Genomic DNA, 144,179 nt, shown 5'->3' on the forward strand with positions numbered 1-144,179 from the left:
TCCCCATGTTGTTCCCTGTTTCTCTGTATATTCCCCGTGTTGTTCCCTATGTTTCTCTGTGTTTTCCCTGTGTTGTTCCCTGTTTCTCAGTGTTTTCCCTTTGTTGTTCCCTGTTTCTCTGTGTTTTTCTCTGTGACGTTCCCTGTTTTTCTGTGATATTCCCTATGTTGTTCCCTGTTTCTCAGTGTTTTCCCCGTGTTGTTCCCTGTTTCTCTGTGTTTTCCCTGTGATGTTCCCTATGTTTCTCGGTGGTTTCCCTGTGTTGTTCCCTATGTTTCCGTGTTTTCCCTGTGATGTTCCCTGTTTCTCTGTGTTTTTCCCCATATTGTTCCCTGTTTCTCCGTGTTTTAGCCGGCTTGTTCCTTATTTTTCTCTGTGATTTTCCCCGTGTTGTTCCTGTTTCTGTGTTTATCTCCGTGTTGTTCCCTGTTTCTGTGTTTTCCCCATGTTGTTCCCTGTTTCTCTGTATATTCCCCGTGTTGTTCCCTATGTTTCTCTGTGTTTTCCCTGTGTTGTTCCCTGTTTCTCAGTGTTTTCCCTTTGTTGTTCCCTGTTTCTCTGTGTTTTTCTCTGTGACGTTCCCTGTTTTTCTGTGATATTCCCTATGTTGTTCCCTGTTTCTCAGTGTTTTCCCCATGTTGTTCCCTATGTTGCTCTGTGTTTTCCCTGTGATGTTCCCTATGTTTCTCTGTGGTTTCCCTGTGTTGTTCCCTATGTTTCCGTGTTTTCCCTGTGATGTTCCCTGTTTCTCTGTGTTTTTCCCCATATTGTTCCCTGTTTCTCCGTGTTTTAGCCGAGTTGTTCACAATGTTTCTTTGTGTTTATCCCTGTGATGTTCCCTGTTTCTCTGTGATTTTCCCCGTGTTATTCCCTATGTTTCTCTATGTTTTCCCCGTGTTGTTCCCTGTTTCTGTGTTTTCCCCGTGTTGTTCCCTGTTTCTCTGTGTTTTCCCCGTGTTGTTCCCTGTTTCACTGTGTTTTTCCCTGTGATGTTCCCTATGTTTCTCTGTGGTTTCCCTGTGTTGTTCCCTGATTCTGTGTTTTTCCCCATGTTGTTCCCTGTTTCTGTGTTTTCCCCGTGTTGTTCCCTGTTTCTGTGTTTTTCCCCGTGTTGTTCCCTGTTTCTGTTTTCCCCGTGTTGTTCCCTATGTTTCTCTGTGTTTTCCCCTTGTTGTTCACTGTTTCTCTGTGTTTTTCCCCATGTTGTTCCCTGCTTCTGTGTTTTCCCCGTGTTGTTCCCTGTTTCTCTGTGTTTTTCCCCATGTTGTTCCCTGTTTCTGTGTTTTTCCCGTGTTGTTCCCTGTTTCTGTGTTTTTCCCCATGTTGTTCCTGTTTCTCTGTTTTTCCCTGTGTTGTTCCCTGTTTCTCAGTGTTTTCCCCATGTTGTTCCCTATGTTTCTCTGTGTTTTCCCCATATTGTTCCCTGTTGCTGTGTTTTTCCCGTGTTGTTCCCTATGTCTCTCTGTGTTTTACACGTGTTGTTCCCTGTTTCTCTATCTTTTCCCCGTGTTGTTCCCTATGTTTCGCTGTTTTTCCCCACATTGTTCCCTGTTTCTCTGTGTATTCCCCATGTTGTTCCCTATGTTTCTCTGTGTTTTTCCCCGTGTTGTTCCCTGTTTCTCTATCTTTTCCCTGTGTTGTTCCCTATGTTTCTCTGTTTATCCCCATGTTGTTCCCTGCTTTTCTGTGATATTCCCCATGTTGTTCCTTGTTTCTCTGTTTATTCCACGTGTTGTTCCCTGTTTCTCTGTGTTTTCCCCGTGTAGTTCCCTATGTTTCTGTGTTTATCCCTGTGTTGATCCCTGTTTCTCTGTGTTTATCCCTGTGTTGTTCCCGGTTTCTGTTTTTCCTTGTGTTGTTCCCTATGTTTCTTTGTGTTTATCCCTGTGTTGATCCCTGTTTCTCTGTGATTTTCCCTATGTTGTTCCCTATGTTTCTCAGTGTTTATCCCCATGTTGTTCCCTGTTTCTCTGTGTTTTTCCCTGTGTTGTTCCCTGTTTCTTTGTGTTTTTCCCATATTGTTCCCTATGTTTCTGTGTTTTCCCCGTGTTGTTTCCTGTGTTTCTCTATCGTTTTCCCATGTTGTTCCCTATGTTTCTCTGTGTTTTTCCCTGCATTGTTCCCTGTTTCTGTGTTTATCCCTGTGTTGTTCCCTGTTTCTTTCTGTTTTTCCCTGTGTTGTTCCCGGTTTTTCTGTGATATTCCCCATGTTGTTCCCTGTTTCTCTGTGTTTTTCTGTGTTGTTTCCTATGTTTCTCTGTTTTTCCCCGTGTTGTTCCCTGTTTCTCTATCTTTTCCCCATGTTGTTCCCTATGTTTCTCAGAATTTTCCCCGCATTGTTCCCTGTTTTTCTGTGTTTTTCCGTGTTGTTCCCTATGTTTCTCTGTTTACCACCTTGTTGTTCCCTGTTTTTCTGTGCTATTCCCCATGTTGTTCCTTGCTTCTCTGTGTATTCCACGTGTTGTTCCCTGTTTCTCTGAGTTTTTCCCCGTATTGTTGCCTGTTTCTCTGTGGTTTTCCCTGTGTAGTTCCCGGTTTCTGTTTTTGCCCGTGTTGTTCCCTATGTTTCTTTGTGTTTTCCCTGTGTTGTTCCCTGTTTCTCTGTTTTTCCCTGTGATGTTCCCTGTTTCTCAGTGTTTTCCCTGTGATGTTCCCTATTTCTCAGTGTTTTCCCTTTGTTGTTCCCTGTTTCTCTGTGTTTATCCCTGTGTTGATCCCTTTTTCTGTGATTTTCCACATGTTGTTCACTGTTTCTCTGTGTTTATCCCCGTGTTGTTCCCTGTTTCTGTGTGGTTTCCCCATATTGTTCCCTATGTCTCTCTGTGTTTTCCCTGTGTTGTTCCCTATGTTTCTCTATCTTATCCCCATGTTGTTCCCTATGTTTCTCTATCTTATCCCCATGTTGTTCCCTATGTTACTCTTTGTTTATCCCTGTGTTGTTCCCTGTTTCTTTCTGTTTTTCCGTGTTGTTCCCTGTTTCTCTTTGTATTCCTAGTGTTGTTCCCTGTTTCTCTGTTTTCCCTGTGTTGTTCCCCTTTTCCTGTTTTTCCCCATGTTGTTCCCTGTTTCTCTGTGTTTTTCCTGTGACGTTCCGTTTTTGTGATATTCCACATGTTGTTCCTTGTTTCTCTGTGTATTCCACGTGTTGTTCCTTATGTTTCTCTGTGTTTTCCCTGTGTTGTTCCCTGTTTCTCTGTGTTTTTCCCCATATTGTTCCCTGTTTCTCCGTGTTTTAGCCGAGTTGTTCCCAATGTTTCTCTCTGTTTTTCCCTGTTACGTTCCCTGTTTTTCTGTGATATTCCCCATGTTGTTCCCTGTTTCTCTGGGTTTTCCCCGTGTTGTTCCCTGTTTCTCTGGGTTTTCCCTGTGATGTTCCCTATGTTTCTCTGTGGTTTCCCTGTGTTGTTCCCTATGTTTCCGTGTTTTCCCTGTGATGTTCCCTGTTTCTCTGTGTTTTTCCCCATATTGTTCCCTGTTTCTCCGTGTTTTAGCCGGGTTGTTCCTTATTTTTCTCTGTGATTTTCCCCGTGTTGTTCCTGTTTCTGTGTTTATCTCCGTGTTGTTCCCTGTTTCTGTGTTTTCCCCATGTTGTTCCCTGTTTCTCTGTATATTCCCCGTGTTGTTCCCTATGTTTCTCTGCGTTTTCCCTGTGTTGTTCCCTGTTTCTCAGTGTTTTCCCTTTGTTGTTCCCTGTTTCTCTGTGTTTTTCTCTGTGACGTTCCCTGTTTTTCTGTGATATTCCCCATGTTGTTCCCTGTTTCTCAGTGTTTTCCCCATGTTGTTCCCTGTTTCTCTGTGTTTTCCCTGTAATGTTCCCTATGTTTCTCTGTGGTTTCCCTGTGTTGTTCCCTATGTTTCTGTGTTTTCCCTGTGATGTTAACTGTTTCTCTGTGTTTTTCCCCATATTGTTCCCTGTTTCTCCGTGTTTTAGCCGAGTTGTTCACAATGTTTCTTTGTGTTTATCCCTGTGATGTTCCCTGTTTCTCTGTGTTTTACCCGTGTTGTTCCTTATGTTTCTCTGTGATTTTCCCCGTGTTATTCCCTATGTTTCTCTATGTTTTCCCCGTGTTGTTCCCTGTTTCTGTGTTTTCCCCGTGTTGTTCCCTGTTTCTCTGTGTATTCCCCGTGTTGTTCCCTATGTTTCTCTGTGTTTTCCCTGTGTTGTTCCCTGATCCTGTGTTTTTCCCTGTGTTGTTCCCTGTTTCTCTGTGTTTTCCCCGTGTTGTTCCCTGTTTCACTGTGTTTTTCCCTGTGATGTTCCCTATGTTTCTCTGTGGTTTCCCTGTGTTGTTCCCTGATTCTGTGTTTTTCCCCATGTTGTTCCCTGTTTCTGTGTTTTTCCCCGTGTTGTTCCCTGTTTCTGTTTTCCCCATGTTGTTCACTGTTTCTCTGTGTTTTTCCCCATGTTGTTCCCTGTTTCTGTGTTTTCCCCGTGTTGTTCCCTGTTTCTCTGTGTTTTTCCCCATGTTGTTCCCTGTTTCTGTGTTTTCCCCATGTTGTTCCCTGTTTCTGTGTTTTTCCCCGTGTTGTTCCCTGTTTCTCTGTTTTTCCCTGTGTTGTTCCCTGTTTCTCAATGTTTTCCCCGTGTTGTTCCCTATGTTTCTCTGTGTTTTTCCCCGTGTTGTTCCCTGTTTCTCTATCTTTTCCCTGTGTTGTTCCCTATGTTTCTCTGTTTATCCCCATGTTGTTCCCTGCTTTTCTGTGATATTCCCCATGTTGTTCCTTGTTTCTCTGTGTATTCCACATGTTGTTCCCTGTTTCTCTGTGTTTTCCCCGTGTAGTTCCCTATGTTTCTGTGTTTATCCCTGTGTTGATCCCTGTTTGTCTGTGTTTATCCCTGTGTTGTTCCCTGATCCTGTGTTTTTCCCTGTGTTGTTCCCTGTTTCTCTGCGTTTTCCCCGTGTTGTTCCCTGTTTCACTGTGTTTTTCCCTGTGATGTTCCCTATGTTTCTCTGTGGTTTCCCTGTGTTGTTCCCTGATTCTGTGTTTTTCCCCATGTTGTTCCCTGTTTCTGTGTTTTTCCCCGTGTTGTTCCCTGTTTCTGTTTTCCCCATGTTGTTCACTGTTTCTCTGTGTTTTTCCCCATGTTGTTCCCTGTTTCTGTGTTTTCCCCGTGTTGTTCCCGGTTTCTCTGTGTTTTTCCCCATGTTGTTCCCTGTTTCTGTGTTTTCCCCATGTTGTTCCCTGTTTCTGTGTTTTTCCCCGTGTTGTTCCCTGTTTCTCTGTTTTTCCCTGTGTTGTTCCCTGTTTCTCAATGTTTTCGCCGTGTTGTTCCCTATGTTTCTCTGTGTTTTTCCCCGTGTTGTTCCCTGTTTCTCTATCTTTTCCCTGTGTTGTTCCCTATGTTTCTCTGTTTATCCCCATGTTGTTCCCTGCTTTTCTGTGATATTCCCCATGTTGTTCCTTGTTTCTCTGTGTATTCCACATGTTGTTCCCTGTTTCTCTGTGTTTTCCCCGTGTAGTTCCCTATGTTTCTGTGTTTATCCCTGTGTTGATCCCTGTTTGTCTGTGTTTATCCCTGTGTTGTTCCCGGTTTCTGTTTTTCCTTGTGTTGTTCCCTGTTTCTCTGTGTTTATCCCTGTGTTGATCCCTGTTTCTCTGTGATTTTCCCCATGTTGTTCCCTATGTTTCTCAGTGTTTATCCCCATGTTGTTCCCTGTTTCTCTGTGTTTTTCCCTGTGTTGTTCCCTGTTTCTCTGTGTTTTTCCCATATTGTTCCCTATGTTTCTGTGTTTTCCCCGTGTTGTTTCCTGTGTTTCTCTATCGTTTTCCCATGTTGTTCCCTATGTTTCTCTGTGTATTTCCCTGCATTGTTCCCTGTTTCTGTGTTTATCCCTGTGTTGTTCCCTGTTTCTTTCTGTTTTTCCCTGTGTTGTTCCCTGTTTTTCTGTGATATTCCCCATGTTGTTCCCTATGTTTCTCAGTGTTTATCCCCATGTTGTTCCCTGTTTCTCTGTGTTTTTCCCTGTGTTGTTCCCTGTTTCTCTGTGTTTTTCCCATATTGTTCCCTATGTTTCTGTGTTTTCCCCGTGTTGTTTCCTGTGTTTCTCTATCGTTTTCCCATGTTGTTCCCTATGTTTCTCTGTGTATTTCCCTGCATTGTTCCCTGTTTCTGTGTTTATCCCTGTGTTGTTCCCTGTTTCTTTCTGTTTTTCCCTGTGTTGTTCCCTGTTTTTCTGTGATATTCCCCATGTTGTTCCCTGTTTCTCTGTGTTTTTCTGTGTTGTTTCCTATGTTTCTCTGTTTTTCCCCGTGTTGTTCCCTGTTTCTCTATCTTTTCCCCATGTTGTTCCCTATGTTTCTCAGAGTTTTCCCCACATTGTTCCCTGTTTTTCTGTGTTTTTCCGTGTTGTTCCCTGTTTTTCTGTGATATGCCCAATGTTGTTCCCTGTTTCTCTGTGTTTTTCTGTGTTGTTCCCTATGTTTCTTTGTGTTTTTCCCTGTGTTGTTCCCTGTTTCTCTGTTTTCCCCGTGTTGTTCCCTGTCTCTCTGTTTTTCCCTGTGATGTTCCCTGTTTCTCAGGGTTTTCCCCATGTTGTTCCCTATGTTTCTCTGTGTTTTTCCCTGCATTGTTCCCTGTTTCTGTGTTTGTCCCTGTGTTGTTCCCTGTTTCTTTCTGTTTTTCCCTGTGTTGTTCCCTGTTTCTCTTTGTATTCCCAGTGTTGTTCCCTGTTTCTGTGTTTTCCCCGTGTTGTTCCCTGTTTCTCTGTGTTTTTCCCTGTGATGTTCCCTGTTTCTCTGTGCTTTTCCCTGTGTGGTTCCCTGTTTTCTGTGTTTTTCCCTGTGTTGTTCCCTGTTTCTTTGTGTTTTTCCCTGTGTTGTTCCCTGTTTCTCTGTGTTTTTCCCTGTGATGTTCCCTATGTTTCTCTGTGGTTTCCCTGTGTTGTTCCCTGTTTCTGTGATTTTCCCTATATTGTTCCCTGTTTCTCTGTGTTTTGCCCGTGTAGTTCCCTATGTTTCTCTGTTTATCCCCATGTTGTTCCCTGTTTTTCTGTGATATTCCCCATGTTGTTCCTTGTTTCTCTGTGTTTTTCCCCGTGTTATTCCCTATGTTTCTCTGTGGTTTCCCTTTGTTGTTCCCTGTTTCTCTGTGTTTTTCCCCATATTGTTCCGTTTCTCTGTGTTTCCCCCGTATAGTTCCCTATGTTTCTGTGTTTATCCCTGTGTTGATCCCTGTTTCTCTGATTTTCCCCATGTTGTTCCCTGTTTCTGTGTTTTCCCTGTGTTGTTCCCTGTTTTTCTGTGATTTTCCCCATGTTGTTCCCTGTTTCTGTGTTTTCCCTGTGTTGTTCCCTGTTTCTCTGTGTTTTCCCCATGTTGTTCCCTATGTTTATCTGTGTTTATCTCCATATTGTTCCCTGTTTCTCTGTGTTTTTCCCTGTGTTGTTCCCTGTTTCTCTGTTTTCCCCATGTTGTTCCCTGTTTCTTTGTGTTTTTCCCTGTGTTGTTCCCTGTTTTTCTGTTTATCCCCATGTTTTTCTCTGTTTTTTTGTGATTTTCCCCATGTTGTTCCCTGTTTCTCTGTGTTTTTCCTGTGTTATTCCCTGTTTCTCTGTGTTTTTTTCCTGTGATGTTCCCTGTTTGTCATGTTTTCCCTGTGTTGTTCTGTATGTTTCCCTGTGTTTTTCCCCATATTGTTCCCTATGTTTCTGTGTTTAACCCGTGTTGTTCCCTGTTTATCTGTGTTTTCCCCATCTTGTTTCCTATGTTTCTCTGTTTTTCCCTGTGTTGTTCCCTGTTTCTGTTTTTTTCCCTGTGTTGTTCTCTGTTTCTGTGTTTTTCCCTGTGTTGTTCCCTGTTTCTCTGTGGTTTCCCCATATTGTTCCCTGTTTCTCTGTGTTTTTCCCATAATGTTCCCTCTGTTTCTCTGTGTTTTACCTGTGTTGTTCCCTGTTTATCTATCTTTTCCCCATGTTGTTCCCTATGTTTCTATGTGTTTTTTCGCGCATTGTTCCCTGTTTCTCTGTGTTTTCCCCATGTTATTCCCTATGATTTTCTGGTTTTTTCCCATGTTATTCCCTATTTCTCTGTTTTCCCCATGTTATAGAACATAGAACATAGAAAAATACAGCGCAGTACAGGCCCTTCGGCCCTCGATGTTGCGCCGATCCAAGTCCACCTAACCTACACTAGCCCACTATCCTCCATATGCCTCTCCAATGCCCGTTTAAATGCCCATAAAGGGGGAGAGTCCACCACTGCTACTGGCAAGGCATTCCATGAACTCACGACTCGCTGAGTAAAGAATCTACCCCTAACATCTGTCCTATACCTACCACCCCTTAATTTAAAGCTATGCCCCCTCGTAATAGCTGACTCCATACGTGGAAAAGGTTCTCATGGTCAATCCTATCGAAACCCCTAATCATCTTGTTCACCTCTATCAAGTCACCCCTAAACCTTCTTTTCTCCAATGAAAACAGCCCCAAGTGTCTCAGCCTTTCCTCATACGATCTTCCTACCATACCAGGCAACATCCTGGCAAACCTCCTCTGCACCCGTTCCAGTGCCTCCACATCCTTCCTATAGTATGGCGACCAAAACTGCACACAATACTCCAGATGCGGCCGCACCAGAGTCTTATACAACTGCAACCTGACCTCAGGACTCCGGAACTCAATTCCTCTACCAATAAAAGCCAGTACGCCATATGCCTTCTTCACCGCACTATTTACCTGGGTGGCAACTTTCAGAGATCTGTGTACATGGACACCAAGATCCCTCTGCTCATCCACACTACCAAGTATCCGACCATTAGCCCAGTACCCCATCTTTTTGTTACTCTTACCAAAGTGAATCACCTCGCACTTTCCTACATTGAACTCCATTTGCCACCTTTCTGTCCAGCTCTGCAGCTTATCTATATCCTGCTGTAACCTGCCACATCCTTCCTCACTGTCTACAACTCCACCGACTTTCGTATCATCCGCAAACTTGCTCACCCAACCTTCTAGCCCCTCCTCCAGGTCATTTATAAAAATGACAAACAGCAATGGTCCCAAAACAGATCCTTGCGGAACACCGCTAGTAACTGCACTCTAAGATGAACCTTTACCATCAACTGCTACCCTCTGTCTTCTTCCAGCCAGCCAATTCCTAATCCAAACCTCCAACTCACCCTCATTGCCACACCTCTGTATTTTTTGCAGTAGCCTACCATGAGGAACCTTATCAAACGCCTTACTAAAATCCAGATACACCACATCTACCGCTTTACCCTCGTCTACCTCCTTAGTCACCTTCTCAAAGAATTCAATAAGGTTTGTGAGGCACGACCTGCCCTTCACAAAACCATGCTGACTATCCTTGATCACATTATTCCTATCCAGATGTTCATAAATCCTATCCCTTACAATTCTCTCCAAAATGTGGCCACAACAGAAGTGAGACTCACCGGCCTATAGTTACTAGGGTTATTCCTACTCCCCTTCTTGAACAAGGGAACCACATTTGCTATCCTCCAGTCTTCTGGCACTACTCCTGTAGACAACGAGTACATAAAAATCAAGGCCAATGGCTCTGCAATCTCCTCCCTTGCTTCCCAGAGAATCCTAGGATAAATGCCATCAGGCCCAGGGGACTTATCTATTTTCACCCTTTCCAGAATTTCCAACACCTCTTCTCTACATACCTCAAAGCCGTCCATTCTAATTAATTGTGACTCAGTATTCACATCGGCAACAATGTCCTGTTCCTGAGTGAATACTGACGAAAAGTATTCATTCAGTGTCTCCCCAATCTCTTCAGCCTCCACACGCAACTTCCCACTACTATCCTTGACTGGACCTATTCCTACCCTAGTCATTCTTTTATTCCTGACATACCTATAGAAAGCCTTAGGGTTTTCCCTAATGCTACCAACTAAGGACTTTTCATGTCTCCTCCTTGCTGCTCTTAGCTCTCTCTTCAGGTCCTTCCTGGCTACCTTATAACTCTCAATCGCCCCAATTGAACCTTCACGCCTCATCTTTACATAGGCTGCCCTCTTCCATTTAACAAGGGATTCCAATTCCTTATTAAACCACGGCTCCCTCACACGATCCTTTCCTCCCTGCCTGACAGGTACATACTTATCAAGGACACTCAATAGTTGCTCTGTGAACAAGCTCCACATATCAATTACGCTCTTGCCTTGAAGCTTACATTTCCAGGCCACACATCCTAAGTCGTGCTTCACCGCATCATAATTTCCCTGCCCCCAGCTATAACTCTTGCCCTGCAGTGCACACTTATCCCTCTCCATCATTAGAGTAAAGTCACCGAATTGTGGTCACTGTCCCCAAAGTGCTCACCTACCTCCAATTCTAACACCTGGCCTGGTTCGTTACCCAGAACCAAATCCAGTATGGCCTCACCTCTTGTTGGCCTGTCTACATATTGTGTCAGGAAACCCTCCTGCACACATTGGACAAACACCGACCCATCTAACGAACTCGGAGCTATAGCTTTCCCAGTCAATATCTGGAAAGTTAAAGTCCCCCATAACAACCACCCTATTACTTTCACTCTTCTCCTGAATCATCCTCGCAATCCTTTCTTCTACGTCTCTAGGACTATTAGGAGGCCTGGAGAAAACTCCTAACAGGGTGACCTCACCTTTCCTATTCCTAACCTCAGCCCAAACTACCTCAGATGGCGAGTCTTCATCCATCGTCCTTTCCACCGCTGTAATACGATCTTTGACAAGCAATGCCACACCTCCCCCTCTTTTACCCCCACCTCTGACCCTACTAAAACATTTAAACCCTGGAATCTGCAACAGCCAATCCTGTCCCTCTTCTACCCATGTCTCCGTAATAGCCACAACATCGAAGTCCCAGGCACCAATCCACGCTGCAAGTTCACCTACCTTATTTCGTATACTTCTTGCATTGAAGTATACACACTTCAAACCACTTTCCTGTTTACAGGCACCCTCCTTTGAAATTGATGCCATGTTCCTAACCTCCCTACACTCCAGGTCCTGCACCCTAAAGCTACAGTCTAGGTTCCCATGCCCCTGCAGAGTTAGTTTAAACCCCCCCCCCAAGAGCACTAGCAAACCTCCCGCCAAGGATACTGGTGCCCTAAGGTTCAGGTGTAGACCATCCTGTTTATAGAGGTCCCACCTTCCCCAGAAAGAACCCCAATTATCCAAATACCAGAATCCCTCCCTCCTGCACCATCCCTGTAGCCACGCATTTAACTGTTCTCTCTCCCTGTTCCTCGACTCTCTATCACGTGGCACGGGTAACAAACCAGAGACAACAACTCTGTTCGTTCTAACTCTGAGCTTCCAACCTAGCTCCCTGAAAGCCTGCCTAACATCCTCAGCCCTCCTCCTACCTATGTCATTGGTGCCAATATGGACCACGACTTCGGGCTGCTCCCCCTCCCCCTTAAGGACCCGGAAAACACAATCAGAGACATCATTCTTTTATTCCTTAAATACCTATAGAAAGCCTTAGGGTTTACCCTGATCCTATCCGCCAACAACTTCTCATGTCTCCTCCTGGCTCTTCTGAGCTCTCTCTTTAGATCTTTCCTGGCTGCCTTGTAACCCTCAAGCGCCCTAACTGAGCCTTCACATCTCATCCTAACATAAGCCGCCTTCTTCGTCTTGACCAGAGATTCCACTTTCTTCATAAACCACGGCTCCCGTGCTCTACAGCTTCCTCCCTGCCTGACAGGTACATACTTACCAAGGACACACAGTAGCTGTTCTTTGAATAAGGTCCACATTTCTATTGTACCCATCCCCTGCAGTTTCCTTCCCCATCCTATGCTTCCTAAATCTTGCCTAATCGCATTGTAATTGCCTTTCCCCCAGCTATAACTCTTGCCCAGTGGTATACACCTATCCCTTTCTATCACTAAAGTTTCTCCATGTTTTTCTCCCTGTTGTTGCCGATGTTTCCCTTAGTTTTTCCCCATGTTGTTCCCCATGTTTCCCCATCTTTTTCACCGTATTGTTCCCTGTTTTTCCTGAGCTGTTCCCTGTTTCCCCATGTCTTTCCCCATGATATTCCCTATGTTTCTGTGTTTTTCCATTTTGTACCCTACGTTTCACTGTATTTTTCCCTGTGTTTCTCCCGACACATTTCCTGAGAGGGGTTAGGTCAGTATGGCTCTCGTTGACAAATTGCAATGAAACACAGAATTGGGTTTTCTTTTTAGAAACTGAACCAATAGCCAGAGAATGTCGCCCTGCCAGGTCCTGAATTTATTCACACAATACCGAGGCATTTTTGGCTGATTCACCACCAAACCCAGCTCATCACGTTCCAGAGATTCACACATGCCAGTACAATGACCAACACAACCAATACAAACATAGAGAACAACGTGGGGAAACATAGGGAAAAACACAGGAAAAACCACAGAGAAACAGGGAACAACATGGGGAAAATCACAGAAACAGGGAACAACACAGGGAAAACACAGAAACATCGGGAACAACACACGGAAAACAGAAAAACAGGGAACAACATGGGAAAAACACAGAGAAACATAGGGAACAACACGGGGAAAACACAGAGAAACAGGGAATAACACGGGGAAAACACAGAAATAGGGAACAACACAGGGAAAACACAGAGAAACAGGGAACAACACAGGGAAAACACAGAGAAACATAGGGAACAACACGGGGCAAAACACAGAGAAACATAGGGAACAACACGGGGAAAACACAGAGAAACATAGGGAACAACACGGGGAAAACACAGAGAAATAGGGAACAACACGGGGAAAACACAGAGAAACAGAGGGACCAACACGGGGAAAACATAGAGAAACAGGGAACAACACGGGGCAAAACACAGGGAACAACAAACTGATTGAAGATAGAGAAATGCAGAGAAACATGAATACGTCTACATGTTCATCCACGGTCTCAGACAGCAAATACGCTCAGTGACAGATCGGGAAACAGGAACAGGCAGAATGATGCGCAGGCAATGAGAAACCAGAAGCCAGTCCGACAGCTATGCAGTGGGAAAGAACAAATCCAGAGCAATGTTTATCAGGCATCCAGGAAAAAGGGAAATGAAACATGAGGCAAAGCTGAAAACAAGAGGAATGATAATAGGGACAGAACATAAACAACCAGTTCAGCACAGCAGGGAATGGGACAGGGACTGGGAGGGAATGGGACAGGGACTGAGAGGGAATATTAAACTGTACAGAACAGTGGGGAATGGGATAGGGACTGAGAGGGAATATTAAACTGTACAGAACAGTGGGGAATGGGACAGGGACTGAGAGGGAATATTAAACTGTACAGAACAGTGGGGAATGGGACAGGGACTGAGAGGGAATATTAAACTGTACAGAACAGTGGGGAATGGGACAGGGACTGAGAGGGAATGGGAAACGGACTGAGAGGGAATATTAAACTGTACACAACCGTGGGGAATGGGACAGGGACTGAGAGGGAATATTAAACTGTACAGAACAGCGGGGAATGGGACAGGGTCTGAGAGGGAATGGGACAGGGACTGGGAGGGAATGGGACAGGGACTAAGAGGGAATATTGAACTATACAGAACAGTGGGGAATGGGACAGGGACAGAGAGGGAATATTAAACTGTATAGAACAGGGGGAATGGAACAGGGACTGAGAGGGAATATTAAATTGTACAGAACTGTAGGGAATGGGACTGGGACTGCGAGGGAATATTAAACTGGACAGCACAGTGGGGAATGGGACAGGGACTGGGAGGGAATGGGACAGGGACTGGGAGGGAATTTGACAGGGACTGAGAGGGAATATTCAACTGTACAGCACAGTGGGGAATGGGACAGGGACTGAGAGGGAATATTCAACTGTACAGAACAGTGGGGAATGGGACAGGGACTGAGAGGGAATATTCAACTGTACAGAACAGTGGGGAATGGGACAGGGACTGAGAAGGAATATTAAACTGTACAGAACAGTGGGGAATGGGACAGGCACTGAGAGGGATTATTAAACTGTACAGAACAGTGGGGAATGGGACAGGGACTGAGAGGGAATATTAAACTGTACAGAAATGTGGGGAATGGGACAGGCACTGAGAGGGAATATTAAACTGTACAGAACAGTGGGGAATGGGACAGGGACTGAGAGGGAATGGGAAAGGGACGGAGAGGGAATATTAAACTGTACACAACCGTGGGGAATGGGACAGGGACTGAGAGGGAATATTAAACTGTACAGAACAGCTGGGAATGGGACAGGGACTGAGAGGGAATGGGACAGGGACCGGGAGGGAATGGGACAGGGACTAAGAGGGAATATTGAACCATACAGAACAGTGGGGAATGGGACAGGGACTGAGAGGGAATGGGAAAGGGACTGAGAGGGAATATTAAACTGTACACAACCATGGGGAATGGGACAAGGACTGAGAGGGAATATTGTATTGTGCAGAACCGTGGGGAATGGGACAGGGACTGAGAGGGAATATTCAACTGAACAGAACCGTGGGGAATGGGACAGGGACTGAGAGGGAATATTCAACTGTACAGAACAGTGGGGAATGGGACAGGGACTGAGAAGGAATATTAAACTGTACAGAACAGTGGGGAATGGGACAGGCACTGAGAGGGATTATTAAACTGTACAGAACAGTGGGGAATGGGACAGGGACTGAGAGGGAATATTAAACTGTACAGAAATGTGGGGAATGGGACAGGCACTGAGAGGGAATATTAAACTGTACAGAACAGTGGGGAATGGGACAGGGACTGAGAGGGAATGGGAAAGGGACGGAGAGGGAATATTAAACTGTACACAACCGTGGGGAATGGGACAGGGACTGAGAGGGAATATTAAACTGTACAGAACAGCGGGGAATGGGACAGGGACTGAGAGGGAATGGGACAGGGACCGGGAGGGAATGGGACAGGGACTAAGAGGGAATATTGAACCATACAGAACAGTGTGGAATGGGACAGGGACTGAGAGGGAATGGGAAAGGGACTGAGAGGGAATATTAAACTATACACAACCATGGGGAATGGGACAAGGACTGAGAGGGAATATTGTATTGTGCAGAACCGTGGGGAATGGGACAGGGACTGAGAGGGAATATTCAACTGAACAGAACCGTGGGGAATGGGACAGGGACTGAGAGCGAATATTAAACTGTACAGAACAGCAGGGAATGGGACAGGGCCTGAGAGGGAATATTGAAATGTGCAGAATCGTGGGGAATGGGACAGGGACTGAGTGGGAATATTAAACTGTACAGAACCGTGGGGAATGGGACAGCGACTGAGAGGGAATATTAAACTGTACAGAAGTGGGGAATGGGACAGGGACTGAGAGGGAATATTCAACTGTACAGAAGTGGGGAATGGGACAGGGACTGGGAGGGAATATTAAACTGTACAGAACCGTGGGGAATGGGACAGGGTCTGAGAGGGAATATTAAACTGTACAGAAGTGGGGAATGGGACAGGGACTGAGAGGGAATATTAAATAGAACAGAACAGTGGGTATTGGGACAGGGACTGAGAGGGAATATTAAATTGAACAGAACAGTGGGGAATGGGACAGGGACTGAGAGGGAATATTAAACTGAACAGAACCGTGGGGAATGGGACAGGGACTGAGAGGGATTATTAAACTGTACAGAACAGTGGGGAATGGGACAGGGCCTGAGAGGGAATATTGAACTGTGCAGAACCGTGGGGAATGGGACAGCGACTGAGAGGGAATATTAAACTGTACAGAACAGTGGGGAATGGGACAGGGACTGAGAGGTAATATTAAATTAGACAGAACAGCGGGGAATGGAACAGGGACTGAGAGGGAATATTAAACTGTACAGAACCGTAGGGAATGGGACAAGGACTGAGAGGGAATATTGAACTGTGCAGAACCGTGGGGAATGGGACAGGGACTGAGAGGGAATATTAAACTGAAAAGAACCGTGGGGAATGGGACAGGGACTGAGAGCGAATATTAAACTGTAGAGAACAGCAGGGAATGGGACAGGGCCCGAGAGAGAATATTGAAATGTGCAGAATCGTGGGGAATGGGACAGGGACTGAGTGGGAATATTAAACTGTACAGAACCGTGGGGAAGGGGACAGCGACTGAGAGGGAATATTAAACGGTACAGAACAGTGGGGAATGGACAGCGACTGAGAAGGAATATGAAACTGTACAGGACAGTGGGGAATGGGACAGGGACTGAGAGGGAATATTCAACTGTACAGAAGTGGGGAATGGGACAGGGACTGAGAGGGAATATTAAACTGTACAGAACCGTGGGGAATGGGACAGGGACTGAGAGGGAATATTAAACTGTACAGAAGTGGGGAATGGGACAGGTACTGAGAGGGAATATTAAATTGAACAGAACAGTGGGGAATGGGACAGGGACTGAGAGGGAATATTAAACTGAACAGAACCGTGGGGAATGGGACAGGGACTGAGAGCGAATATTAAACTGTACAGAACAGCAGGGAATCGGACAGGGCCTGAGAGAGAATATTGAAATGTGCAGAATCGTGGGGAATGGGACAGGGACTGAGTGGGAATATTAAACTGTACAGAACCGTGGGGAATGGGACAGCGACTGAGAGGGAATATTAAACGGTACAGAACAGTGGGGAATGGACAGCGACTGAGAAGGAATATTAAACTGTACAGGACAGTGGGGAATGGGACAGGGACTGAGAGGGAATATTAAACTGTACAGAAGAGTGGGGAATGGGACAGGGACTGAGAGGGAATATTAAACTGTACAGAACCGTGGGGAATGGGACAGGGACTGAGAGGGAATATTAAACTGTACAGAAGTGGGGAATGGGACAGGACTGAGAGGGAATATTAAATTGAACAGAACAGTGGGGAATGGGACAGGGACTGAGAGGGAATATTAAACTGAACAGAACCGTGGTGAATGGGACAGGGACTGAGAGGGAATATTAAACTGAACAGAACAGTGGGGAATGGGACAGGGACTGAGAGGTAATATTAAATTGGACAGAACAGCGGGGAATGGGACAAGGACTGAGAAGGAATATTGAACTCTGCAGAACCGTGGGGAATGGGACAGGGACTGAGAGGGAATATTAAACTGAACAGAACCGTGGGGAATGGGACAGGGACTGAGAGCGAATATTAAACTGTAGAGAACAGCAGGGAATGGGACAGGGCCTGAGAGGGAATATTGAAATGTGCAGAATCGTGGGGAATGGGACAGGGACTGAGTGGGAATATTAAACTGTACAGAACCGTGGGGAAGAGGACAGCGACTGAGAGGGAATATTAAACGGTACAGAACAATGGGGAATGGACAGCGACTGAGAAGGAATATTAAACTGAACAGGACTGTGGGGAATGGGACAGGGACTGAGAGGGAATATTCAACTGTACAGAAGTGGGGAATGGGACAGGGACTGAGAGGGAATATTAAACTGTACAGAACAGTGGGGAATGGGACAGGGACTGAGAGGGAATATTCAACTGTACAGAATAGTGGGGAATGGGACAGGGACTGAGAGGGAATATTCAACTGAACAGAACCGTGGGGAATGGGACAGGGACTGAGAGGGAATATTAAACTGTACAGAACAGTGGGGTATGGGACAGGGACTGAGAGGAATATTCAACCGAACAGAACAGTGGGGAATGGGACAGGGACTGAGAGCGAATATTAAACTGTACAGAACAGTGGGGAATGGGACAGGGACTGAGAGCGAATATTAAACTGTACAGAACAGTGGGGAATGGGACAGCGACTGGGAGGGAATAGTAAACTGTACAGAACAGTGGGGAATGGGACAGGGACTGAGTGGGAATATTAAACTGAACAGAACTGTGGGGAAGGGGACAGCGACTGAGAGGGAATATTAAACGGTACAGAACAGTGGGGAATGGACAGCGACTGAGAAGGAATATTAAACTGTACAGGACAGTGGGGAATGGGACAGGGACTGAGAGGGAATATTAAACTGTACAGAAGTGGGGAATGGGACAGGGACTGAGAGGGAATATTAAATTGAACAGAACAGTGGGGAATGGGACAGGGACTGAGATGGAATATTAAACTGTACAGAACAGTGGGGAATGGAACAGGGACTGAGAGGGAATATTAAATTGTACAGAACTGTAGGGAATGGGACTGGGACTGCGAGGGAATATTAAACTGAACAGCACAGTGGGGAATGGGACAGGGACTGGGAGGGAATGGGACAGGGACTGGGAGGGAATGGGACAGGGACTGAGAGGGAATATTCAACTGTACTGCACAGTGGGGAATGGGACAGGGACTGAGAGGGAATATTCAACTGTACAGAACAGTGGGGAATGGGACAGGGACTGAGAGGGAATATTCAACTGTACAGAACAGTGGGGAATGGGACAGGGACTGAGAAGGAATATTAAACTGTACAGAACAGTGGGGAATGGGACAGGCACTGAGAGGGAATATTAAACTGTACAGAACAGTGCGGAATGGGACAGGGACTGAGAGGGAATGGGACAGGGACTAAGAGGGAATATTGAACTATACAGAACAGTGGGGAATGGGACAGGGACTGAGAGGGAATGGGAAAGGGACTGAGAGGGAATATTAAACTGTACACAACCATGGGGAATGGGACAAGGACTGAGAGGGAATATTGAACTGTGCAGAACCGTGGGGAGTGGGACAGGGACTAAGAGGGAATATTGAACTGAACAGAACCGTGGGGAATGGGACAGGGACTGAGAGCGAATATTAAACTGTACAGAACAGTGGGGAATGGGACAGGGACTGAGAGCGAATATTAAACTGTACAGAACAGCAGGGAATGGGACAGGGACTGAGAGGGAATATTGAAATGTGCAGAATCGTGGGGAATGGGACAGCGTCTGAGAGGGAGTATTAAACGGTACAGAACAGTGGGGAATGGGACAGCGACTGAGAAGGAACATTAAACAATACAGGACAGTGGGGAATGGGACAGGGACTGAGAGGGAATATTCAACTGTACAGAAGTGGGGAATGGGACAGGGACTGGGAGGGAATATTAAACTGTACAGAACCGTGGGGAATGGGACAGGGACTGAGAGGGAATATTAAACTGTACAGAAGTGGGGAATGGGACAGGGACTGAGAGGGAATATTAAATTGAACAGTACAGTGGGTATTGGGACAGGGACTGAGAGGGAATATTAAATTGAACAGAACAGTGGGGAATGGGACAGGGACTGAGAGGGAATATTAAACTGAACAGAACCGTGGGGAATGGGACAGGGCCTGAGAGGGAATATTGAACTGTGCAGAACCGTGGGGAATGGGACAGCGACTGAGAGGGAATATTAAACTGTACAGAACAGTGGGGAATGGGACAGGGACTGAGAGGTAATATTAAATTTGACAGAACAGCGGGGAATGGAACAGGGACTGAGAGGGAATATTAAACTGTACAGAACCGTAGGGAATGGGACAAGGACTGAGAGGGAATATTGAACTGTGCAGAACCGTGGGGAATGGGACAGGGACTGAGAGGGAATATTAAACTGAACAGAACCGTGGGGAATGGGACAGGGACTGAGAGCGAATATTAAACTGTAGAGAACAGCAGGGAATGGGACAGGGCCTGAGAGGGAATATTGAAATGTGCAGAATCGTGGGGAATGGGACAGGGACTGAGTGGGAATATTAAACTGTACGGAACCGTGGGGAATGGGACAGCGACTGAGAGGGAATATTAAACGGTACAGAACAGTGGGGAATGGGACAGCGACTGAGAAGGAATATTACACAGTACAGGACAGTGGGGAATGGGACAGGGACTGAGAGGAAATATTCAACTGTACAGAAGTGGGGAATGGGACAGGGACTGAGAGGGAATATTAAACTTTACAGAACCGTGGGGAATGGGACAGGGACTGAGAGGGAATATTAAACTGTACAGAAGTGGGGAATGGGACAGGGACTGAGAGGGAATATTAAATTGAACAGAACAGTGGGGAATGGGACAGGGACTGAGAGGGAATATTAAACTGTACAGAAGTGGGGAATGGGACAGGACTGAGAGGGAATATTAAATTGAACAGAAGAGTGGGGAATGGGACAGGGACTGAGAGGGAATATTAAACTGAACAGAACCGTGGGGAATGGGACAGGGACTGAGAGGGAATATTAAACTGAACAGAACAGTGGGGAATGGGACAGGGACTGAGAGGTAATATTAAATTGGACAGAACAGCGGGGAATGGGACAAGGACTGAGAAGGAATATTGAACTCTGCAGAACCGTGGGGAATGGGACAGGGACTGAGAGGGAATATTAAACTGAACAGAACCGTGGGGAATGGGACAGGGACTGAGAGCGAATATTAAACTGTAGAGAACAGCAGGGAATGGGACAGGGCCTGAGAGGGAATATTGAAATGTGCAGAATCGTGGGGAATGGGACAGGGACTGAGTGGGAATATTAAACTGTACAGAACCGTGGGGAAGGTGACAGCGACTGAGAGGGAATATTAAACTGTACAGGACTGTGGGGAATAGGACAGGGACTGAGAGGGAATATTCAACTGTACAGAAGTGGGGAATGGGACAGGGACTGAGAGGGAATATTAAACTGTACAGAACCGTGGGGATTGGGACAGGGACTGAGTGGGAATATTAAACTGTACAGAACAGTGGGGAATGGACAGCGACTGAGAAGGAATATTAAACTGTACAGGACTGTGGGGAATGGGACTGGGACTGAGAGGGAATATTCAACTGTACAGAAGTGGGGAATGGGACAGGGACTGAGAGGGAATATTAAACTGTACAGAACCGTGGGGAATGGGACAGGGACTGAGAGGGAATATTAAACTGTACAGAATAGTGGGGAATGGGACAGGGACTGAGAGGGAATATTCAACTGAACAGAACCGTGGGGAATGGGACAGGGACTGAGAGGGAATATTAAACTGTACAGAACAGTGGGGTATGGGACAGGGACTGAGAGGAATATTCAACCGAACAGAACAGTGGGGAATGGGACAGGGACTGAGAGGGAATATTAAACTGTACAGAACAGTGGGGAATGGGACAGGGACTGAGAGGGAATATTAAACTGTACAGAACAGTGGGGAATGGGACAGCGACTGAGAGGGAATAGTAAACTGTACAGAACAGTGTGGATTGGGACAGGGACTGAGAGGGAATATTAAACTGTACAGAACAGTGGGGAATTGGACAGGGACTGAGTGGGAATATTAAACTGTACAGAACCGTGGGGAATGGGACAGCGACTGAGAGGGAATATTCAACTGTACAGAACAGCGGGGAATGGGACAGGGCCTGCGAGGGAATATTGAACTGTGCAGAACCGTGGGGAATGGGACAGCGACTGAGAGGGAATATTAAACTGTACAGAACAGTGGGGAATGGGACAGGGACTGAGAGGGAATATTAAACAGTGCAGAACAGCGGGGAATGGAACAGGGACTGAGAGGGAACATTAAACTGTACAGAACCGTGGGGAATGGGACAAGGACTGAGAGGGAATATTGAACTGTGCAGAACCGTGGGGAATGGGACAGGGACTGAGAGGGAATATTAAACTGAACAGAACCGTGGGGAATGGGACAGGGCCTGAGAGCAAATATTAAACTGTACAGAACAGCAGGGAATGGGACAGGGCCTGCGAGGGAATATTGAAATGTGCAGAATCGTGGGGAATGGGACAGGGACTGAGTGGGAATATTAAACTGTACAGAACCGTGGGGAAGGGGACAGCGACTGAGAGGGAATATTAAACGGTACAGAACAGTGGGGAATGGACAGCGACTGAGAAGGAATATTGAACTGTACAGGACAGTGGGGAATGGGACAGGGACTGAGAGGGAATATGAAACTGTACAGAATAGTGGGGAATGGGACAGGGACTGAGAGGGAATATTCAACTGTACAGAAGTGGGGAATGGGACAGGGACTGAGAGGGAATATTAAATTGAATAGAACAGTGGGGAATGGGACAGGGACTGAGAGGGAATACTAAACTGAACAGAATCGTGGGGAATGGGACAGGGACTGAGAGCGAATATTTCACTGTACAGAACAGCAGGGAATGGGACAGGGCCTGAGAGGGAATATTGAAATGTGCAGAATCGTGGGGAATGGGACAGGGACTGAGTGGGAATATTAAACTGTACAGAACCGTGGGGAATGGGACAGGGACTGAGTGGGAATATTAAACTGTACAGAACCGTGGGGAAGGGGACAGCGACTGAGAGGGAATATTAAACTGTACAGGACTGTGGGGAATGGGACAGGGACTGAGAGGGAATATTCAACTGTACAGAAGTGGGGAATGGGACAGGGACTGAGAGGGAATATTAAACTGTACAGAACGTTTGGAATGGGACAGGGACTGAGAGGGAATATTAAACTGTACAGAAGTGGGGAATGGGACAGGGACTGAGAGGGAATATTAAATTGAACAGAACAGTGGGGAATGGGACAGGGACTGCGAGGGAATATTAAATTGAACAGAACAGTGCGGAATGGGACAGCGACTGAGAGGGAATATTAAACTGAACAGAACCGTGGGGAATGGGACAGGGACTGAGAGGGAATATTGAACTGTGCAGAACCGTGGGGAATGGGACAGCGACTGAGAGGGAATATTAAACTGTACAGAACAGTGAGGAATGGGACAGGGACTGAGAGGGAATATTGAACTGTGCAGAACCGTGGGGAATAGGACAGGGACTGAGAGGGAATATTAAACTGTACAGAAGTGGGGAAAGGGACAGGGACTGAGAGGGAATATTAAATTGAACAGAACAGCGGGGAATGGGACAAGGACTGAGAGGGAATATTGAACTGTGCAGAACCGTGGGGAATGGGACAGGGACTGAGAGGGAATATTAAACTGAACAGAACCGTGGGGAATGGGGCAGGGACTGAGAGCGAATATTAAACTGTAGAGAACAGCAGGGATTGGGACAGGGCCTGAGAGGGAATATTGAAATGTGCAGAATCGTGGGGATTGGGACAGGGACTGAGTGGGAATATTAAACTGTACAGAACCGTGGGGAAGGGGACAGCGACTGAGAGGGAATATTAAACGGTACAGAACAGTGGGGAATGGACAGCGACTGAGAAGGAATATTAAACTGTTCAGGACAGTGGGGAATGGAACAGGGACTGAGAGGGAATATTCAACTGTACAGAAGTGGGGAATGGGACAGGGACTGAGAGGAAATATTAAACTGTACAGAACCGTGGGGAATGGGACAGGGACTGAGAGGGAATATTAAACTGTACAGAAGTGGGGAATGGGACAGGGACTGAGAGGGAATATTAAATTGAACAGAACAGTGGGGAATGGGACAGGGACTGAGAGGGAATATTAAATTGAACACAACAGTGGGGAATGGGACAGGGACTGAGAGGGAATATTAAACTGAACAGAACCGTGGGGAATGGGACAGGGACTGAGAGGGAATATTAAACTGAACAGAATAGTGGAGAATGGGACAGGGACTGAGAGGGAATATTAAACTGTAGAGAACAGCAGGGAATGGGACAGGGACAAAGAGGGAATATTGAACTGTGCAGAACCGTGGGGAATGGGACAGCGACTGAGAGGGAATATTAAAGTGTACAGAACAGTGGGGAATGGGACAGGGACTGAGTGGGAATATTAAACTGAACAGAACTGTGGGGAAGGGGACAGCGACTGAGAGGGAATATTAAACGGTACAGAACAGTGGGGAATGGACAGCGACTGAGAAGGAATATTAAACTGTACAGGACAGTGGGGAATGGGACAGGGACTGAGAGGGAATATTAAACTGTACAGAAGTGGGGAATGGGACAGGGACTGAGAGGGAATATTAAATTGAACAGAACAGTGGGGAATGGGACAGGGACTGAGAGGGAATATTAAATTGTACAGAACAGTGGGGAATGGAACAGGGACTGAGAGGGAATATTAAATTGTACAGAACTGTAGGGAATGGGACTGGGACTGCGAGGGAATATTAAACTGAACAGCACAGTGGGGAATGGGACAGGGACTGGGAGGGAATGGGACAGGGACTGGGAGGGAATGGGACAGGGACTGAGAGGGAATATTCAACTGTACTGCACAGTGGGGAATGGGACAGGGACTGAGAGGGAATATTCAACTGTACAGAACAGTGGAGAATGGGACAGGGACTGAGAGGGAATATTCAACTGTACAGAACAGTGGGGAATGGGACAGGGACTGAGAAGGAATATTAAACTGTACAGAACAGTGGGGAATGGGACAGGCACTGAGAGGGAATATTAAACTGTACAGAACAGTGGGGAATGGGACAGGGACTGAGAGGGAATGGGACAGGGGCTAAGAGGAAATATTGAACTATACAGAACAGTGGGGAATGGGACAGGGACTGAGAGGGAATGGGAAAGGGACTGAGAGGGAATATTAAACTGTACACAACCATGGGGAATGGGACAAGGACTGAGAGGGAATATTGAACTGTGCAGAACCGTGGGGAATGGGACAGGGACTAAGAGGGAATATTGAACTGAACAGAACCGTGGGGAATGGGACAGGGACTGAGAGCAAATATTAAACTGCACAGAACATTGGGGAATGGGACAGGGACTGAGAGCGAATATTAAACTGTACAGAACAGCAGGGAATGGGACAGGGCCTGAGAGGGAATATTGAAATGTGCAGAATCGTGGGGAATGGGACAGGGACTGAGTGGGAATATTAAACTGTACAGAACAGTGGGGAATGGGACAGCGACTGAGAGGGAGTATTAAACGGTACAGAACAGTGGGGAATGGGACAGGGACTGAGAGGAAATATTCAACTGTACAGAAGTGGGGAATGGGACAGGGACTGAGAGGGAATATTAAACTGTACAGAACGTTTGGAATGGGACAGGGACTGAGGGGGAATATTAAACTGTACAGAAGTGGGGAATGGGACAGGGACTGAGAGGGAATATTAAATTGAACAGAACAGTGGGGAATGGGACAGGGACTGAGAGGGAATATTAAACTGTACAGAAGTGGGGAATGGGACAGGACTGAGAGGGAATATTAAATTGAACAGAAGAGTGGGGAATGGGACAGGGACTGAGAGGGAATATTAAACTGAACAGAACCGTGGGGAATGGGACAGGGACTGAGAGGGAATATTAAACTGAACAGAATAGTGGGGAATGGGACAGGGACTGAGAGGTAATATTAAATTGGACAGAACAGCGGGGAATGGGACAAGGACTGAGAAGGAATATTGAACTCTGCAGAACCGTGGGGAATGGGACAGGGACTGAGAGGGAATATTAAACTGAACAGAACCGTGGGGAATGGGACAGGGACTGAGAGCGAATATTAAACTGTAGAGAACAGCAGGGAATGGGACAGGGCCTGAGAGGGAATATTGAAATGTGCAGAATCGTGGGGAATGGGACAGGGACTGAGTGGGAATATTAAACTGTACAGAACCGTGGGGAAGGGGACAGCGACTGAGAGGGAATATTAAACTGTACAGGACTGTGGGGAATGGGACAGGGACTGAGAGGGAATATTCAACTGTACAGAACCGTGGGGAATGGGACAGGGACTGAGTGGGAATATTAAACTGTACAGAACAGTGGGGAATGGACAGCGACAGAGAAGGAATATTAAACTGTACAGGACTGTGGGGAATGGGACAGGGACTGAGAGGGAATATTCAACTGTACAGAAGTGGGGAATGGAACAGGGACTGAGAGGGAATATTAAACTGTACAGAACCGTGGGGAATGGGACAGGGACTGAGAGGGAATATTAAACTGTACAGAATAGTGGGGAATGGGACAGGGACTGAGAGGGAATATTCAACTGTACAGAAGTGGGGAATGGGACAGGGACTGTGAGGGAATATTAAACTGTACAGAACCGTGGGGAATGGGACAGGGACTGAGAGGGAATATTAAACTGTACAGAAGTGGGGAATGGGACAGGTACTGAGAGGGAATATTAAATTGAATAGAACAGTGAGGAATGGGACAGGGACTGAGAGGGAATACTAAACTGAACAGAACCGTGGGGAATGGGACAGGCACTGAGAGCGAATATTTCACTGTACAGAACAGCAGGGAATGGGACAGGGCCTGAGAGGGAATATTGAAATGTGCAGAATCGTGGGGAATGGAACAGCGACTGAGAGGGAATATTAAACGGTACAGAACCGTGGGGAATGGGACAGCGACTGAGAGGGAATATTAAACGGTACAGAACAGTGGGGAATGGGACAGCGACTGAGAAGGAATATTAAACAGTACAGGACAGTGGGGAATGGGACAGGGACTGAGAGGGAATATTCAACTGTACAGAAGTGGGGAATGGGACAGGGACTGAGAGGGAATATTAAATTGAACAGAACAGTGGGGAATGGGACAGGGACTGAGAGGGAATATTAAATTGAACAGAACAGTGCGGAATGGGACAGCGACTGAGAGGGAATATTAAACTGAACAGAACCGTGGGGAATGGGACAGGGACTGAGAGGGAATATTAAACTGTACAGAACAGTGGGGAATGGGACAGGGCCTGAGAGGGAATATTGAACTGTGCAGAACCGTGGGGAATGGGACAGCGACTGAGAGGGAATATTAAACTGTACAGAACAGTGGGGAATGGGACAGGGACTGAGAGGGAATATTGAACTGTGCAGAACCGTGGGGAATAGGACAGGGACTGAGAGGGAATATTAAACTGTGCAGAACCGTGGGGAATGGGACAGCGACTGAGAGGGAATATTAAACTGTACACAACAGTGGGGAATGGGACAGGGACTGAGAGGGAATATTGAACTGTGCAGAACCGTGGGGAATAGGACAGGGACTGAGAGGGAATATTAAACTGTACAGAAGTGGGGAATGGGACAGGGACTGAGAGGGAATATTAAATTGAACAGAACAGTGGGGAATGGGACAGGGACTGAGAGGGAATTTTAAATTGGACAGAACAGCGGGGAATGGGACACGGACTGAGAGGGAATATTGAAATGTGCAGAATCGTGGGGATTGGGACAGGGACTGAGTGGGAATATTAAAATGTACTGAACCGTGGGGAAGGGGATAGCGACTGAGAGGGAATATTAAACGGTACAGAACAGTGGGGAATGGACAGCGACTGAGAAGGAATATTAAACTGTACAGGACAGTGGGGAATGGAACAGGGACTGAGAGGGAATATTCAACTGTACAGAAGTGGGGAATGGGACAGGGACTGAGAGGAAATATTAAACTGTACAGAACCGTGGGGAATGGGACAGGGACTGAGAGGGAATATTAAACTGTACAGAAGTGGGGAATGGGACAGGGACTGAGAGGGAATATTAAATTGAACAGAACAGTGGGGAATGGGACAGGGACTGAGAGGGAATATTAAATTGAACAGAACAGTGGGGAATGGGACAGGGACTGAGAGGGAATATTAAACTGAACAGAACCGTGGGGAATGGGACAGGGACTGAGAGGGAATATTAAACTGAACAGAATAGTGGGGAATGGGACAGGGACTGAGAGGGAATATTAAACTGTAGAGAACAGCAGGGAATGGGACAGGGACTAAGAGTGAATATTGAACTGTGCAGAACCGTGGGGAATGGGACAGCGACTGAGAGGGAATATTAAACTGTACAGAACAGTGGGGAATGGGACAGGGACTGAGAGGGAATATTCAACTGTACAGAACAGTGGGGTATGGGACAGGGACTGAGAGGAATATTCAACTGAACAGAACAGTGGGGAATGGGACAGGAACTGAGAGGGAATATTAAACTGTACAGAACAGTGGGGAATGGGACAGGGCCTGAGAGGGAATATTGAACTGTTCAGAACCGTGGGGAATGGGACAGTGACTGAGAGGGAATATTAAACTGCACAGAACAGTGGGGAATGGGACAGGGACTGAGAGGGAATATTCAACTGAACAGAACCGTGGGGAATGGGACAGGGACTGAGAGGGAATATTAAACTGTACAGAACAGTGGGGAATGGGACAGGGACTGAGAAGGAATATTAAACCGTACAGAACAGTGGGGAATGGGACAGGGACTGAGAGGGAATATTAAACTGTACAGAACAGTGGGGAATGGGACAGGGACTGAGAGGGAATATTAAACTGTACAGAACAGCGGGGAATGGGACAGAGACTGAGAGGGAATATTAAACTGAAAAGAACAGCGGGGAATGGGACAGGGACTGAGAGGGAATATTAAACTGCACAGAACAGTGTGGATTGAGACAGGAACTGAGTGGGAATATTAAACTGTACAGAACCGTGGGGAATGGGACAGCGACTGAGAGGGAATATTAAACTGTACAGAACAGTGGGGAATGGGACAGGGACTGAGAGGGAATATTAAATTGGACAGAACAGCGGGGAATGGGACAAGGACTGAGAGGGAACACTAAAGTGTAGGGAACAGCAGGGAATGGGACAAGGCCTGAGAGGGAATATTGAACTGTGCAGAACCGTGGGGAATGGGACAGCGACTGAGGGGGAATATTAAACTGTACAGAACAGTGGGGAATGGGACAGGGACTGAGAGGGAATATTGAACTGTGCAGAACCGTGGGGAATGGGACAGGGACTGAGAGGGAATATTGAACTGTGCAGAACAGTGGGGAATGGGACAGGGACTGAGAGGGAATATTAAACTGTGCAGAACAGCGGGTAATGGGACAGGGACTGAGAGGGAATATTAAACTGTACAGAACAGCAGGGATTGGGACAGGGACAGAGAGCGAATATTATACTGTGCAGAACAGTGGGGAATCGGACAGGGACTGAGAGGGAATATTATACTGTGCAGAACAGCAGGGAATGGGACAGGGACTGAGATGGAATATTAAACTGAATAGAACAGCGGGTCATGGGACAGCGACTGAGAGGGAATATTAAACTGTACAGAACAGTGGGGAATGGGACAGGGACTGAGTGGGAATATTAAACAGTACAGAACAGTGGGGGGTGGGACAGCGACTGAGAGGGAATATTAAACTGTACGGAACAGCGGGGAATGGGACAGGGAATGAGAGGGAATATTAAACTGTACAGAACAGCGGGGAATGGGACAGGGACTGAGAGGGTATATTAAACTGAACAGAACAGTGGGGAATGGGACAGGGACTGAGTGGGAAAATTAAACTATACAGAAACGTGGGGAGTGGGACAGCGAATGAGAGGGAATATTAAACTGTACAGAACAGTGGGGAATGGGACAGGGACTGAGTGGGAATATTAAACTGTACAGAACCGTGGGGAATGAGAGAGCGACTGAGAAGGAATATTACACTGTACAGAACAGTGGGAGATTGGGACAGGGACTGAGAGGGAATATTAAACTGTGCAGAACAGTGGTGAATGGGACAGGGACTGAGAGGGAATATTAAACTGAACAGGACCGTGGGGAATGGGACAGGGACTGAGAGGGAATATTCAACTGTACAGAACAGTGGGGAATGGGACAGGGACTGAGAGGGAATATTAAACTGAAAAGAACCGTGGGGAATGGGAATGGGACAGGGAATGAGAGGGATAATTAAACTGTAGACAAGAGCAGGGAATGGGACAGGGCCAGAGAGGGAATATTGAACTGTGCAGAACCGTGGGTAATGGGACAGGGACTGAGAGAGAATATTAAACTGAACAGAACCGTGTGGAATGGAACAGGGACTGAGAGGGAATATTAAACTGAACAAAAACGTGGGGAATGGGACAGCGACTGAGAGGGAATATTAAACTGAACAGAACCGTGGGGAATGGGACAGGGACTGAGAGGGAATATTAAACTGAACAGAACCATGGGGAATGGGACAGCGACTGAGAGGGAATATTAAACTGAAGAGAACCGTGGGGAATGGGACTGTGACTGAGAGGGAATATTAAACTGAACAGAACCGTGGGAAATGGGACAGCGACTGAGAGGAAATATTAAACTGTACAGAACAGTGGGGAATGGGACAGGGACTGAGTGGGAATATTAAGCTGTACAGAACCGTGGGGAGTGGGACAGCGACCGAGAGGGAATATTAAACTGTACAGAACAGTGAGGAATGGGACAGGGACTGAGTGGGAATATTAAACTGTGCAGAACAGTGGGGAATGGGACAAGGACTGAGAGGGAATATTAAACTGTGCAGAACAGTGGGGAATGGGACAGCGACTGAGAGGGAATATTAAACTGAACAGAACCGTGGGGAATGGGACAGCGACTGAGAGGGAATATTCAACTGTACAGAACAGTGGGGAATGGAACAGGGACTGAGAGGGAATATTAAACTGAAAAGAACCGTGGGGAATGGGAATGGGACTGAGAGGGTATATTAAACTGAACAGAACAGTGGGGAATGGGACAGGGACTGAGTGGGAATATTATACTGTGCAGAACAGCAGGGAATGGGACAGGGACTGAGATGGAATATTAAACTGAATAGAACAGCGGGTCATGGGACAGCGACTGAGAGGGAATATTAAACTGTACAGAACAGTGGGGAATGGGACAGGGACTGAGTGGGAATATTAAACAGTACAGAACAGTGGGGGGTGGGACAGCGACTGAGAGGGAATATTAAACTGTACGGAACAGCGGGGAATGGGACAGGGAATGAGAGGGAATATTAAACTGTACAGAACAGCGGGGAATGGGACAGGGACTGAGAGGGTATATTAAACTGAACAGAACAGTGGGGAATGGGACAGGGACTGAGTGGGAAAATTAAACTATACAGAAACGTGGGGAGTGGGACAGCGAATGAGAGGGAATATTAAACTGTACAGAACAGTGGGGAATGGGACAGGGACTGAGTGGGAATATTAAACTGTACAGAACCGTGGGGAATGAGAGAGCGACTGAGAAGGAATATTACACTGTACAGAACAGTGGGAGATTGGGACAGGGACTGAGAGGGAATATTAAACTGTGCAGAACAGTGGTGAATGGGACAGGGACTGAGAGGGAATATTAAACTGAACAGGACCGTGGGGAATGGGACAGGGACTGAGAGGGAATATTCAACTGTACAGAACAGTGGGGAATGGGACAGGGACTGAGAGGGAATATTAAACTGAAAAGAACCGTGGGGAATGGGAATGGGACAGGGAATGAGAGGGATAATTAAACTGTAGACAAGAGCAGGGAATGGGACAGGGCCAGAGAGGGAATATTGAACTGTGCAGAACCGTGGGTAATGGGACAGGGACTGAGAGAGAATATTAAACTGAACAGAACCGTGTGGAATGGAACAGGGACTGAGAGGGAATATTAAACTGAACAAAAACGTGGGGAATGGGACAGCGACTGAGAGGGAATATTAAACTGAACAGAACCGTGGGGAATGGGACAGGGACTGAGAGGGAATATTAAACTGAACAGAACCATGGGGAATGGGACAGCGACTGAGAGGGAATATTGAACTGAAGAGAACCGTGGGGAATGGGACTGTGACTGAGAGGGAATATTAAACTGAACAGAACCGTGGGAAATGGGACAGCGACTGAGAGGAAATATTAAACTGTACAGAACAGTGGGGAATGGGACAGGGACTGAGTGGGAATATTAAGCTGTACAGAACCGTGGGGAGTGGGACAGCGACCGAGAGGGAATATTAAACTGTGCAGAACAGTGGGGAATGGGACAGCGACTGAGAGGGAATATTAAACTGAACAGAACCGTGGGGAATGGGACAGCGACTGAGAGGGAATATTCAACTGTACAGAACAGTGGGGAATGGAACAGGGACTGAGAGGGAATATTAAACTGAAAAGAACCGTGGGGAATTGGAATGGGACAGGGAATGAGAGGGAATATGAAACTGTAGACAAGAGCAGGGAATGGGACAGGGCCTGAGAGGGTATATTGAACTGTGCAGAACCGTGGGGAATGGGAATGGGACAGGGAATGAGAGGGAATATGAAACTGTAGACAAGAGCAGGGAATGGGACAGGGCCTGAGAGGGTATATTGAACTGTGCAGAACCGTGGGGAATGGGACAGGGACTGAGAGGGAATTTACAACTGATCAGAACCAGGTGGAATGGGACAGGGACTGAGAGGGAATATTAAACTGTACAGAGCAGTGGGGAATGGGACAGGGACTGAGAGAGAATATACAACTGAACAGAACAGGGGAGAATGGGACAGGGACTGTGAGGGAATATTAAACTGTACAGAACAGTGGGGAATGGGACAGGGACTGAGAGGGAATATTAAACTGAACAGAACAGTGGGGAATGGGACAGGGACTGAGAGGGAATATTAAACAGTACAGAACAGTGGGGAATGGGACAGGGACTGAGAGGGAATATTAAACTGTACAGTACAGTGGGGAATTGGACAGGGACTGAGAGGGAATATTAAACTGTACAGAACAGTGGGGAGTGGGACAGGGACAGAGTGGGAATATTAAACTGTACAGAACCGTGGGGAATGGGACAGCGACTGAGAGGTATTATTAAACTGTACAGAACAGTGGGGAATGGGACAGGGACTGGGAATGAATATTAAACTGTACAAAACAGTGGGGAATGGGATAGCGACTGAGAAGGAATATTAAACTGTACAGGACAGTGGGGAATGGGACAGGGACAGTGAGGGAATATTAAACTGTACAGAAGTGGGGAATGGGACAGGGACTGAGAGGGAATATTAAACTGTCCAGAACAGCGGGGAATGGGACAGGGACTGAGAGGGAATATTAAACTGTGCAGAACAGCAGGGAATGGGACAGTGACTGAGAGGGAATATTGAACTGTGCAGAACAGCAGGGAATGGGACAGCGACTGAGAGCGAATATTAAACTGGACAGAACAGCGGGGAATGGGACAGTGACTGAGAGGGAATATTAAACTGTGCAGAACAGCAGGGAATGGGACAGCGACTGATAGGGAATATTAAACTGTACAGAACAGCGGGGAATGGGACAGCGACTGAGAGGGAATATTAAACTGTACAGAACAGTGGGGAATGGGACAGGGACTGGAAATGAATATTAAACTGTACAAAACAGTGGGGAATGGGACAGCGACTGAGAAGGAATATTAAACTGTACAGGACAGTGGGGAATGGGAAAGGGACAGTGAGGGAATATTAAACTGTACAGAAGTGGGGAATGGGACAGGGACTGAGAGGGAATATTAAACTGTCCAGAACAGCGGGGAATGGGACAGTGACTGAGAGGGAATATTAAACTGTGCAGAACAGCAGGGAATGGGACAGTGACTGAGAGGGAATATTGAACTGTGCAGAACAGCAGGGAATGGGACAGCGACTGAGAGCGAATATTAAACTGGACAGAACAATGGGGAATGGGACAGGGACTGAGAGGGAATATTAAACTGTACAGAACAGCGGGGAATGGGACAGCGACTGAGAGGGAATATTAAACTGTACAGAACAGTGGGGAATGGGACAGGGACTGAGAGGGAATATTAAACTGTACAGAACAGCGGGGAATGGGACAGCGACTGAGAGGGAATATTAAACTGTACAGAACAGTGGGGAATGGGACAGGGACTGAGAGGGAATATTAAACTGTACAGAACTGTGGGGAATGGGACAGGGACTAAGAGGGAACATTATACTGTACAGAACAGTGGGGAATGGGACAGGGACTGGGAGGGAATATTAAAATGTACAGAACAGTGGGGATTGGGACAGCGACTGAGAGGGAATATTAAACTGTACAGCACTGTAGGGCATGGGACTGGGACTGCGAGGGAATATTAAACTGTACAGAACAGTGGGGAATGGGACAGGGACTGAGAGGGAATATTAAATTGTAGAGAACAGGGGGGAATGGGACAGGGACTGAGAGGGAATGGGACAGGGACTGACAGGGAATGGAAGAGGAACTGACAGGGAATGGGACAGGGACTGAGAGGGAATATTGAACTGTGCAGAACAGTGGGGAATGGGACAGGGACTGAGAGGGAATATTAAACTGAAAAGAACCGTGGGGAATGGGAATGGGACAGGGAATGAGAGGGATAATTAAACTGTAGACAAGAGCAGGGAATGGGACAGGGCCTGAGAGGGAATATTGAACTGTGCAGAACCGTGGGTAATGGGACAGGGACTGAGAGGGAATATTAAACTGAACAGAACCGTGTGGAATGGAACAGGGACTGAGAGGGAATATTAAACTGAACAGAACCGTGGGGAATGGGACAGCGACTGAGAGGGAATATTAAACTGAACAGAACCGTGGGGAATGGGACAGGGACTGAGAGGGAATATTAAACTGAACAGAACCATGGGGAATGGGACAGCGGCTGAGAGGGAATATTAAACTGAAGAGAACCGTGGGGAATGGGACTGTGACTGAGAGGGAATATTAAACTGAACAGAACCGTGGGAAATGGGACAGCGACTGAGAGGAAATATTAAACTGTACAGAACAGTGGGGAATGGGACAGGGACTGAGTGGGAATATTAAGCTGTACAGAACCGTGGGGAGTGGGACAGCGACCGAGAGGGAATATTAAACTGTATAGAACAGTGGGGAATGGGACAGGGACTGAGTGGGAATATTAAGCTGTACAGAACCGTGGGGAGTGGGACAGCGACCGAGAGGGAATATTAAACTGTACAGAACAGTGAGGAATGGGACAGGGACTGAGTGGGAATATTAAACGGTACGGAACAGTGGGGAATGAGACAGCGACTGAGAAGGAATATTAAACTGTACAGGATAGTGGGGAATGAGACAGGGACAGTGAGGGAATATTAAACTGTACAGAACAGTGGGGAATGGGACAAGGACTGAGAGGGAATATTAAACTGTGCAGAACAGTGGGGAATGGGACAGCGACTGAGAGGGAATATTAAACTGAACAGAACCGTGGGGAATGGGACAGCGACTGAGAGGGAATATTCAACTGTACAGAACAGTGGGGAATGGAACAGGGACTGAGAGGGAATATTAAACTGAAAAGAACCGTGGGGAATGGGAATGGGACAGGGAATGAGAGGGAATATGAAACTGTAGACAATAGCAGGGAATGGGACAGGGCCTGAGAGGGTATATTGAACTGTGCAGAACCGTGGGGAATGGGAATGGGACAGGGAATGAGAGGGAATATGAAACTGTAGACAAGAGCAGGGAATGGGACAGGGCCTGAGAGGGTATATTGAACTGTGCAGAACCGTGGGGAATGGGACAGGGACTGAGAGGGAATTTACAACTGATCAGAACCAGGTGGAATGGGACAGGGACTGAGAGGGAATATTAAACTGTACAGAGCAGTGGGGAATGGGACAGGGACTGAGAGAGAATATACAACTGAACAGAACAGGGGAGAATGGGACAGGGACTGTGAGGGAATATTAAACTGTACAGAACAGTGGGGAATGGGACAGGGACTGAGAGGGAATATTAAACTGAACAGAACAGTGGGGAATGGGACAGGGACTGAGAGGGAATATTAAACAGTACAGAACAGTGGGGAATGGGACAGGGACTGAGAGGGAATATTATACTGTACAGTACAGTGGGGAATTGGACAGGGACTGAGAGGGAATATTAAACTGTACAGAACAGTGGGGAGTGGGACAGGGACAGAGTGGGAATATTAAACTGTACAGAACCGTGGGGAATGGGACAGCGACTGAGAGGTATTATTAAACTGTACAGAACAGTGGGGAATGGGACAGGGACTGGGAATGAATATTAAACTGTACAAAACAGTGGGGAATGGGATAGCGACTGAGAAGGAATATTAAACTGTACAGGACAGTGGGGAATGGGACAGGGACAGTGAGGGAATATTAAACTGTACAGAAGTGGGGAATGGGACAGGGACTGAGAGGGAATATTAAACTGTCCAGAACAGCGGGGAATGGGACAGGGACTGAGAGGGAATATTAAACTGTGCAGAACAGCAGGGAATGGGACAGTGACTGAGAGGGAATATTGAACTGTGCAGAACAGCAGGGAATGGGACAGCGACTGAGAGCGAATATTAAACTGGACAGAACAGCGGGGAATGGGACAGCGACTGATAGGGAATATTAAACTGTACAGAACAGCGGGGAATGGGACAGCGACTGAGAGGGAATATTAAACTGTACAGAACAGTGGGGAATGGGACAGGGACTGGAAATGAATATTAAACTGTACAAAACAGTGGGGAATGGGACAGCGACTGAGAAGGAATATTAAACTGTACAGGACAGTGGGGAATGGGACAGGGACAGTGAGGGAATATTAAACTGTACAGAAGTGGGGAATGGGACAGGGACTGAGAGGGAATATTAAACTGTCCAGAACAGCGGGGAATGGGACAGTGACTGAGAGGGAATATAAAACTGTGCAGAACAGCAGGGAATGGGACAGTGACTGAGAGGGAATATTGAACTGTGCAGAACAGCAGGGAATGGGACAGCGACTGAGAGCGAATATTAAACTGGACAGAACAATGGGGAATGGGACAGGGACTGAGAGGGAATATTAAACTGTACAGAACAGCGGGGAATGGGACAGCGACTGAGAGGGAATATTAAACTGTACAGAACAGTGGGGAATGGGACAGGGACTGAGAGGGAATATTAAACTGTACAGAACAGCGGGGAATGGGACAGCGACTGAGAGGGAATATTAAACTGTACAGAACAGTGGGGAATGGGACAGGGACTGAGAGGGAATATTAAACTGTACAGAACTGTGGGGAATGGGACAGGGACTAAGAGGGAATATTATACTGTACAGAACAGTGGGGAATGGGACAGGGACTGGGAGGGAATATTAAAATGTACAGAACAGTGGGGAATGGGACAGCGACTGAGAGGGAATATTAAACTGTACAGCACTGTAGGGCATGGGACTGGGACTGAGAGGGAATATTAAACTGTACAGAACAGTGGGGAATGGGACAGGGACTGAGAGGGAATATTAAATTGTAGAGAACAGGGGGATTGGGACAGGGACTGAGAGGGAATGGGACAGGGACTGAGAGGGAATATTAAATTGTGCAGAACAGCGGGGAATTGGACAGGGACTGAGAGGGAATGGGACAGGGACTGACAGGGAATGGAAGAGGGACTGACAGGGAATGGGACAGGGACTGAGAGGGAATATTGAACTGTGCAGAACAGTGGGGAATGGGACAGGGACTGAGAGGGAATATTAAACTGAACAGAACCGTGTGGAATGGAACAGCGACTGAGAGAGAATATTAAACTGAACAGAACCGTGGGGAATGGGACAGGGACTGAGAGGGAATATTAAACTGAACAGAACCATGGGGAATGGGACAGCGACTGAGAGGGAATATTAAACTGAAGAGAACCGTGGGGAATGGGACTGTGACTGAGAGGGAATATTAAACTGTACAGAACAGTGGGGAATGGGACAGGGACTGAGTGGGAATATTAAGCTGTACAGAACCGTGGGGAGTGGGACAGCGACCGAGAGGGAATATTAAACTGTACAGAACAGTGAGGAATGGGACAGGGACTGAGTGGGAATATTAAACGGTACGGAACAGTGGGGAATGAGACAGCGACTGAGAAGGAATATTAAACTGTACAGGATAGTGGGGAATGAGACAGGGACAGTGAGGGAATATTAAACTGTACAGAACAGTGGGGAATGGGACAAGGACTGAGAGGGAATATTAAACTGTGCAGAACAGTGGGGAATGGGACAGCGACTGAGAGGGAATATTAAACTGAACAGAAACGTGGGGAATGGGACAGCGACTGAGAGGGAATATTCAACTGTACAGAACAGTGGGGAATGGAACAGGGACTGAGAGGGAATATTAAACTGAAAAGAACCGTGGGGAATGGGAATGGGACAGGGAATGAGAGGGAATATGAAACTGTAGACAAGAGCAGGGAATGGGACAGGGCCTGAGAGGGTATATTGAACTGTGCAGAACCGTGGGGAATGGGAATGGGACAGGGAATGAGAGGGAATATGAAACTGCAGACAAGAGCAGGGAATGGGACAGGGCCTGAGAGGGTATATTGAACTGTGCAGAACCGTGGGGAATGGGACAGGGACTGAGAGGGAATTTACAACTGATCAGAACCAGGTGGAATGGGACAGGGACTGAGAGGGAATATTAAACTGTACAGAGCAGTGAGGAATGGGACAGGGACTGAGAGAGTATATACAACTGAACAGAACAGGGGAGAATGGGACAGGGACTGTGAGGGAATATTAAACTGTACAGAACAGTGGGGAATGGGACAGGGACTGAGAGGGAATATTAAACTGAACAGAACAGTGGGGAATGGGACAGGGACTGAGAGGGAATATTAAACAGTACAGAACAGTGGGGAATGGGACAGGGACTGAGAGGGAATATTAAACTGTACAGTACAGTGGGGAATTGGACAGGGACTGAGAGGGAATATTAAACTGTACAGAACAGTGGGGAGTGGGACAGGGACAGAGTGGGAATATTAAACTGTACAGAACCGTGGGGAATGGGACAGCGACTGAGAGGGAATATTAAACTGTACAGAACAGTGGGGAATGGGACAGGGACTGGGAATGAATATTAAACTGTACAAAACAGTGGGGAATGGGACAGCGACTGAGAAGGAATATTAAACTGTACCGGACAGTGGGGAATGGGACAGGGACAGTGAGGGAATATTAAACTGTACAGAAGTGGGGAATGGGACAGGGACTGAGAGGGAATATTAAACTGTCCAGAACAGCGGGGAATGGGACAGTGACTGAGAGGGAATATTAAACTGTGCAGAACAGCAGGGAATGGGACAGTGACTGAGAGGGAATATTGAACTGTGCAGAACAGCAGGGAATGGGACAGCGACTGAGAGGGAATATTAAACTGTACAGAACAGCGGGGAATGGGACAGGGACTGAGAGGGAATATTAAACTGAACAGAACCGTGGGGAATGGGACAGGGCCAGAGAGGGAATATTGAACTGTTCAGAACAGCGGGGAATGGGACAGGGACAGAGAGGGAATATTAAACTGTACAGAACAGTGGGGAATGCGACAGGGACAGAGAGGGAATATTAAACTATACAGAACAGTGGGAAATGGGACAGGGACTGAGAGGGAATATTAAACTGTACAGAACAGCGGGTACTGGGACAGGGACTGAGAGGGAATATTAAACTGTACATTACAGTGGGGAATGGGACAGCGACTGAGAAGGAATATTAAACTGTACAGGACAGTGGGGAATGGGACAGGGACAGTGAGGGAATATTAAACTGTACAGAAGTGGGGAATGGGACAGGGACGGAGAGGGAATATTAAACTATCCAGAACAGCGGGGAATGGGACAGTGACTGAGAGGGAATATTAAACTGTGCAGAACAGCAGGGAATGGGACAGTGACTGAGAGCGAATATTAAACTGGACAGAACAATGGGGAATGGGACAGTGACTGAGAGGGAATATTAAACTGTACAGAACAGCGGGGAATGGGACAGCGACTGAGAGGGAATATTAAACTGTACAGAACAGTGGGGAATGGGACAGGGACTGAGAGGGAATATTAAACTGTACAGAACTGTGGGGAATGGGACAGGGACTAAGAGGGAATATTATACTGTACAGAACAGTGGGGAATGGGACAGGGACTGGGAGGGAATATTAAAATGTACAGAACAGTGGGGAATGGGACAGCGACTGTGAGGGAATATTAAACTGTACAGAACTGTAGGGCATGGGACTGGGACTGCGAGGGAATATTAAACTGTACAGAACAGTGGGGAATGGGACAGGGACTGAGAGGGAATGGAAGAGGGACTGACAGGGAATGGGACCGGGACTGAGAGGGAATATTGAACTGTGCAGAACAGTGGGGAATGGGACAGGGACTGAGAGGGAATATTAAACTGAAAAGAACCGTGGGGAATGGGAATGGGACAGGGAATGAGAGGGATAATTAAACTGTAGACAAGAGCAGGGAATGGGACAGGGCCTGAGAGGGAATATTGAACTGTGCAGAACCGTGGGTAATGGGACAGGGACTGAGAGGGAATATTAAACTGAACAGAACCGTGTGGAATGGAACAGGGACTGAGAGGGAATATTAAACTGAACAGAACCGTGGGGAATGGGACAGCGACTGAGAGGGAATATTAAACTGAACAGAACCGTGGGGAATGGGACAGGGATTGAGAGGGAATATTAAACTGAACAGAACCATGGGGAATGGGACAGCGACTGAGAGGGAATATTAAACTGAAGAGAACCGTGGGGAATGGGTCTGTGACTGAGAGGGAATATTAAACTGAACAGAACCGTGGGAAATGGGACAGCGACTGAGAGGAAATATTAAACTGTACAGAACAGTGGGGAATGGGACAGGGACTGAGTGGGAATATTAAGCTGTACAGAACCGTGGGGAGTGGGACAGCGACCGAGAGGGAATTTTCAACTGTACAGAACAGTGAGGAATGGGACAGGGACTGAGTGGGAATATTAAACGGTACGGAACAGTGGGGAATGAGACAGCGACTGAGAAGGAATATTAAACTGTACAGGATAGTGGGGAATGAGACAGGGACAGTGAGGGAATATTAAACTGTACAGAACAGTGGGGAATGGGACAAGGACTGAGAGGGAATATTAAACTGTGCAGAACAGTGGGGAATGGGACAGCGACTGAGAGGGAATATTAAACTGAACAGAAACGTGGGGAATGGGACAGCGATTGAGAGGGAATATTCAACTGTACAGAACAGTGGGGAATGGAACAGGGACTGAGAGGGAATATTAAACTGAAAAGAACCGTGGGGAATGGGAATGGGACAGGGAATGAGAGGGAATATGAAACTGTAAACAAGAGCAGGGAATGGGACAGGGCCTGAGAGGGTATATTGAACTGTGCAGAACCGTGGGGAATGGGAATGGGACAGGGAATGAGAGGGAATATGAAACTGTAGACAAGAGCAGGGAATGGGACAGGGCCTGAGAGGGTATATTGAACTGTGCAGAACCGTGGGGAATGGGACAGGGACTGAGAGGGAATTTACAACTGATCAGAACCAGGTGGAATGGGACAGGGACTGAGAGGGAATATTAAACTGTACAGAGCAGTGGGGAATGGGACTGGGACTGAGAGAGAATATACAACTGAACAGAACAGGGGAGAATGGGACAGGGACTGTGAGGGAATATTAAACTGTACAGAACAGTGGGGAATGGGACAGGGACTGAGAGGGAATATTAAACTGAACAGAACAGTGGGGAATGGGACAGGGACTGAGAGGGAATATTAAACAGTACAGAACAGTGGGGAATGGGACAGGGACTGAGAGGGAATATTAAACTGTACAGTACAGTGGGGAATTGGACAGGGACTGAGAGGGAATATTAAACTGTACAGAACAGTGGGGAGTGGGACAGGGACAGAGTGGGAATATTAAACTGTACAGAACCGTGGGGAATGGGACAGCGACTGAGAGGGAATATTAAACTGTACAGAACAGTGGGGAATGGGACAGGGACTGAGAGGGAATATTAAACTGTACAGAACTGTGGGGAATGGGACAGGGACTAAGAGGGAATATTATACTGTACAGAACAGTGGGGAATGGGACAGGGACTGGGAGGGAATATTAAAATGTACAGAACAGTGGGGAATGGGACAGCGACTGAGAGGGAATATTAAACTGTACAGAACTGTAGGGCATGGGACTGGGACTGCGAGGGAATATTAAACTGTACAGAACAGTGGGGAATGGGACAGGGACTGAGAGGGAATATTAAATTGTAGAGAACAGGGGGGAATGGGACAGGGACTGAGAGGGAATGGGACAGGGACTGAGAGGGAATATTAAATTGTGCAGAACAGCGGGGAATTGGACAGGGACTGAGAGGGAATGGGACAGGGACTGACAGGGAATGGAAGAGGGACTGACAGGGAATGGGACAGGGACTGAGAGGGAATATTGAACTGTGCAGAACAGTGGGGAATGGGACAGGGACTGAGAGGGAATATTAAACTGAAAAGAACCGTGGGGAATGGGAATGGGACAGGGAATGAGAGGGATAATTAAACTGTAGACAAGAGCAGGGAATGGGACAGGGCCTGAGAGGGAATATTGAACTGTGCAGAACCGTGGGTAATGGGACAGGGACTGAGAGGGAATATTAAACTGAACAGAACCGTGTGGAATGGAACAGGGACTGAGAGGGAATATTAAACTGAACAGAACCGTGGGGAATGGGACAGCGACTGAGAGGGAATATTAAACTGAACAGAACCGTGGGGAATGGGACAGGGACTGAGAGGGAATATTAAACTGAACAGAACCATGGGGAATGGGACAGCGACTGAGAGGGAATATTAAACTGAAGAGAACCGTAGGGAATGGGACTGTGACTGAGAGGGAATATTAAACTGAACAGAACCGTGGGAAATGGGACAGCGACTGAGAGGAAATATTAAACTGTACAGAACAGTGGGGAATGGGACAGGGACTGAGTGGGAATGTTAAGCTGTACAGAACCGTGGGGAGTGGGACAGCGACCGAGAGGGAATATTAAACTGTACAGAACAGTGAGGAATGGGACAGGGACTGAGTGGGAATATTAAACGGTACGGAACAGTGGGGAATGAGACAGCGACTGAGAAGGAATATTAAACTGTACAGGATAGTGGGGAATGAGACAGGGACAGTGAGGGAATATTAAACTGTACAGAACAGTGGGGAATGGGACAAGGACTGAGAGGGAATATTAAACTGTGCAGAACAGTGGGGAATGGGACAGCGACTGAGAGGGAATATTAAACTGAACAGAACCGTGGGGAATGGGACAGCGACTGAGAGGGAATATTCAACTGTACAGAACAGTGGGGAATGGAACAGGGACTGAGAGGGAATATTAAACTGAAGAGAACCGTGGGGAATGGGACTGTGACTGAGAGGGAATATTAAACTGAACAGAACCGTGGGAAATGGGACAGCGACTGAGAGTAAATATTAAACTGTACAGAACAGTGGGGAATGGGACAGGGACTGAGTGGGAATATTAAGCTGTACAGAACCGTGGGGAGTGGGACAGCGACCGAGAGGGAATATTAAACTGTACAGAACAGTGAGGAATGGGACAGGGACTGAGTGGGAATATTAAACGGTACGGAACAGTGGGGAATGAGACAGCGACTGAGAAGTAATATTAAACTGTACAGGATAGTGGGGAATGAGACAGGGACAGTGAGGGAATATTAAACTGTACAGAACAGTGGGGAATGGGACAAGGACTGAGAGGGAATATTAAACTGTGCAGAACAGTGGGGAATGGGACAGCGACTGAGAGGGAATATTAAACTGAACAGAACCGTGGGGAATGGGACAGCGACTGAGAGGGAATATTCAACTGTACAGAACAGTGGGGAATGGAACAGGGACTGAGAGGGAATATTAAACTGAAGAGAACCGTGGGGAATGGGAATGGGACAGGGAATGAGAGGGAATATGAAACTGTAGACAAGAGCAGGGAATGGGACAGGGCCTGAGAGGGTATATTGAACTGTGCAGAACCGTGGGGAATAGGAATGGGACAGGGAATGAGAGGGAATATGAAACTGTAGACAAGAGCAGGGAATGGGACAGGGCCTGAGAGGGTATATTGAACTGTGCAGAACCGTGGGGAATGGGACAGGGACTGAGAGGGAATTTACAACTGATCAGAACCAGGTGGAATGGGACAGGGACTGAGAGGGAATATTAAACTGTACAGAGCAGTGGGGAATGGGACAGGGACTGAGAGAGAATATACAACTGAACAGAACAGGGGAGAATGGGACAGGGACTGTGAGGGAATATTAAACTGTACAGAACAGTGGGGAATGGGACAGGGACTGAGAGGGAATATTAAACTGAACAGAACAGTGGGGAATGGGACAGGGACTGAGAGGGAATATTAAACAGTACAGAACAGTGGGGAATGGGACAGGGACTGAGAGGGAATATTAAACTGTACAGTACAGTGGGGAATTGGACAGGGACTGAGAGGGAATATTAAACTGTACAGAACAGTGGGGAGTGGGACAGGGACAGAGTGGGAATATTAAACTGTACAGAACCGTGGGGAATGGGACAGGGACTGAGAGGGAATATTAAACTGTACAGAACAGTGGGGAATGGGACAGGGACTGGGAATGAATATTAAACTGTACAAAACAGTGGGGAATGGGACAGCGACTGAGAAGGAATATTAAACTGTACAGGACAGTGGGGAATGGGACAGGGACAGTGAGGGAATATTAAACTGTACAGAAGTGGGGAATGGGACAGGGACTGAGAGGGAATATTAAACTGTCCAGAACAGCGGGGAATGGGACAGTGACTGAGAGGGAATATTAAACTGTGCAGAACAGCAGGGAATGGGACAGTGACTGAGAGGGAATATTGAACTGTGCAGAACAGCAGGGAATGGGACAGCGACTGAGAGCGAATATTAAACTGGACAGAACAGCGGGGAATGGGACAGTGACTGAGAGGGAATATTAAACTGTGCAGAACAGCAGGGAATGGGACAGCGACTGATAGGGAATATTAAACTGTACAGAACAGCGGGGAATGGGACAGGGACTGAGAGGGAATATTAAACTGAACAGAACAGCGGGGAATGGGACAGGGACTGAGAGGGAATATTAAAGTGAACAGAACCGTGGGGAATGGGACAGGGCCAGAGAGGGAATATTGAACTGTTCAGAACAGTGGGGAATGGGACAGGGACAGAGAGGGAATATTAAACTGTACAGAACAGTGGGGAATGGGACAGGGACTGAGAGGGAATATTAAACTGTACAGAACAGTGGGGAATGCGACAGGGACAGAGAGGGAATATTAAACTATACACAACAGTGGGAAATGGGACAGGGACTGAGAGGGAATATTAAACTGTACAGAACAGCGGGTACTGGGACAGGGACTGAGAGGGAATATTAAACTGTACATTACAGTGGGGAATGGGACAGCGACTGAGAAGGAATATTAAACTGTACAGGACAGTGGGGAATGGGACAGGGACAGTGAGGGAATATTAAACTGTACAGAAGTGGGGAATGGGACAGGGACTGAGAGGGAATATTAAACTGTCCAGAACAGCGGGGAATGGGACAGTGACTGAGAGGGAATATTAAACTGTGCAGAACAGCAGGGAATGGGACAGTGACTGAGAGGGAATATTGAACTGTGCAGATCAGCAGGGAATGGGACAGCGACTGAGAGCGAATATTAAACTGGACAGAACAGCGGGGAATGGGACAGTGACTGAGATGGAATATTAAACTGTGCAGAACAGCAGGGAATGGGACAGCGACTGAGAGGGAATATTAAACTGTACAGAACAGCGGGGAATGGGACAGGGACTGTGAGGGAATATTAAACTGAACAGAACAGCGGGGAATGGGACAGGGACTGAGAGGGAATATTATACTGTACAGAACAGTGGGGAATGGGACAGGGACTGGGAGGGAATATTAAAATGTACAGAACAGTGGGGAATGGGACAGCGACTGAGAGGGAATATTAAACTGTACAGAACTGTAGGGCATGGGACTGGGACTGCGAGGGAATATTAAACTGTACAGAACAGTGGGGAATGGGACAGGGACTGAGAGGGAATATTAAATTGTAGAGAACAGGGGGGAATGGGACAGGGACTGAGAGGGAATGGGACAGGGACTGAGAGGGAATATTAAATTGTGCAGAACAGCGGGGAATTGGACAGGGACTGAGAGGGAATGGGACAGGGACTGACAGGGAATGGAAGAGGGACTGACAGGGAATGGGACAGGGACTGAGAGGGAATATTGAACTGTGCAGAACAGTGGGGAATGGGACAGGGACTGAGAGGGAATATTAAACTGAAAAGAACCGTGGGGAATGGGAATGGGACAGGGAATGAGAGGGATAATTAAACTGTAGACAAGAGCAGGGAATGGGACAGGGCCTGAGAGGGAATATTGAACTGTGCAGAACCGTGGGTAATGGGACAGGGACTGAGAGGGAATATTAAACTGAACAGAACCGTGTGGAATGGAACAGGGACTGAGAGGGAATATTAAACTGAACAGAACCGTGGGGAATGGGACAGCGACTGAGAGGGAATATTAAACTGAACAGAACCGTGGGGAATGGGACAGGGACTGAGAGGGAATATTAAACTGAACAGAACCATGGGGAATGGGACAGCGACTGAGAGGGAATATTAAACTGAAGAGAACCGTAGGGAATGGGACTGTGACTGAGAGGGAATATTAAACTGAACAGAACCGTGGGAAATGGGACAGCGACTGAGAGGAAATATTAAACTGTACAGAACAGTGGGGAATGGGACAGGGACTGAGTGGGAATGTTAAGCTGTACAGAACCGTGGGGAGTGGGACAGCGACCGAGAGGGAATATTAAACTGTACAGAACAGTGAGGAATGGGACAGGGACTGAGTGGGAATATTAAACGGTACGGAACAGTGGGGAATGAGACAGCGACTGAGAAGGAATATTAAACTGTACAGGATAGTGGGGAATGAGACAGGGACAGTGAGGGAATATTAAACTGTACAGAACAGTGGGGAATGGGACAAGGACTGAGAGGGAATATTAAACTGTGCAGAACAGTGGGGAATGGGACAGCGACTGAGAGGGAATATTAAACTGAACAGAACCGTGGGGAATGGGACAGCGACTGAGAGGGAATATTCAACTGTACAGAACAGTGGGGAATGGAACAGGGACTGAGAGGGAATATTAAACTGAAGAGAACCGTGGGGAATGGGACTGTGACTGAGAGGGAATATTAAACTGAACAGAACCGTGGGAAATGGGACAGCGACTGAGAGTAAATATTAAACTGTACAGAACAGTGGGGAATGGGACAGGGACTGAGTGGGAATATTAAGCTGTACAGAACCGTGGGGAGTGGGACAGCGACCGAGAGGGAATATTAAACTGTACAGAACAGTGAGGAATGGGACAGGGACTGAGTGGGAATATTAAACGGTACGGAACAGTGGGGAATGAGACAGCGACTGAGAAGTAATATTAAACTGTACAGGATAGTGGGGAATGAGACAGGGACAGTGAGGGAATATTAAACTGTACAGAACAGTGGGGAATGGGACAAGGACTGAGAGGGAATATTAAACTGTGCAGAACAGTGGGGAATGGGACAGCGACTGAGAGGGAATATTAAACTGAACAGAACCGTGGGGAATGGGACAGCGACTGAGAGGGAATATTCAACTGTACAGAACAGTGGGGAATGGAACAGGGACTGAGAGGGAATATTAAACTGAAGAGAACCGTGGGGAATGGGAATGGGACAGGGAATGAGAGGGAATATGAAACTGTAGACAAGAGCAGGGAATGGGACAGGGCCTGAGAGGGTATATTGAACTGTGCAGAACCGTGGGGAATAGGAATGGGACAGGGAATGAGAGGGAATATGAAACTGTAGACAAGAGCAGGGAATGGGACAGGGCCTGAGAGGGTATATTGAACTGTGCAGAACCGTGGGGAATGGGACAGGGACTGAGAGGGAATTTACAACTGATCAGAACCAGGTGGAATGGGACAGGGACTGAGAGGGAATATTAAACTGTACAGAGCAGTGGGGAATGGGACAGGGACTGAGAGAGAATATACAACTGAACAGAACAGGGGAGAATGGGACAGGGACTGTGAGGGAATATTAAACTGTACAGAACAGTGGGGAATGGGACAGGGACTGAGAGGGAATATTAAACTGAACAGAACAGTGGGGAATGGGACAGGGACTGAGAGGGAATATTAAACAGTACAGAACAGTGGGGAATGGGACAGGGACTGAGAGGGAATATTAAACTGTACAGTACAGTGGGGAATTGGACAGGGACTGAGAGGGAATATTAAACTGTACAGAACAGTGGGGAGTGGGACAGGGACAGAGTGGGAATATTAAACTGTACAGAACCGTGGGGAATGGGACAGGGACTGAGAGGGAATATTAAACTGTACAGAACAGTGGGGAATGGGACAGGGACTGGGAATGAATATTAAACTGTACAAAACAGTGGGGAATGGGACAGCGACTGAGAAGGAATATTAAACTGTACAGGACAGTGGGGAATGGGACAGGGACAGTGAGGGAATATTAAACTGTACAGAAGTGGGGAATGGGACAGGGACTGAGAGGGAATATTAAACTGTCCAGAACAGCGGGGAATGGGACAGTGACTGAGAGGGAATATTAAACTGTGCAGAACAGCAGGGAATGGGACAGTGACTGAGAGGGAATATTGAACTGTGCAGAACAGCAGGGAATGGGACAGCGACTGAGAGCGAATATTAAACTGGACAGAACAGCGGGGAATGGGACAGTGACTGAGAGGGAATATTAAACTGTGCAGAACAGCAGGGAATGGGACAGCGACTGATAGGGAATATTAAACTGTACAGAACAGCGGGGAATGGGACAGGGACTGAGAGGGAATATTAAACTGAACAGAACAGCGGGGAATGGGACAGGGACTGAGAGGGAATATTAAAGTGAACAGAACCGTGGGGAATGGGACAGGGCCAGAGAGGGAATATTGAACTGTTCAGAACAGTGGGGAATGGGACAGGGACAGAGAGGGAATATTAAACTGTACAGAACAGTGGGGAATGGGACAGGGACTGAGAGGGAATATTAAACTGTACAGAACAGTGGGGAATGCGACAGGGACAGAGAGGGAATATTAAACTATACACAACAGTGGGAAATGGGACAGGGACTGAGAGGGAATATTAAACTGTACAGAACAGCGGGTACTGGGACAGGGACTGAGAGGGAATATTAAACTGTACATTACAGTGGGGAATGGGACAGCGACTGAGAAGGAATATTAAACTGTACAGGACAGTGGGGAATGGGACAGGGACAGTGAGGGAATATTAAACTGTACAGAAGTGGGGAATGGGACAGGGACTGAGAGGGAATATTAAACTGTCCAGAACAGCGGGGAATGGGACAGTGACTGAGAGGGAATATTAAACTGTGCAGAACAGCAGGGAATGGGACAGTGACTGAGAGGGAATATTGAACTGTGCAGATCAGCAGGGAATGGGACAGCGACTGAGAGCGAATATTAAACTGGACAGAACAGCGGGGAATGGGACAGTGACTGAGATGGAATATTAAACTGTGCAGAACAGCAGGGAATGGGACAGCGACTGAGAGGGAATATTAAACTGTACAGAACAGCGGGGAATGGGACAGGGACTGTGAGGGAATATTAAACTGAACAGAACAGCGGGGAATGGGACAGGGACTGAGAGGGAATATTAAACTGAACTGAACCGTGGGGAATGGGACAGGGACTGAGAGGGAATTTTAAACTGTACAGAACTGTGGGGAATGGGACAGGGACTGGGAGGGAATATCAAAATGTACAGAACAGTGGGGAATGGGACAGCGACTGAGAGGGAATATTAAACTGTACAGAACAGCGGGGAATGGGACAGGGACTGAGAGGGAATATTAAACTGTACAGAACAGTGGGGAATGGGACAGGGACTGAGAAGGAATATTAAACTGTACAGAACTGTGGGGAATGGGACAGGGACTAAGAGGGAATATTATACTGTACAGAACAGTGGGGAATGGGACAGGGACTGGGAGGGAATATTAAAATGTACAGAACAGTGGGGAATGGGACAGCGACTGAGAGGGAAAATTAAACTGTACAGAACTGTAGGGCATGGGACTGGGACTGCGAGGGAATATTAAACTGTACAGAACTGTGGGGAATGGGACAGGGACTGAGAGGGAATATTAAACTGTACAGCACAGTGGGGAATGGGACAGGGACTGAGAGGGAATATTAAAATGTACAGCACAGTGGGGAATGGGACAGGGACTGAGAGGGAATATTAAATGGTAGAGAACAGGGCGGATTGGGACAGGGACTGAGAGGGAATGGGACAGGGACTGAGAGGGAATATTAAATTGTGCAGAACAGCGGGGAATGGGACAGGGACTGAGAGGGAATGGGACAGGGACTGACAGGGAATGGAAGAGGGACCGACAGGGAATGGGACAGGGACTGAGAGGGAATATTGAACTGTACAGAACAGTGGGGAATGGGACAGGGACTGAGAGAGAACATACAACTGAACAGAACAGGGGAGAATGGGACAGGGACTGTGAGGGAATATTAAACTGTACAGAACAGTGGGGAATGGGACAGGGACTGAGAGGGAATATTAAACTGAACAGAACAGTGGGGAATGGGACAGGGACTGAGAGGGAATATTAAACAGTACAGAACAGTGGGGAATGGGACAGGGACTGAGAGGGAATATTAAACTGTACAGTACAGTGGGGAATTGGACAGGGACTGAGACGGAATATTAAACTGTACAGAACAGTGGGGAGTGGGACAGGGACAGAGTGGGAATATTAAACTGTACAGAACCGTGGGGAATGGGACAGCGACTGAGAGGGAATATTAAACTGTACAGAACAGTGGGGAATGGGACAGGGACTGGGAATGAATATTAAACTGTACAAAACAGTGGGGAATGGGACAGCGACTGAGAAGGAATATTAAACTGTACAGGACAGTGGGGAATGGGACAGGGACAGTGAGGGAATATTAAACTGTACAGAAGTGGGGAATGGGACAGGGACTGAGAGGGAATATTAAACTGTCCAGAACAGCGGGGAATGGGACAGTGACTGAGAGGGAATATTAAACTGTGCAGAACAGCAGGGAATGGGACAGTGACTGAGAGGGAATATTGAACTGTGCAGAACAGCAGGGAATGGGACAGCGACTGAGAGCGAATATTAAACTGGACAGAACAGCGGGGAATGGGACAGTGACTGAGAGGGAATATTAAACTGTGCAGAACAGCAGGGAATGGGACAGCGACTGATAGGGAATATTAAACTGTACAGAACAGCGGGGAATGGGACACGGACTGAGAGGGAATATTAAACTGAACAGAACAGCGGGGAATGGGACAGGGACTGAGAGGGAATATTAAACTGAACAGAACCGTGGGGAATGGGACAGGGCCAGAGAGGGAATATTGAACTGTTCAGAACAGTGGGGAATGGGACAGGGACAGAGAGGGAATATTAAACTGTACAGAACAGTGGGGAATGGGACAGGGACTGAGAGGGAATATTAAACTGTACAGAACAGTGGGGAATGCGACAGGGACAGAGAGGGAATATTAAACTATACACAACAGTGGGAAATGGGACAGGGACTGAGAGGGAATATTAAACTGTACAGAACAGCGGGTACTGGGACAGGGACTGAGAGGGAATATTAAACTGTACATTGCAGTGGGGAATGGGACAGCGACTGAGAAGGAATATTAAACTGTACAGGACAGTGGGGAATGGGACAGGGACAGTGAGGGAATATTAAACTGTACAGAAGTGGGGAATGGGACAGGGACTGAGAGGGAATATTAAACTGTCCAGAACAGCGGGGAATGGGACAGTGACTGAGAGGGAATATTAAACTGTGCAGAACAGCGGGGAATGGGACAGCGACTGAGAGCGAATATTAAACTGGACAGAACTGCGGGGAATGGGACAGTGACTGAGATGGAATATTAAACTGTGCAGAACAGCAGGGAATGGGACAGCGACTGAGAGGGAATATTAAACTGTACAGAACAGCGGGGAATGGGACAGGGACTGTGAGGGAATATTAAACTGAACAGAACAGCGGGGAATGGGACAGGGACTGAGAGGGAATATTAAACTGAACTGAACCGTGGGGAATGGGACAACGACTGAAAGGGAATATTAAACTGTACAGAACAGTGGGGCATGCGACAGGGACTGGGAGGGAATATTAAACTGTACAGAACAGTGGGGAATGGGACAGCGACTGAGAGGGAATATTAAACTGTACAGAACAGCGGGGAATGGGACAGCGACTGAGAGGGAATATTAAACTGTACAGAACAGTGGGGAATGGGACAGGGACTGAGAGGGAATATTAAACTGTACAGAACAGTGGGGAATGGGACAGGGACTGAGAGGGAATTTTAAACTGTACAGAACTGTGGGGAATGGGACAGGGACAGTGAGGGAATATTAAACTGTACAGAAGTGGGGAATGGGACAGGGACTGAGAGGGAATATTAAACTGTCCAGAACAGCGGGGAATGGGACAGTGACTGAGAGGGAATATTAAACTGTGCAGAACAGCAGGGAATGGGACAGTGACTGAGAGGGAATATTGAACTGTGCAGATCAGCAGGGAATGGGACAGCGACTGAGAGCGAATATTAAACTGGACAGAACTGCGGGGAATGGGACAGTGACTGAGATGGAATATTAAACTGTGCAGAACAGCAGGGAATGGGACAGCGACTGAGAGGGAATAATAAACTGTACAGAACAGCGGGGAATGGGACAGGGACTGTGAGGGAATATTAAACTGAACAGAACAGCGGGGAATGGGACAGGGACTGAGAGGGAATATTAAACTGAACTGAACCGTGGGGAATGGGACAGGGACTGAGAGGGAATTTTAAACTGTACAGAACTGTGGGGAATGGGACAGGGACTGGGAGGGAATATCAAAATGTACAGAACAGTGGGGAATGGGACAGCGACTGAGAGGGAATATTAAACTGTACAGAACAGCGGGGAATGGGACAGGGACTGAGAGGGAATATTAAACTGTACAGAACAGTGGGGAATGGGACAGGGACTGAGAGGGAATATTAAACTGTACAGAACTGTGGGGAATGGGACAGGGACTAAGAGGGAATATTATACTGTACAGAACAGTGGGGAATGGGACAGGGACTGGGAGGGAATATTAAAATGTACAGAACAGTGGGGAATGGGACAGCGACTGAGAGGGAAAATTAAACTGTACAGAACTGTAGGGCATGGGACTGGGACTGCGAGGGAATATTAAACTGTACAGAACTGTGGGGAATGGGACAGGGACTGAGAGGGAATATTAAACTGTACAGCACAGTGGGGAATGGGACAGGGACTGAGAGGGAATATTAAAATGTACAGCACAGTGGGGAATGGGACAGGGACTGAGAGGGAATATTAAATGGTAGAGAACAGGGCGGATTGGGACAGGGACTGAGAGGGAATGGGACAGGGACTGAGAGGGAATATTAAATTGTGCAGAACAGCGGGGAATGGGACAGGGACTGAGAGGGAATGGGACAGGGACTGACAGGGAATGGAAGAGGGACCGACAGGGAATGGGACAGGGACTGAGAGGGAATATTGAACTGTACAGAACAGTGGGGAATGGGACAGGGACTGAGAGAGAACATACAACTGAACAGAACAGGGGAGAATGGGACAGGGACTGTGAGGGAATATTAAACTGTACAGAACAGTGGGGAATGGGACAGGGACTGAGAGGGAATATTAAACTGAACAGAACAGTGGGGAATGGGACAGGGACTGAGAGGGAATATTAAACAGTACAGAACAGTGGGGAATGGGACAGGGACTGAGAGGGAATATTAAACTGTACAGTACAGTGGGGAATTGGACAGGGACTGAGACGGAATATTAAACTGTACAGAACAGTGGGGAGTGGGACAGGGACAGAGTGGGAATATTAAACTGTACAGAACCGTGGGGAATGGGACAGCGACTGAGAGGGAATATTAAACTGTACAGAACAGTGGGGAATGGGACAGGGACTGGGAATGAATATTAAACTGTACAAAACAGTGGGGAATGGGACAGCGACTGAGAAGGAATATTAAACTGTACAGGACAGTGGGGAATGGGACAGGGACAGTGAGGGAATATTAAACTGTACAGAAGTGGGGAATGGGACAGGGACTGAGAGGGAATATTAAACTGTCCAGAACAGCGGGGAATGGGACAGTGACTGAGAGGGAATATTAAACTGTGCAGAACAGCAGGGAATGGGACAGTGACTGAGAGGGAATATTGAACTGTGCAGAACAGCAGGGAATGGGACAGCGACTGAGAGCGAATATTAAACTGGACAGAACAGCGGGGAATGGGACAGTGACTGAGAGGGAATATTAAACTGTGCAGAACAGCAGGGAATGGGACAGCGACTGATAGGGAATATTAAACTGTACAGAACAGCGGGGAATGGGACACGGACTGAGAGGGAATATTAAACTGAACAGAACAGCGGGGAATGGGACAGGGACTGAGAGGGAATATTAAACTGAACAGAACCGTGGGGAATGGGACAGGGCCAGAGAGGGAATATTGAACTGTTCAGAACAGTGGGGAATGGGACAGGGACAGAGAGGGAATATTAAACTGTACAGAACAGTGGGGAATGGGACAGGGACTGAGAGGGAATATTAAACTGTACAGAACAGTGGGGAATGCGACAGGGACAGAGAGGGAATATTAAACTATACACAACAGTGGGAAATGGGACAGGGACTGAGAGGGAATATTAAACTGTACAGAACAGCGGGTACTGGGACAGGGACTGAGAGGGAATATTAAACTGTACATTGCAGTGGGGAATGGGACAGCGACTGAGAAGGAATATTAAACTGTACAGGACAGTGGGGAATGGGACAGGGACAGTGAGGGAATATTAAACTGTACAGAAGTGGGGAATGGGACAGGGACTGAGAGGGAATATTAAACTGTCCAGAACAGCGGGGAATGGGACAGTGACTGAGAGGGAATATTAAACTGTGCAGAACAGCGGGGAATGGGACAGCGACTGAGAGCGAATATTAAACTGGACAGAACTGCGGGGAATGGGACAGTGACTGAGATGGAATATTAAACTGTGCAGAACAGCAGGGAATGGGACAGCGACTGAGAGGGAATATTAAACTGTACAGAACAGCGGGGAATGGGACAGGGACTGTGAGGGAATATTAAACTGAACAGAACAGCGGGGAATGGGACAGGGACTGAGAGGGAATATTAAACTGAACTGAACCGTGGGGAATGGGACAACGACTGAAAGGGAATATTAAACTGTACAGAACAGTGGGGCATGCGACAGGGACTGGGAGGGAATATTAAACTGTACAGAACAGTGGGGAATGGGACAGCGACTGAGAGGGAATATTAAACTGTACAGAACAGCGGGGAATGGGACAGCGACTGAGAGGGAATATTAAACTGTACAGAACAGTGGGGAATGGGACAGGGACTGAGAGGGAATATTAAACTGTACAGAACAGTGGGGAATGGGACAGGGACTGAGAGGGAATTTTAAACTGTACAGAACTGTGGGGAATGGGACAGGGACTGGGAGGGAATATCAAAATGTACAGAACAGTGGGGAATGGGACAGCGACTGAGAGGGAATATTAAACTGTACAGAACAGCGGGGAATGGGACAGGGACTGAGAGGGAATATTAAACTGTACAGAACAGTGGGGAATGGGACAGGGACTGAGAGGGAATATTAAACTGTACAGAACTCTGGGGAATGGGACAGGGACTAAGAGGGAATATTATACTGTACAGAACAGTGGGGAATGGGACAGGGACTGGGAGGGAATATTAAAATGTACAGAACAGTGGGGAATGGGACAGCGACTGAGAGGGAATATTAAACTGTACAGAACTGTAGGGCATGGGACTGGGACTGCGAGGGAATATTAAACTGTACAGAACTGTGGGGAATGGGACAGGGACTGAGAGGGAATATTAAACTGTACAGCACAGTGGGGAATGGGACAGGGACTGAGAGGGAATATTAAAATGTACAGCACAGTGGGGAATGGGACAGGGACTGAGAGGGAATATTAAATGGTAGAGAACAGGGGGGAATGGGACAGGGACTGAGAGGGAATGGGACAGGGACTGAGAGGGAATATTAAATTGTGCAGAACAGCGGGGAATGGGACAGGGACTGAGAGGGAATGGGACAGGGACTGACAGGGAATGGAAGAGGGACTGACAGGGAATATTGAACTGTACAGAACAGTGGGGAATGGGACAGGGACTGAGAGGGAATATTAAACTGAAAAGAACCGTGGGGAATGGGAATGGGACAGGGAATGAGAGGGAAATTTAAACTGTAGACAAGAGCAGGGAATGGGACAGGGCCTGAGAGGGAATATTGAACTGTGCAGAACCGTGTGGAATGGAACAGGGACTGAGAGGGAATATTAAACTGAACAGAACCGTGGGGAATGGGACAGCGACTGAGAGGGAATATTAAACTGGACAGAACCGTGGGGAATGGGACAGGGACTGAGAGGGAATATTAAACTGAACAGAACCGTGGGGAATGGGACAGCGACTGAGAGGGAATATTAAACTGAATAGAACCGTGGGGAATGGGACTGTGACTGAGAGGGAATATTAAACTGAACAGAACCGTGGGAAATGGGAAAGCGACTGAGAGGAAATATTAAACTGTACAGAACAGTGGGGAATGGGACAGGGACTGAGAGCGAATATTAAACTATACAGAACCTTGGGGAGTGGGACAGCGACCGAGAGGGAATATTAAACTGTACAAAACAGTGAGGAATGGGACAGGGACTGAGAGGGAATATTAAACTGAACAGAACAGCGGGGAATGGGACAGGGACTGATAGGGAATATTAAATTGTGCAGAACAGCAGGGAATGGGACAGGGACTGAGAGGGAATATTAAACTGTGCAGAACAGCAGGGAATGGGACAGTGACTGAGAGGGACTTTTAAACTGTACAGAACAGCAGGGAATGGGACAGGGACTGAGAGGGAATATTAAACTGTGCAGAACAGCGGGGATTGGGACAGGGACTGATAGGGAATATTAAACTGTAAAGAACATCAGGGAATGGGACAGGGACTGAAAGGGAATATTAAACTGTACAGAACAGCGGGTAATGGGACAGGGACTGAGAGGGAATATTAAACTGAAAACAACCGTAGGGAATGGGACAGGGACTGAGAGGGAATATTGTTCTGTGCAGAACAGCAGGGAATGGGACAGCGACTGAGAGCAAATATTAAACTGGACAGAACAGCGGGGAATGGGACAGTGACTGAGAGGGAATATTAAACTGGACAGAACAGCAGGGAATGGGACAGCGACTGAGAGGGAATATTAAACTGTACAGAACAGCGGGGAATGGGACAGGGACTGAGAGGGAATATTAAACTGAACAGAACAGCGGGGAATGGGACAGGGACTGAGAGGGAATATTAAATTGTGCAGAACAGCAGGGAATGGGACAGGGACTGATAGGGAATATTAAACTGTAAAGAACATCAGGGAATGGGACAGGGACTGAAAGGGAATATTAAACTGGACAGAACAGCGGGTAATGGGACAGGGACTGAGAGGGAATATTAAACTGAAAACAACCGTAGGGAATGGGACAGGGACTGAGAGGGAATATTAAACTGAACAGAACATTGCGGAATGTGACAGGGACTGAGAGGGAACATTAAACTGTACAGAACAGTGGGGACTGGGACAGGGATTGAGAGGGAATATTAAACTGAAAACAACCGTAGGTAATGGTACAGCGACTGAGAGCTAATATAAAACTGTACAGAACAGTGGGGAATGGGACAGGGACTGAGAGGGAATATTGAACTGCACAGAACATTGGGGAATGGGACAGGAACTGAGAGGGAATATTAAACTGTGCAGAACCGTGGGGAATGGGACAGGGACTGTGTCGGAATATTAAACTGTAGAGAACAGCAGGGAATGGGACAGGGTCTGAGAGGGAATATTGAACTGTGCAGAACCGTGGGGAATGGGACAAGGACTGAGAGGGAATATTAAACTGAACAGAACCGTGGGGAATGGGACAGGGACTGAGAGGGAAGAATAAACTGGACAGAACAGTGGGGAATGGAACAGGGACTGAGAGGGAACATTAAACTGTGCAGAACCGTGGGGAATGGGACAGGGACTGAGAGGGAATATTAAACTGTACAGAACCGTGGGGAATGGGACAAGGACTGAGAGGGAATATTGAACTGTGCAGAACCGTGGGGAATGGGACAGGGACTAAGAGGGAATATTAAACTGAACAGAACCGTGGGGAATGGGACAGGGACTGAGAGGGAATATTAAACTGAACAGAACCGTGTGGAATGGAACAGGGACTGAGAGGGAATATTAAACTGTACAGAACCGTGGGGAATGGGACAGGGACTGAGAGGGAATATTAAACTGAACAGAACAGCAGGGAATGCGACAGGGACTGAGAGGGAATATTAAACTATACAGAACAGCGGGGAATGGAACAGGGACTGAGAGGGAACATTAAACTGTGCAGAACCGTGGGGAATGGGACAGGGACTGAGAGGGAATATTAAACTGTACAGAACCGTGGGGAATGGGACAAGGACTGAGAGGGAATATTGAACTGTGCAGAACCGTGGGGAATGGGACAGGGACTAAGAGGGAATATTAAACTGAACAGAACCGTGGGGAATGGGACAGGGACTGAGAGGGAATATTAAACTGAACAGAACCGTGTGGAATGGAACAGGGACTGAGAGGGAATATTAAACTGTACAGAACCGTGGGGAATGGGACAGGGACTGAGAGGGAAGATTAAACTGAACAGAAACGTTGGGAATGGGACAGGGACAGAGAGGGAATATTAAACTGTGCAGAACTGTGGGGAATGGGACAGGACTGAGAGGGAATATTAAACTGAACAGAACTGTGGGGAATGGGACAGGGACTGAGAGGGAAGATTAAACTGGACAGAACAGTGGGGAATGGGACAGGGCCAGAGAGGGAATATTGAACTGTTCAGAACAGTGGGGAATGGGACAGGGACTGAGTGGGAATATTAAACTGTACAGAACAGCGGGGAATGGGACAGGGACTGAGAGGGAATATTAAACTGAACAGAACAGCGGGGAATGGGACAGGGACTGATAGGGAATATTAAACTGTGCAGAACAGCAGGGAATGGGACTGGGACTGAGAGGGAATATTAAACTGTGCAGAACAGCAGGGAATGGGACATTGACCAAGAGGGAATATTGAACTGTACAGAACAGTGGGGAATGGGACAGGGACTGAGAGGGAATATTAAACTGTACAGAACCGTAGGGAGTGGGACAGGGACAGAGAGGGAATATTGAACTGTACAGAACATTGGGGAATGGGACAGGGACTGAGAGGAAATATTGAACTGTACAGAACAGTGGGGAATGGGACAGGGACTGAGAGGGAATATTAAACTGTAGAGAACAGCGGGAAATAGGACAGGAACTGAGAGGGAATATTGAACTGTACAGAGTAGTGGGGAATGGAACAGGGACTGAGTGGGAATATTAAACTGTACAGAACAGTGGGGAATGGGACAGGGACCTAGAGGGAATATTGAACTGTACAGAACAGTGGGGAATGGGACAGGGACTGAGAGGGAATATTAAACTCTGCTGAACCGTGGGGAATGGAACAGGGACTGAGAGGGAATATTAAACTGGACAGAACAGTGGGGAATGGGACAGGGCCAGAGAGGGAATATTGAACTGTTCAGAACAGTGGGGAATGGGACAGGGACTGAGTGGGAATATTAAACTGTACAGAACAGCGGGGAATGGGACAGGGACTGAGAGGGAATATTAAACTGAACAGAACAGCGGGGAATGGGACAGAGACTGATAGGGAATATTAAACTGTGCAGAACAGCAGGGAATGGAACAGGGACTGAGAGGGGATATTAAACTGTACAGAACAGCGGGGAATGGGACAGGGACTGAGAGGGGATATTAAACTGTACAGAACAGTGGGGAATGGAACAGGGACTGAGAGGGGATATTAAACTGTACAGAACAGCGGGGAATGGGACAGGGACTGAGAGCGAATATTAAACTGTACAGAACAACGGGGAATGGGACAGGGACTGAGAGGGAATATAAAACTGTACAGAACCGTGGGGAATGGGACAAGGACTGAGAGGGAATATTGAACTGTGCAGAACCGTGGGGAATGGGACAGGACTGAGAGGGAATATTAAACTGAACAGAAACGTTGGGAATGGGACAGGGACTGAGAGGGAATATTAAACTGTGCAGAACTGTGGGGAATGGGACAGGGACTGAGAGGGAATATTAAACTGAACAGAACCGTGGGGAATGGGACAGGGACTGAGAGGGAATATTAAACTGAACAGAACCGTGTGGAATGGAACAGGGACTGAGAGGGAATATTAAACTGTACAGAACCGTGGGGAATGGGACAGGGACTGAGAGGGAATATTAAACTGTACAGAACAGTGGGGAATGGGACAGGGACTGAGTGGGAATATTAGACTGTACAGAACAGTGGGGAATTGGACAGGGACTGAGAGGGAATATTGAACTGAACAGAACCGTGGGGAATGGGACAGCGACTGAGAGGGAGTATTAAACAGTACAGAACACTGGGGAATGGGACAGGGACTGGGAGGGAATATTAAACTGTACAGAACAGTGGGGAATGGGACAGAGACTGAGAGGGAATATTAAACTGTACAGAACAATGGGGAATGGGACAGGGACTGAGAGGGAATATTAAACTGTACAGAACCGTGGGGAATGGGATAGGGACTGAGAGGGAATATTAAACTGTACAGAACAGCGGGGAATGGGACAGGGACTGAGGGGGAATTTTAAACTGTACAGAACAGCGGGTCATGGGACAGGGACTGAGAGGGAGTATTAAACTGTACATTACAGTGGGGAATTGGACAGGGACTGAGAGGGAATATTCAACTGAACAGAACCGTGGGGAATGGGACAGAGACTGAGAGGGAATATTAAACTGTACAGAACACTGGGGAATGGGAGAGGGCCTGAGTGGGAATATTAAACTGTACAGAATAGTGGGGAATGGGACAGGGACTGCGAGGGAATATTAAACTGTATAGAACCGTAGGGAATGGGCCAGGGATTGAGAGGGAATATTAAACTGTGCAGAACAGCGGGGAATGGGACAGGGACTGAGATGGAATATTAAACTGTACAGAACAGTTGGGAATGGGACAGTGACTGAGAGGGAATATTAAACTGTGCAGAACAGTGGGGAATGGGACAGGGACTGAGAGGGAATATTGAACTGAACAGAAGTGGGGAATGGAACAATGACTGAGAGGGAATATTAAACTGAACAGAACATTGGGGAATGGGACAGGGACTGAGAGGGAATATTGAACGGAACAGAACCGTAGGGAATGGGACAGGGACTGAGAGGGAATATTAAACTGTACAGAACAGTGGGGAATTGGACAGGGACTGAGAGGGAATATTGAACGGAACAGAACCGTAGGGAATGGGACAGGGACTGAGAGGGAATATTAAACTGAACAGAACATTGGGGAATGGGACAGGGACTGAGAGGGATTATTAAACTGTACAGAACAGTGGGGAATGGGACAGGGACTGAGAGGGAATATTAAACTGTACATTATAGTGGGGAATTGGATAGGGACTGAGAGGGAATATTCAACGGAACTGAACCGTGGGGAATGGGACAGCGACTGAAAGGGAATATTAAACTGTACAGAACACTGGGGCATGCGACAGGGACTGGGAGGGAATATTAAACTGTTCAGAACAGCGGGGAAATGGACAGGGGCTGAGAGGGAATATGAAACTGTACAGAACAGTGGGGAATGGGACACGGACTGAGAGGGAATATTAAACTGTACAGAACAGCGGGGAATGGGACATGGACTGAGAGGGAATATTAAACTGAACAAGACCGGAGGGAGTGAGACAGGGACTGAGAGGGAATATTGAACTGTACAGAACAGTGGGGAATGGGACGGGGACTGAGAGGGAATATTAAACTGGCCTGAACAGTGGGGAAAGGGACAGGGACAGAGAGGGAATATTAAACTGTAGAGAAGAGCGGGGAATGGGACAGGGACTGAGAGGGAATATTGAACTGTACAGAACCGTGGGGAATGGGACAGGGACTGAGAGGAATATTAAACTGTACAGAACAGTGGGGAATGGAACAGGGACTGAGAGGGGATATTAAACTGTACAGAAAAGCGGGGAATGGGACAGGGACTGAGAGGGAATATTAAACTGTACAGAACAACGGGGAATGGGACAGGGACTGAGAGGGAATATTAAACTGTACAGAACAGCAGGGAATGCGACAGGGACTGAGAGGGAATATTAAACTATACAGAACAGCGGGGAATGGAACAGGGACTGAGAGGGAACATTAAACTGTGCAGAACCGTGGGGAATCGGACAGGGACTGAGAGGGAATATTAAACTGTACAGAACCGTGGGGAATGGGACAAGGACTGAGAGGGAATATTGAACTGTGCAGAACCGTGGGGAATGGGACAGGGACTGAGAGGGAATATTAAACTGAACAGAACCGTGTGGAATGGAACAGGGACTGAGAGGGAATATTAAACTGTACAGAAACGTTGGGAATGGGACAGGGACTGAGAGGGAATATTAAACTGTGCAGAACTGTGGGGAATGGGACAGGGACTGAGAGGGAATATTAAACTGTGCAGAACTGTGGGGAATGGGACAGGGACTGAGAGGGAATATTAAACTGGACAGAACAGTGGGGAATGGGACAGGGCCAGAGAGGGAATATTGAACTGTTCAGAACCGTGGGGATTGGGACAGGGACTGAGAGGGAATATTAAACTGTACAGAACAGTGGGGAATGGGACAGGGACTGAGTGGGAATATTAAACTGTACAGAACAGTGGGGAATTGGACAGGGACTGAGAGGGAATATTGAACTTAACAGAACCGTGGGGAATGGGACAGCGACTGAGAGGGAGTATTAAACAGTACAGAACACTGGGGAATGGGACAGGGACTGGGAGGGAATATTAAACTGTACAGAACAGTGGGGAATGGGACAGAGACTGAGAGGGAATATTAAACTGTACAGAACAATGGGGAATGGGACAGGGACTGAGGGGGAATATTAAACTGTACAGAACAGCGGGTCATGGGACAGGGACTGAGAGGGAATATTAAACACTACAGAACAGTGGGGAATTGGACAGGGACTGACAGGGAATATTGAACTTAACAGAACCGTGGGGAATGGGACAGTGACTGAGAGGCAGGATAAAACAGTACAGAACACTGGGGAATGGGACAGGGACTGGGAGGGAATATTAAACTGTACTGAACAGTGGGGAATGGGACAGAGACTGAGAGGGAATATTAAACTGTACAGAACAATGGGGAATGGGACAGGGACTGAGAGGGAATATTAACCTGTACAGAACCGTGGGGAATGGGACAGGGACTGAGAGGGAATATTAAACTGTACAGAACAGCGGGGAATGGGACAGGGACTGAGGGAGAATATTAAACTGTACAGAACAGCGGGTCATGGGACAGGGACTGAGAGGGAATATTAAACTGTACATTACAGTGGGGAATTGGACAGGGACTGAGAGGGAATATTCAACTGAACAGAACCGTGGGGAATGGGACAGTGACTGAGAGGGAATATTAAACTGTACAGAACACTGGGGAATGGGAGAGGGACTGAGTGGGAATATTAAACTGTACAGAACAGTGGGGAACGGGACAGGGACTGGGAGGGAATATTAAACTGTACAGAACAGTGGGGAATGGGACAGGGACTGAGAGGGAATATTAAACTGTACAGAAGTGGGGAATGGGACAAGGACTGAGAGGGAATATTAAACTGTACAGAAGTGGGGAATGGGACAAGGACTGAGAGGGAATATTAAACTGTACAGAAGTGGGGAATGGGACAAGGACTGAGAGGGAATATTAAACTGTACAGAACAGTGGGGAATGGGACAGGGAATGAGAGGGAATATTAAACTGTACAGAAGTGGGGAATGGGACAGGGACTGAGAGGGAATATTAAACTGTACAGAACAGCGGGGAATGGGACAGAGACTGAGAGGGAATATTAAACTGTACAGAACAGCGGGGAATGGGACACGGAGTGAGAGGGAATATTAAACTGAACAGAACAGCGGGGAATGGGAGAGGGACTGATAGGGAATATTAAACTGTGCAGAACAGCAAGGAATGGGACAGGGACTGAGAGGGAATATTAAACTGTGCAGAACAGCAGGGAATGGGACATTGACTAAGAGGGAATATTGAACTGTACAGAACAGTGGGGAATGGGACAGGGACTGAGAGGGAATATTAAACTGTACAGAACAGTGGGGAATGGGACAGGGACTGAGAGGGAATATTCAACTCAACAGAACCGTAGGGAGTGGGACAGGGACAGAGAGGGAATATTGAACTGTACAGAACATTGGGGAATGGGACAGGGACTGAGAGGAAATATTGAACTGTACAGAACAGTGGGGAATGGGACAGGGACTGAGAGGGAATATTAAACTGTAGAGAACAGCGGGGAATGGGACAGGAACTGAGAGGGAATATTGAACTGTACAGAGCAGTGGGGAATGGAACAGGGACTGAGAGGGAATATTAAACTGTACAGAACAGTGGGGAATGGGACAGGGACCTAGAGGGAATATTGAACTGTACAGAACAGTGGGGAATGGGACAGGGACTGAGAGGGACTATTAAACTGTACAGAACCGTGTGGAATGGAACAGGGACTGAGAGGGAATATTAAAATCTGCTGAACCGTGGGGAATGGGACAGGGACTGAGAGGGAATATTAAACTGTGCAGAACAGCGGGGAATGGGACAGGGACTGAGATGGAATATTAAACTGTACAGAACAGTGGGGAATGGGACAGTGACTGAGAGGGAATATTAAACTGTGCAGAACAGTGGATAATGGGACAGGGACTGAGAGGGAATATTAAACTGTGCAGAACAGTGGGGAATGGGACAGGGACTGAGAGGGAATATTAAACTGTACAGAACAGCGGGGAATAGACAGGGGGTGAGAGGGAATATTAAACTGTACAGAACTGTGGGGAATGGGTCAGTGACTTAGAGGGAATATTAAACTGTGCAGATCTGTGGGGAATGGGTCAGTGACTGAGAGGTAATATTAAACTGTACAGAACAGTGGGGAATGGGATAGGGACTGAGAGGGAATATTGAACTGTGCAGAGCCGTGGGGAATGGGACAGGGACTGAGAGGGAATATTAAACTGTACAGAACAGTGGGGAATGGGACAGGGACTGAGAGGGAATATTAAACTGTGCAGAACCGTGGGGAATGCGACAGGGACTGAGAGGGAATACTAAACTGTACAGAACAGTGGGGAATGGGACAGGGACTGAGAGGGAATATTAAACTGTACAGAACAGCGGGGAATGGGACAAGGACTGAGAGGGAATATTGAACTGTACAGAACATTGGGGAATGGGACAGGGACTGATAGGGAATATTGAACTGCGCAGAACAGTTGGGAATGGGACGGGGACTGAGAGGGAATATTAAACTGTCCAGAACAGTGGGGAATGGGACAGGGACTGAGAGGGGATATTAAACTGTACAGAACAGCGGGGAATGGGACAGGGACTGAGGGGGAATATTAAACTGTACAGAACAGCGGGTCATGGGACAGGGACTGAGAGGGAATATTAAACTGTACATTACAGTGGGGAATTGGACAGTGACTGTGAGGGAATATTCAACTGAACAGAACCGTGGGGAATGGGACAGTGACTGAGAGGGAATATTAAACTGTACAGAACACTGGGGAATGGGACAGGGACTGAGTGGGAATATTAAACTGTACAGAACAGTGGGGAATGGGACAGGGACTGGGAGGGAATATTAAACTGTACAGAACAGTGGGGAATGGGACAGGGACTGAGAGGGAATATTAAACTGTACAGAAGTGGGGAATGGGACAAGGACTGAGAGGGAATATTAAACTGTACAGAACAGTGGGGAATGGGACAGGGAATGAGAGGGAATATTAAACTGTACAGAAGTGGGGAATGGGACAGGGACTGAGAGGGAATATTAAACTGTACAGAACAGCGGGGAATGGGACAGAGACTGTGAGGGAATATTCAACTGAACAGAACCGTGGGGAATGGGACAGTGACTGAGAGGGAATATTAAACTGTACAGAACACTGGGGAACGGGACAGGGACTGAGTGGGAATATTAAACTGTACAGAACAGTGGGGAATGGGACAGGGACTGGGAGGGAATATTAAACTGTACAGAACAGTGGGGAATGGGACAGGGACTGAGAGGGAATATTAAACTGTACAGAAGTGGGGAATGGGACAGAGACTGAGAGGGAATATTAAACTGTACAGAACAGCGGGGAATGGGACAGGGACTGAGAGGGAATATTAAACTGTACAGAACAGTGGGGAATGGGACAGGGAATGAGAGGGAATATTAAACTGTACAGAAGTGGGGAATGGGACAGGGACTGAGAGGGAATATTAAACTGTACAGAACAGCGGGGAATGGGACAGAGACTGAGAGGGAATATTAAACTGTACAGAACAGCGGGGAATGGGACAGGGACTGAGAGGGAATATTAAACTCAACAGAACCGTGGGGAATGGGACAGGGACAGAGAGGGAATATTAAATTGGACAGAACAGCGGGGAATGGGACAAGGACTGAGAGGGAATATTAAACTGTACAGAACAGTGGGGAATGGGACAGGGAATGAGAGGGAATATTAAACTGTACAGAAGTGGGGAATGGGACAGGGACTGAGAGGGAATATTAAACTGTACAGAACAGCGGGGAATGGGACAGAGACTGAGAGGGAATATTAAACTGTACAGAACAGCGGGGAATGGGACAGGGACTGAGAGGGAATATTAAACTCAACAGAACCGTGGGGAATGGGACAGGGACAGAGAGGGAATATTGAACTGTACAGAACATTGGGGAATGGGACAGGGACTGAGAGGGAATATTAAACTGTAGAGAACAGCGGGGAATGGGACAGGAATTGAGAGGGAATATTGAACTGTACAGAGCAGTGGGGAATGGAACAGGGACTGAGAGGGAATATTAAACTGCACAGAACAGTGGGGAATGGGACAGGGACCTAGAGGGAATATTGAACTGTACAGAACAGTGGGGAATGGGACAGGGACTGAGAGGGACTATTAAACTGTACAGAACAGTGGGGAATGGGACAGGGACTGAGAGGGAATATTAAAATCTGCTGAACCGTGGGGAATGGGACAGGGAGTGAGAGGGAATATTAAACTGTAGAGAACAGCGGGGAATGGGACAGCGACTGAGAGGGAACATTAAACTGTACAGAACAGTGGGGAATGGAACAGGGACTGAGAGGGAATATTAAACTGTGCTGAACCGTGGGGAATGGGACAGGGACAGAGAGCGAATATTAAACTGTACAGAACAGTGGGGAATGGGACAGGGACTGAGAGGGAATATTAAACTGTACAGAACAGCGGGTCATGGGACAGGGACTGAGAGGGAATATTAAACTGTACATTACAGTGGGGAATTGGACAGGGACTGAGAGGGAATATTCAACTGAACAGAACCGTGGGGAATGGGACAGTGACTGAGAGGGAATATTAAACTGTACAGAACACTGGGGAATGGGAGAGGGACTGAGTGGGAATATTAAACTGTACAGAACAGTGGGGAATGGGACAGGGACTGGGAGGGAATATTAAACTGTACAGAACAGTGGGGAATGGGACAGGGACTGAGAGGGAATAATAAACTGTACAGAAGTGGGGAATGGGACAAGGACTGAGAGGGAATATTAAACTGTACAGAAGTGGGGAATGGGACAAGGACTGAGAGGGAATATTAAACTGTACAGAAGTGGGGAATGGGACAAGGACTGAGAGGGAATATTAAACTGTACAGAACAGTGGGGAATGGGACAGGGAATGAGAGGGAATATTAAACTGTACAGAACAGTGGGGAATGGGACAGGGACTGAGAGGGAATATTAAACTGTGCAGAACAGCAGGGAATGGGACATTGACTAAGAGGGAATATTGAACTGTACAGAACAGTGGGGAATGGGACAGGGACTGAGAGGGAATATTAAACTGTACAGAACAGTGGGGAATGGGACAGGGACTGAGAGGGAATATTCAACTCAACAGAACCGTAGGGAGTGGGACAGGGACAGAGAGGGAATATTGAACTGTACAGAACATTGGGGAATGGGACAGGGACTGAGAGGAAATATTGAACTGTACAGAACAGTGGGGAATGGGACAGGGACTGAGAGGGAATATTAAACTGTAGAGAACAGCGGGGAATGGGACAGGAACTGAGAGGGAATATTGAACTGTACAGAGCAGTGGGGAATGGAACAGGGACTGAGAGGGAATATTAAACTGTACAGAACAGTGGGGAATGGGACAGGGACCTAGAGGGAATATTGAACTGTACAGAACAGTGGGGAATGGGACAGGGACTGAGAGGGACTATTAAACTGTACAGAACCGTGTGGAATGGAACAGGGACTGAGAGGGAATATTAAACAGTACAGAACCGTGGGGAATGGGACAGGGACTGAGAGGGAATATTAAACTGTGCAGAACAGCGGGGAATGGGACAGGGACTGAGATGGAATATTAAACTGTACAGAACAGTGGGGAATGGGACAGTGACTGAGAGGGAATATTAAACTGTGCAGAACAGTGGATAATGGGACAGGGACTGAGAGGGAATATTAAACTGTGCAGAACAGTGGGGAATGGGACAGGGACTGAGAGGGAATATTAAACTGTACAGAACAGCGGGGAATAGACAGGGGGTGAGAGGGAATATTAAACTGTACAGAACTGTGGGGAATGGGTCAGTGACTTAGAGGGAATATTAAACTGTGCAGATCTGTGGGGAATGGGTCAGTGACTGAGAGGTAATATTAAACAGTACAGAACAGTGGGGAATGGGATAGGGACTGAGAGGGAATATTGAACTGTGCAGAGCCGTGGGGAATGGGACAGGGACTGAGAGGGAATATTAAACTGTACAGAACAGTGGGGAATGGGACAGGGACTGAGAGGGAATATTAAACTGTGCAGAACCGTGGGGAATGCGACAGGGACTGAGAGGGAATACTAAACTGTACAGAACAGTGGGGAATGGGACAGGGACTGAGAGGGAATATTAAACTGTACAGAACAGCGGGGAATGGGACAAGGACTGAGAGGGAATATTGAACTGTACAGAACATTGGGGAATGGGACAGGGACTGATAGGGAATATTGAACTGCGCAGAACAGTTGGGAATGGGACGGGGACTGAGAGGGAATATTAAACTGTCCAGAACAGTGGGGAATGGGACAGGGACTGAGAGGGGATATTAAACTGTACAGAACAGCGGGGAATGGGACAGGGACTGAGGGGGAATATTAAACTGTACAGAACAGCGGGTCATGGGACAGGGACTGAGAGGGAATATTAAACTGTACATTACAGTGGGGAATTGGACAGTGACTGTGAGGGAATATTCAACTGAACAGAACCGTGGGGAATGGGACAGTGACTGAGAGGGAATATTAAACTGTACAGAACACTGGGGAATGGGACAGGGACTGAGTGGGAATATTAAACTGTACAGAACAGTGGGGAATGGGACAGGGACTGGGAGGGAATATTAAACTGTACAGAACAGTGGGGAATGGGACAGGGACTGAGAGGGAATATTAAACTGTACAGAAGTGGGGAATGGGACAAGGACTGAGAGGGAATATTAAACTGTACAGAACAGTGGGGAATGGGACAGGGAATGAGAGGGAATATTAAACTGTACAGAAGTGGGGAATGGGACAGGGACTGAGAGGGAATATTAAACTGTACAGAACAGCGGGGAATGGGACAGAGACTGTGAGGGAATATTCAACTGAACAGAACCGTGGGGAATGGGACAGTGACTGAGAGGGAATATTAAACTGTACAGAACACTGGGGAATGGGACAGGGACTGAGTGGGAATATTAAACTGTACAGAACAGTGGGGAATGGGACAGGGACTGGGAGGGAATATTAAACTGTACAGAACAGTGGGGAATGGGACAGGGACTGAGAGGGAATATTAAACTGTACAGAAGTGGGGAATGGGACAAGGACTGAGAGGGAATATTAAACTGTACAGAACAGTGGGGAATGGGACAGGGAATGAGAGGGAATATTAAACTGTACAGAAGTGGGGAATGGGACAGGGACTGAGAGGGAATATTAAACTGTACAGAACAGCGGGGAATGGGACAGAGACTGAGAGGGAATATTAAACTGTACAGAACAGCGGGGAATGGGACAGGGACTGAGAGGGAATATTAAACTCAACAGAACCGTGGGGAATGGGACAGGGACAGAGAGGGAATATTGAACTGTACAGAACATTGGGGAATGGGACAGGGACTGAGAGGGAATATTAAACTGTAGAGAACAGCGGGGAATGGGACAGGAACTGAGAGGGAATATTGAACTGTACAGAGCAGTGGGGAATGGAACAGGGACTGAGAGGGAATATTAAACTGCACAGAACAGTGGGGAATGGGACAGGGACCTAGAGGGAATATTGAACTGTACAGAACAGTGGGGAATGGGACAGGGACTGAGAGGGACTATTAAACTGTACAGAACAGTGGGGAATGGGACAGGGACTGAGAGGGAATATTAAAATCTGCTGAACCGTGGGGAATGGGACAGGGACTGAGAGGGAATATTAAACTGTGCAGAACAGCGGGGAATGGGACAGGGACTGAGATGGAATATTAAACTGTACAGAACAGTGGGGAATGGGACAGTGACTGAGAGGGAATATTAAACTGTGCAGAACAGTGGATAATGGGACAGGGACTGAGAGGGAATATTAAACTGTGCAGAACAGTGGGGAATGGGACAGGGACTGAGAGGGAATATTAAACTGTACAGAACAGCGGGGAATGGGACAGGGACTGATAGGGAATATTGAACTGCGCAGAACAGTTGGGAATGGGACGGGGACTGAGAGGGAATATTAAACTGTCCAGAACAGTGGGGAATGGGACAGGGACTGAGAGGGAATATTAAACTGTACAGAACTGTGGGGAATGGGTCAGTGACTTAGAGGGAATATTAAACTGTGCAGATCTGTGGGGAATGGGTCAGTGACTGAGAGGTAATATTAAACTGTACAGAACAGTGGGGAATGGGATAGGGACTGAGAGGGAATATTGAACTGTGCAGAGCCGTGGGGAATGGGACAGGGACTGAGAGGGAATATTAAACTGTACAGAACAGTGGGGAATGGGACAGGGACTGAGAGGGAATATTAAACTGTGCAGAACCGTGGGGAATGCGACAGGGACTGAGAGGGAATACTAAACTGTACAGAACAGTGGGGAATGGGACAGGGACTGAGAGGGAATATTAAACTGTACAGAACAGCGGGGAATGGGACAAGGACTGAGAGGGAATATTGAACTGTACAGAACATTGGGGAATGGGACAGGGACTGATAGGGAATATTGAACTGCGCAGAACAGTTGGGAATGGGACGGGGACTGAGAGGGAATATTAAACTGTCCAGAACAGTGGGGAATGGGACAGGGACTGAGAGGGGATATTAAACTGTACAGAACAGCGGGGAATGGGACAGGGACTGAGGGGGAATATTAAACTGTACAGAACAGCGGGTCATGGGACAGGGACTGAGAGGGAATATTAAACTGTACATTACAGTGGGGAATTGGACAGTGACTGTGAGGGAATATTCAACTGAACAGAACCGTGGGGAATGGGACAGTGACTGAGAGGGAATATTAAACTGTACAGAACACTGGGGAATGGGACAGGGACTGAGTGGGAATATTAAACTGTACAGAACAGTGGGGAATGGGACAGGGACTGGGAGGGAATATTAAACTGTACAGAACAGTGGGGAATGGGACAGGGACTGAGAGGGAATATTAAACTGTACAGAAGTGGGGAATGGGACAAGGACTGAGAGGGAATATTAAACTGTACAGAACAGTGGGGAATGGGACAGGGAATGAGAGGGAATATTAAACTGTACAGAAGTGGGGAATGGGACAGGGACTGAGAGGGAATATTAAACTGTACAGAACAGCGGGGAATGGGACAGAGACTGTGAGGGAATATTCAACTGAACAGAACCGTGGGGAATGGGACAGTGACTGAGAGGGAATATTAAACTGTACAGAACACTGGGGAATGGGACAGGGACTGAGTGGGAATATTAAACTGTACAGAACAGTGGGGAATGGGACAGGGACTGGGAGGGAATATTAAACTGTACAGAACAGTGGGGAATGGGACAGGGACTGAGAGGGAATATTAAACTGTACAGAAGTGGGGAATGGGACAAGGACTGAGAGGGAATATTAAACTGTACAGAACAGTGGGGAATGGGACAGGGAATGAGAGGGAATATTAAACTGTACAGAAGTGGGGAATGGGACAGGGACTGAGAGGGAATATTAAACTGTACAGAACAGCGGGGAATGGGACAGAGACTGAGAGGGAATATTAAACTGTACAGAACAGCGGGGAATGGGACAGGGACTGAGAGGGAATATTAAACTCAACAGAACCGTGGGGAATGGGACAGGGACAGAGAGGGAATATTGAACTGTACAGAACATTGGGGAATGGGACAGGGACTGAGAGGGAATATTAAACTGTAGAGAACAGCGGGGAATGGGACAGGAACTGAGAGGGAATATTGAACTGTACAGAGCAGTGGGGAATGGAACAGGGACTGAGAGGGAATATTAAACTGCACAGAACAGTGGGGAATGGGACAGGGACCTAGAGGGAATATTGAACTGTACAGAACAGTGGGGAATGGGACAGGGACTGAGAGGGACTATTAAACTGTACAGAACAGTGGGGAATGGGACAGGGACTGAGAGGGAATATTAAAATCTGCTGAACCGTGGGGAATGGGACAGGGACTGAGAGGGAATATTAAACTGTGCAGAACAGTGGGGAATGGGACAGTGACTGAGAGGGAATATTAAACTGTGCAGAACAGTGGATAATGGGACAGGGACTGAGAGGGAATATTAAACTGTGCAGAACAGTGGGGAATGGGACAGGGACTGAGAGGGAATATTAAACTGTACAGAACAGCGGGGAATAGACAGGGGGTGAGAGGGAATATTAAACTGTACAGAACTGTGGGGAATGGGTCAGTGACTTAGAGGGAATATTAAACTGTGCAGATCTGTGGGGAATGGGTCAGTGACTGAGAGGTAATATTAAACTGTACAGAACAGTGGGGAATGGGATAGGGACTGAGAGGGAATATTGAACTGTGCAGAGCCGTGGGGAATGGGACAGGGACTGAGAGGGAATATTAAACTGTACAGAACAGTGGGGAATGGGACAGGGACTGAGAGGGAATATTAAACTGTGCAGAACCGTGGGGAATGCGACAGGGACTGAGAGGGAATACTAAACTGTACAGAACAGTGGGGAATGGGACAGGGACTGAGAGGGAATATTAAACTGTACAGAACAGCGGGGAATGGGACAAGGACTGAGAGGGAATATTGAACTGTACAGAACATTGGGGAATGGGACAGGGACTGATAGGGAATATTGAACTGCGCAGAACAGTTGGGAATGGGACGGGGACTGAGAGGGAATATTAAACTGTCCAGAACAGTGGGGAATGGGACAGGGACTGAGAGGGGATATTAAACTGTACAGAACAGCGGGGAATGGGACAGGGACTGAGGGGGAATATTAAACTGTACAGAACAGCGGGTCATGGGACAGGGACTGAGAGGGAATATTAAACTGTACATTACAGTGGGGAATTGGACAGTGACTGTGAGGGAATATTCAACTGAACAGAACCGTGGGGAATGGGACAGTGACTGAGAGGGAATATTAAACTGTACAGAACACTGGGGAATGGGACAGGGACTGAGTGGGAATATTAAACTGTACAGAACAGTGGGGAATGGGACAGGGACTGGGAGGGAATATTAAACTGTACAGAACAGTGGGGAATGGGACAGGGACTGAGAGGGAATATTAAACTGTACAGAAGTGGGGAATGGGACAAGGACTGAGAGGGAATATTAAACTGTACAGAACAGTGGGGAATGGGACAGGGAATGAGAGGGAATATTAAACTGTACAGAAGTGGGGAATGGGACAGGGACTGAGAGGGAATATTAAACTGTACAGAACAGCGGGGAATGGGACAGAGACTGTGAGGGAATATTCAACTGAACAGAACCGTGGGGAATGGGACAGTGACTGAGAGGGAATATTAAACTGTACAGAACACTGGGGAATGGGACAGGGACTGAGTGGGAATATTAAACTGTACAGAACAGTGGGGAATGGGACAGGGACTGGGAGGGAATATTAAACTGTACAGAACAGTGGGGAATGGGACAGGGACTGAGAGGGAATATTAAACTGTACAGAAGTGGGGAATGGGACAAGGACTGAGAGGGAATATTAAACTGTACAGAACAGCGGGGAATGGGACAGAGACTGAGAGGGAATATTAAACTGTACAGAACAGCGGGGAATGGGACAGGGACTGAGAGGGAATATTAAACTCAACAGAACCGTGGGGAATGGGACAGGGACAGAGAGGGAATATTGAACTGTACAGAACATTGGGGAATGGGACAGGGACTGAGAGGGAATATTAAACTGTAGAGAACAGCGGGGAATGGGACAGGAACTGAGAGGGAATATTGAACTGTACAGAGCAGTGGGGAATGGAACAGGGACTGAGAGGGAATATTAAACTGCACAGAACAGTGGGGAATGGGACAGGGACCTAGAGGGAATATTGAACTGTACAGAACAGTGGGGAATGGGACAGGGACTGAGAGGGACTATTAAACTGTACAGAACAGTGGGGAATGGGACAGGGACTGAGAGGGAATATTAAAATCTGCTGAACCGTGGGGAATGGGACAGGGAGTGAGAGGGAATATTAAACTGTAGAGAACAGCGGGGAATGGGACAGCGACTGAGAGGGAACATTAAACTGTACAGAACAGTGGGGAATGGAACAGGGACTGAGAGGGAATATTAAACTGTGCTGAACCGTGGGGAATGGGACAGGGACAGAGAGCGAATATTAAACTGTACAGAACAGTGGGGAATGGGACAGGGACTGAGAGGGAATATTAAACTGTACAGAATAGTGGGGAATGGGACAGGGACTGCGAGGGAATATTAAACTGTATAGAACCGTAGGGAATGGGACAGGGACTGAGAGGGAATATTAAACTGTGCAGAACAGCGGGGAATGGGACAGGGACTGAGATGGAATATTAAACTGTACAGAACAGTGGGGAATGGGACAGTGACTGAGAGGGAATATTAAACTGTGCAGAACAGTGGGGAATGGGACAGGGACTGAGAGGGAATATTAAGCTGTGCAGAACAGTGGGGAATGGGACAGGGACTGAGAGGGAATATTAAACTGTACAGAACAGCGGGGAATAGACAGGGGGTGAGAGGGAATATTAAACTGTACAGAACTGTGGGGAATGGGTCAGTGACTTAGAGGGAATATTAAACTGTGCAGATCTGTGGGGAATGGGTCAGTGACTGAGAGGTAATATTAAACTCTACAGAACAGTGGGGAATGGGATAGGGACTGAGAGGGAATATTGAACTGTGCAGAGCCGTGGGGAATGGGACAGGGACTGAGAGGGAATATTAAACTGTACAGAACAGTGGGGAATGGGACAGGGACTGAGAGGGAATATTAAGCTGTACAGAAAAGCGGGTATTGGAACAGAGACTGAGAGGGAATATTAAACTGTGCAGAACCGTGGGGAATGGGACAGGGACTGAGAGGGAATATTAAACTGTGCAGAACCGTGGGGAATGCGACAGGGACTGAGAGGGAATATTAAACTGTACAGAACAGTGGGGAATGGGACAGGGACTGAGAGGGAATATTAAACTGTACAGAACAGTGGGGAATGGGACAGGGACTGAGAGGGAATATTAAACTGTACAGAAGTGGGGAATGGGACAAGGACTGAGAGGGAATATTAAACTGTACAGAACAGCGGGGAATGGGACAGGGAATGAGAGGGAATATTAAACTGAACAGAAGTGGGGAATGGGACAGGGACTGAGAGGGAATATTAAACTGTACAGAACAGCGGGGAATGGGACAGAGACTGAGAGGGAATATTAAACTGTACAGAACAGCGGGGAATGGGACAGGGACTGAGAGGGAATATTAAACTGAACAGAACAGCAGGGAATGGGACAGGGACTGATAGGGAATCTTAAACTGTGCAGAACAGCAGGGAATGGGACAGGGACTGAGAGGGAATATTAAACTGTGCAGAACAGCAGGGAATGGGACATTGACTAAGAGGGAATATTGAACTGTACAGAACAGTGGGGAATGGGACAGGGACTGAGAGGGAATATTAAACTGTACAGAACAGTGGGGAATGGGACAGGGACTGAGAGGGAATATTAAACTCAACAGAACCGTAGGGAGTGGGACAGGGACAGAGAGGGAATATTGAACTGTACAGAACATTGGGGAATGGGACAGGGACTGAGAGGAAATATTGAACTGTACAGAACAGTGGGGAATAGGACAGGGACTGAGAGGGAATATTAAACTGTAGAGAACAGCGGGGAATGGGACAGGAACTGAGAGGGAATATTGAACTGTACAGAGCAGTGGGGAATGGAACAGGGACTGAGAGGGAATATTAAACTGCACAGAACAGTGGGGAATGGGACAGGGACCTAGAGGGAATATTGAACTGTACAGAACAGTGGGGAATGGGACAGGGACTGAGAGGGACTATTAAACTGTACAGAACAGTGGGGAATGGGACAGGGACTGAGAGGGAATATTAAAATCTGCTGAACCGTGGGGAATGGGACAGGGAGTGAGAGGGAATATTAAACTGTAGAGAACAGCGGGGAATGGGACAGTGACTGAGAGGGAACATTAAACTGTACAGAACAGTGGGGAATGGAACAGGGACTGAGAGGGAATATTAAACTGTGCTGAACCGTGGGGAATGGGACAGGGACTGAGAGCGAATATTAAACTGTACAGAACAGTGGGGAATGGGACAGGGACTGCGAGGGAATATTAAACTGTATAGAACCGTAGGGAATGGGACAGGGACTGAGAGGGAATATTAAACTGTGCAGAACAGCGGGGAATGGGACAGGGACTGAGATGGAATATTAAACTGTACAGAACAGTGGGGAATGGGACAGTGACTGAGAGGGAATATTAAACTGTGCAGAACAGTGGGGAATGGGACAGGGACTGAGAGGGAATATTAAACTGTGCAGAACAGTGGGGAATGGGACAGGGACTGAGAGGGAATATTAAACTGTACAGAACAGCGGGGAATAGACAGGGGGTGAGAGGGAATATTAAACTGTACAGAACTGTGGGGAATGGGTCAGTGACTTAGAGGGAATATTAAACTGTGCAGATCTGTGGGGAATGGGTCAGTGACTGAGAGGTAATATTAAACTCTACAGAACAGTGGGGAATGGGATAGGGACTGAGAGGGAATATTGAACTGTGCAGAGCCGTGGGGAATGGGACAGGGACTGAGAGGGAATATTAAACTGTACAGAACAGTGGGGAATGGGACAGGGACTGAGAGGGAATATTAAGCTGTACAGAAAAGCGGGTATTGGAACAGAGACTGAGAGGGAATATTAAACTGTGCAGAACCGTGGGGAATGGGACAGGGACTGAGAGGGAATATTAAACTGTACAAAACCATGGGGAATGGGACAGGGACTGAGAGGGAATATTAAACTGTGCAGAACCGTGGGGAATGCGACAGGGACTGAGAGGGAATAGAAACTGTACAGAACAGTGGGGAATGGGACAGGGACTGAGAGGGAATATTAAACTGTACAGAACAGCGGGGAATGGGACAAGGACTGAGAGGGAATATTGAACTGTACAGAACATTGGGGAATGGGACAGGGACTGAGAGGGAATATTGAACTGCGCAGAACAGTTGGGAATGGGACGGGGACTGAGAGGGAATATTAAACTGTCCAGAACAGTGGGGAATGGGACAGGGACTGAGAGGGAATATTAAACTATATAGAACCGTGGGGAATGCGACAGGGACTGAGAGGGAATATTGAACTGAACAGAACCGTAGGGAATGGGACAGGGACTGAGAGGGAATATTAAACTGAACAGAACATTGGGCAATGGGACAGGGACAGAGAGGGAATATTAAACTGTACAGAACAGTGGGGAATGGGACAGGGACTGAGAGGGAATATTAAACTGTACATTACTGTGGGGAATTGGATTGGGACTGAGAGGGAATATTCAACGGAACTGAACCGTGGGGAATGGGACAGCGACTGAAAGGGAATATTAAACTGTACAGAACACTGGGGCATGCGACAGGATCTGGGAGGGAATATTAAACTGTACAGAACAGCGGGGAAATGGACAGGGGCTGAGAGGGAATATTAAACTGTCCAGAACAGTGGGGAATGGGACAGGGACTGAGAGGGAATATTAAACTGTGCTGAACCGTGGGGAATGGGACAGGGACTGAGAGCGAATATTAAACTGTACAGAACAGTGGGGAATGGGACAGGGACTGAGAGGGAATATTAAACTGTACAGAATAGTGGGGAATGGGACAGGGACTGCGAGGGAATATTAAACTGTATAGAACCGTAGGGAATGGGACAGGGACTGAGAGGGAATATTAAACTGTGCAGAACAGCGGGGAATGGGACAGGGACTGAGATGGAATATTAAACTGTACAGAACAGTGGGGAATGGGACAGTGACTGAGAGGGAATATTAAACTGTGCAGAGCAGTGGGGAATGGGACAGGGACTGAGAGGGAATATTAAGCTGTGCAGAACAGTGGGGAATGGGACAGGGACTGAGAGGGAATATTAAACTGTACAGAACAGCGGGGAATAGACAGGGGGTGAGAGGGAATATTAAACTGTACAGAACTGTGGGGAATGGGTCAGTGACTTAGAGGGAATATTAAACTGTGCAGATCTGTGGGGAATGGGTCAGTGACTGAGAGGTAATATTAAACTCTACAGAACAGTGGGGAATGGGATAGGGACAGAGAGGGAATATTGAACTGTGCAGAGCCGTGGGGAATGGGACAGGGACTGAGAGGGAATATTAAACTGTACAGAACAGTGGGGAATGGGACAGGGACTGAGAGGGAATATTAAGCTGTACAGAAAAGCGGGTATTGGAACAGAGACTGAGAGGGAATATTAAACTGTGCAGAACCGTGGGGAATGGGACAGGGACTGAGAGGGAATATTAAACTGTGCAGAACCGTGGGGAATGCGACAGGGACTGAGAGGGAATATTAAACTGTACAGAACAGTGGGGAATGGGACAGGGACTGAGAGGGAATATTAAACTGTACAGAACATTGGGGAATGGGACAGGGACTGAGAGGGAATATTGAACTGCGCAGAACAGCTGGGAATGGGACAGGGACTGAGAGGGGATATTAAACTGTACAGAACATTGGGGAATGGGACAAGGACTGAGAGGGAATATTGAACTGTACAGAACATTGGGGAATGGGACAGGGACTGATAGGGAATATTGAACTGCGCAGAACAGTTGGGAATGGGACAGGGACTGAGAGGGGATATTAAACTGAAAACAACCGTAGTGAATGGGACAGGGACTGAGAGGGAATATTAAACTGTACAGAACTGTGGGGAATGGGACAGAGACTGAGAGGGAATATTAAACTGTACAGAACAATGGGGAATGGGACAGGGACTGAGAGGGAATATTAAACTGTACAGAACAGTGGGGAATGGGACAGGGACTGAGAGGGAATATTAAACTGTACAGAACAGTGGGGAATGGGACAGGGACTGAGAGGGAATATTAAACTGTACAGAAGTGGGGAATGGGACAAGGACTGAGAGGGAATATTAAACTGTACAGAACAGTGGGGAATGGGACAGGGAATGAGAGGGAATATTAAACTGAACAGAAGTGGGGAATGGGACAGGGACTGAGAGGGAATATTAAACTGTACAGGACAGCGGGGAATGGGACAGAGACTGAGAGGGAATATTAAACTGTACAGAACAGCGGGGAATGGGACAGGGACTGAGAGGGAATATTAAACTGAACAGAACAGCGGGGAATGGGACAGGGACTGATAGGGAATCTTAAACTGTGCAGAACAGCAGGGAATGGGACAGGGACTGAGAGGGAATATTAAACTGTGCAGAACAGCAGGGAATGGGACATTGACTAAGAGGGAATATTGAACTGTACAGAACAGTGGGGAATGGGACAGGGACTGAGAGGGAATATTAAACTGTACAGAACAGTGGGGAATGGGACAGGGACTGAGAGGGAATATTAAACTCAACAGAACCGTAGGGAGTGGGACAGGGACAGAGAGGGAATATTGAACTGTACAGAACATTGGGGAATGGGACAGGGACTGAGAGGAAATATTGAACTGTACAGAACAGTGGGGAATAGGACAGGGACTGAGAGGGAATATTAAACTGTAGAGAACAGCGGGGAATGGGACAGGAACTGAGAGGGAATATTGAACTGTACAGAGCAGTGGGGAATGGAACAGGGACTGAGAGGGAATATTAAACTGCACAGAACAGTGGGGAATGGGACAGGGACCTAGAGGGAATATTGAACTGTACAGAACAGTGGGGAATGGGACAGGGACTGAGAGGGACTATTAAACTGTACAGAACAGTGGGGAATGGGACAGGGACTGAGAGGGAATATTAAAATCTGCTGAACCGTGGGGAATGGGACAGGGAGTGAGAGGGAATATTAAACTGTAGAGAACAGCGGGGAATGGGACAGCGACTGAGAGGGAACATTAAACTGTACAGAACAGTGGGGAATGGAACAGGGACTGAGAGGGAATATTAAACTGTGCTGAACCGTGGGGAATGGGACAGGGACTGAGAGCGAATATTAAACTGTACAGAACAGTGGGGAATGGGACAGGGACTGAGAGGGAATATTAAACTGTACAGAATAGTGGGGAATGGGACAGGGACTGCGAGGGAATATTAAACTGTATAGAACCGTAGGGAATGGGACAGGGACTGAGAGGGAATATTAAACTGTGCAGAACAGCGGGGAATGGGACAGGGACTGAGATGGAATATTAAACTGTACAGAACAGTGGGGAATGGGACAGTGACTGAGAGGGAATATTAAACTGTGCAGAACATTGGGGAATGGGACAGGGACTGAGAGGGAATATTAAACTGTGCAGAACAGTGGGGAATGGGACAGGGACTGAGAGGGAATATTAAACTGTACAGAACAGCGGGGAATAGACAGGGGGTGAGAGGGAATATTAAACTGTACAGAACTGTGGGGAATGGGTCAGTGACTTAGAGGGAATATTAAACTGTGCAGATCTGTGGGGAATGGGTCAGTGACTGAGAGGTAATATTAAACTCTACAGAACAGTGGGGAATGGGATAGGGACTGAGAGGGAATATTGAACTGTGCAGAGCCGTGGGGAATGGGACAGGGACTGAGAGGGAATATTAAACTGTACAGAACAGTGGGGAATGGGACAGGGACTGAGAGGGAATATTAAGCTGTACAGAAAAGCGGGTATTGGAACAGAGACTGAGAGGGAATATTAAACTGTGCAGAACCGTGGGGAATGGGACAGGGACTGAGAGGGAATATTAAACTGTACAAAACCATGGGGAATGGGACAGGGACTGAGAGGGAATATTAAACTGTGCAGAACCGTGGGGAATGCGACAGGGACTGAGAGGGAATATTAAACTGTACAGAACAGTGGGGAATGGGACAGGGACTGAGAGGGAATATTAAACTGTACAGAACAGCGGGGAATGGGACAAGGACTGAGAGGGAATATTGAACTGTACAGATCAGTGGGGAATGGGACAGGGACTGATAGGGAATATTGAACTGCGCAGAACAGTTAGGAATGGGACGGGGACTGAGAGGGAATATTAAACTGTCCAGAACAGTGGGGAATGGGACAGGGACTGAGAGGGAATATTAAACTATATAGAACCGTGGGGAATGCGACAGGGACAGAGAGGGAAGATTGAACTGAACAGAACCGTAGGGAATGGGACAGGGACTGAGAGGGAATATTAAACTGAACAGAACATTGGGCAATGGGACAGGGACAGAGAGGGAATATTAAACTGTACAGAACAGTGGGGAATGGGACAGGGACTGAGAGGGAATATTAAACTGTACATTACTGTGGGGAATTGGATTGGGACTGAGAGGGAATATTCAACGGAACTGAACCGTGGGGAATGGGACAGCGACTGAAAGGGAATATTAAACTGTACAGAACACTGGGGCATGCGACAGGGACTGTGAGGGAATATTAAACTGTACAGAACAGCGGGGAAATGGACAGGGGCTGAGAGGGAATATTAAACTGTACAGAACAGTGGGGAATGGGACAGGGACTGAGAGGGAATATTAAACTGTACAGAACAGTGGGGAATGGGACAGGGACTGAGAGGGAATATAAAACTGTCCAGAACAGCGGGGAATCGGACATGGACTGAGAGGGAATATTAAACTGAATAAGACCGTAGGGAGTGAGACAGGGACTGAGAGGGAATATTGAACTGTACAGAACAGTGGGGAATGGGACAGGGACTGAGAGGGAATATTAAACTCAACAGAACCGTAGGGAGTGGGACAGGTTTATGAGAGGGAATATTGAACTGTACAGAACATTGGGGAATGGGACAGGGACTGAGAGGAAATATTGAACTGTACAGAACAGTGGGGAATGGGACAGGGACTGAGAGGGAATATTAAACTGTAGAGAACAGCGGGGAATGGGACAGGAACTGAGAGGGAATATTGAACTGTACAGAGCAGTGGGGAATGGAACAGGGACTGAGTGGGAATATTAAACTGTACAGAACAGTGGGGAAAGGGACAGGGACAGAGAGGGAACATTAACTGTAGAGAACAGCGGGGAATGGGACAGGGACTGAGAGGGAATATTGAACTGTACAGAACCGTGGGGAATGGGACAGGGACTGAGAGGAATATTAAACTGTACAGAACAGTGGGGAATGGAACAGGGACTGAGAGGGGATATTAAACTGCACAGAACAGCGGGGAATGGGACAGGGACTGAGAGGGAATATTAAACTGTACAGAACAACGGGGAATGGGACAGGGACTGAGAGGGAATATTAAACTGTACAGAACAGCATGGAATGCGACAGGGACTGAGAGGGAATATTAAACTATACAGAACAGCGGGGAATGGAACAGGGACTGAGAGGGAACATTAAACTGTGCAGAACCGTGGGGAATTGGACAGGGACTGAGAGGGAACATTAAACTGTGCAGAACCGTGGGGAATGGGACAGGGACTGAGAGGGAATATTAAACTGTACAGAACCGTGGGGAATGGGACAGGGACTGAGAGGGAATATTAAACTGAACAGAAACGTTGGGAATGGGACAGGGACTGAGAGGGAATATTAAACTGAACAGAACCGTGGGGAATGGGACAGGGACTGAGAGGGAATACTAAACTGAACAGAACCGTGTGGAATGGAACAGGGACTGAGAGGGAATATTAAACTGTACAGAACCGTGGGGAATGGGACAGGGACTGAGAGGGAATCTTAAACTGAACAGAAACGTTGGGAATGGGACAGGGACTGAGAGGGAATATTAAACTGTGCAGATCTGTGGGGAATGGGACAGGGACTGAGAGGGAATATTAAACTGAACAGAACCGTGGGGAATGGGACAGGGACTGAGAGGGAATACTAAACTGAACAGAACCGTGTGGAATGGAACAGGGACTGAGAGGGAATATTAAACTGTACAGAACCGTGGGGAATGGGACAGGGACTGAGAGGGAATCTTAAACTGAACAGAAACGTTGGGAATGGGACAGGGACTGAGAGGGAATATTAAACTGTGCAGATCTGTGGGGAATGGGACAGGGACTGAGAGGGAATATTAAACTGAACAGAACCGTGGGGAATGGGACAGGGACTGAGAGGGAATATTAAACTGGACAGAACAGTGGGGAATGGGACAGGGCCAGAGAGGGAATATTGAACTGTTCAGTACCGTGGGGATTGGGACAGGGACTGAGAGGGAATATTAAACTGTACAGAACAGTGGGGAATGGGACAGGGACTGGGAGGGAATATTAAACTGTACAGAACAGTGGGGAATGGGACAGGGACTGAGAGGGAATATTAAACTGTACAGGACAGTGGGGAATGGGACAGGGACTGAGAGGGAATATTAAACTGTACAGAACAGCGGGGAATGGGACAGGGACTGAGGGGGAATATTATACTGTACAGAACAGCGGGTCATGGGACAGGGACTGAGAGGGAATATTAAACTGTACATTACAGTGGGGAATTGGACAGGGACTGAGAGGGAATATTCAACTGAACAGAACAGTGGGGAATGGGACAGTGACTGAGAGGGAATATTAAACTGTACAGAACACTGGGGAATGGGAGAAGGACTGAGTGGGAATATTAAACTGTACAGAACAGTGGGGAATGGGACAGGGACTGAGAGGGAATATTAAACTGTACAGAACCGGGGGGAATGGGACATGGACTGAGAGGGAATATTAAACTGTACATTACAGAGGGGAATGGGAAAAGGACTGAGAGGGAATATTAAACTGTACAGAATATTGGGGAATGGGACAGGGAATGAGAGGGAATATTAAACTGTACAGATTTTGGGAATGGGACAGGGACTGAGAGGGAATATTAAACTGTACAGAACAGCGGGGAATGGGACAGAGACTGAGAGGGAATATTAAACTGTAGAGAACAGCGGGGAATGGGACAGGAACTGAGAGGGAATATTGAACTGTACAGAGCAGTGGGGAATGGAACAGGGACTGAGAGGGAATATTAAACTCTGCTGAACCGTGGGGAATGGGACAGGGACTGAGAGGGAATATTAAACTGTGCAGAACAGCAGGGAATGGGACCTTGACTAAGAGGGAATATTGAACTGTACAGAACAGTGGGGAATGGGACAGGGACTGAGAGGGAATATTAAACTGTACAGAACAGTGGGGAATGGGACAGGGACTGAGAGGGAATATTAAACTCAACAGAACCGCAGGGAGTGGGACAGGGACAGCGAGGGAATATTGAACTGTACAGAACATTGGGGAATGGGACAGGGACTGAGAGGAAATATTGAACTGAACAGAACAGTGGGGAATGGGACAGGAACTGAGAGGGAATATTGAACTGTACAGAGCAGTGGGGAATGGAACAGGGACTGAGAGGGAATATTAAACTCTGCTGAACCGTGGGGAATGGGACAGGGACTGAGATGGAATATTAAACTGTAGAGAACAGCGGGGAATGGGACAGGAACTGAGAGGGAATATTGAACTGTACAGAGCAGTGGGGAATGGAACAGGGACTGAGAGGGAATATTAAACTCTGCTGAACCGTGGGGAATGGGACAGGGACTGAGAGGGAATATTAAACTGTACAGAACAGTGGAGAATGGGACAGGGACCTAGAGGGAATATTGAACTGTACAGAACAGTGGGGAATGGGACAGGGACTGAGAGGGACTATTAAACTGTACAGAACAGTGGGGAATGGGACAGGGACTGAGAGGGAATATTAAACTCTGCTGAACCGTGGGGAATGGGACAGGGACTGAGAGGGAATATTAAACTGTCCAGAACAGTGGGGAATGGGACAGGGACCTAGAGGGAATATTGAACTGTACAGAACAGTGGGGAATGGGACAGGGACTGAGAGGGACTATTAAACTGTACAGAACAGTGGGGAATGGGACAGGGACTGAGAGGGAATATTAAACTCAGATGAACCGTGGGGAATGGGACAGGGACTGAGAGGGAATATTAAACTGTAGAGAACAGCGGGGAATGGGACAGCGACTGAGAGGGAATATTAAACTGTACAGAACAGTGGGGAATGGAACAGGGACTGAGAGGGAATATTAAACTGTGCTGAACCGTGGGGAATGGGACAGGGACTGAGAGGGAATTTTAAACTGTACAGAACAGTGGGGAATGGGACAGGGACTGAGAGGGAATATTAAACTGTACAGAATAGTGGGGAATGGGACAGCGACTGAGAGGGAATATTAAACTGTACAGAACAGTGGGGAATGGGACAGGGACTGAGAGCGAATATTAAACTGTACAGAACAGTGGGGAATGTGACAGGGATTGAGAGGGAATATTAAACTTACAGAACAGTGGGGAATGGGACAGGGACTGAGGGGGAATATTAAACTGTATAGAACCGTAGGGAATGGGACAGGGATTGAGAGGGAATATTAAACTGTGTAGAACAGCGGGGAATGGGACAGGGACTGAGATGGAATATTAAACTGTACAGAACAGTGGGGAATGGGACAGTGACTGAGAGGGAATATTAAACTGTGCAGAACAGTGGGGAGTGGGACAGGGACTGAGAGGGAATATTAAACTGTGCAGAACAGTGGGGAATGGGACAGGGACTGAGAGGGAATATTAAACTGTACAGAACAGCGGGGAATAGACAGGGACTGAGAGGGAATATTAAACTGTGCAGAACTGTGGGGAATGGGTCAGTGACTGATAGGTAATATTAAACTGTACAGAACAGTGGGGAATGGGACAGGGACTGAGAGGGAATATTAAGCTGTACAGAAAAGCGGGTAATGGAACAGGGACTGAGAGGGAATATTAAACTGTGCAGAACCGTGGGGAATGGGACAGGGACTGAGAGGGAATATTAAACTGAAAACAACCGTAGGGAATGGGACAGGGACTGAGAGGGAATATTAAACTATACAGAACCGTGGGGAATGCGACAGAAACTGAGAGGGAATATTAAACTGTACAGAACAGTGGGGAATGGGACAGGGACTGAGAGGGAATATTAAACTGTACAGAACAGCGGGGAAGAGGACAAGGACTGAGAGGGAATATTGAACTGTACAGAACATTGGGGAATGGGACAGGGACTGATAGGGAATATTGAACTGCGCAGAACAGTTGGGAATGGGACGGGGACTGAGAGGGAATATTAAACTGTCCAGAACAGTGGGGAATGGGGCAGGGACTGAGAGGGAATATTAAACTGTAGAGAACAGCGGGGAATGGGACAGGGACTGAGAGGGAATATTGAAATGTACAGAACAGTGGGGAATGGAACAGGGACTGAGAGGGAAAATTATACTGAACAGAACCGTGGGGAATGGGACAGGGACTGAGTGGGAATATTAAACTGAACAGAACCGTGAGGAATGGGACAGGGACTGAGAGGGAATATTGAACTGTGCAGAACTGTGGGGAATGGGACAGGGACTGAGAGGGAATATTAAACTGTACAGAACAGTGAGGAATGGGACAGGGACTAGGAGGGAATATTAAACTGTCCAGAACTGTGGGGAATGGGACAGGGACGAGGATGGAATATTAAACTGTACAGAACAGTGGGGAATGGGACAGGGACTGAGAGGGAATATTCAACTGAACAGAACCGTGGGGAATGGGACAGGGACTGAGAGGGAATATTAAACTGTACATTACAGTGGGGAATTGAACAGGGACTAAGAGGGAATATTCAACTGAACTCAACCGTGGGGAATGGGACACCGACTGAGAGGGAATATTAAACTGTACAGAACAGTGGGGAAAGGGACAGGGACTGAGTGGGAATATTAAGCTGTATAGAACAGTGGGGAATTGGACAGGGACTGAGAGGGAACATTAAACTGTTCAGAACAGCGGGGAATAAGACAGGGACTGAGAGGGGATATTATACTGTACAGAACAGTGGGGAATGGGACAGGGACTGGGAGGGAATATTAAAATGTACAGAACAGTGGGGAATGGGACAGCGACTGAGAGGGAATATTAAACTGTACAGAACAGTGGGGAATGGGACAGGGACTGGGAGGGAATATTAAACAGTACAGAACAGTGGGGAATGGAACAGGGACTGAGAGGGAATATTAAACTGAGCAGAACTGTGGGGAATGGGACAGGGACTGAGAGGGAATATTAAACTGTACAGAACAGTGGGGAATGTGACAGGGATTGAGAGGGAATATTAAACTTACAGAACAGTGGGGAATGGGGCAGGGACTGAGGGGGAATATTAAACTGTACAGAACAGTGAGGAATGGGACAGGGACTGAGAGGGAATATTATACTGTGCAGAACAGTGGGGAATGGGACAGGGACTGAGAGGGAATATTAAACTGTACAGGACAGCGGGGAATGGGACAGGGACTGAGGGGGAATATTATACTGTGCAGAACAGTGGGGAATGGGACAGGGACTGAGAGGGAATATTAAACTGTACAGAACAGCAGGTAATGGGACAGGGACAGAGAGGGAATATTAAACTGTGCAGAACAGTGGGGAATGGGACAGGGACTGGGAGGGAATATTAAACTGTACAGAACAGTGGGGAATGGGACAGAGACTGAGAGGGAATATTAAACTGAACAGAACAGTGGGTAAAGTGCCAGGTACTGAGAGGGAATATTAAACTGTACAGGACAGCGGGGAATGGGACAGGGACTGAGGGGGAATATTATACTGTGCAGAACAGTGGGGAATGGGACAGGGACTGAGAGGGAATATTAAACTGTACAGAACAGCAGGTAATGGGACAGGGACTGAGAGGGAATATTAAACTGTACATTACAGTGGGGAATTGGACAGGGACTGAGAGGGAATATTAAACTGAACAGAACCGTGGGGAATGGGACAGTGACTGATAGGGAATATTAAACTGTACAGAACACTGGGGAATGGGAGAGCGACTGAGTGGGAATATTAAACTGTACAGAACAGTGGGGAATGGGACAGGGACTGGGAGGGAATATTAAACTGTACAGAACAGTGGGGAATGGGACTGGGACTGAGAGGGAATATTAAACTGTACAGAAGTGGGGAATGGGACAGTGACTGAGAGGGAATATTAATTTGTACAGAACAGCGGGGAATGGGACAGAGACTGAGAGGGAATATTAAACTGTACAGAACAGCGGGGAATGGGACAGGGACTGAGAGGGAATTTTAAACTGAACAGAACAGCGGGGAACGGGACAGGGTCTGAGAGGGAATATTAAACTGTGCAGAACAGCAGGGAATCGGTCATTGACTGAGAGGGAATATTGAACTGTACAGAACAGTGGGGAATGGGACAGGGACTCAGAGGGAATATTAAACTGTACAGAACAGTGGGGAATGGGACAGGGACTGAGAGGGAATATTAAATTGAACAGAACCATAGGGAGTGGGACAGGGACTGAGAGGGAATATTGAACTGTACAGAACATTGGGGAATGGGACAGGGACTGAGAGGGAATATAGAACTGTACAGAGCTGTAGGGAATGGGACAGGGACTGAGAGGGACTATTAAACTGTGCAGAACAGTGGAGAATGGGACAGGGACTGAGAGGGAATATTAAACTGTAGAGAACAGCGCGGAATGGGACAGGAACTGAGAGGGAATATTGAAATGTACAGAACAGTGGGGAATGGAACAGGGACTGAGAGGGAATATTAGACTGTACAGAACAGTGGGGAATGGGACAGGGACTGAGAGGGAATATTAAACTGTACAGAACAGTGGGGAATGGGACAGCGACTGAGAGGGAATATTCAACTGAACAGAACCATGGTTAATGGGACAGCAACTGAGAGGGAATATTAAACTGTACAGAACAGTGGGGAATGGGACAGGGACTGAGAGGGAATATTAAAATGTACAGAACAGTGGGGAATGTGACAGGGATTGAGAGGGAATATTAAACTTACAGAACAGTGAGGAATGGGACAGGGACTGAGAGGGAATATTATACTGTGCAGAACAGTGGGGAATGGGACAGGGACTGAGAGGGAATATTAAACTGTCCAGAACAGTGGGGAATGGGACAGGGACTGAGAGGGAATATTAAACTGTACAGAACAGTGGGGAATTGGACAGGGACTGAGAGGGAATATTCAACTGAACAGAACCGTGGGGAATGGGACAGGGACTGAGAGGGAAAATTAAAATGTACAGAACAGTGGGGAATGGGACAGGGACTGAGTGGGAATATTAAACTGTACAGAACAGTGGGGAATTGGACAGGGACTGAGAGGGAATATTGAACTGAACAGAACAGTGGGGAAAGGGACAGGGACTGAGTGGGAATATTAAGCTGTATAGAACAGTGGGGAATTGGACAGGGACTGAGAGGGAACATTAAACTGTTCAGAACAGCGGGGAATAAGACGGAGACTGAGAGGGGATATTATACTGTACAGAACAGTGGGGAATGGTACAGGGACTGGGAGGGAATATTAAAATGTACAGAACAGTGGGGAATGGGACAGCGACTGAGAGGGAATATTAAACTGTACAGAACAGTGGGGAATGGGACAGGGACTGGGAGGGAATATTAAACAGTACAGAACAGTGGGGAAAGGGACAGGGACTGAGTGGGAATATTAAACTGAGCAGAACTGTGGGGAATGGGACAGGGACTGAGAGGGAATATTAAACTGTGCAGAACAGTGGGGAATGGGACAGGGACTGAGAGGGAATATTAAACTGTACAGGACAGCGGGGAATGGGACAGGGACTGAGGGGGAATATTATACTGTGCAGAACAGTGGGGAATGGGACAGGGACTGAGAGGGAATATTAAACTGTACAGAACAGCAGGTAATTGGACAGGGACAGAGAGGGAATATTAAACTGTGCAGAACAGTGGGGAATGGGACAGGGACTGGGAGGGAATATTAAACTGTACAGAACAGTGGGGAATGGGACATAGACTGAGAGGGAATATTAAACTGAACAGAACAGTGGGTAAAGTGCCAGGTACTGAGAGGGAATATTAAACTGTACAGGACAGCGGGGAATGGGACAGGGACTGAGGGGGAATATTATACTGTGCAGAACAGTGGGGAATGGGACAGGGACCGAGAGGGAATATTAAACTGTACAGAACAGCAGGTAATGGGACAGGGGCTGAGAGGGAATATTAAACTGTACATTACAGTGGGGAATTGGACAGGGACTGAGAGGGAATATTCAACTGAACAGAACCGTGGGGAATGGGACAGTGACAGATAGGGAATATTAAACTGTACAGAACACTGGGGAATGGGAGAGCGACTGAGTGGGAATATTAAACTGTACAGAACAGTGGGGAATGGGACAGGGACTGGGAGGGAATATTAAACTGTACAGAACAGTGGGGAATGGGACTGGGACTGAGAGGGAATATTAATTTGTACAGAACAGCGGGGAATGGGACAGGGACTGAGAGGGAATTTTAAACTGAACAGAACAGCGGGGAATGGGACAGGGTCTGAGAGGGAATATTAAACTGTGCAGAACAGCAGGGAATCGGTCATTGACTGAGAGGGAATATTGAACTGTACAGAACAGTGGGGAATGGGACAGGGACTCAGAGGGAATATTAAACTGTACAGAACAGTTGGGAATGGGACAGGGACTGAGAGGGAATATTAAACTGAACAGAACCATAGGGAGTGGGACAGGGACTGAGAGGGAATATTGAACTGTACAGAACATTGGGGAATGGGACAGGGACTGAGAGGGAATATTGAACTGTACAGAGCAGTAGGGAATGGGACAGGGACTGAGAGGGACTATTAAACTGTACAGAACAGTGGAGAATGGGACAGGGACTGAGAGGGAATATTAAACTGTAGAGAACAGCACGGAATGGGACAGGAACTGAGAGGGAATATTGAACTGTACAGAACAGTGGGGAATGGAACAGGGACTGAGAGGGAATATTAGACTGTACAGAACAGTGGGGAATGGGACAGGGACTGAGAGGGAATATTAAACTGTACAGAACAGTGGGGAATGGGACAGCGACTGAGAGGGAATATTCAACTGAACAGAACCATGGTTAATGGGACAGCGACTGAGAGGGAATATTAAACTGTACAGAACAGTGGGGAATGGGACAGGGACTGAGAGGGAATATTAAACTGTACAGAACAGTGGGGAATGTGACAGGGATTGAGAGGGAATATTAAACTTCCAGAACAGTGGGGAATGGGACAGGGACTGAGGGGGAATATTAAACTGTACAGAACAGTGAGGAATGGGACAGGGACTGAGAGGGAATATTATACTGTGCAGAACAGTGGGGAATGGGACAGGGACTGAGAGGGAATATTAAACTGTACAGAACAGTGGGGAATTGGACAGGGACTGAGAGGGAATATTCAACTGAACAGAACCGTGGGGAATGGGACAGGGACTGAGAGGGAATATTAAACTGTACAGAACAGTGGGGAATGGGACAGGGACTGAGTGGGAATATTAAACTGTACAGAACAGTGGGGAATTGGACAGGGACTGAGAGGGAATATTGAACTGAACAGAACCGTGGGGAATGGGACAGGGACTGAGAGGGAATATTCAACTGAACAGAACCATGGTTAATGGGACAGCGACTGAGAGGGAATATTAAACTGTACAGAACAGTGGGGAATGGGACAGGGACTGAGAGGGAATATTAAACTGTACAGAACCGTGGGGAATGGGACAGGGACTGAGAGGGAATATTAAACTGTACAGAACAGTGGGGAATGGGACAGGGACTGAGTGGGAATATTAAACTGTACAGGACAGCGGGGAATGGGACAGGGACTGAGGGGGAATATTATACTGTGCAGAACAGTGGGGAATGGGACAGGGACTGAGAGGGAATATTAAACTGTACAGAACAGCGGGTAATGGGACAGGGACTGAGAGGGAATATTCAACTGAACAGAACCCTGGGGAATGGGACAGTGACTGATAGGGAATATTAAACTGTACAGAACACTGGGGAATGGGAGAGCGACTGAGTGGGAATATTAAACTGTACAGGGACTGGGAGGGAATATTAAACTGTACAGAACAGTGGGGAATGGGACTAGGACTGAGAGGGAATATTAAACTGTACAGAAGTGGGGAATGGGACAGTGACTGAGAGGGAATATTAATTTGTACAGAACAGCGGGGAATGGGACAGAGACTGAGAGGGAATATTAAACTGTACAGAACAGCGGGGAATGGGACCGGGACTGAGAGGGAATTTTAAACTGAACAGAACAGCGGGGAATGGGACAGGGTCTGATAGGGATATTAAACTGTGCAGAACAGCAGGGAATGGGACAGGGACGGAGAGGGAATATTAAACTGTGCAGAACAGCAGGGAATCGGACATTGACTGAGAGGGAATATTGAACTGTACAGAACAGTGGGGAATGGGACAGGGACTCAGAGGGAATATTAAACTGTACAGAACAGTGGGGAATGGGACAGGGACTGAGAGGGAATATTAAACTGAACAGAACCATAGGGAGTGGGACAGGGACTGAGAGGGAATATTGAACTGTACAGAACAGTGGGGAATGGAACAGGGACTGAGAGGGAATATTAAACTGTACAGAACAGTGGGGAATGGGACAGGGACTGAGAGGGAATATTAAACTGGACAGAATAGCGGGGAATGGGACAGGGACTGAGAGGGAATATCATACTGTGCAGAACAGTGGGGAATGGGACAGGGACTGAGAGGGAATATTAAACTCTGCTGAACCGTGGGGAATGGGACAGGGACTGAGAGGGAATATTATACTGTGCAGAACCGTGGGGAATGGGACAGAGACTGAGAGGGAATATTATACTGTGGAGAACAGTGGGAAATGGGACAGGGACTGAGAGGGAATATTAAACTGTACAGAACAGTGGGAATGGGACAGGGACTGAGAGGGAATGGGACTGGGACTGAGAGGGAATATTAAACTGAACAGAACCGTGGGGAATGGGACAGGGACTGAGAGGGAATGGGACAGGGACTGCGAGGGAATGGGACAGGGACTGAGAGGGAATATTAACATGGATGTGTTCAGGTGTGGGCTCGTGTCTGAGTGAATGAAGCAGAATGATTGGTGTGGAGCACGTTTTATTGAAAAGGCGAGAACTGGGTTCATTCCAGTTGGTCACTGGATGCACAATTACAGCAATGAGCTGAGAAGCACAGATCTCCCCTCACCAAGCCAACTCACCGAGAAACATCCATTTCTAATCATTAAATATTCGGAAATTGTGACATTTCATTTTCCTTGTTGTGTTGTAAGGTGTAAGGTGCTGAGAGCTTTTTGGATTCCAAATTCTGTGTTCTGTCCAAGTGAAGTTTTGAGCATGTGCAAACGGCCCAGAGATTCCGTCCCCTTGGCAACATGACTGCTTGGGTCAGCCATCTTCCTGTCACTATGTTGGTGCCTTTAAGATATTGTAGAAGAAGGAGCCCTGTTTCTGAGACAGAACGGCTGGGGAGTCAAACTCCTTCACTTTGCCAGCATCCAACACCAGTACACGGTGTGAATCCATTATTGTGTTTAACCTTGGACAAACAGATGGAAAGGCAGCTTTAACACAGGGCCCCAAGCGAAGGGAAGCCTCCTACCATCAGGAGTAATACAGCCGTCTGTGCCATGGCGACACAGTCTGAGGGAACAGGCCGGAGGCTGGGAGAACACAGCAAGCCAGGTAGCAACAAGAGGGAGAGGGAGAGGCCGTCACCGGGTAGGGGGGGTGGGGGGAGAGGGAGAGGGTGTCACCGGGTGGGGGGGGGAGAGGGAGAGGGTGTCACGGGCGGGGGTGGGGAAGAGGGAGAGGGTGTCACCGGGTGGGGGGGGAAGAGGGAGAGGGTGTCACGTGGGACGAGAGGGAGAGGGTGTCACGGGGGACAAGAGGGAGAGGGTGTCACAGGGAGAGAGAGGGAGAGGGTGTCACAGGAGGACGAGAGGGAGAGGGTGTCACGGAGAGGGAGAGGGTGTCACAGGGAGAGAGAGGGAGAGGGTGTCACAGGGGGACGAGAGGGAGAGGGTGTCACGGGGGGAGAGAGGGACAGGGTGTCACAGAGAGAGAGAGGGCGGCACACGGGGAGATGAAGAGCATGTCACGGGGAGAGGGAGAGGGTGTCACGGGGGGGAGGAGAGGGAGAGGGTGTCACGGGGGAGAGGGTATCACAGGGGAGAGGGTGTCACGGGGGGACAAGAGGGAGAGGGTGTCACAGGGAGGGAGAGGGAGAGGGTGTCACGAGGGGGGGGAGAGGGAGAGGGTGTCACAGGGGGGAGAGGGAGAGGGTGTCACAGGGGGGAGAGGGAGAGGGAGTCACGGGGCAGGGAGAGGAAGAGGGTGTCACAGGGGGGGAAGAGGGAGAGGGTGTCACGGGGGGGAGAGGGAGAGGGTGTCACAGGGGGAGAGAGAGAGAGGGTGTCACGGGGGGGAGAGAGAGAGGGTGTCGGGGGGGAGAGGGAGAGGGTGTCAGGGGGGGAAGAGGGAGAGGGTAAAAAGGGGGGGAGGAAGAGGCAGAGGTGTCACGGGGGGGAGAGGGAGAGGGTGTCACAGGGGGAGAGAGAGAGAGGGTGTCACGGGGGGGAGAGAGAGAGGGTGTCACGGGGGGAGAGGAAGAGCATGTCACAGGGGGAGAGAGAGAGAGGGTGTCACAGGGGGAGAGAGAGAGAGGGTGTCACGGGGGGCAGAGAGGGAGGGTGTCACGGGGGGAGAGGGAGAGGGTGTCACGGGGGGGAGAGAGAGAGAGGGTGTCACGGGGAGGAGAGGGAGAGGGTGTCACGGGGGGAGAGGAAGAGAGAGGGTGTCACGGGGGGAGAGGGAGAAGGTGTCACGGGGGGAGAGGGAGAGGAAGAGGGTGTCACGGGGGGGAGAGAGAGGGTGTCACGGGGGGGAGAGAGAGAGGGTGTCACGGGGGGAGAGGAAGAGCATGTCACAGGGGGAGAGAGAGAGAGGGTGTCACAGGGGGAGAGAGAGAGAGGGTGTCACGGGGGGCAGAGAGGGAGGGTGTCACGGGGGGAGAGGGAGAGGGTGTCACGGGGGGGAGAGAGAGAGAGGGTGTCACGGGGAGGAGAGGGAGAGGGTGTCACGGGGGGAGAGGAAGAGAGAGGGTGTCACGGGGGGAGAGGGAGAAGGTGTCACGGGGGGAGAGGGAGAGTGTGTTACAGGGGGGAGAGGGAGAGGGTGTCACGGGGGGGAGAGGGAGAGGGCGTCACGGGGGGGAGAGGGAGAGGAAGAAGGTGTCACGGGGGGAGAGGGAGAGGGAGAGGTTGTCACGGGGGGGAGAGAGCGAGAGGAAGAGGGTGTCACGGGGGGAGAGGGAGAGGAAGAGGGTGTCACGGGGGGAGAGGGTGTCACAGGGGGACGAGAGGGAGAGGGTGTCACGGGGGGAGAGAGGGACAGGGTGTCCCAGGGAGAGAGAGGGCGGCACACGGGGAGATGAAGAGCATGTCACGGGGAGAGGGAGAGGGTGTCACGGGGGGAGAGGGAGAGGGAGAGGGTGTCACAGAGGGGAGAGGGAGAGGGAGAGGGTGTCACGGGGCAGGGAGAGGGAGAGGGTGTCATGGGGGGGAGAGGGAGAGGGTGTCACGGGGGGGAGAGGAAGAGGGTGTCACAGGGGGCACGGGGAGGGAAAGGGAGGGCGTCACCAGGAGGGGGTGATGGAGAGGGTGTCACGGGGGGGGGGGGGGGGGGGGGTGGAGAGGGAGAGGGTGTCAAGGGGAGAGAGGAAGAGGGTGTCACGGGGGGGGAATTGGGAGAGGGTGTCTGGGGGGAGAGGTAGAGGGTGTCGGGGGGGAGAGGGAAAGGGGGTTACGGGGGGGAGAGGGAGAGGGTGTCACGGGGGGAGAGAGGGAGAGGGTGTCACGGGGGGAGAGAGGGACAGGGTGTCCCAGGGAGAGAGAGGGTGGCACACGGGGAGATGAAGAGCATGTCACGGGGAGAGGGAGAGGTTGTCACGGGGGGCAGGAGAGGGAGAAGGTGTCACGGGGGGAGAGGGTGTCACGGGGGGGAGAGAGAGAGGGTGTCACGGGGGGGGAGAGGGAGAGGGGGTCACGGGGGGGAGAGGGAGAGGGTGTCGGGGGGGGGGAGAGGGAGAGGGTGTCGGGGGGGAAGAGGGAGAGGGTGTTACGGGGGGAGAAGGAGAGGATGTCACGGGGGGAGAGGGAGAGGGTGTCGGGGGGGAGAGGGAGAGGGTGTCAGGGGGGGAAGAGGGAGAGGGTAAAAAGGGGGGGAGGGAGAGGCAGAGGGTCTCACGGGGGGAGAGGGAGAGGGTGTCACGGGGGAGAGAGAGAGAGGGAGTCACGGGGTGGAGAGAGAGAGGGTGTCACGGGGGGGAGAGGGAGAGGGTGTCACAGGAGGAGAGAGAGAGAGGGTGTCACGGGGGGGAGAGAGAGAGGGTGTCACGGGGGGAGAGAGAGAGGGTGTCGGGGGGAGAGATAGAGGGTGTCAGGGGGGGAAGAGGGAGAGGGTAAAAGGGGGGGAGGGAGAGAGGGTGTCACGGGGGGGAGAGGAAGAAAGAGAGGGTGTCACGGGGGGGAGAGAGAGAGAGGGTGTCACGGGGAGGAGAGGGAGAGGGTGTCACGGGGGGAGAGGTAGAGGAAGAGGGTGTCACGGGGGGAGAGGGAGAGGAAGAGGGTGTCACGGGGGGAGAGGGAGAGGAAGAGGGTGTCACGGGGGAGAGAGAGAGGGTGTCACGGGGGGGAGAGGGAGAGGAAGAGGGTGTCACGGGGGAGAGAGAGAGGGTGTCACGGGGGAGAGGGAGAGGGTGTCACGGGGGAGAGAGAGAGAGGAAGAGGGTGTCACAGGGGGAGAGGGAGAGGGTGTCACGGGGGAGAGGGAGAGGGTTTCGTGGGTGGGAGAGGAAGAGGGTGTCACAGGGGGGCGAGCGAGAGGGTGTCACGGGGGAGGAAGGGAGAGGATGTCACATGGAGGAGAGGTAGAGGGAGAGGGTGTCACGGGGGAGAGGGAGAGGGTGTCACGGGGGAGAGAGAGAGAGGGAGAGGGTGTCACGGGGGGAGAGGGAGAGGGTTTCGTGGGTGGGAGAGGAAGAGGGTGTCACGGGGGGGCGAGCGAGAGGGTGTCACGGGGGAGGAAGAGAGAGGGTGTCACGGGGGGAGAGGGAGAGGGTGTCACGGGGGGAGAGGGAGAGAGTGTCACGGGGGGAGAGGGAGAGGATGTCACGGGAGGAGAGGGAGAGGGAGAGGGTGTCACGGGGGGAGAGGGAGAGGGTGTCACGGGGGGAGAGGGAGAGGGTGTCACGGGGGGAGAGGGAGAGGATGTCACGGGAGGAGAGGGAGAGGGAGAGGGTGTCACGGGCGGGAGAGAGAGAGGGTGTCACGGGGGGAGAGAGGGAAAGGGTGTCACGGGGGGAGAGAGGGACAGGGTGTCCCAGGGAGAGAGAGGGTGGCACACGGGGAGATGAAGAGCATGTCACGGGGAGAGGGAGAGGTTGTCACGGGGGGCAGGAGAGGGAGAAGGTGTCACGGGGGGAGAGGGTGTCACGGGGGGGAGAGAGAGAGGGGGTCACGGGGGGGAGAGGGAGAGGGAGAGGGTGTCGGGGGGGGGGGGAGAGGGAGAGGGTGTCGGGGGGGAGAGGGAGAGGGTGTCAGGGGGGGAAGAGGGAGAGGGAGAGGGTGTCGGGGGGGGAGAGGGAGAGGGTGTCGGGGGGGAGAGGGAGAGGGTGTCAGGGGGGGAAGAGGGAGAGGGTAAAAAGGGGGGGAGGGAGAGGCAGAGGGTCTCACAGGGGGGAGAGGGAGAGGGTGTCACAGGGGGAGAGAGAGAGAGGGAGTCACGGGGGGGAGAGAGAGAGGGTGTCACGGGGGGGAGAGAGAGAGAGGGTGTCACGGGGGGGAGAGAGAGAGGGTGTCACGGGGGGGAGAGAGAGAGGGTGTCGGGGGGAGAGGGAGAGGGTGTCAGGGGGGGAAGAGGGAGAGGGTAAAAAGGGGGGGAGGGAGAGGCAGAGGGTGTCACGGGGGGGAGAGGGAGAGGGTGTCACAGGGGGAGAGAGAGAGAGGGTGTCACGGGGGGGGAGAGAGAGAGGGTGTTACGGGGGAGAGAGGAAGAGCGTGTCACAGGGGGCAGAGAGGGAGGGTGTCACGGGGGGAGAGCGAGAGGGTGTCACGGGGGAGAGGAAGAGAGAGAGGGTGTCACGGGGGGGAGAGAGAGAGAGGGTGTCACGGGGAGGAGAGGGAGAGGGTGTCACGGGGGGAGAGGTAGAGGAAGAGGGTGTCACGGGGGGAGAGGGAGAGGAAGAGGGTGTCACGGGGGGAGAGGGAGAGGAAGAGGGTGTCACGGGGGAGAGAGAGAGGGTGTCACGGGGGGGAGAGGGAGAGGAAGAGGGTGTCACGGGGGAGAGAGAGAGGGTGTCACGGGGGAGAGGGAGAGGGTGTCACGGAGGAGAGAGAGAGAGGGAGAGGGTGTCACAGGGGGAGAGGGAGAGGGTGTCACGGGGGAGAGGGAGAGGGTTTCGTGGGTGGGAGAGGAAGAGGGTGTCACGGGGGGGGCGAGCGAGAGGGTGTCACGGGGGAGGAAGGGAGAGGATGTCACATGGAGGAGAGGTAGAGGGAGAGGGTGTCACGGGGGGAGAGGGAGAGGGTGTCACGGGGGAGAGAGAGAGAGGGAGAGGGTGTCACGGGGGGAGAGGGAGAGGGTTTCGTGGGTGGGAGAGGAAGAGGGTGTCACGGGGGGGCGAGCGAGAGGGTGTCACGGGGGAGGAAGAGAGAGGGTGTCACGGGGGGAGAGGGAGAGGGTGTCACGGGGGGAGAGGGAGAGGGTGTCACGGGGGGAGAGGGAGAGGATGTCATGGGAGGAGAGGGAGAGGGTGAGGGTGTCACGGGCGGGAGAGAGAGAGGGTGTCACGACGAAGAGAGGGAGAGGGAGAGGGTGTCACGGGGGGAGAGGGAGAGGGTGTCACAGGCGGGAGAAGGAGAGGAAGAGCGTGTCACGGGGGAGAGAGGGAAAGGAAGAGGGTGTCACGGGGAGAGGGAGAGGGTGTAACGGGGGGGCGAGGTAGAGGGTGTCACGGGGGAGAGGGAGAGGGAGAGTGTGTAACGGGAGGGAGAGGTAGAGGAAGAGGGTGTCACGGGGGGGCAGAGGGAGAGGGTGTCACGAGGGGGAGAGGGAGAGGAAGAGGGTGTCACGGGGGGAGAGGGAGAGGGTGTCACGGGGGGAGAGGGAGTGGGTGTGAAGTGGGGGAGAGGGCGAGGGTGTCACGGGGAGGGAGGGAGAGGGTGTCAAGGGGGGGAGAGGAAGAAGGTGTCATGGGGGGGGGGGGGAGAGGGAGAGGGAGAGTGTGTTACAGGGGGGAAAAGAAGTCAAGGGGGGGAGAGGGAGAGGGTGTCAAGGGGGGGAGAGGGAGTGGATGTCAAGGGGGGGAGAGGGCGAGGGTGTCACAGGAGGAGAGAGAGAGAGGGTGTCACGGGGGGGAGAGAGAGAGGGTGTCACGGGGGGAGAGAGAGAGGGTGTCGGGGGGAGAGGGAGAGGGTGTCAGGGGGGGAAGAGGGAGAGGGTAAAAAGGGGGGGAGGGAGAGAGGGTGTCACGGGGGGGAGAGGAAGAGAGAGAGGGTGTCACGGGGGGGAGAGAGAGAGAGGGTGTCACGGGGAGGAGAGGGAGAGGGTGTCACGGGGGGAGAGGTAGAGGAAGAGGGTGTCACGGGGGGAGAGGGAGAGGAAGAGGGTGTCACGGGGGGAGAGGGAGAGGAAGAGGGTGTCACGGGGGAGAGAGAGAGGGTGTCACGGGGGGGAGAGGGAGAGGAAGAGGGTGTCATGGGGGAGAGAGAGAGGGTGTCACGGGGGAGAGGGAGAGGGTGTCACGGGGGAGAGAGAGAGAGGGAGAGGGTGTCACAGGGGGAGAGGGAGAGGGTGTCACGGGGGAGAGGGAGAGGGTTTCGTGGGTGGGAGAGGAAGAGGGTGTCACAGGGGGGCGAGCGAGAGGGTGTCACGGGGGAGGAAGGGAGAGGATGTCACATGGAGGAGAGGTAGAGGGAGAGGGTGTCACGGGGGAGAGGGAGAGGGTGTCACGGGGGAGAGAGAGAGAGGGAGAGGGTGTCACGGGGGGAGAGGGAGAGGGTTTCGTGGGTGGGAGAGGAAGAGGGTGTCACGGGGGGGCGAGCGAGAGGGTGTCACGGGGGAGGAAGAGAGAGGGTGTCACGGGGGGAGAGGGAGAGGGTGTCACGGGGGGAGAGGGAGAGGGTGTCACGGGGGGAGAGGGAGAGGATGTCACGGGAGGAGAGGGAGAGGGAGAGGGTGTCACGGGCGGGAGAGAGAGAGGGTGTCACGGGGGGAGAGAGGGAGAGGGTGTCACGGGGGGAGAGAGGGACAGGGTGTCCCAGGGAGAGAGAGGGTGGCACACGGGGAGATGAAGAGCATGTCACGGGGAGAGGGAGAGGTTGTCACGGGGGGCAGGAGAGGGAGAAGGTGTCACGGGGGGAGAGAGTGTCACGGGGGGGAGAGAGAGAGGGTGTCACGGGGGGGAGAGGGAGAGGGGGTCACGGGGGGGAGAGGGAGAGGGAGAGGGTGTCGGGGCGGGGGAGAGGGAGAGGGTGTCGGGGGGGAAGAGGGAGAGGGTGTTACGGGGGGAGAAGGAGAGGATGTCACGGGGGGAGAGGGAGAGGGTGTCGGGGGGGAGAGGGAGAGGGTGTCAGGGGGGGAAGAGGGAGAGGGTAAAAAGGGGGGGAGGGAGAGGCAGAGGGTCTCACAGGGGAAGAGGGAGAGGGTGTCACAGGGGGAGAGAGAGAGAGGGAGTCACGGGGGGGAGAGAGAGAGGGTGTCACAGGGGGGAGAGGGAGAGGGTGTCACAGGAGGAGAGAGAGAGAGGGTGTCACGGGGGGAGAGAGAGAGGGTGTCACGGGGGGGAGAGAGAGAGGGTGTCGGGGGGAGAGGGAGAGGGTGTCAGGGGGGGAAGAGGGAGAGGGTAAAAGGGGGGGGAGGGAGAGGCAGAGGGTGTCACGGGGGGAGAGGGAGAGGAAGAGGGTGTCACGGGGGGAGAGGGAGAGGAAGAGGGTGTCACGGGGGAGAGAGAGAGGGTGTCACGGGGGGGAGAGGGAGAGGAAGAGGGTGTCATGGGGGAGAGAGAGAGGGTGTCACGGGGGAGAGGGAGAGGGTGTCACGGGGGAGAGAGAGAGAGGGAGAGGGTGTCACAGGGGGAGAGGGAGAGGGTGTCACGGGGGAGAGGGAGAGGGTTTCGTGGGTGGGAGAGGAAGAGGGTGTCACAGGGGGGCGAGCGAGAGGGTGTCACGGGGGAGGAAGGGAGAGGATGTCACATGGAGGAGAGGTAGAGGGAGAGGGTGTCACGGGGGAGAGGGAGAGGGTGTCACGGGGGAGAGAGAGAGAGGGAGAGGGTGTCACGGGGGGAGAGGGAGAGGGTTTCGTGGGTGGGAGAGGAAGAGGGTGTCACGGGGGGGCGAGCGAGAGGGTGTCACGGGGGAGGAAGAGAGAGGGTGTCACGGGGGGAGAGGGAGAGGGTGTCACGGGGGGAGAGGGAGAGGGTGTCACGGGGGGAGAGGGAGAGGATGTCACGGGAGGAGAGGGAGAGGGAGAGGGTGTCACGGGCGGGAGAGAGAGAGGGTGTCACGGGGGGAGAGAGGGAGAGGGTGTCACGGGGGGAGAGAGGGACAGGGTGTCCCAGGGAGAGAGAGGGTGGCACACGGGGAGATGAAGAGCATGTCACGGGGAGAGGGAGAGGTTGTCACGGGGGGCAGGAGAGGGAGAAGGTGTCACGGGGGGAGAGAGTGTCACGGGGGGGAGAGAGAGAGGGTGTCACGGGGGGGAGAGGGAGAGGGGGTCACGGGGGGGAGAGGGAGAGGGAGAGGGTGTCGGGGCGGGGGAGAGGGAGAGGGTGTCGGGGGGGAAGAGGGAGAGGGTGTTACGGGGGGAGAAGGAGAGGATGTCACGGGGGGAGAGGGAGAGGGTGTCGGGGGGGAGAGGGAGAGGGTGTCAGGGGGGGAAGAGGGAGAGGGTAAAAAGGGGGGGAGGGAGAGGCAGAGAGTCTCACAGGGGAAGAGGGAGAGGGTGTCACAGGGGGAGAGAGAGAGAGGGAGTCACGGGGGGGAGAGAGAGAGGGTGTCACAGGGGGGAGAGGGAGAGGGTGTCACAGGAGGAGAGAGAGAGAGGGTGTCACGGGGGGAGAGAGAGAGGGTGTCACGGGGGGGAGAGAGAGAGGGTGTCGGGGGGAGAGGGAGAGGGTGTCAGGGGGGGAAGAGGGAGAGGGTAAAAAGGGGGGGAGGGAGAGGCAGAGGGTGTCACGGGGGGAGAGGGAGAGGATGTCACAGGGGGAGAGGGAGAGGGTGTCACGGGGGGGAGAGAGAGAGGGTGTTACGGGGGAGAGAGGAAGAGCGTGTCACAGGGGGCAGAGAGGGAGGGTGTCACGGGGGGAGAGCGAGAGGGTGTCACGGGGGAGAGGAAGAGAGAGAGGGTGTCACGGGGGGGAGAGAGAGAGAGGGTGTCACGGGAAGGAGAGGGAGAGGGTGTCACGGGGGGAGAGGTAGAGGAAGAGGGTGTCACGGGGGGAGAGGGAGAGGAAGAGGGTGTCACGGGGGGAGAGGGAGAGGAAGAGGGTGTCACGGGGGAGAGAGAGAGGGTGTCACGGGGGGGAGAGGGAGAGGAAGAGGGTGTCACGGGGGAGAGAGAGAGGGTGTCACGGGGGAGAGGGAGAGGGTGTCACGGGGGAGAGAGAGAGAGGGAGAGGGTGTCACAGGGGGAGAGGGAGAGGGTGTCACGGGGGAGAGGGAGAGGGTTTCGTGGGTGGGAGAGGAAGAGGGTGTCACGGGGTGGCGAGCGAGAGGGTGTCACGGGGGAGGAAGGGAGAGGATGTCACATGGAGGAGAGGTAGAGGGAGAGGGTGTCACGGGGGGAGAGGGAGAGGGTGTCACGGGGGAGAGAGAGAGAGGGAGAGGGTGTCACGGGGGGAGAGGGAGAGGGTTTCGTGGGTGGGAGAGGAAGAGGGTGTCACGGGGGGGCGAGCGAGAGGGTGTCACGGGGGAGGAAGAGAGAGGGTGTCACGGGGGGAGAGGGAGAGGGTGTCACGGGGGGAGAGGGAGAGGGAGTCACGGGGGGAGAGGGAGAGGATGTCATGGGAGGAGAGGGAGAGGGTGAGGGTGTCACGGGCGGGAGAGAGAGAGGGTGTCACGACGAAGAGAGGGAGAGGGAGAGGGTGTCACGGGGGGAGAGGGAGAGGGTGTCACAGGCGGGAGAAGGAGAGGAAGAGCGTGTCACGGGGGAGAGAGGGACAGGAAGAGGGTGTCACGGGGAGAGGGAGAGGGTGTCACAGGGGGCAGAGGGAGAGGGAGAGGGTGTAACGGGGGGCGAGGTAGAGGGTGTCACGAGGGAGAGGGAGAGGGAGAGTGTGTAACGGGGGGAAGAGGTAGAGGAAGAGGGTGTCACGGGGGGGAAGAGGGAGAGGGTGTCACGAGGGGGAGACGGAGAGGAAGAGGGTGTCACGGGGGGAGAGGGAGAGGGTGTCACGGGGGGAGAGGGAGTGGGTGTGAAGTGGGGGAGAGGACGAGGGTGTCACGGGGAGGGAGGGAGAGGGTGTCAAGGGGGGGAGAGGAAGAAGGTGTCATGGGGGGGGGGGGAGAGGGAGAGGGAGAGTGTGTTACAGGGGGGAAAAGAAGTCAAGGGGGGGAGAGGGAGAGGGTGTCAAGGGGGGGAGAGGGAGTGGATGTCAAGGGGGGGAGAGGGCGAGGGTGTCACAGGGGGAGGGGGAGAGGGAGAGGGAGAGGGTGTCACGGGGGGAGAGGGAGAGGGTGTCACGGGGGAGAGAGAGAGAGGGAGAGGGTGTCACAGGGGGAGAGGGAGAGGGTGTCACGGGGGGGAGAGGGAGAGGGTGTCACGGGGGAGAGGGAGAGGGTTTCGTGGGTGGGAAAGGAAGAGGGTGTCACGGGGGCGCGAGCGAGAGGGTGTCACGGGGGAGGAAGGGAGAGGGTGTCACGGGGGAGGAAGGGAGAGGATGTCACATGGAGGAGAGGTAGAGGGAGAGGGTGTCACGGGGGGAGAGGGATAGGGTGTCAAGGGGGGAGAGGGAGAGGGAGAGGGTGTCACGGAGGGGAGAAGAAGAGGGTGTCACGGGGGGGAGAGAGAGGGTGTCACGGGGGAGAGAGAGAGAGGGAGAGGGTGTCACATGGAGGAGAGGTAGAGGGAGAGGGTGTCACGGGGGGCGAGGGAGAGGGTGTCACGGGGGAGAGAGAGAGAGGGAGAGGGTGTCAAGGGGGGAGAGGGAGAGGAAGACGGTGTCACGGGGGAGAGGGTGTCACGGGGGCAGAGGGAGAGGAAGAGGGTGTCACGGGGGAGAGGGAGAGGGGGAGGGTGTCACGGGGGGAGAGGGAGAGGGTGTCACGGGGGAGAGAGAGGGAGAGGGTGTCACAGGGGGAGAGGGAGAGGATGTCACGGGGGAGAGAAAGTGGGTTTCGTGGGTGGGAGAGGAAGAGGGTGTCACGGGGGGGGCGAGCGAGAGGGTGTCACGGGGGAGGAAGGGAGAGGGTGTCACGGGGGGAGAGGGAGAGGGAGAGGGTGACACGGGGGGAGAGGGAGAGGGTGTCACGGGGGGAGAGGGAGAGGGAGAGGGTGTCACGGGCGGGAGAGAGAGAGGGTGTCACGAGGAAGAGAGGGAGAGGGAGAGGGTGTCACGGGGGGAGAGGGAGAGGATGTCACGGGTGGGAGAGGGAGAGGAAGAGCGTGTCACGGGGGGGAGAGGGAGAGGAAGAGCGTGTCACGGGGAGAGGGAGAGGGTGTCACAGGGGGCAGAGGGAGAGGGAGAGGGTGTAATGGGGGGGAGAGGTAGAGGGTGTCACGGGGGGAGAGGGAGAGGGAGAGTGTGTCACGGGGGGGAGTGGTAGAGGAAGAGAGTGTCACGGGGGGGAGAGGGAGAGGGTGTCACGAGGGAGAGGGAGAGGAAGAGGGTGTCACAGGGGGAGAGGGAGAAGGTGTCACGGGTGGAGAGGGAGTGGGTGTGAAGTGGGGGAGAGGGCGAGGGTGTCACGGGGAGGGAGGGAGAGGGTGTCAAGGGGGGGAGAGGAAGAAGGTGTCACGGGGGGGGGAGAGGGAGAGGGTGTAACGGGGGAGAGGGAGAGTGTGTTACAGTGGGGAGAGGGAGTCAAGGGGGGGAGAGGGAGAGGGTGTCAAAGGGGGAGAGGGAGTGGGTGTCAAGGGGGGGAGAGGGCGAGGGTGTCACAGGGGGAGGGGGAGAGGGAGAGGAAGAGGGTGTCACAGGGGGAAAGGGAGAAGGTGTCACGGGGGCGAGAGGGAGGGGGTGTCACAGGGGGAGAGTGAGAGGGTTTCGTGGGTGGGAGAGGGAGAGGGTGTCACGGGGGAGAGGGAGAGGGTTTCGTGGGTGGGAGAGGAAGAGGGTGTCACGGGGGGGCGAGCGAGAGAGTGTCACGGGGGAGGAAGGGAGAGGGTGTCACGGGGGGAGAGGGAGAGGGAGAGGGTGTCACAGGGGGAGAGGGAGAGGGTGTCACGGGGGGAGAGGGATAGGGTGTCACGGGGGGAGAGGGTGTTACGGGGGGAGAGGGAGAGGGAGTCAAGGGGGGCAGAGGGAGTGGGTGTCAAGGGGGGAGAGGGCGAGGGTGTCACAGGGGGAGGGGGAGAGGGAGAGGAAGAGGGTGTCACGGGGGGAAAGGGAGAGGGTGTCACGGGGGAGAGAGAGAGAGGGAGAGGGTGTCACAGGGGGAGAGGGAGAGGGTGTCACGGGGGAGGAAGGGAGAGGGTTTCGTAGGTGGGAGAGGAAGAGTGTGTCACGGGGGGGCGAGCGAGAGGGTGTCACGGGGGAGGAAGGGAGAGGGTGTCACATGGAGGAGAGGTAGAGGGAGAGGGTGTCACGGGGGAGAGGGAGAGGGTGTCACGGGGGGAGAGGGAGAGGGTGTCACGAGGAGAAGGAGAGGAAGAGGGTGTCACGGGGGAGAGGGAGAGGGAGAGGGTGTCACGGGGGAGAGGGAGAGGGTGTCACGGGGGAGAGAGAGAGGAAGAGGGTGTCACGGAGGGGAGAGGGAGAGGGTGTCACGGGGAGAAGGAGAGAAAGAGGGTGTCACGGGGGAGAGGGAGAGGGTGTCACGGGGGAGAGGGAGAGGGTGTCACGGGGGGAGAGGGAGAGGGTGTCACGGGGGAGAGGGAGAGGGTGTCACGGGGAGAAGGAGAGAAAGAGGGTGTCACGGGGGAGAGGGAGAGGGTGTCACGGGGGAGAGAGAGAGGGTGTCACGGGGGAGAGGGAGGGAGAGGGTGTCACGGGGGGTAGAGGGAGAGGGTGTCACTGGGGGAGAGGGAGAGGGTGTCACGGGGGGAGAGGGAGAGGAAGACGGTGTCACGGGGGAGAGAGAGAGGGTGTCAAGGGGTAGAGGGAGAGGGTGTCACGGAGGGGAGAGAGAGAGAGGGAGAGGGTGTCACGGGGGAGAGAGAGAGAGGGCGAGGGTGTCACGGGGAGGGAGGGAGAGGGTGTCAAGGGGGGGGTGAGGAAGAAGGTGTCACGGGGGGGGAGAGGGAGAGGGTGAAGCAGGGGAGAGGTAGAGTGTGTTACAGTGGGGAGAGGGAGTCAAGGGGGGGAGAGGGAGAGGGTGTCACGGGGGGAGATGGAGAGGAAGAGGGTGTCACGAGGGAGAGAGAGAGGGTGTCACGGGGGGGAGAGAGAGAGGAAGAGGGTGTCACGGGGGAGAGAGAGAGGGTGTTACGGGGGAGAGGGAGAGGTGTCACGGGGGAGAGAGAGAGAGGGAGAGGGTGTCACATGGAGGAGAGGTAGAGGGAGAGGGTGTCACGGGGGGAGAGGGAGAGGGTGTCACGGGGGAGAGAGAGAGAGGGAGAGGGTGTCACAGGGGGAGAGGGAGAGGGTGTCACGGGGGAGAGGGAGAGGGTGTCACGGGGGAGAGGGAGAGGAAGAGGGTGTCACGGGGGAGAGAGAGAGAGGGTGTCAAGGGGGAGAGGGAGAGGGTGTCACGGGGAGAGAGAAAGAGGGAGAGGGTGTCACAGGGGGAGAGGGAGAGGGTGTCACGGGGGAGAGGGAGAGGGTTTCGTGGGTGGGAGAGGAAGAGGGTGTCACGGGGTGGCGAGCGAGAGGGTGTCAAGGGGGAGGAAGGGAGAGGGTGTCACATGGAGGAGAGGTAGAGGGAGAGGGTGTCACGGGGGGAGAGGGAGAGGGTGTCACGGGGGAGAGAGAGAGGGAGAGGGTGTCACAGGGGGAGAGGGAGAGGAAGAGGGAGTCACGGGGGAGAGGGTGTCACGGGGGGAGAGGGAGAGGAAGAGGGTGTCACGGGGGAGAGGGAGAGGGGGAGGGTGTCAAGGGGGAGAGGGAGAGGGTTTCGTGGGTGGGAGAGGAAGAGGGTGTCACGAGGGGGCGAGCAAGAGGGTGTCAGGGGGGGGGGAAGGGAGAGGATGTCACGGGGGGAGAGGGAGAGGATGTCACGGGGGAGAAGGAGAGGGTGTCACGAGGGGAGAGGGAGAGGGTGTCACGGGGGGAGAGGGAGAGGGTGTCACGGGCGGGAGAGAGAGAGAGGGTGTCACGAGGAAGAGAGGGAGAGGGAGAGGGTGTCACGGGGGGAGAGGGAGAGGGTGTCACGGGCGGGAGAGGGAGAGGAAGAGCGTGTCACGGGGGAGAGAGGGAGAGGAAGAGGTTGTCACGGGGAGAGGGAGAGGGTGTCACAGGGGGCAGAGGGAGAGGGAGAGGGTGTAACGGGGGGGAGAGTAGAGGGTGTCACGGGGGGAGAGGGAGAGGGAGAGTGTGTCACGGGGGGGAGAGGGAGAGGAAGAGGGTGTCACGGGGGAGAGGGAGAGGGTGTCACGGGGGGAGAGGGAGTGGGTGGAAAGTGGGGGAGAGGGCGAGGGTGTCACGGGGAGGGAGGGAGAGGGTGTCAAGAGGGGGGTGAGGAAGAAGGTGTCACGGGGGGGGGGAGAGGGAGAGGGTGAAGCAGGGGAGAGGTAGAGTGTGTTACAGTGGGGAGAGGGAGTCAAGGGGGGAGAGGGAGAGGGTGTCACGGGGGGAGATGGAGAGGAAGAGGGTGTCACGGGGGAGAGAGAGAGGGTGTCACGGGGGGGAGAGAGAGAGGAAGAGGGTGTCACGGGGGAGAGAGAGAGGGTGTTACGGGGGAGAGGGAGAGGTGTCACGGGGGAGAGAGAGAGAGGGAGAGGGTGTCACGGGGGAGAGGGTGTCACGGGGGGAGAGGGAGAGGAACAGGGTGTCACGGGGAGAGGGAGAAGAGGAGGGTGTCACGGGGGAGAGGGATGGGTTTCGTGGGTGGGAGAGGAAGAGGGTGTCACGGGGGGGCGAGCGAGAGGGTGTCACGGGGGAGGAAGGGAGAGGGTGTCACGGGGGGAGAGGGAGAGGGAGAGGGAGAGGGTGTCACGGGGGGAGAGGGAGAGGGTGTCACGGGGGGAGAGGGATAGGGTGTCACGGGGGGAGAGGGAGAGGGTGAGGGTGTCACGGAGGGAGAGGGACTGGGTGTGAAGTGGGGGAGAGGGCGAGGGTGTCACGGGGAGGGAGGAAGAGGGTGTGAAGTGGGGAGAGGGCGAGGGTGTCACGGGGGGAGAGGGAGAGGGTGTCACGGGGGGAGAGGGAGAGGGAGAGGGTGTCACGGAGGGAGAGGGAGTGGGTGTGAAGTGGGGGAGAGGGCGAGGGTGTCACGGGGGGAGAGGGAGAGGGAGTCACGGGAGGAGAGGGAGAGGGTGTGAAGTGGGGGAGAGGGCGTGGGTGTCACGGGGAGGGAGGGAGAGGGTGTCAAGGGGGGGAGAGGAAGAAGGTGTCACGGGGGGGGGGGGGAGAGGGAGAGGGAGAGTTTGTTACAGAGGGGAAAGGAAGTCAAGGGGGGGAGAGGGAGAGGGTGTCAAGGGGGGGAGAGGGAGTGGGTGTCAAGGGGGGGAGAGGGCGAGGGTGTCACAGGGGGAGGGGGAGAGGGAGAGGGAGAGGGTGTCACGGGGGGAGAGGGAGAGGGTGTCACGGGGGAGAGAGAGAGAGGGAGAGGGTGTCACAGGAGGAGAGGGAGAGGGTGTCACGGGGGAGAGGGAGAGGGTTTCGTGGGTGGGAAAGGAAGAGGGTGTCACGGGGGCGCGAGCGAGAGGGTGTCACGGGGGAGGAAGGGAGAGGATGTCACGGGGGGAGAGGGAGAGGGAGAGGGTGTCACGGGGGGAGAGGGAGAGGGTGTCACGGGGGGAGAGGGATAGGGTGTCAAGGGGGGAGAGGGAGAGGGAGAGGGTGTCACGGAGGGGAGAGGGAGAGGGTGTCACGGAGGGGAGAGGGAGAGGGTGTCACAGGGGGAGAGGGAGAGGGTGTCACGGGGGAGAGAGAGAGAGGGAGAGGGTGAGGGTGTCACAGGGGGTGAAGGAGAGGGTGTCACGGGGGAGAGGGAGAGGGTTTCGTGGGTGGGAGAGGGAGAGGGTGTCACAGGGGGAGAGGGAGAGGAAGAGGGAGTCACGGGGGAGAGGGTGTCACGGGGGGAGAGGGAGAGGAAGAGGGTGTCACGGGGGAGAGGGAGAGGGGGAGGGTGTCAAGGGGGAGAGGGAGAGGGTTTCGTGGGTGGGAGAGGAAGAGGGTGTCACGAGGGGGCGAGCAAGAGGGTGTCGGGGGGGGGGAAGGGTGAGGATGTCACGGGGGGAGAGGGAGAGGATGTCACGGGGGAGAGGGAGAGGGTGTCACGGGGGGAGAGGGATAGGGTGTCACGGGGGGAGAGGGAGAGGGTGAGGGTGTCACGGAGGGAGAGGGAGTGGGTGTGAAGTGGGGGAGAGGGCGAGGGTGTCACGGGGAGGGAGGGAGAGGGTGTGAAGTGGGGAGAGGGCGAGGGTGTCACGGGGGGAGAGGGAGAGGGTGTCACGGGGGGAGAGGGAGAGGGAGAGGGTGTCACGGAGGGAGGGGGAGTGGGTGTGAAGTGGGGGAGAGGGCGAGGGTGTCACGGGGGGAGAGGGAGAGGGAGTCACGGGAGGAGAGGGAGAGGGTGTGAAGTGGGGGAGAGGGCGTGGGTGTCACGGGGAGGGAGGGAGAGGGTGTCAAGGGGGGGAGAGGAAGAAGGTGTCACGGGGGGGGGGGGGGAGAGGGAGAGGGAGAGTTTGTTACAGGGGGGAAAGGAAGTCAAGGGGGGGAGAGGGAGAGGGTGTCAAGGGGGGGAGAGGGAGTGGGTGTCAAGGGGGGGAGAGGGCGAGGGTGTCACAGGGGGAGGGGGAGAGGGAGAGGGTGTCACGGGGGGAGAGGGAGAGGGTGTCACGGGGGAGAGAGAGAGAGGGAGAGGGTGTCACAGGAGGAGAGGGAGAGGGTGTCACGGGGGAGAGGGAGAGGGTTTCGTGGGTGGGAAAGGAAGAGGGTGTCACGGGGGCGCGAGCGAGAGGGTGTCACGGGGGAGGAAGGGAGAGGATGTCACGGGGGGAGAGGGAGAGGGAGAGGGTGTCACGGGGGGAGAGGGAGAGGGTGTCACGGGGAGAGGGATAGGGTGTCAAGGGGGGAGAGGGAGAGGGAGAGGGTGTCACGGAGGGGAGAGGGAGAGGGTGTCACGGGGGGAGAGGGAGAGGGTGAGGGTGTCACAGGGGGTGAAGGAGAGGGTGTCACGGGGGAGAGGGAGAGGGTTTCGTGGGTGGGAGAGGAAGAGGGTGTCATGGGGGGGCGAGCGAGAGGGTGTCACGGGAGAGGAAGGGAGAGGGTGTCACATGGAGGAGAGGTAGAGGGAGAGGGTGTAACGGGGGGAGGAGGGAGAGGGTGTCACGGGGGAGAGAGAGAGAGGGAGAGGGTATCAAGGGGGGAGAGGGAGAGGAAGACGGTGTCACGGGGGAGAGGGTGTCACGGGGGCAGAGGGAGAGGAAGAGAGTGTCACGGGGGAGAGGGAGAGGGGGAGGGTGTCACGGGGGAGAGGGAGAGGGGGAGGGTGTCACGGGGGGGCGAGCGAGAGGGTGTCACGGGGGAGGAAGGGAGAGGGTGTCACGGGGGGAGAGGGAGAGGGAGAGGGTGTCACGGGGGGAGAGGGAGAGAGTGTCACGGGGGGAGAGGGAGAGGGAGAGGGTGTCACGGGCGGGAGAGAGAGAGAGGGTGTCACGAGGAAGAGAGGGAGAGGGAGAGGGTGTCACGGGGGGAGAGGGAGAGGGTGTCACGGGTGGGAGAGGGAGAGGGAGAGGAAGAGCGTGTCACGGGGGGGAGAGGGAGAGGAAGAGGGTGTCACGGGGAGAGGGAGAGGGTGTCACAGGGGGCAGAGGGAGAGGGAGAGGGTGTAATGGGGGGGGAGAGGTAGAGGGTGTCACGGGGGGAGAGGGAGAGGGACTGTGTGTCACGGGGGGAGAGGGAGAGGGTGTCACGGGGGGGAGAGGGAGTGGGTGTGAAGTGGGGGAGAGGGCGAGGGTGTCACGGGGAGGGAGGGAGAGGGTGTCAAGGGGGGGAGAGGAAGAAGGTGTCACGGGGGAGGAGAGGGAGAGGGTGTAACGGGGGAGAGGGAGAGTGTGTTACCGGGGGGAGAGGAAGTCAAGGGGGGGAGAGGGAGAGGGTGTCAAGGGGGGAGAGTGAGTGGGTGTCAAGGGGGGGAGAGGGCGAGGGTGTCACAGGGGGAGGGGGAGAGGGAGAGGAAGAGGGTGTCACAGGGGGAAAGGGAGAGGGTGTCACGGGGGCGCGAGGGAGAGGGTGTCACGGGGGGAGAGGGAGAGGGTGTCACGGGGGAGAGAGAGGGAGAGGGTGTCACAGGGGGAGAGGGAGAGGGTGTCACGGGGGAGGAAGGGAGAGGGTGTCACGGGGGGAGAGGGAGAGGGAGAGGGTGTCACGGGGGGAGAGGGATAGGGTGTCACGGGGGAGAGGGAGAGGGAGAGGGTGTCACGGGGGGAGAGGGAGAGGGAGAGGGTGTCACGGAGGGAGAGGGAGAGGGTGTCACGGGGGGAGAGGGAGAGGGTGTCACGGAGGAGAGGGAGAGGGAGAGGGTGTAACGGGGGGGAGAGGGAGAGGGTGTAACGGGGGAGAGAGAGAGAGGGAGAGGGTGTCACAGGGGGAGAGGGAGAGGGTGTCACGGGGAGGAAGGGAGAGGGTGTCACGGGGGGAGAGGGAGAGGGAGAGGGTGTCACGGGGGGAGAGGGATAGGGTGTCATGGGGGAGAGGGAGAGGGAGAGGGTGTCACGGGGGGAGAGGGAGAGGGAGAGGGTATCACGGAGGGAGAGGGAGAGGGTGTCACGGGGGGAGAGGGAGAGGGTGTCACGGAGGAGAGGGAGAGGGAGAGGGTGTAACGGGGGGGAGAGGGAGAGGGTGTAACGGGGGAGAGGGAGAGTGTGTTACAGGGGGGAGAGGGAGTCAAGGGGAGGAGAGGGAGAGGGAGTCAAGGGGGGCAGAGGGAGTGGGTGTCAAGGGGGGAGAGGGCGAGGGTGTCACAGGGGGAGGGGGAGAGGGAGAGGAAGAGGGTGTCACGGGGGGAAAGGGAGAGGGTGTCACGGGGGAGAGAGAGAGAGGGAGAGGGTGTCACAGGGGGAGAGGGAGAGGGTGTCACGGGGGAGAGGGAGAGGGTTTCGTGGGTGGGAGAGGAAGAGTGTGTCACGGGGGGGCGAGCGAGAGGGTGTCACGGGGGAGGAAGGGAGAGGGTGTCACATGGAGGAGAGGTAGAGGGAGAGGGTGTCACGGGGGAGAGGGAGAGGGTGTCACGGGGGGAGAGGGAGAGGGTGTCACGAGGAGAAGGAGAGGAAGAGGGTGTCACGGGGGAGAGGGAGAGGGAGAGGGTGTCACGGGGGAGAGGGAGAGGGTGTCACGGGGGGAGAGGGAGAGGGTGTCACGAGGAGAAGGAGAGGAAGAGGGTGTCACGGGGGAGAGGGAGAGGGAGAGGGTGTCACGGGGTGAGAGGGAGAGGGAGAGGGTGTCACGGGGGGAGAGGGAGAGGGTGTCACGGGGGGAGAAGGATAGGGTGTCACGGGGGGAGAGGGAGAGGGAGAGGGTGTCACGGAGGGGAGAGGGAGAGGGTGTCACGGGGGGAGAGGGAGAGGGTGTCACGAGGAGAAGGAGAGGAAGAGGGTGTCACGGGGGAGAGGGAGAGGGAGGGGGTGTCACGGGGGAGAGGGAGAGGGTGTCACGGGGGAGAGGGAGAGGGAGAGGGTGTCACGGGGGAGAGGGAGAGGGTGTCACGGGGGAGAGGGAGAGGAAGAGGGTGTCACGGAGGGGAGAGGGAGAGGGAGCGGGTGTCACGGGGGAGAGGGAGAGGGTGTCACGGGGGAGAGGGAGAGGGAGAGGGTGTCACGGGGGAGAGGGAGAGGGTGTCATGGGGGAGAGGGAGAGGAAGAGAGTGTCACGGGGGGAGAGGGTGAGGGTGTCACGGGGAGAAGGAGAGAAAGAGGGTGTCACGGGGGAGAGGGAGAGGGTGTCACGGGGGAGAGGGAGAGGGTGTCACGGAGGGAGAGGGAGAGGGAGAGTGTGTCACGGGGGAGAGAGAGGGTGTCACGGGGGAGAGGGAGGGAGAGGGTGTCACGGGGGGAGAGGGAGAGGAAGACGGTGTCACGGGGGAGAGAGAGAGGGTGTCACGGGGGGGAGAGGGAGAGGAAGAGGGTGTCACGGGGGAGAGAGAGAGAGGGTGTCAAGGGGGAGAGGGAGAGGGTGTCACGGGGGAGAGAGAGAGAGGGAGAGGGTGTCACAGGGGGAGAGGGAGAGGGTGTCACGGGGGAGAGGGAGAGGGTGTCAAGGGGGGGAGAGGGAGAGTGTGTCACGAGGGGGGGAGGGAGAGGAAGAGGGAGTCACGGGGGGGAGAGGGAGTGGGTGTGAAGTGGGGGAGAGGGCGAGGGTGTCACGGGGAGGGAGGGAGAGGGTGTCAAGGGGGGGAGAGGAAGAAGGTGTCACGGGGGAGGGAGAGGGAGAGGGTGTAACGGGGGAATGGGAGAGTGTGTTACCGGGGGGAGAGGAAGTCAAGGGGGGGAGAGGGAGAGGGTGTCAAGGGGGGAGAGGGAGTGGGTGTCAAGGGGGGGAGAGTGCGAGGGTGTCACAGGGGGAGGGGGAGAGGGAGAGGAAGAGGGTGTCACAGGGGGAAAGGGAGAGGGTGTCACGGGGGCGCGAGGGAGAGGGTGTCAAGGGGGGAGAGGGAGAGGGAGAGGGTGTCACGGAGGGGAGAGGGAGAGGGTGTCACGGAGGGGAGAGGGAGAGGGTGTCACGGGGGGAGAGGGAGAGGGTGTCACGGGGGAGAGAGAGAGAGGGAGAGGGTGAGGGTGTCACAGGGGATGAAGGAGAGGGTGTCACGGGGGAGAGGGAGAGGGTTTCGTGGGTGGGAGAGGGAGAGGGTGTCACAGGGGGAGAGGGAGAGGAAGAGGGAGTCACGGGGGAGAGGGTGTCACGGGGGGAGAGGGAGAGGAAGAGGGTGTCACGGGGGAGAGGGAGAGGGGGAGGGTGTCAAGGGGGAGAGGGAGAGGGTTTCGTGGGTGGGAGAGGAAGAGGGTGTCACGAGGGGGCGAGCAAGAGGGTGTCGGGGGGGGGGGAAGGGAGAGGATGTCACGGGGGGAGAGGGAGAGGATGTCACGGGGGAGAGGGAGAGGGTGTCACGGGGGGAGAGGGATAGGGTGTCACGGGGGGAGAGGGAGAGGGTGAGGGTGTCACGGAGGGAGAGGGAGTGGGTGTGAAGTGGGGGAGAGGGCGAGGGTGTCACGGGGAGGGAGGGAGAGGGTGTGAAGTGGGGAGAGGGCGAGGGTGTCACGGGGGGAGAGGGAGAGGGTGTCACGGGGGGAGAGGGAGAGGGAGAGGGTGTCACGGAGGGAGAGGGAGTGGGTGTGAAGTGGGGGAGAGGGCGAGGGTGTCACGGGGGGAGAGGGAGAGGGAGTCACGTGAGGAGAGGGAGATGGTGTGAAGTGGGGGAGAGGGCGTGGGTGTCACGGGGAGGGAGGGAGAGGGTGTCAAGGGGGGGAGAGGAAGAAGGTGTCACGGGGGGGGGGGAGAGGGAGAGGGAGAGTTTGTTACAGGGGGGAAAGGAAGTCAAGGGGGGGAGAGGGAGAGGGTGTCAAGGGGGGGAGAGGGAGTGGGTGTCAAGGGGGGGAGAGGGCGAGGGTGTCACAGGGGGAGGGGGAGAGGGAGAGGGAGAGGGTGTCACGGGGGGAGAGGGAGAGGGTGTCACGGGGGAGAGAGAGAGAGGGAGAGGGTGTCACAGGAGGAGAGGGAGAGGGTGTCACGGGGGAGAGGGAGAGGGTTTCGTGGGTGGGAAAGGAAGAGGGTGTCACGGGGGCGCGAGCGAGAGGGTGTCACGGGGGAGGAAGGGAGAGGATGTCACGGGGGGAGAGGGAGAGGGAGAGGGTGTCACGGGGGGAGAGGGAGAGGGTGTCACGGGGGGAGAGGGATAGGGTGTCAAGGGGGGAGAGGGAGAGGGAGAGGGTGTCACGGAGGGGAGAGGGAGAGGGTGTCACGGGGGGAGAGGGAGAGGGTGTCACGGGGGAGAGAGAGAGAGGGAGAGGGTGAGGGTGTCACAGGGGGTGAAGGAGAGGGTGTCACGGGGGAGAGGGAGAGGGTTTCGTGGGTGGGAGAGGAAGAGGGTGTCACGGGGGGGGCGAGCGAGAGGGTGTCACGGGAGAGGAAGGGAGAGGGTGTCACATGGAGGAGAGGTAGAGGGAGAGGGTGTAACGGGGGGAGAGGGAGAGGGTGTCACGGGGGAGAGAGAGAGAGGGAGAGGGTATCAAGGGGGGAGAGGGAGAGGAAGACGGTGTCACGGGGGAGAGGGTGTCACGGGGGCAGAGGGAGAGGAAGAGAGTGTCACGGGGGAGAGGGAGAGGGGGAGGGTGTCACGGGGGAGAGGGAGAGGGGGAGGGTGTCACGGGGGGGCGAGCGAGAGGGTGTCACGGGGGAGGAAGGGAGAGGGTGTCACGGGGGGAGAGGGAGAGGGAGAGGGTGTCACGGGGGGAGAGGGAGAGAGTGTCACGGGGGGAGAGGGAGAGGGAGAGGGTGTCACGGGCGGGAGAGAGAGAGAGGGTGTCACGAGGAAGAGAGGGAGAGGGAGAGGGTGTCACGGGGGGAGAGGGAGAGGGTGTCACGGGTGGGAGAGGGAGAGGGAGAGGAAGAGCGTGTCACGGGGGGGAGAGGGAGAGGAAGAGGGTGTCACGGGGAGAGGGAGAGGGTGTCACAGGGGGCAGAGGGAGAGGGAGAGGGTGTAATGGGGGGGGAGAGGTAGAGGGTGTCACGGGGGGAGAGGGAGAGGGACTGTGTGTCACGGGGGGAGAGGGAGAGGGTGTCACGGGGGGGAGAGGGAGTGGGTGTGAAGTGGGGGAGAGGGCGAGGGTGTCACGGGGAGGGAGGGAGAGGGTGTCAAGGGGAGGAGAGGAAGAAGGTGTCACGGGGGAGGAGAGGGAGAGGGTGTAACGGGGGAGAGGGAGAGTGTGTTACCGGGGGGAGAGGAAGTCAAGGGGGGGAGAGGGAGAGGGTGTCAAGGGGGGAGAGGGAGTGGGTGTCAAGGGGGGGAGAGGGCGAGGGTGTCACAGGGGGAGGGGGAGAGGGAGAGGAAGAGGGTGTCACAGGGGGAAAGGGAGAGGGTGTCACGGGGGCGCGAGGGAGAGGGTGTCACGGGGGGAGAGGGAGAGGGTGTCACGGGGGAGAGAGAGGGAGAGGGTGTCACAGGGGGAGAGGGAGAGGGTGTCACGGGGGAGGAAGGGAGAGGGTGTCACGGGGGGAGAGGGAGAGGGAGAGGGTGTCACGGGGGGAGAGGGATAGGGTGTCACGGGGGAGAGGGAGAGGGAGAGGGTGTCACGGGGGGAGAGGGAGAGGGAGAGGGTGTCACGGAGGGAGAGGGAGAGGGTGTCACGGGGGGAGAGGGAGAGGGTGTCACGGAGGAGAGGGAGAGGGAGAGGGTGTAACGGGGGGGAGAGGGAGAGGGTGTAACGGGGGAGAGAGAGAGAGGGAGAGGGTGTCACAGGGGGAGAGGGAGAGGGTGTCACGGGGAGGAAGGGAGAGGGTGTCACGGGGGGAGAGGGAGAGGGAGAGGGTGTCACGGGGGGAGAGGGATAGGGTGTCACGGGGGAGAGGGAGAGGGAGAGGGTGTCACGGGGGGAGAGGGAGAGGGAGAGGGTGTCACGGGGGGAGAGGGAGAGGGTGTCACGGAGGAGAGGGAGAGGGAGAGGGTGTAACGGGGGGGAGAGGGAGAGGGTGTAACGGGGGAGAGGGAGAGTGTGTTACAGGGGGGAGAGGGAGTCAAGGGGAGGAGAGGGAGAGGGAGTCAAGGGGGGCAGAGGGAGTGGGTGTCAAGGGGGGAGAGGGCGAGGGTGTCACAGGGGGAGGGGGAGAGGGAGAGGAAGAGGGTGTCACGGGGGGAAAGGGAGAGGGTGTCACGGGGGAGAGAGAGAGAGGGAGAGGGTGTCACAGGGGGAGAGGGAGAGGGTGTCACGGGGGAGAGGGAGAGGGTTTCGTGGGTGGGAGAGGAAGAGTGTGTCACGGGGGGGGCGAGCGAGAGGGTGTCACGGGGGAGGAAGGGAGAGGGTGTCACATGGAGGAGAGGTAGAGGGAGAGGGTGTCACGGGGGAGAGGGAGAGGGTGTCACGGGGGGAGAGGGAGAGGGTGTCACGAGGAGAAGGAGAGGAAGAGGGTGTCACGGGGGAGAGGGAGAGGGAGAGGGTGTCACGGGGGAGAGGGAGAGGGTGTCACGGGGGGAGAGGGAGAGGGTGTCACGAGGAGAAGGAGAGGAAGAGGGTGTCACGGGGGAGAGGGAGAGGGAGAGGGAGAGGGAGAGGGTGTCACGGGGGGAGAGGGAGAGGGTGTCACGGGGGGAGAAGGATAGGATGTCACGGGGGGAGAAGGAGAGGGAGAGGGTGTCACGGAGGGGAGAGGGAGAGGGTGTCTCGGGGGGAGAGGGAGAGGGTGTCACGAGGAGAAGGAGAGGAAGAGGGTGTCACGGGGGAGAGGGAGAGGGAGGGGGTGTCACGGGGGAGAGGGAGAGGGTGTCACGGGGGAGAGGGAGAGGGAGAGGGTGTCACGGGGGAGAGGGAGAGGGTGTCACGGGGGAGAGGGAGAGGAAGAGGGTGTCACGGAGGGGAGAGGGAGAGGGAGCGGGTGTCACGGGGGAGAGGGAGAGGGTGTCACGGGGGAGAGGGAGAGGGAGAGGGTGTCACGGGGGAGAGGGAGAGGGTGTCACGGGGGAGAGGGAGAGGAAGAGAGTGTCACGGGGGAGAGGGAGAGGGTGTCACGGGGGGAGAGGGTGAGGGTGTCACGGGGAGAAGGAGAGAAAGAGGGTGTCACGGGGGCGAGGGAGAGGGTGTCACGGGGGAGAGGGAGAGGGAGAGTGTGTCACGGGGGAGAGGGAGAGGGTGTCACGGGGGAGAGGGAGAGGGTGTCACGGAGGGAGAGGGAGAGGGAGAGTGTGTCACGGGGGAGAGAGAGGGTGTCACGGGGGAGAGGGAGGGAGAGGGTGTCACGGGGGGAGAGGGAGAGGAAGACGGTGTCACGGGGGAGAGAGAGAGGGTGTCACGGGGGGGAGAGGGAGAGGAAGAGGGTGTCACGGGGGAGAGAGAGAGAGGGTGTCAAGGGGGAGAGGGAGAGGGTGTCACGGGGGAGAGAGAGAGAGGGAGAGGGTGTCACAGGGGGAGAGGGAGAGGGTGTCACGGGGGAGAGGGAGAGGGTGTCAAGGGGGGGAGAGGGAGAGTGTGTCACGAGGGGGGGAGGGAGAGGAAGAGGGAGTCACGGGGGGGAGAGGGAGTGGGTGTGAAGTGGGGGAGAGGGCGAGGGTGTCACGGGGAGGGAGGGAGAGGGTGTCAAGGGGGGGAGAGGAAGAAGGTGTCACGGGGGAGGGAGAGGGAGAGGGTGTAACGGGGGAGAGGGAGAGTGTGTTACCGGGGGGAGAGGAAGTCAAGGGGGGGAGAGGGAGAGGGTGTCAAGGGGGGAGAGGGAGTGGGTGTCAAGGGGGGGAGAGTGCGAGGGTGTCACAGGGGGAGGGGGAGAGGGAGAGGAAGAGGGTGTCACAGGGGGAAAGGGAGAGGGTGTCACGGGGGCGCGAGGGAGAGGGTGTCACGGGGGGAGAGGGAGAGGGTGTCACGGGGGAGAGAGAGGGAGAGGGTGTCACAGGGGGAGAGGGAGAGGGTGTCATGGGGGAGGAAGGGAGAGGGTGTCACGGGGGGAGAGGGAGAGGGAGAGGGTGTCACGGGGGGAGAGGGATAGGGTGTCACGGGGGAGAGGGAGAGGGAGAGGGTGTCACGGGGGGAGAGGGAGAGGGAGAGGGTGTCACGGAGGGAGAGGGAGAGGGTGTCACGGGGGGAGAGGGAGAGGGTGTCACGGAGGAGAGGGAGAGGGAGAGGGTGTAACGGGGGGGGAGAGGGAGAGGGTGTAACGGGGGGGGAGAGGGAGAGTGTGTTACAGGGGGGAGAGGGAGTCAAGGGGAGGAGAGGGAGAGGGAGTCAAGGGGGGCAGAGGGAGTGGGTGTCAAGGGGGGAGAGGGCGAGGGTGTCACAGGGGGAGGGGGAGAGGGAGAGGAAGAGGGTGTCACGGGGGGAAAGGGAGAGGGTGTCACGGGGGAGAGAGAGAGAGGGAGAGGGTGTCACAGGGGGAGAGGGAGAGGGTGTCACGGGGGAGAGGGAGAGGGTTTCGTGGGTGGGAGAGGAAGAGTGTGTCACGGGGGGGCGAGCGAGAGGGTGTCACGGGGGAGGAAGGGAGAGGGTGTCACATGGAGGAGAGGTAGAGGGAGAGGGTGTCACGGGGGAGAGGGAGAGGGTGTCACGGGGGGAGAGGGAGAGGGTGTCACGAGGAGAAGGAGAGGAAGAGGGTGTCACGGGGGAGAGGGAGAGGGAGAGGGTGTCACGGGGGAGAGGGAGAGGGTGTCACGGGGGGAGAGGGAGAGGGTGTCACGAGGAGAAGGAGAGGAAGAGGGTGTCACGGGGGAGAGGGAGAGGGAGAGGGTGTCACGGGGTGAGAGGGAGAGGGAGAGGGAGAGGGTGTCACGGGGGGAGAGGGAGAGGGAGAGGGTGTCACGGAGGGAGAGGGAGAGGGTGTCACGGGGGGAGAGGGAGAGGGTGTCACGGAGGAGAGGGAGAGGGAGAGGGTGTAACGGGGGGGAGAGGGAGAGGGTGTAACGGGGGAGAGGGAGAGTGTGTTACAGGGGGGAGAGGGAGTCAAGGGGAGGAGAGGGAGAGGGAGTCAAGGGGGGCAGAGGGAGTGGGTGTCAAGGGGGGAGAGGGCGAGGGTGTCACAGGGGGAGGGGGAGAGGGAGAGGAAGAGGGTGTCACGGGGGGAAAGGGAGAGGGTGTCACGGGGGAGAGAGAGAGAGGGAGAGGGTGTCACAGGGGGAGAGGGAGAGGGTGTCACGGGGGAGAGGGAGAGGGTTTCGTGGGTGGGAGAGGAAGAGTGTGTCACGGGGGGGGCGAGCGAGAGGGTGTCACGGGGGAGGAAGGGAGAGGGTGTCACATGGAGGAGAGGTAGAGGGAGAGGGTGTCACGGGGGAGAGGGAGAGGGTGTCACGGGGGGAGAGGGAGAGGGTGTCACGAGGAGAAGGAGAGGAAGAGGGTGTCACGGGGGAGAGGGAGAGGGAGAGGGTGTCACGGGGGAGAGGGAGAGGGTGTCACGGGGGGAGAGGGAGAGGGTGTCACGAGGAGAAGGAGAGGAAGAGGGTGTCACGGGGGAGAGGGAGAGGGAGAGGGAGAGGGAGAGGGTGTCACGGGGGGAGAGGGAGAGGGTGTCACGGGGGGAGAAGGATAGGATGTCACGGGGGGAGAAGGAGAGGGAGAGGGTGTCACGGAGGGGAGAGGGAGAGGGTGTCTCGGGGGGAGAGGGAGAGGGTGTCACGAGGAGAAGGAGAGGAAGAGGGTGTCACGGGGGAGAGGGAGAGGGAGGGGGTGTCACGGGGGAGAGGGAGAGGGTGTCACGGGGGAGAGGGAGAGGGAGAGGGTGTCACGGGGGAGAGGGAGAGGGTGTCACGGGGGAGAGGGAGAGGAAGAGGGTGTCACGGAGGGGAGAGGGAGAGGGAGCGGGTGTCACGGGGGAGAGGGAGAGGGTGTCACGGGGGAGAGGGAGAGGGAGAGGGTGTCACGGGGGAGAGGGAGAGGGTGTCACGGGGGAGAGGGAGAGGAAGAGAGTGTCACGGGGGAGAGGGAGAGGGTGTCACGGGGGGAGAGGGTGAGGGTGTCACGGGGAGAAGGAGAGAAAGAGGGTGTCACGGGGGAGAGGGAGAGGGTGTCACGGGGGAGAGGGAGAGGGAGAGTGTGTCACGGGGGAGAGGGAGAGGGTGTCACGGGGGAGAGGGAGAGGGTGTCATGGAGGGAGAGGGAGAGGGAGAGTGTGTCACGGGGGAGAGGGAGGGAGAGGGTGTCACGGGGGGAGAGGGAGAGGAAGACGGTGTCACGGGAGAGAGAGAGAGGGTGTCACGGGGGGGAGAGGGAGAGGAAGAGGGTGTCACGGGGGAGAGAGAGAGAGGGTGTCAAGGGGGAGAGGGAGAGGGTGTCACGGGGGAGAGAGAGAGAGGGAGAGGGTGTCACAGGGGGAGAGGGAGAGGGTGTCACGGGGGAGAGGGAGAGGGTGTCAAGGGGGGGAGAGGGAGAGTGTGTCACGAGGGGGGGAGGGAGAGGAAGAGGGAGTCACGGGGGGGAGAGGGAGTGGGTGTGAAGTGGGGGAGAGGGCGAGGGTGTCACGGGGAGGGAGGGAGAGGGTGTCAAGGGGGGGAGAGGAAGAAGGTGTCACGGGGGAGGGAGAGGGAGAGGGTGTAACGGGGGAGAGGGAGAGTGTGTTACCGGGGGGAGAGGAAGTCAAGGGGGGGAGAGGGAGAGGGTGTCAAGGGGGGAGAGGGAGTGGGTGTCAAGGGGGGGAGAGTGCGAGGGTGTCACAGGGGGAGGGGGAGAGGGAGAGGAAGAGGGTGTCACAGGGGGAAAGGGAGAGGGTGTCACGGGGGCGCGAGGGAGAGGGTGTCACGGGGGGAGAGGGAGAGGGTGTCACGGGGGAGAGAGAGGGAGAGGGTGTCACAGGGGGAGAGGGAGAGGGTGTCATGGGGGAGGAAGGGAGAGGGTGTCACGGGGGGAGAGGGAGAGGGAGAGGGTGTCACGGGGGGAGAGGGATAGGGTGTCACGGGGGAGAGGGAGAGGGAGAGGGTGTCACGGGGGGAGAGGGAGAGGGAGAGGGTGTCACGGAGGGAGAGGGAGAGGGTGTCACGGGGGGAGAGGGAGAGGGTGTCACGGAGGAGAGGGAGAGGGAGAGGGTGTAACGGGGGGGGAGAGGGAGAGGGTGTAACGGGGGGGGAGAGGGAGAGTGTGTTACAGGGGGGAGAGGGAGTCAAGGGGAGGAGAGGGAGAGGGAGTCAAGGGGGGCAGAGGGAGTGGGTGTCAAGGGGGGAGAGGGCGAGGGTGTCACAGGGGGAGGGGGAGAGGGAGAGGAAGAGGGTGTCACGGGGGGAAAGGGAGAGGGTGTCACGGGGGAGAGAGAGAGAGGGAGAGGGTGTCACAGGGGGAGAGGGAGAGGGTGTCACGGGGGAGAGGGAGAGGGTTTCGTGGGTGGGAGAGGAAGAGTGTGTCACGGGGGGGCGAGCGAGAGGGTGTCACGGGGGAGGAAGGGAGAGGGTGTCACATGGAGGAGAGGTAGAGGGAGAGGGTGTCACGGGGGAGAGGGAGAGGGTGTCACGGGGGGAGAGGGAGAGGGTGTCACGAGGAGAAGGAGAGGAAGAGGGTGTCACGGGGGAGAGGGAGAGGGAGAGGGTGTCACGGGGGAGAGGGAGAGGGTGTCACGGGGGGAGAGGGAGAGGGTGTCACGAGGAGAAGGAGAGGAAGAGGGTGTCACGGGGGAGAGGGAGAGGGAGAGGGTGTCACGGGGTGAGAGGGAGAGGGAGAGGGAGAGGGTGTCACGGGGGGAGAGGGAGAGGGTGTCACGGGGGGAGAAGGATAGGGTGTCACGGGGGGAGAGGGAGAGGGAGAGGGTGTCACGGAGGGGAGAGGGAGAGGGTGTCACGGGGGGAGAGGGAGAGGGTGTCACGAGGAGAAGGAGAGGAAGAGGGTGTCACGGGGGAGAGGGAGAGGGAGGGGGTGTCACGGGGGAGAGGGAGAGGGTGTCACGGGGGAGAGGGAGAGGGAGAGGGTGTCACGGGGGAGAGGGAGAGGGTGTCACGGGGGAGAGGGAGAGGAAGAGGGTGTCACGGAGGGGAGAGGGAGAGGGAGTGGGTGTCACGGGGGAGAGGGAGAGCGTGTCACGGGGGAGAGGGAGAGGGAGAGGGTGTCACGGGGGAGAGGGAGAGGGTGTCACGGGGGAGAGGGAGAGGAAGAGAGTGTCACGGAGGGGAGAGGGTGAGGGTGTCACGGGGGGAGAGGGAGAGGGTGTCACGGGGAGAAGGAGAGAAAGAGGGTGTCACGGGGGAGAGGGAGTCACGGGGGAGAGGGAGAGGGTGTCACGGAGGGAGAGGGAGAGTGTGTCACGGGGGAGAGAGAGGGTGTCACGGGGGAGAGGGAGGGAGAGGGTGTCACGGGGGGAGAGGGAGAGGAAGACGGTGTCACGGGGGAGAGAGAGAGGGTGTCACGGGGGGGAGAGGGAGAGGAAGAGGGTGTCACGGGGGAGAGAGAGAGAGGGTGTCAAGGGGGAGAGGGAGAGGGTGTCACGGGGGAGAGAGAGAGAGGGAGAGGGTGTCACAGGGGGAGAGGGAGAGGGTGTCACGGGGGAGAGGGAGAGGGTTTCGTGGGTGGGAGAGGAAGAGGGTGTCACGGGGTGGCGAGCGAGAGGGTGTCAAGGGGGAGGAAGGGAGAGGGTGTCACATGGAGGAGAGGTAGAGGGAGAGGGTGTCACGGGGGGAGAGGTAGAGGGTGTCACGGGGGAGAGAGAGAGAGGGAGAGGGTGTCACAGGGGGAGAGGGAGAGGAAGAGGGTGTCACGGGGAGAGGGTGTCACGGGGGGAGAGGGAGAGGAAGAGGGTGTCACGGGGGAGAGGGAGAGGGGGAGGGGGTCACGGGGGAGAGGGAGAGGGTTTCGTGGGTGGGAGAGGAAGAGGGTGTCACGGGGGGGCGAGCGAGAGGGTGTCACGGGGGAGGAAGGGAGAGGGTGTCACGGGGGGAGAGGGAGAGGGTGTCACGGGGGGAGAGGGAGAGGGTGTCACGGGGGGAGAGGGAGAGGGTGTCACGGGGGAGAGAGAGAGAGGGAGAGGGTGTCACGGGGGGAGAGGGAGAGGAAGACAGTGTCACGGGGGAGAGGGTGTCACGGGGGGAGAGGGAGAGGAAGAGGGTGTCACGGGGGAGAGGGAGAGGGGGAGGGTGTCACGGTGGAGAGGGAGAGGGTTTCGTGGGTGGGAGAGGAAGAGGGTGTCACGGGGGGGCGAGCGAGAGGGTGTCACGGGGGAGGAAGGGAGAGGGTGTCACGGGGGGAGAGGGAGAGGGAGAGGGTGTCACGGGCGGGAGAGGGAGAGGAAGAGCGTGTCACGGGGGGGAGAGGGAGAGGAAGAGGGTGTCACGGGGAGAGGGAGAGGGTGTCACAGGGGGCAGAGGGAGAGGGAGAGGGTGTAACGGGGGGGAGAGGTAGAGGGTGTCACGGGGGGAGAGGGAGAGGGAGAGTGTGTCACGGGGGAGAGGTAGAGGAAGACAGTGTCACGGGGGAGAGAGAGAGGGTGTCACGGGGGGGAGAGGGAGAGGAAGAGGGTGTCACGGGGGAGAGAGAGAGAGGGTGTCAAGGGGGAGAGGGAGAGGGTGTCACGGGGAGAAGGAGAGAAAGAGGGTGTCACGGGGGAGAGGGAGAGGGTGTCACGGGGGAGAGGGAGAGGGTGTCACGGAGGGAGAGGGAGAGTGTGTCACGGGGGAGAGAGAGGGTGTCACGGGGGAGAGGGAGGGAGAGGGTGTCACGGGGGGAGAGGGAGAGGAAGACGGTGTCACGGGGGAGAGAGAGAGGGTGTCACGGGGGGGAGAGGGAGAGGAAGAGGGTGTCACGGGGGAGAGAGAGAGAGGGTGTCAAGGGGGAGAGGGAGAGGGTGTCACGGGGGAGAGAGAGAGAGGGAGAGGGTGTCACAGGGGGAGAGGGAGAGGGTGTCACGGGGGAGAGGGAGAGGGTTTCGTGGGTGGGAGAGGAAGAGGGTGTCACGGGGTGGCGAGCGAGAGGGTGTCAAGGGGGAGGAAGGGAGAGGGTGTCACATGGAGGAGAGGTAGAGGGAGAGGGTGTCACGGGGGAGAGGTAGAGGGTGTCACGGGGGAGAGAGAGAGAGGGAGAGGGTGTCACAGGGGGAGAGGGAGAGGAAGAGGGTGTCACGGGGGAGAGGGTGTCACGGGGGGAGAGGGAGAGGAAGAGGGTGTCACGGGGGAGAGGGAGAGGGGGAGGGGGTCACGGGGGAGAGGGAGAGGGTTTCGTGGGTGGGAGAGGAAGAGGGTGTCACGGGGGGGCGAGCGAGAGGGTGTCACGGGGGAGGAAGGGAGAGGGTGTCACGGGGGGAGAGGGAGAGGGAGAGGGTGTCACGGGGGGAGAGGGAGAGAGTGACACGGGGGGAGAGGGAGAGGGTGTCACGGGGGAGAGAGAGAGAGGGAGAGGGTGTCACAGGGGGAGAGGGAGAGGAAGACAGTGTCACGGGGGAGAGGGTGTCACGGGGGGAGAGGGAGAGGAAGAGGGTGTCACGGGGGAGAGGGAGAGGGGGAGGGTGTCACGGTGGAGAGGGAGAGGGTTTCGTGGGTGGGAGAGGAAGAGGGTGTCACGGGGGGGCGAGCGAGAGGGTGTCACGGGGGAGGAATGGAGAGGGTGTCACGGGGGGAGAGGGAGAGGGTGTCACGGGGGGAGAGGGAGAGGGTGTCACGGGGGGAGAGGGAGAGGGTGTCACGAGGAAGAGAGGGAGAGGGAGAGGGTGTCACGGGGGGAGAGGGAGAGGGTGTCACGGGCGGGAGAGGGAGAGGAAGAGCGTGTCACGGGGGGGAGAGGGAGAGGAAGAGGGTGTCACGGGGAGAGGGAGAGGGTGTCACAGGGGGCAGAGGGAGAGGGAGAGGGTGTAACGGGGGGGAGAGGTAGAGGGTGTCACGGGGGGAGAGGGAGAGGGAGAGTGTGTCACGGGGGAGAGGTAGAGGAAGAGGGTGTCACGAGGGGGGAGAGGGAGAGGGTGTCACGAGGGGGAGAGGGAGAGGAAGAAGGTGTCACGGGGGTAGAGGGAGAGGGTGTCACGGGGGGAGAGGGAGTGGGTGTGAAGTGGGGGAGAGGGCGAGGGTGTAACGGGGGAGAGGGAGAGTGTGTTACAGGGGGGAGAGGGAGTCAAGGGGGGGAGAGGGAGAGGGTGTCAAGGGGGGGAGAGGGAGTGGGTGTGAAGTGGGGGAGAGGGCGAGGGTGTAACGGGGGAGAGGGAGAGTGTGTTACAGGGGGGAGAGGGAGTCAAGGGGGGGAGAGGGAGAGGGTGTCAAGGGGGGAGAGAGAGTGGGTGTCAAGGGGGGGAGAGGGCGAGGGTGTCACAGGGGGAGGGGGAGAGGGAGAGGGAGAGGAAGAGGGTGTCACGGGGGAGAGAGAGAGAGGGTGTCAAGGGGGAGAGGGAGAGGGTGTCACGGGGAGAAGGAGAGAAAGAGGGTGTCACGGGGGAGAGGGAGAGGGTGTCACGGGGGAGAGGGAGAGGGTGTCACGGAGGGAGAGGGAGAGTGTGTCACGGGGGAGAGAGAGGGTGTCACGGGGGGAGAGGGAGAGGAAGACGGTGTCACGGGGGAGAGAGAGAGGGTGTCACGGGGGGGAGAGGGAGAGGAAGAGGGTGTCACGGGGGAGAGAGAGAGAGGGTGTCAAGGGGGAGAGGGAGAGGGTGTCACGGGGGAGAGAGAGAGAGGGAGAGGGTGTCACAGGGGGAGAGGGAGAGGGTGTCACGGGGGAGAGGGAGAGGGTTTCGTGGGTGGGAGAGGAAGAGGGTGTCACGGGGTGGCGAGCGAGAGGGTGTCAAGGGGGAGGAAGGGAGAAGGTGTCACATGGAGGAGAGGTAGAGGGAGAGGGTGTCACGGGGGAGAGGTAGAGGGTGTCACGGGGGAGAGAGAGAGAGGGAGAGGGTGTCACAGGGGGAGAGGGAGAGGAAGAGGGTGTCACGGGGGAGAGGGTGTCACGGGGGGAGAGGGAGAGGAAGAGGGTGTCACGGGGGAGAGGGAGAGGGGGAGGGGGTCACGGGCGAGAGGGAGAGGGTTTCGTGGGTGGGAGAGGAAGAGGGTGTCACGGGGGGGCGAGCGAGAGGGTGTCACGGGGGAGGAAGGGAGAGGGTGTCACGGGGGGAGAGGGAGAGGGAGAGGGTGTCACGGGGGGAGAGGGAGAGAGTGTCACGGGGGGAGAGGGAGAGGGTGTCTCGGGGGAGAGAGAGAGAGGGAGAGGGTGTCACAGGGGGAGAGGGAGAGGAAGACAGTGTCACGGGGGAGAGGGTGTCACGGGGGGAGAGGGAGAGGAAGAGGGTGTCACGGGGGAGAGGGAGAGGGGGGAGGGTGTCACGGTGGAGAGGGAGAGGGTTTCGTGGGTGGGAGAGGAAGAGGGTGTCACGGGGGGGCGAGCGAGAGGGTGTCACGGGGGAGGAATGGAGAGGGTGTCACGGGGGGAGAGGGAGAGGGTGTCACGGGGGGAGAGGGAGAGGGTGTCACGGGGGGAGAGGGAGAGGGTGAGGGTGTCACGGGCGGGAGAGAGAGAGAGGGTGTCACGAGGAAGAGAGGGAGAGGGAGAGGGTGTCACGGGGGGAGAGGGAGAGGGTGTCACGGGAGGGAGAGGGAGAGGAAGAGCGTGTCACGGGGGGGAGAGGGAGAGGAAGAGGGTGTCACGGGGAGAGGGAGAGGGTGTCACAGGGGGCAGAGGGAGAGGGAGAGGGTGTAACGGGGGGGAGAGGTAGAGGGTGTCACGGGGGGAGAGGGAGAGGGAGAGTGTGTCACGGGGGAGAGGTAGAGGAAGAGGGTGTCACGAGGGGGGAGAGGGAGAGGGTGTCACGAGGGGGAGAGGGAGAGGAAGAGGGTGTCACGGGGGTAGAGGGAGAGGGTGTCACGGGGGGAGAGGGAGTGGGTGTGAAGTGGGGGAGAGGGCGAGGGTGAAACGGGGGAGAGGGAGAGTGTGTTACAGGGGGGAGAGGGAGTCAAGGGGGGGAGAGGGAGAGGGTGTCAAGGGGGGGAGAGGGAGTGGGTGTGAAGTGGGGGAGAGGGCGAGGGTGTAACGGGGGAGAGGGAGAGTGTGTTACAGGGGGGAGAGGGAGTCAAGGGGGGGAGAGGGAGAGGGTGTCAAGGGGGGAGAGAGAGTGGGTGTCAAGGGGGGGAGAGGGCGAGGGTGTCACAGGGGGAGGGGGAGAGGGAGAGGGAGAGGAAGAGGGTGTCACAGGGGGAAAGGGAGCGGGTGTCACGGGGGGAGAGGGAGAGGGTGTCACGGGGGAGAGAGAGAGGGAGCGGGTGTCACAGGGGGAGAGGGAGAGGGTGCCACGGGGGAGAGGGAGAGGGTTTCGTGGGTGGGAGAGGAAGAGGGTGTCACGGGGGGGCGAGCAAGAGGGTGGCACGGGGGAGGAAGGGAGAGGGTTTCACGGGGGGAGAGGGAGAGGGAGAGGGTGTCACGGGGGGAGAGGGAGAGGGTGTCACGGGGGGAGAGGGATAGGGTGTCACGGGGGGAGAGGGAGAGGGAGAGGGTGTCACGGAGGGGAGAGGGAGAGGGTGTCACGGGGGGAGAGGGAGAGGGTGTCACGGGGGGAGAGGGAGAGGGTGTCACGGGGGAGAGAGAGAGAGGGAGAGGGTGTCACGGGGGGAGAGGGAGAGGAAGACAGTGTCACGGGGGAGAGGGTTTCACGGGGGGAGAGGGAGAGGAAGAGGGTGTCACGGGGCAGAGGGAGAGGGGGAGGGTGTCACGGGGGAGAGGGAGAGGGTTTCGTGGGTGGGAGAGGAAGAGGGTGTCACGGGGGGGCGAGCGAGAGGGTGTCACGGGGGAGGAAGGGAGAGGGTGTCACGGGGGAAGAGGGAGAGGGAGAGGGTGTCACGGGGGGAGAGGGAGAGGGTGTCACGGGGGGAGAGGGAGAGGGTGAGGGTGTCACGGGCGGGAGAGAGAGAGAGGGTGTCACGAGGAAGAGAGGGAGAGGGAGAGGGTGTCACGGGGGGAGAGGGAGAGGGTGTCACTGGCGGGAGAGGGAGAGGAAGAGCGTGTCACGGGGGGGAGAGGGAGAGGAAGAGGGTGTAACGGGGGGGGGAGAGGTAGAGGGTGTCACGGGGGGAGAGGGAGAGGGAGAGTGTGTCACGGGGGAGAGGTAGAGGAAGAGGGTGTCACGAGGGGGAGAGGGAGAGGAAGAGGGTGTCACGGGGGTAGAGGGAGAGGATGTCACGGGGGGGAGAGGGAGTGGGTGTGAAGTGGGGGAGAGGGCGAGGGTGTAACGGGGGAGAGGGAGAGTGTGTTACAGGGGGGAGAGGGAGTCAAGGGGGGGAGAGGGAGAGGGTGTCAAGGGGGGAGAGAGAGTGGGTGTCAAGGGGGGGAGAGGGCAAGGGTGTCACAGGGGGAGGGGGAGAGGGAGAGGGAGAGGAAGAGGGTGTCACAGGGGGAAAGGGAGAGGGTGTCACGGGGGGGAGAGGGAGCGGGTGTCACGGGGGGAGAGGGAGAGGTTGTCACGGGGGAGAGAGAGAGGGAGCGGGTGTCACAGGGGGAGAGGGAGAGGGTGTCACGGGGGAGAGGGAGAGGGTTTCGTGGGTGGGAGAGGAAGAGGGTGTCACAGGGGGAGAGGGCGAGGGTGTCACGGGGAGGGAGGGAGAGGGTGTCAAGGGGGGGAGAGGAAGAAGGTGTCACGGGGGGGGAGAGGGAGAGGGTGTAACGGGGGAGAGGGAGAGTGTGTTACAGGGGGGAGAGGGAGTCAAGGGGGGGAGAGGGAGAGGGTGTCACGGGGGGAGAGGGAGAGGGAGAGGGTGTCACCGAGGGGAGAGGGAGCGGGTGTCACGGGGGGAGAGGGAGAGGGAGAGGGTGTCACGGGGGGAGAGTGAGAGGGTGTCACGAGGAGAAGGAGAGGAAGAGGGTGTCACGGGAGAGAGGGAGAGGGAGAGGGTGTTACGGAGGGGAGAGGGTGTCACGGGGGGAGAGGGAGAGGGTGTCACGGGGGAGAGGGAGAGGGTGTCACGGGGGCGAGAGGGAGAGGGTGTCACGGGGAGGAGAGGGAGAGTGTGTTGCGGGAGGGAGAGGGAGAGGGTGTCACGAGGGGAGAGGGAGAGGGTGTCACGGGGGGAGAGGGAGAGGAAGAGGGTGTCACGGGGGGGATAGGGAGAGGGTGTCACGGAGGGAGAGGGAGTGGGTGTCACAGGGGGGAGAGGGAGAGGGTGTCACGGGGGGGATAGGGAGAGGGTGTCACGGACGGGAGAGGGAGAGGGTGTCACGGGGGGAGAGGGAGAGGGCGTCACGGGGGAGTGGGAGAGGGTGTCACGGGGGGAGAGGGAGAGGGTGTCACGGGGAGAAGGAGAGGAAGAGGGTGTCACGGGGGGAAAGGGAGAGGGTGTCACGGGCGAGAGGGAGATGGAGAGGGTGTCACGGGGGGAGAGAGAGAGGAAGAAGGTGTCACGGAGGGGAGAGGAAGAGGAAGAGGGTGTCACGGGGGCGAGAGGGAGAGGGAGAGGGTGTCACGGGGGGGAGAGAGAGAGGGTGTCACGGGGAGGAGAGGGAGAGTGTGTTGCGGGGGGGAGAGGGAGAGGGTGTCACGGGGGGAGAAGGAGAGGGAGTGGGTGTCACAGGGGGGAGAGGGAGAGGAAGAGGGTGTCACGGGGGGGAGAGGGAGAGGGTGTCACGGGGGAAGAGGGAGAGGGAGTGGGTGTCACAGGGGGGAGAGGGAGAGGAAGAGGGTGTCACGGGGAGAGGGAGAGGGTGTCACAGGGGGCAGAGGGAGAGGGAGAGGGTGTAACGGGGGGAGAGGTAGAGGGTGTCACGGGGGGAGAGGGAGAGGGAGAGTGTGTCACGGGGGGGAGAGGTAGAGGAAGAGGGTGTCACGGGGGGGGAGAGGGAGAGTGTGTCACGAGGGGGAGAGGGAGAGGAAGAGGGTGTCACGGGGGGAGAGGGAGATGGTGTCACGGGAGGAGAGGGAGTTGGTGTGAAGTGGGGGAGAGGGCGAGGGTGTCACGGGGAGTGAGGGAGAGGGTGTCAAGGGGGGGAGAGGAAGAAGGTGTCACGGGGGGGAGAGGGAGAGGGTGTAACGGGGGGGGGAGAGGTAGAGGGTGTCACGGGGGGAGAGGGAGAGGGAGAGTGTGTCACGGGGGAGAGGTAGAGGAAGAGGGTGTCACGAGGGGGAGAGGGAGAGGAAGAGGGTGTCACGGGGGTAGAGGGAGAGGATGTCACGGGGGGGAGAGGGAGTGGGTGTGAAGTGGGGGAGAGGGCGAGGGTGTAACGGGGGAGAGGGAGAGTGTGTTACAGGGGGGAGAGGGAGTCAAGGGGGGGAGAGGGAGAGGGTGTCAAGGGGGGAGAGAGAGTGGGTGTCAAGGGGGGGAGAGGGCAAGGGTGTCACAGGGGGAGGGGGAGAGGGAGAGGGAGAGGAAGAGGGTGTCACAGGGGGAAAGGGAGAGGGTGTCACGGGGGGGAGAGGGAGCGGGTGTCACGGGGGGAGAGGGAGAGGTTGTCACGGGGGAGAGAGAGAGGGAGCGGGTGTCACAGGGGGAGAGGGAGAGGGTGTCACGGGGGAGAGGGAGAGGGTTTCGTGGGTGGGAGAGGAAGAGGGTGTCACAGGGGGAGAGGGCGAGGGTGTCACGGGGAGGGAGGGAGAGGGTGTCAAGGGGGGGAGAGGAAGAAGGTGTCACGGGGGGGGAGAGGGAGAGGGTGTAACGGGGGAGAGGGAGAGTGTGTTACAGGGGGGAGAGGGAGTCAAGGGGGGGAGAGGGAGAGGGTGTCACGGGGGGAGAGGGAGAGGGAGAGGGTGTCACCGAGGGGAGAGGGAGCGGGTGTCACGGGGGGAGAGGGAGAGGGAGAGGGTGTCACGGGGGGAGAGTGAGAGGGTGTCACGAGGAGAAGGAGAGGAAGAGGGTGTCACGGGAGAGAGGGAGAGGGAGAGGGTGTTACGGAGGGGAGAGGGTGTCACGGGGGGAGAGGGAGAGGGTGTCACGGGGGAGAGGGAGAGGGTGTCACGGGGGCGAGAGGGAGAGGGTGTCACGGGGAGGAGAGGGAGAGTGTGTTGCGGGAGGGAGAGGGAGAGGGTGTCACGAGGGGAGAGGGAGAGGGTGTCACGGGGGGAGAGGGAGAGGAAGAGGGTGTCACGGGGGGGATAGGGAGAGGGTGTCACGGAGGGAGAGGGAGTGGGTGTCACAGGGGGGAGAGGGAGAGGGTGTCACGGGGGGGATAGGGAGAGGGTGTCACGGACGGGAGAGGGAGAGGGTGTCACGGGGGGAGAGGGAGAGGGCGTCACGGGGGAGTGGGAGAGGGTGTCACGGGGGGAGAGGGAGAGGGTGTCACGGGGAGAAGGAGAGGAAGAGGGTGTCACGGGGGGAAAGGGAGAGGGTGTCACGGGCGAGAGGGAGATGGAGAGGGTGTCACGGGGGGAGAGAGAGAGGAAGAAGGTGTCACGGAGGGGAGAGGAAGAGGAAGAGGGTGTCACGGGGGCGAGAGGGAGAGGGAGAGGGTGTCACGGGGGGGAGAGAGAGAGGGTGTCACGGGGAGGAGAGGGAGAGTGTGTTGCGGGGGGGAGAGGGAGAGGGTGTCACGGGGGGAGAAGGAGAGGGAGTGGGTGTCACAGGGGGGAGAGGGAGAGGAAGAGGGTGTCACGGGGGGGAGAGGGAGAGGGTGTCACGGGGGAAGAGGGAGAGGGAGTGGGTGTCACAGGGGGGAGAGGGAGAGGAAGAGGGTGTCACGGGGAGAGGGAGAGGGTGTCACAGGGGGCAGAGGGAGAGGGAGAGGGTGTAACGGGGGGAGAGGTAGAGGGTGTCACGGGGGGAGAGGGAGAGGGAGAGTGTGTCACGGGGGGGAGAGGTAGAGGAAGAGGGTGTCACGGGGGGGGAGAGGGAGAGTGTGTCACGAGGGGGAGAGGGAGAGGAAGAGGGTGTCACGGGGGGAGAGGGAGATGGTGTCACGGGAGGAGAGGGAGTTGGTGTGAAGTGGGGGAGAGGGCGAGGGTGTCACGGGGAGTGAGGGAGAGGGTGTCAAGGGGGGGAGAGGAAGAAGGTGTCACGGGGGGGAGAGGGAGAGGGTGTAACGGGGGAGAGGGAGAGTGTGTTACAGGGGGGAGAGGGAGTCAAGGGGGGGAGTGGGAGAGGGTGTCAAGGGGGGGAGAGGGAGTGGGTGTCACAGGGGGAGGGGGAGAGGGAGAGGAAGAGGGTGTCACGGGGGGAAAGGGAGAGGGTGTCACGGGGGGAGAGGGAGAGGGTGTCACGGGGGAGAAAGAGAGAGAGGGAGAGGATGTCACAGGGGGAGGGGGAGAGGGTGTCACAGGGGAGAGGGAGAGGGTGTCACGGGGGAGGAAGGGAGAAGGTGTCACGGCGGGAGAGGGAGAGGGAGAGGGTGTCACGGGGGGAGAGGGATAGGGTGTCACGGAGGAGAGGGAGAGGGAGAGGGTGTCACGGAGGGGAGAGGGAGTGGGTGTCACGGGGGGAGAGGGAGAGGGAGAGGGTGTCACGGGGGGCGAGGGAGAGGGTGTCACGGAGGAGAGGGAGAGGGTGTCACGAGGAGAAGGAGAGGAAGAGGGTGTCACGGGGGGAGAGGGAGAGGGTGTCACGGGGGGAGAGGGAGAGGTAGAGGGTGTCACGGAGGGGAAAGGGAGAGGGTGACATGGGGGGGAGAGGGAGAGGGTGTCACGGGGGGAGAGGGAGAGGGAGAGGGTGTCACGGGGGGGAGAGGGAGAGGGAGAGGGTGTCACGGGGGAGAGGGAGAGGGTGTCACGGGGGGAGAGGGAGAGGGAGAGGGTGTCACGGGGGGAAAGATAGAGGGAGAGGGTGTCACGGGGGGGAGAGGGAGAGGGCGTCACGGGGGGGAGAGGGAGAGGGCGTCACGGGGGGAAGAGGGAGAGGAAGAGGGTGTCACGGGGAGAAGAGGGAGAGGAAGAGGGTGTCACAGGGGGCAGAGGAAGAGGAAGAGGGTGTCACGGGGGGGAGAGGGAGAGGGTGTCACGGGGGGAGGGGGAGAGGGTGTCACAGGGGGGAGAGGGAGAGGGAGTGGGTGTCACGGGGGAGAGGGAGAGGGTTTCGTGGGTGGGAGAGGAAGAGCGTGTCACGGGGGGGCGAGCGAGAGGGTGTCACGGGGGAGGAAGGGAGAGGGTGTCACATGGAGGAGAGGTTGAGGGAGAGGGTGTAACGGGGGGAGAGGGAGAGGGTGTCACGGGGGAGAGAGAGAGAGAGGAAGAGGGTGTCAAGGGGGGAGGGGGAGAGGGAGAGTGTGTCATGGGGGGAGAGGGAGAGGGTGTCACGGGGGGAGAGGGAGAGGGTGTCACAGGGGAGAGGGAGATGGAGAGGGTGTCACGGAGGGGAGAGGAAGAGGAAGAGGGTGTCACGGGGGCGAGAGGGAGAGGGAGAGGGTGTCACGGGGGGGAGAGAGAGAGGGTGTCACGGGGAGGAGAGGGAGAGTGTGTTGCTGGGGGGAGAGGGAGAGGGTGTCACGGGGGGAGAAGGAGAGGGAGTGGGTGTCACAGGGGGGAGAGGGAGAGGAAGAGGGTGTCACGGGGGGAGAGGGAGAGGGTGTCACGGGGGGAAAGGGAGAGGGAGTGGGTGTCACAGGGGGGAGAGGGAGAGGAAGAGGGTGTCACGGGGGGGAGAGGGAGAGGGTGTCACGGGGAAGAGGGAGAGGGAGTGGGTGTCACAGAGGGGAGAGGGAGAGGAAGAGGGTGTCACGGGGAGAGGGAGAGGGTGTCACAGGGGGCAGAGGGAGAGGGAGAGGGTGTAACGGGGGGGGAGAGGTAGAGGGTGTCACGGGGGGAGAGGGAGAGGGAGAGGGTGTCAAGGGGGGAGAGGGAGTGGGTGTCACAGGAGGAGGGGGAGAGGGAGAGGAAGAGGGTGTCACGGGGGAGAGGGAGAGGGAGAGGGTGTCACGGGGGGGAGGGAGAGGGAGAGGGAGAGGGTGTCACGGCGGGGAGGGAGAGGGAGAGGGTGTCACGGGGGGAGAGGGAGAGGGTGTCACGGGGGGGAGGGAGAGGGAGAGGGAGAGGGTGTCACGGGGGGGAGGGAGAGGGAGAGGGTGTCACGGGGGGAGAGAGAGAGGGAGAGGGTGTCACGGGGGGGAGAGGGAGAGAGTGTAATGGGGGTAGAGGGAGAGGGTGTCACGGGGGAGAGGGAGAGGGTGTCACGGGGGGAGAGGGAGAGGGTGTCACGGGGGGAGAGGGAGAGGGAGAGGGTGTCACAGTGGGGAGAGGGAGAGGGAGAGTGTGTCACGGGGGGAGAGGGAGAAGGTGTCACGGGGAGAAGGAGAGGAAGAGGGTGTCACGGGGGGAAAGGGAGAGGGTGTCACGGGCGAGAGGGAGATGGAGAGGGTGTCACGGGGGGGAGAGAGAGAGGAAGAGGGTGTCACGGAGGGAAGAGGGAGAGGAAGAGGGTGTCACGGAGGGGAGAGGGAGAGGAAGAGGGTGTCACGGGGGGAGAGAGAGAGGGAGAGGGTGTCACGGGGGGGGAGAGGGAGAGGGTGTCACGGGGGGGAGAGGGAGAGTGTGTCACGGGGGGGAGAGGGAGAGGGTGTCATGGGGGGAGAAGGAGAGGGAGTGGGTGTCACAGGGGGGAGAGGGAGAGGGAGTGGGTGTCACAGGGGGGAGAGGGAGAGGAAGAGGGTGTCACGGGGGGAGAAGGAGAGGGAGTGGGTGTCACAGGGGGGAGAGGGAGAGGGAGTGGGTGTCACAGGGGGGAGAGGGAGAGGGAGAGGGTGTCACGGGGGGAGGGGGAGAGGGAGTGGGTGTCACAGTGGGGAGAGGGAGAGGGTGTCACGGGGGAGAGGGAGAGGGTTTCGTGGGTGGGAGAGGAAGAGGGTGTCAAGGGGGGAGGGGGAGAGGGAGAGTGTGTCACGGGGGGAGAGGGAGAGGGTGTAACGGGGGAGAGGGAGAGTGTGTTACAGGGGGGAGAGGGAGTCAAGGGGGGCAGAGGGAGAGGGTGTCAAGGGGGGCAGAGGGAGTGGGTGTCAAGGGGGGAGAGGGCGAGGGTGTCACAGGGGGAGGGGGAGAGGGAGAGGAAGAGGGTGTCACGGGGGGAAAGGGAGAGGGTGTGACGGGAGGGAGAGGGAGAGGGTGTCACGGGGGAGAGAGAGAGAGAGGGAGAGGGTGTCACAGGGGGAGGGGGAGAGGGTGTCACGGGGGAGAGGGAGAGGGTTTCGTGGGTGGGAGAGGAAGAGGGTGTCACGGGGGGGCGAGCGAGAGGGGGTCACGGGGGAGGAAGGGAGAGGGTGTCACGGGGGGAGAGGGAGAGGGAGAGGGTGTCACGGGTTGAGAGGGATAGGGTGTCACGGGGGGAGAGGGAGAGGGAGAGGGTGTCACGAAGGGGAGAGGGAGAGGGTGTCACGGGGGGAGAGGGAGAGGGAGAGGGTGTCACGGGGGGAGAGGGAGAGGGTGTCACGGGGGAGAGGGAGAGGGAGAGGGTGTCACGGAGGGGAGAGGGAGAGGGTGTCACGGGGGAGAGGGAGAGGGAGAGGGTGTCACGGAGGGGAGAGGGAGAGGGTGTCACGGGGGGAGAGGGAGAGGGTGTCACGGGGAGAAGGAGAGAAAGAGGGTGTCATGGGGGGAGAGGGAGAGGGTGTTACGGGGGAGAGGGAGAGGGTGTCACGGGGGGAGAGGGAGAGGGTGACATGGGGGGGAGAGGGAGAGGGTGTCACGGGGGGAGAGGGAGAGGGAGAGGGTGTCACGGGGGGGACAGGGAGAGGGAGAGGGTGTCACGGGGGAGAGGGAGAGGGTGTCACGGGGGGGAGAGGGAGAGGGTGTCACGGGGGGAGGGAGAGGGAGAGGGTGTCACGGGGGGGAGAGGGAGAGGGAGAGGATGTCACGGAGGGGAGAGGGAGAGGGTGTCACGGGGAGAGGGAGAGGGTGTCACGGGGGGAGAGGGAGAGGGAGAGGGTGTCACGGGGGGGGAGAGAGAGAGAGGGTGTCACGGGGAGGAGAGGGAGAGTGTGTCACGGGGGGGAGAGGGAGAGGGTGTCACAGGGGGGAGAGGGAGAGGGAGTGGGTGTCACAGGGGGGAGAGGGAGAGGAAGAGGGTGTCACGGGGGGGAGAGGGAGAGGGTGTCACATGGGGAGAGGGAGAGGGTTTCGTGGGTGGGAGAGGAAGAGAGTGTCACGGGGGGGCGAGCGTGAGGGTGTCACGGGGGAGGAAGGGAGAGGGTGTCACATGGAGGAGAGGTAGAGGGAGAGGGTGTCACGGGGGGGAGAGGGAGAGGGTGTCACGGGGGGAGGGAGAGGGAGAGGGTGTCACGGGGGGGAGAGGGAGAGGGAGAGGGTGTCACGGGGGAGAGGGAGAGGGTGTCACGGGGGGGAGAGGGAGAGGGTGTCACGGGGGGAGGGAGAGGGAGAGGGTGTCACGGAGGGGAGAGGGAGAGGGTGTCACGGGGGGAGGGAGAGGGAGAGGGAGAGGGTGTCACGGGGGGAGGGAGAGGGAGAGGGTGTCACGGGGGGGAGAGGGAGAGGGCGAGGGTGTCACGGAGGGGAGAGGGAGAGGGTGTCACTGGGGGAGGGAGAGGGAGAGGGTGTCACGGAGGGGAGAGGGAGAGGGTGTCACGGGGGGAGGGAGAGGGCGAGGGTGTCACGGAGGGGAGAGGGCGAGGGTGTCACGGAGGGGAGAGGGAGAGGGTGTCACGGAGGGGAGAGGGAGAGGTTGTCACGGGGGGGGAAGAGGGAGAGGGTGTCACGGGGGGGAGAGGGAGAGGGTGTCACGGGGGGAGGGGGAGAGGGTGTCACGGGGGGGAGAGGGAGAGGGAGTGGGTGTCACAGTGGGGAGAGGGAGAGGGAGATGGAGAGGGTGTCACGGGGGGGAGAGGGAGTGGGTGTCACGGGGGGAGAGGGAGAGGAAGAGGGTGTCACGGGGGGAAAGGGAGAGGGTGTCACGGGCGAGAGGGAGATGGAGAGGGTGTCACAGGGGCGAGAGGGAGAGGGAGAGGGTGTCACGGGGGGGAGAGGGAGTGGGTGTCACAGGGGGGAGAGGGAGAGGAAGAGGGTGTCACGGGGGGAGAGGGAGAGGGTGTCACGGGGGGAGAGGGAGAGGGAGTGGGTGTCACAGGGGGGAGAGGGAGAGGAAGAGGGTGTCACGGGGGGAGAGGGAGAGGGTGTCACGGGGGGAGAGGGAGAGGGTGTCACGGGGGGAGAGGGAGAGGGTGTCACGGGGGGAGAGGGAGAGGGAGTGGGTGTCACAGGGGGGAGAGGGAGAGGAAGAGGGTGTCACGGGGGGAGAGGGATTGGGTGTCACAGGGGGGAGAGGGAGAGGAAGAGGGTGTCACAGGGGGAGGGGGAGAGGGTGTCACGGGGGGAAAGGGAGAGGGTGTCACGGGCGAGAGGGAGAGGGAGAGGGTGTCACGGGGGGGAGAGGCAGTGAGTGTCACGGGGGGAGAGGGAGAGGGAGTGGGTGTCACAGGGGGGAGAGGGAGAGGAAGAGGGTGTCACGGGGGGAGAGGGAGAGGGTGTCACGGGGGGAGAGGGAGAGGGAGTGGGTGTCACAGGGGGGAGAGGGAGAGGAAGAGGGTGTCACGGGGGGGAGAGGGAGAGGGTGTCACGGGGGAAGAGGGAGAGGGAGTGGGTGTCACAGGGGGGAGAGGGAGAGGAAGAGGGTGTCACGGGGAGAGGGAGAGGGTGTCACAGGGGGCAGAGGGAGAGGGAGAGGGTGTAACGGGGGAGAGAGGTAGAGGGTGTCACGGGGGGAGAGGGAGAGGAAGAGGGTGTCACGGGAGGAGAGGGACTGGGTGTGAAGTGGGGGGGAGGGCGAGGGTGTTACGGGGAGTGAGGGAGAGTGTGTTACAGGGGGGAGAGGGAGTCAAGGGGGGGAGAGGGAGAGGGTGTCAAGGGGGGGAGAGGGAGTGGGTGTCACAGGGGGAGGGGAAGAGGGAGAGGAAGAGGGTGTCACGGGGGGAAAGGGAGAGGGTCTCACAGGGGGAAGAGGGAGAGGAAGAGGGTGTCAGGGGGAGGAGAGGGAGAGGAAGAGGGTGTCACGGGGAGGAGAGGGAGAGTGTGTTGCGGGGGGGAGAGGGAGAGGGTGTCACGGGGGGAGAAGGAGAGGGAGAGTGTGTCACGGGGGGAGAGGGAGAGGGAGAGGGCGTCACGGGGGGGAGAGGGAGAGGGTGTCACGGGGGGAGAGGGAGAGGGTGTCACGGGGAGAAGGAGAGGAAGAGGGTGTCACGGGGGGAAAGGGAGAGGGTGTCACGGGCGAGAGGGAGATGGAGAGGGTGTCACGGGGGGGAGAGAGAGGAAGAGGGTGTCACGGAGGGAAGAGGGAGAGGAAGAGGGTGTCACGGAGGGGAGAGGGAGAGGAAGAGGGTGTCACGGGGGGAGAGAGAGAGGGAGAGGGTGTCACGGGGGGGAAGAGGGAGAGGGTGTCCCGGGGGGAGAGGGAGAGTGTGTCACGGGGGGGAGAGGGAGAGGGTGTCACGGGGGGAGAAGGAGAGGGAGTGGGTGTCACAGGGGGGAGAGGGAGAGGGAGTGGGTGTCACAGGGGGGAGAGGGAGAGGAAGAGGGTGTCACGGGGGGAGAAGGAGAGGGAGTGGGTGTCACAGGGGGGAGAGGGAGAGGGAGTGGGTGTCACAGGGGGGAGAGGGAGAGGGAGAGGGTGTCACGGGGGGAGGGGGAGAGGGAGTGGGTGTCACAGTGGGGAGAGGGAGAGGGTGTCACGGGGGAGAGGGAGAGGGTTTCGTGGGTGGGAGAGGAAGAGGGTGTCACGGGGGGAGAGGGAGAGGGTGTAACGGGGGAGAGGGAGAGTGTGTTACAGGGGGGAGAGGGAGTCAAGGGGGGCAGAGGGAGAGGGTGTCAAGGGGGGGAGAGGGAGTGGGTGTCAAGGGGGGAGAGGGCGAGGGTGTCACAGGGGGAGGGGGAGAGGGAGAGGAAGAGGGTGTCACGGGGGGAAAGGGAGAGGGTGTCACATGGAGGAGAGGTAGAGGGAGAGGGTGTCACGGGGGGAGGGGGAGAGGGTGTCACGGGGGGAGGTGGAGAGGGTGAGGAAGAGGGTGTCAAGGGGGGAGAGGGAGAGGGTGTCACGGGGTGGAGAGGGAGAGGGTGTCACGGGGGGGAGAGGGAGAGGGTGTCACGGGGGGAGGGAGAGGGAGAGGGTGTCACGGGGGGAGAGGGAGAGGGAGAGGGTGTCACGGGGGAGAGGGAGAGGGTGTCACGGGGGGAGGGAGAGGGAGAGGGTGTCACGGAGGGGAGAGGAAGAGGGTGTCACGGGGGGAGAGGGAGAGGGAGAGGGTGTCACGGGGGGAGGGAGAGGGAGAGGGTGTCACGGGGGGGAGAGGGAGAGGAAGAGGGTGTCACGGAGGGGAGAGGGAGAGGGTGTCACGGAGGGGAGAGGGAGAGGGTGTAACGGGGGGGGAGAGGGAGAGGGTGTCACGGGGGGGAGAGGGAGTGGGTGTCACAGTGGGGAGAGGGAGAGGGTGTCACGGAGGGGAGAGGGAGAGGGAGTGGGTGTCACAGTGGGGAGAGGGAGAGGGTGTCACGGAGGGGAGAGGGAGAGGGTGTAACAGGGGAGAGGGAGATGGAGAGGGTGTCACGGGGGCGAGAGGGAGAGGGAGAGGGTGTCACGGGGGGGAGAGGGAGTGGGTGTCACAGGGGGGAGAGGGAGAGGAAGAGGGTGTCACGGGGGGAGAGGGAGAGGGAGAGTGTGTCACGGGGGGGAGAGGGAGAGGGTGTCACGGGGGGAAAGGGAGAGGGTGTCACGGGCGAGAGGAAGATGGAGAGGGTGTCACGGGGGGAGAGGGAGAGGGAGTGGGTGTCACAGGGGGGAGAGGGAGAGGAAGAGGGTGTCACGGGGGGAGAGGGAGAGGGTGTCACGGGGAGAGAGGGAGAGGGAGTGGGTGTCACAGGGGGGAGAGGGAGAGGAAGAGGGTGTCACGGGAGGAGAGGGAGAGGGTGTCACGGGGGGAGAGGGAGAGGGTGTCACAGGGGGGAGAGGGAGAGGAAGAGGGTGTCACGGGGGGAGAGGGAGAGGGTGTCACGGGGGGAGAGGGAGAGGGAGTGGGTGTCACAGGGGGGAGAGGGAGAGGAAGAGGGTGTCACGGGGGGGGAGGGAGAGGGTGTCACGGGGGGAGAGGGAGAGGGAGTGGGTGTCACAGGGGGGAGAGGGAGAGGAAGAGGGTGTCACGGGGGGAGAGGGAGTGGGTGTCACAGGGGGGAGAGGGAGAGGAAGAGGGTGTCACGGGGGGAGAGGGAGAGGGTGTCACGGGGGGAGAGGGAGAGGGAGTGGGTGTCACAGGGGGGAGAGGGAGAGGAAGAGGGTGTCACGGGGTGGAGAGGGAGAGGGTGTCACGGGGGAAGAGGGAGAGGGAGTGGGTGTCACAGGGGGGAGAGGGAGAGGAAGAGGGTGTCACGGGGAGAGGGAGAGGGTGTCACAGGGGGCAGAGGGAGAGGGAGAGGGTGTAATGGGGGGGAGAGGTAGAGGGTGTCACGGGGGGAGAGGGAGAGGAAGAGGGTGTGACGGGAGGAGAGGGACTGGGTGTGAAGTGGGGGAGAGGGCGAGGGTGTTACGGGGAGTGAGGGAGAGTGTGTTACAGGGGGGAGAGGGAGTCAATGGGGGGAGAGGGAGAGGGTGTCAAGGGGGGGAGAGGGAGTGGGTGTCACAGGGGGAGGGGAAGAGGGAGAGGAAGAGGGTGTCACGGGGGGAAAGGGAGAGGGTCTCACAGGGGGAAGAGGGAGAGGAAGAGGGTGTCACGGGGAGGAGAGGGAGAGGAAGAGGGTGTCACGGGGAGGAGAGGGAGAGTGTGTTGCTGGGGGGAGAGGGAGAGGGTGTCACGGGGGGAGAAGGAGAGGGAGTGGGTGTCACAGGGGGGAGAGGGAGAGGGAGTGGGTGTCACAGGGGGGAGAGGGAGAGGAAAAGGGTGTCACGGGGGGAGAGGGAGAGGGTGTCACGGGGGAGAGGGAGAGGGTTTCGTGGATGGGAGAGGAAGAGGGTGTCACGGGGGGGCGAGCGAGAGGGTGTCACGGGGGAGGAAGGGAGAGGGTGTCACGGGGGGAGAGGGAGAGGGTGTCACGGGGGGAGAGGGAGAGGGAGAGGGTGTCACGGAGGGGAAAGGGAGAGGGTGTCACGGGGGAGGGAGAGGCTGTCACGGGGTGGAGAGGGAGAGGGTGTCACGGGGGAGAGTGAGAGTGGGAGGGTGTCACGGGGGAGAGGGAGAGGAAGACGGTGTCACGGGGGAGAGGGTGTCACGGGGTGAGAGGGAGAGGGAAAGGGTGTCATGGGGGAGAGAGAGAGAGGGAGAGGGTGTCACGGGGTGAGAGGGAGAGGGTGTCACGGGGGAGAGGGAGAGGGTTTCGTGGATGGGAGAGGAAGAGGGTGTCACGGGGGGGCGAGCGAGAGGGTGTCACGGGGGAGGAAGGGAGAGGGTGTCAAGGGGGGAGAGGGAGAGGGTTTCGTGGGTGGGAGAGGAAGAGGGTGTCACGGGGGGGCGAGCGAGAGGGTGTCACGGGGGAGGAAGGGAGAGGGTGTCACGGGGGGAGAGGGAGAGGGTGTCACGGGGGGAGAGGGAGAGGGAGAGGGTGTCACGGAGGGGAAAGGGAGAGGGTGTCACGGGGGAGAGGGAGAGGGTGTCACGGGGGAGAGAGAGAGAGGGAGAGGGTGTCACGGGGGAGAGGGAGAGGGTGTCACGGGGGAGAGGGAGAGGGGTTCGTGGGTGGGAGAGGAAGAGGGTGTCACGGGGGGGCGAGCGAGAGGGTGTCACGGGGGAGGAAGGGAGAGGGTGTCACGGGGGGAGAGGGAGAGGGTGTCACGGGGGGAGAGGGAGAGGAAGACGGTGTCACGGGGGAGAGGGTGTCACGGGGGAGAGGGAGAGTGGGAGGGTGTCACGGGGGAGAGGGAGAGGGTTTCGTGGGTGGGGGAGGAAGAGGGTGTCACGGGGAGGAGAGGGAGAGGAAGAGGGTGTCACGGGGAGGAGAGGGAGAGTGTGTTGCTGGGGGGAGAGGGAGAGGGTGTCACGGGGGGAGAAGGAGAGGGAGTGGGTGTCACGGGGGGAGAGGGAGAGGGAGTGGGTGTCACAGGGGGGAGAGGGAGGGGAAAAGGGTGTCACGGGGGGAGAGGGAGAGGAAAAGGGTGTCACAGGGGGGAGAGGGAGAGGGAGTGGGTGTCACGGGGGGAGAGGGAGAGGAAAAGGGTGTCACGGGGGGAGAGGGAGAGGGTGTCACGGGGGGAGAGGGAGAGTGTGTCACGGGGGGAGGGGGAGAGGGTGTCACAGGGGGGAGAGGGAGAGGGAGTGGGTGTCACGGGGGGAGAAGGAGAGGGAGTGGGTGTCACAGGGGGGAGAGGGGGAGGGAGTGGGTGTCACAGGGGGGAGAGGGAGAGGAAAAGGGTGTCACGGCGGGGAGAGGGAGAGGGTGTCACGGGAGGAGGGGGAGAGGGTGTCACAGGGGGGAGAGGGAGAGGGAGAGGGTGTCACGGGTGAGAGGGAGAGGGTTTCGTGGGTGGGAGAGGAAGAGGGTGTCACGGGGGGAGAGCGAGAGGGGGTCACGGGGGGAGAGGGAGTGGGAGAGGGTGTCACGGAGGGGAGAGGGAGAGGGTGTCACGGGGGGAGAGAGAGAGGGCGAGGGTGTCACGGGCGGAAAGGGAGAGGGTGTCACGGGGGAGAGGGAGAGGGTGTCACGAGGAGAAGGAGAGGAAGTGGGTGTCACGGGGGGAGAGGGAGAGGGTGTCACGGAGGGGAGAGGGAGAGGGTGTCACGGGGAGAAGGAGAGAAAGAGGGTGTCATGGGGGGAGAGGGAGAGGGTGTTA

At 54.1% G+C, this 144,179-nt stretch overlaps 1 long non-coding RNA gene across 1 annotated transcript; it reads right to left on the reverse strand.

Annotated features, from left to right (window-relative positions):
- Window positions 1-12,139: 12,139 nt before the first annotated feature.
- Window positions 12,140-94,185, reverse strand: LOC148135969 (uncharacterized). Its single transcript, XR_015754836.1, has 2 exons — window positions 93,852-94,185; window positions 12,140-12,965 (listed from the first exon to the last, which is right to left on the reverse strand). It is a non-coding gene; the product is annotated as an uncharacterized LOC148135969 (long non-coding RNA).
- Window positions 94,186-144,179: the final 49,994 nt, after the last annotated feature.

Source organism: Chiloscyllium plagiosum, unplaced genomic scaffold (genome assembly GCF_037043375.1).
Source record: "Chiloscyllium plagiosum isolate Xiang-an unplaced genomic scaffold, Cpla_swu_hap1 HiC_scaffold_48, whole genome shotgun sequence".
Classification (NCBI taxonomy): Eukaryota; Metazoa; Chordata; class Chondrichthyes; order Orectolobiformes; family Hemiscylliidae; genus Chiloscyllium; species Chiloscyllium plagiosum.